The sequence below is a fragment of the Oncorhynchus nerka genome, linkage group LG1 (assembly GCF_034236695.1).
Source record: "Oncorhynchus nerka isolate Pitt River linkage group LG1, Oner_Uvic_2.0, whole genome shotgun sequence".
NCBI classification, from domain to species: Eukaryota; Metazoa; Chordata; class Actinopteri; order Salmoniformes; family Salmonidae; genus Oncorhynchus; species Oncorhynchus nerka.
In genome coordinates this window covers 38008130-38152308 of record NC_088396.1, presented here as the reverse complement: position 1 = coordinate 38152308, position 144179 = coordinate 38008130, and the positions used below count along the sequence as shown (strand labels likewise).

General features: G+C 42.1%; 2 protein-coding genes and 1 long non-coding RNA gene across 4 annotated transcripts; 1 reads left to right on the top strand and 2 right to left on the bottom strand.

Moving 5' to 3' along the window:
• Positions 1 to 30305: 30305 nt before the first annotated feature.
• LOC115129763 (inhibin beta B chain-like) lies at positions 30306 to 42460 on the bottom strand. Its single transcript, XM_029660464.2, has 2 exons — positions 41358 to 42460; positions 30306 to 34460 (listed from the first exon to the last, which is right to left on the bottom strand). The coding sequence occupies exons 1-2, from the start codon at positions 41755 to 41757 to the stop codon at positions 33625 to 33627; spliced, it is 1236 nt and encodes a 411-aa protein (XP_029516324.1). The 5' UTR covers positions 41758 to 42460; the 3' UTR covers positions 30306 to 33624.
• A 21078-nt stretch (positions 42461 to 63538) lies between these two features.
• On the bottom strand, positions 63539 to 84277 carry LOC135571774 (uncharacterized). Of its 2 annotated transcripts, XR_010463927.1 has the most exons (5): positions 84192 to 84277; positions 82868 to 83163; positions 75200 to 75416; positions 72204 to 72853; positions 63539 to 67741 (listed from the first exon to the last, which is right to left on the bottom strand). It is a non-coding gene; the product is annotated as an uncharacterized LOC135571774 (long non-coding RNA). The 2 variants fall into 2 exon arrangements; XR_010463925.1 differs by lacking the exons at positions 63539 to 67741; positions 72204 to 72853 and having other exon boundaries at positions 74966 to 75416.
• Positions 84278 to 85837: 1560 nt separating this feature from the next.
• Positions 85838 to 127389, top strand: LOC115129772 (ras-related protein Ral-B-like). The gene is made up of 5 exons (XM_029660477.2): positions 85838 to 85973; positions 124026 to 124236; positions 124670 to 124878; positions 125193 to 125370; positions 125555 to 127389. The coding sequence occupies exons 2-5, from the start codon at positions 124123 to 124125 to the stop codon at positions 125678 to 125680; spliced, it is 627 nt and encodes a 208-aa protein (XP_029516337.1). The 5' UTR covers positions 85838 to 85973; positions 124026 to 124122; the 3' UTR covers positions 125681 to 127389.
• The last annotated feature ends 16790 nt before the right edge of the window (positions 127390 to 144179 follow it).

Sequence of the window (144179 nt, the reverse complement as noted above, 5' to 3'; positions counted from 1 at the left end):
TTGCGCTTAAAACGGGCACGTTTTTTTATCCAATAATGACATAGCGCCCCCATAGGTTGAAGAGGTTAACACAGTTGACAGTGAGAGGACGTTTCTTTTTTTTGCTGAGTTTAGGATCTCACTTGGTGAAGTCAATAGGACTGAAAATGGATGAATGCAACAAGCATGTCTCTGCCACTAACAAATTTAGTCATGAGTGGTAACTCAAAAAAGGCAAGGCACTCAAGGAAATATGCAAATAAAGCTTTACACTAATCAGTGTGCTAATTCAACACTGATCAGTGTCTAAATGGGTCCACACTTTCAGTGTTAAAGGTGAACTGCACTCACCTATTTCTCATAATGTTTCTACGGGTGCTCATTACGAAATGCGACCAGCCTCCCGAGTGGTGCAGAGGTCCAAGGCACTGCATCTCAGTGCTAGAGGTGCTACTACAGACCCAGGTTAATTTCCGGACTGTGCCACAATCGGCTGCGAGTCCAATACAGTGCACAATTGGTCCAGCGTCGTCCGGGTTAGGGGAGGGTTTGGCCGGTGGGGCTTTACTTGGCTCATCGCGCTCTAGTGACTTATTTTGGCAGGCTGGGTGCCTGCAGGCTGACCAGTTCAACAGTGTTTCCTCCAACACATTGGTGCAGCTGGCTTTTGGGTTAAGCGGGTCATGTTTCAGAGGACGCTTGACTCCACTGTCGCCTTTCCCGAGCCCTTTGCAGCGGCCATTACTGAAGCCCAAACAAGTGTGGTTTAATGTGGGTGTTTCTTTGCCAGTAACAAACAAATAAGGGCAGTAGTGAGTAACTTAGTGACAGCGAGGTAAGCTAAGCTATCTTTGCTACAGAGAGAAGTTTTGAAGTTGAGGACTTCTCCCCTCCTGGCTGATTTGCCATCTCAAGATGATCTGCTAATTCAGTTCTATGTGTTTAGCCAACCTGAGAGCAGATAACTAGCTAGCATAGCTTGGGGATAGCTACAGCTGACTAGCCTATCGTGCTAGCTGATATTTCTCTGTCAAATCACAGTTATGCCAACATAGCAAGAAGTACCAGTGTCTGGAATGAGACACGAGACACTCGTTCTACAACACCTTGATATGAAAGTAGCTTGCAAATGTATGTTTTATCACATCATGTAGTTAGATGAACAACTGCAAATTGAATGCCCGATCTTAAGTCAGCTCATGAGGTCAACACAATATTAATGTCTCACCAAATCTCTCGTTATATCCTCTGTTAGAACATTCCTGGGGGACAAATCCCATAACTAATATCCCTACAGATGTAGGCTACGTGTGGACATTGCTCAAACATAGCTTAGCTAGCTTGAGTGCAGATACATTTATCAACAACAACAACAGAAAAATTGATGGGTGTGTTTGTGTAACAACTGAGTGGCTGCTGCCAACACACTGACTCAACTCCAGCCACTTTAATAATGGGAACTGATGGGAAATGATGTAAAATATATCACTAGCCACTTTAAACAATGCTACCTAATATAATGTTTACATACCCTACATTATTCATCTCATATGTATATGTATATACTGTACTCTATATCATCTACTGTATCTTTATGTAACACATGTATCACTAGCCACTTTAACTATGCCACTTTGTTTACATACTCATCTCATATGTATATACTGCACTCAATACCATCTACTGTATCTTGCCTATGCCGCTCTGTACCATCACCCATTCATATATCTTTATGTACATATTCTTTATCCCCTTACACTTGTGTCTATAAGGTAGTCGTTTTGGAATTGTTAGCTAGATTACTTGTTGGTTATTACTGCATTGTCGGAACTAGAAGCACAAGCATTTCGCTATACTCGCATTAACATCTGCTAACCATGTGTATGTGACAAATAAAATTTGATTTGATTTGGATTTGATTTGATTTGCCTACACTTTACCTATCAAATTAAATTGTGTGTAGAGTACACCCACAGATAGAACAAGGAGCAGAACTAGCATGGCATTCAGTTCTATTTCTATAATCTATTCTAATGATTTGGTTGTCAAACCACACACTAACATACACAGCTCTCTGGGTGAGGTTCTGTCTGTCTAACCACACACGGACATGCACAGCTCTCTGGGTGAGGTTCTGTCTGTCTAACCACACACTGACATACACAGCTCTCTGGGTGAGGTTCTGTCTGTCTAACCACACACTGACATGCACAGCTCTCTGGGTGAGGTTCTGTCTGTCTAACCACACACTGACATGCACAGCTCTCTGGGTGAGGTTCTGTCTGTCTAACCACACACACACTGACATGCACAGCTCTCTGGGTGAGGTTCTGTCTGTCTAACCACACACTGACATGCACAGCTCTCTGGGTGAGGTTCTGTCTGTCTAACCACACACTGACATGCACAGCTCTCTGGGTGAGGTTCTGTCTGTCTAACCACACACTGACATGCACAGCTCTCTGGGTGAGGTTCTGTCTGTCTAACCACACACTGACATACACAGCTCTCTGGGTGAGGTTCTGTCTGTCTAACCACACACTGACATGCACAGCTCTCTGGGTGAGGTTCTGTCTGTCTAACCACACACTGACATGCACAGCTCTCTGGGTGAGGTTCTGTCGGTCTAACCACACACTGACATGCACAGCTCTCTGGGTGAGGTTCTGTCTGTCTAACCACACACTGACATACACAGCTCTCTGGGTGAGGTCATTCGCAGTCCAAGATGGCATAGCAGTTCAGACGTCTTTTGTCCTCGTCTTGTCGTGTCGTGTATATATATATATATTTACAACTTTTTTTTCACATACATTTTATTTTTATTTTCCATCAACTCATCTTCAATACACTCTCCTGCAACCTGCCTCACCAATTGATATGTATAAATACGTATTATTTACCTCAAATCTGCAATCAAATCTGCAATCCTCCAAGAAGCTAGCCAGGAGCTAGCCAGAAGCTAATCAGAAGCTAGTTAGCTTCTTTACTGGCAACTCGTTCGTATTCAGCTAACCACGGTTTGTGGTCATTAGCTATCCTTTAACTCGAAAATCTATCGCCAGTTTTGTACGGCGCAGCACGGCTCGGAACGGAACATACCGGACCGATTTTTCTCTCCATGTCCCTGGATTTCAACTGCTCTCTGGACATTCACTCCCGGATCTCACAGCTAGCTGGCTGCTATCCGTGTGTCTATCTGCTTTAAATCGATTCCGGAGCAAACATCAATTACTCGGAGCTAGCGAGCTCCGTCAACCACTCCAGAGCTCCGTCAATCACTCCTGGGCTGCAGTCACCTATCCGGACCCGTTTTACTGCCTACACGGAGCCCCTCCGGGCCTTCACAACTGGACTGCCGGCGTTATCTACCCGAAGGAGATCCGGCTGGCTCCTCCGTCGCGACGTTACCTGAATGCCCATCTGCGGCCTGCTAACCGTTAGCTGTCTTACCGGATGCTCTCAGAATAGACAATCGGACAATTTATTTATTTTTATTATTAACATGTTTCTTCTTGGGCCTCTATAACTATATCTATTGTTTTTATTTTTTTGTTGTTGTGTGATTTGGACTAATCCCCTCTACAACACGGAACTCCACTAATCTACTGACGGAACGCAAGAGGTGGCTAACAACAGACCTCCATCCTATGCTAGCTTGCTACCGATGTCCTGGCTAGCTGTCTAAATCGCCGTGACCCCCAAACCAACCTCTCCACTCCCTGGACCCTTTTTGATCACTCGACTAAGGATGCCTCTCCTTAATGTCAATATGTCTTGTCCATTGCTGTTCTGGTTAGTGTTTATTGGCTTATTTCACTGTAGAGCCTCTAGTCCTGCTCACTATACCTTATCCAACTTATTAGTTCCACCACCCACACATGCAATGACATCTCCTGGTTTCAATGATGTTTCTAGAGACAATATCTCTCTCTTCATCACTCAATACCTAGGTTTACCTCCACTGTACTCACATCCTACCATACCTTTGTCTGTACATTATACCTTGATGCTATTTTATCGCCCCCAGAAACCTCCTTTTACTCTCTGTTCCAGACGTTCTAGACGACCAATTCTTATTGCTTTTAGCCGTACCCTTATTCTTCTCCTCCTATGTTCCTCTGGCGATGTAGAGTGAATCCAGGCCCTGCAGTGCCTAGCTCCACTCCTATTCCCAGGCGCTCTCTTTTGATGACTTCTGTAACCGTAATAGCCTTGGTTTCATGCATGTTAACATTAGAAGCCTCCTCCTAAGTTTGTTCTTTTCACTGCTTTAGCACACTCTGCCAACCCGGATGTTCTAGCTGTGTCTGAATCACTGGCTTAGGAAGACCACCAAAAATTCAGAAATTTTAATTCCAAACTACAACATTTTCAGACAAGATAGAACTGCTAAAGGGGGCGGTGTTGCAATCTACTGCAAAGATAGCCTGCAGAGTTCTGTCCTACTATCCAGGTCTGTACCCAAACAATTTGAACTTCTACTTTTAAAAATCCACCTCTCTAAAAACAAGTCTCTCACCGTTGCCGCCTGCTATAGACCACCCTCTGCTCCCAGCTGTGCTCTGGACACCATATGTGAACTGATTGCCCCATCTATCTTCAGAGCTCGTGCTGCTAGGCGACCTAAACTGGAACATGCTTAACACCCCAGCCATCCTACAATCTAAACTTGATGCCCTCAATCTCACACAAATTATCAATGAACCTACCAGGTACCCCCAAAGCCTTAAACACGGGCACCCTCATAGATATCATCCTAACCAACTTCCCCTCTAAATACACCTCTGCTGTCTTCAACCAAGATCTCAGCGATCACTGCCTCATTGCCTGCATCCGTAATGGGTCAGCGGTCAAGCGACCTCCACTCATCACTGTAAACGCTCCCTGAAACACTTCAGCGAGCAGGCCTTTCTAATCGACCTGGCCGGGGTGTCCTGGAAGGATATTGATCTCATCCCGTCAGTAGAGGATGCCTGGATATTTTTAAAAATGCCTTCCTAACAATGTTAAATAAACATGCCCCATTCAAGAAAAATTAGAACCAGGAACAGATATAGCCCTTGGTTCTCCCCAGACCTGACTGCCCTTAACCAACACAAAAACATCCTATGGCGTTCTGCATTAGCATCGAACAGTCCCCGTGATATGCAGCTGTTCAGGGAAGCTAGAAACCGTTATACACAGGCAGTTAGAAAAGCCAAGGCTAGCTTTTTCAAGCAGAAATTTGCTTCCTGCAACACTAACTCTAAAAGTTCTGGGACACTGTAAAGTCCATGGAGAATAAGAACACCTCCTCCCAGCTGCCCACTGCACTGAAGATAGGAAACACTGTCACCACTGATAAATCCACCATAATTGAGAATTTCAATAAGCATTTTTCTACGGCTGGCCATGCTTTCCACCTGGCAACTCCTACCCCGGTCAACAGCACTGCACCCCCAACAGCAACTCTCCTCCCAAGCCTTCCCCATTTCTCCTTCTCCCAAATCCATTCAGCTGAAGTTCTGAAAGAGCTGAAAAATCTGGACCCCTACAAATCAGCCGGGCTAGACAATCTGGACCCTTTCTTTCTAAAATTATCTGCCGAAATTGTTGCCACCCCTATTACTAGCCTGTTCAACCTCTCTTTCGTGTCATCTGAGATTCCCAAAGATTGGAAAGCAGCTGCGGTCATCCCCCTCTTCAAAGGGGGACACTCTTGACCCAAACTGCTACAGACCTATATCTATCCTACCATGCCTTTCTAAGGTCTTCGAAAGCCAAGTCAACAAACAGATTACCGACCATTTCGAATCTCACCATACCTTCTCTGCTATGCAATCTGGTTTCAGAGCTGGTCATGGGTGCACCTCAGCCACGCTCAAGGTCCTAAACGATATCTTAACCGCCATCGATAAGAAACATTACTGTGCAGCCGTATTCATTGATCTGGCCAAGGCTTTCGACTCTGTCAACCACCACATCCTCATCGGCAGACTCGACAGCCTTGGTTTCTCAAATGATTGCCTCGCCTGGTTCACCAACTACTTCTCTGATAGAGTTCAGTGTGTCAAATCGGAGGGTCTGCTGTCCGGACCTCTGGCAGTCTCTATGGGGTGCCACAGGGTTCAATTCTTGGACCGACTCTCTTCTCTGTATACATCAATGAGGTCGCTCTTGCTGCTGGTGAGTCTCTGATCCACCTCTATGCAGACGACACCATTCTGTATACTTCCGGCCCTTCTTTGGACACTGTGTTAACAACCCTCCAGGCAAGCTTCAATGCCATACAACTCTCCTTCCGTGGCCTCAATTGCTCTTAAATACAAGTAAAACTAAATGCATGCTCTTCAACCGATCGCTACCTGCACCTACCCGCCTGTCCAACATCACTACTCTGGACGGCTCTGACTTAGAATACGTGGACAACTACAAATACTTAGGTGTCTGGTTAGACTGTAAACTCTCCTTCCAGACCCATATCAAACATCTCAATCCAAAGTTAAATCTAGAATTGGCTTCCTATTTCGCAACAAAGCATCCTTCACTCATGCTGCCAAACATACCCTTGTAAAATTGACCATCCTACCAATCCTCGACTTTGGCGATGTCATTTACAAAATAGCCTCCAATACCCTACTCAACAAATTGGATGCAGTCTATCACAGTGCTATCCGTTTTGTCACCAAAGCCCCATATACTACCCACCATTGCGACCTGTACGCTCTCGTTGGCTGGCCCTCGCTTCATACTCGTCGCCAAACCCACTGGCTCCATGTCATCTACAAGACCCTGCTAGGTAAAGTCCCCCTTATCTCAGCTCGCTGGTCACCATAGCATCTCCCACCTGTAGCACACGCTCCAGCAGGTATATCTCTCTAGTCACCCCAAAACCAATTCTTTCTTTGGCCGCCTCTCTTCCAGTTCTCTGCTGCCAATGACTGGAACGAACTACAAAATCTCTTAAATTGGAAACACTTATCTCCCTCACTAGCTTTAAGCACCAACTGTCAGAGCATCTTACAGATTACTGCACCTGTACATAGCCCACCTATAATTTAGCCCAAACAACTACCTCTTTCCCAACTGTATTTAATTTATTTATTTATTTTGCTCCTTTGCACCCCATTATTTTTATTTCTACTTTGCACATTCTTCCATTGCAATACTACCATTCCAGTGTTTTACTTGCTATATTGTATTTACTTTGCCACCATGGCCTTTTTTGCCTTTACATCCCTTCTCACCTAATTTGCTCACATTGTATATAGACTTGTTTTTTTTTTTTAAATTTTTTTTACTGTTTTATTGACTGTATGTTTGTTTTACTCCATGTGTAACTCTGTGTCGTTGTATGTGTCGAACTGCTTTGCTTTATCTTGGCCAGGTCGCAATTGTAAATGAGAACTTGTTCTCAACTTGCTTACCTGGTTAAATAAAGGTGAAATAAAAAAAAATAAAAAGGTTCTGTCTGTCTAACCACACACTGACATGCACAGCTCTCTGGGTGAGGTTCTGTCTTTCTAACCACACACTGACATACACAGCTCTCTGGGTGAGGTTATGTCTTCAAGTCTCCAGTGGGTGATGAAGTCCCTTCTATCTATGTAATGTATTACAGGTTATGGACAGGTGCAAGCAGGTGGCAGGAGGGGTGGAGTGCATTACACTCCATCCTGAATATGACAGAGTTTGCCTCAACCCAAGGATACAGCAAGCAGAGTTCAATAAATACAGGCAGATGTGAGGTGCAGGAAGACGGCACTTTGTATCTACTGACCAAGCTTTCTCCAGTAGGAAGCTTTGAATCGGTCAGTAGCCTACAGAGTAATATGGGAAGAGTGCAATTGCTTATGTACACATTCTAAACAAACTGTTTTGATATCTTAAGAGTAACAGTTCCATGTAGAACAAACCATCCTTCACACAATACTCTAGATTCAGTGTTCTGCTTACCTTATACTGTCATTCTCAGCGGATACAGATACTGGAGGCTTTCAGCATTTTGTCTGGGGGTACATGTTATATGTCATCCCTTCGCCATCTCCATATAAGACAGTTCCCTGACATGTTTTAAGAATAGACAGCCCCCCCAACATGAATGCAATAATAACAAAAGATAAGAAGTAATAGATGTGTCTTGTATCATTTTAATGCCAAGTGAAATGTTTCTCCCAGTTCAGACATCTGTATCAACCTGTCTTTTAGTCAAGGGACTCCATGACAAACCATCTCTCCTGTCTTCCATCTGTAGAAAAACAAGGTAGAGTTGATACACACATCACTGATTATATTATCAATAGTTGTTAGGCGAATTCCAGGACAGACAAGTGAAATTATTTTGACCTATGACCAGATCAAATGTGATCAACCTGATGTGGAACTGGTGCCTGGCAACATACTGCCTCAGCCTTCTGCTGATAAGATAGGAGGGTCCCACGACACTGCTGAAAAACAAGTCCACCAGATTTTGTAAGTAGCCTGTGAATGAAATTAAATATCACTCAATAAACATATATAGAGAAAAATACATTTTCTCTGGTATGGAAGTAATTATACTAATAGAGTGACTAAGTATAGCATAGATTCAGGCCAGTGACGCTGACGCCATTACTATGCAACCAGCTGTGTAATGTTGTGTTGCTGAATGCTTGCTTACGCGTATTTGTAGCATGTTTGCTAAAAAGACTGGTACTCAGGCTAGACAAGTTCCATCCTTCATTTATATTTTCCCAACAAAAATGCACAATAGACTTTTAGGAGAACAGGCATTTTGTCTTAAAAACTTCTTACGGCTCGACAACATTCCGCTGAAAAGGCAGAGTGCGAAATTCATTTTTTGGGGGAAATATATAACTTTCATACATTCACAAGTGCAATACACCAAATTAAAGATAAACTTCTTATTAATCTACCCATCGTGTCCGATTTCAAAAAGGCTTTACAGCGAAAATACACCATATGATTATGTTAGGTCAGAGCCTAGTCACAAAAACACACAGCCATTTTCCAGCCAAAGAGAGGAGTCACAAAAAGCAGAAATAGAGATAAAATTAAATCACTAACCTTTGATGATCTTCATCAGATGGCACTCATAGGACTGCATGTTACACACTACATGTATGTTTTGTTTTATATCCAAAAACCTTAGTTTACATTGGCGCTTTATGGTCAGTAATGTTGTGCCTATTTACAGAAATACTCATAATAAACTTTGATAAAAGTTACCAGTCAGGGTACCAGCCAGACCTATTATTTTTCTCAGGTTTTCACCTGTCATATGAGTTCTGTTATACTCACAGACATCATTCAGACAGTTTTAGAAACGTCAGAGTGTTTTCTATCCAATACTACTTCTAATATGCATATATTAGCTTCTGGGCCTGAGTAGCAGGAAGTTTACTCTGGGCACGGTTTTCATCCGAATGTGAAAATGCTGCCCCCTTTCCAAAACAGGTTAACACTAGTAGTAGATGAAGCCCCTGAATGCTAAATAGTTCTAACCTATCCCTTGATCATGACTCCCAGTTCCATTACAGTAAAGGCAGAATACTGCCAGGGCCTGAGTTGAGTTATCGAGAGCAAGTGCTAACCCAAACAACAGACCTGTTCTCGTAAATGTAGCTAGCTACCTTGCGGGTTATATATCAATATCTCTATCCGAGTTTAAATAAATTGGCTAGCTAGTTAATGTTAGCTAGCAGGGATCTTCTTAGCTAGCCAGTTCGAGTTGAAATATACATGCGTTCGTTGGTGCAAGTAGAAACAACATGTTGACTCACCCTACTTGTAGAGAAATGCCAATACCATCCTCCTGTCTTTCATGTTGACAAAACGGTCTATGACACTTTTATTTTTTGTCGTCCTAGGCTACCTAACTAAAATGCTTGCTCATCAGCTTAACTTGCTTTAATGGGCAACGATGAGCCAGCTAGTTAACATTAGTCTTCTACATTTAGCTACATATTGAACTACATATTTAACTTCTCGGGCCAGGGGCACAATGTATGAATTTATAGTTGCATCAAAATCACCATTATAATCATTAGCCAGTATGGAGAATTAAATAAAACCACAAATCCCTATCTCCATATGTGGCTAATTTAGGAACGTGCCAATGTTAGCTAGCTAGCTATTCACCGGAGAACAACAACACAACGAGATGTAACAATTAAATTAGTTAATTCAAGTTATTTCTGCCAATGACGTTTGGCTCTCGATGTGATTTGAATGGAGCGAAGCCAAATCCAATCGGGCTTCCCTTGACACTTTGTTTTGGTGCGCTAGGACCATTCACATCTGAGCTCACTCAGTTTAGTTCAAAGCTGATTGGCTATTAGTTTATTCATTTTTTAATCAAGGGATGCCAAATTCTCACTGGCTTCCTTTGCATTGACCAGACAGCATCAGATAGATGGCCCACACATACAGAGACAGAGGGGCGCTGAGTGGCTCACTCGAATGCTTTCTCCATGAGATACATTCAACCGCTTGCGAATTGAAAGGAATATTAGGAAACACAGAGAGACGAAAGAATAATTACCATTATTATTATTTTGTCAATTGTTTGGCGACACCTCCATTGGCATCCATATATACACGCCACTTCATCTTCTTCTCTACTCCTTCTCCTCCCTCCTTTTTCAAGAGTATTAAGCTGATCACCAGACAGTGTACCAGTCAGACCTAGACAGCTCATGTCCATACAGCCAATGCCAAAGGGGGCACACCTGGCTGTGCCCTGTCCTCTGTATACTCTCAGCTCTGGGCTAGCCAGTGGTCACGTGGTTAGATGTTAAATGTACGTCTGTCTGTGGTCCAGCCAGTCAAGCCCTGCATGCAAGCAAGAGATGTGACGTATACCTGTCTGTGTATATTTGAGTCATGGGGCTTTCAAATCCCTCTCTGCTTCAGTCTCCTTATCTGCCAGTGGTTTGAGCTCAGTAGTGGTTTTTGTGTGTGTGTCTGTGTGTAAAACCCTCAGTGCAGCTGACAGACAGCAGAACATCTGACATGGCTTCAAATAAACTTCAGTTAGTGCTAAATACAGCTGCTAGAATCCTGACTAGAACCAAAACATTTGATCATATTACTCCAGTGCTAGCCTCCCTACACTGGCTTCCTGTCAAGGCAAGGGCTGATTTCAAGGTTTTACTGCCAACCTACAAAGCATTACATGGGCTTGCTCCTACCTATCTCTCTGATTTGGTCCTGCCGTACATACCTACACGTACGCTACGGTCACAAGACGCAGGCCTAATTGTCCCTAGAATTTCTAAGCAAACAGCTGGAGGCAGGGCTTTCTCCTATAGAGCTCTATTTTTATGGAATGGTCTGCCTACCCATGTGAGAGACGCAGACTTGGTCTCAACCTTTAAGTCTTTACTGAAGACTCATCTCTTCAGTGGGCCATATGATTGAGTGTAGTCTGGCCCAGGAGTGTGAAGGTGAACTGAAAGGCTCTGGAGCAACGAACCGCCCTTGCTGTCTTTGCCTGGCCGGTTCCCCTCTCTCCACTGGGATTCTCTGCCTCTAACCCTATTACAGGGGCTGAGTCACTGACTTACTGGTGCTCTTTCATGCCGTCCCTAGGAGGGGTGCATCACATGAGTGGGTTGAGTCACTGATGCTTGTGGGTTGTGCCGTGGCGGAGATCTTTGTGGGCTATACTTGGCCTTGTCTCAGGATGGTAAGTTGGTGGTTGAAGATAACCCACTAGTGGTGTGGGGGCTGTGCTTTGGCAAAGTGGGTGGGGTTATATCCTTCCTGTTTGGCCCTGTCCGGGGGTATCATCGGATGGGGCCACAGTGTCTCCTGACCCCTCCTGTCTCAGCCTCCAGTATTTATGCTGCAGTAGTTTATGTGTTGGGGGGCTAGGGTCAGTTTGTTATATCTGGATTACTTCCCCTGTCTTATCCAGTGTTCTGTGTGAATTTAAGTGTGCTCTCTCTAATTCTCTTTCTTTCTCTCTCTCGGAGGACCTGAGCCCTAGGACCATGCCTCAGGACTACCTGGCATGATGACTCCTTGCTGTCCCCAGTCCACCTGGCCGTGCTCCTGTTCCAGTTTCAACTGTTCTGCCTGCGGCTATGGAATCCTGACCTGTTCACCAGACGTGCTACCTATCCCAGACCTATTATTTGACCATTAATGAACATTTGAACATCTTGACCATGTTCTGTTATAATCTCCACCCGGCACAGCCAGAAGAGGACTGGCCACCCCTCATAGCCTGGTTCCTCTCTAGGTTTTTTCCTTGGTTTTGGACTTTCTAGGGAGTTTTTCCTAGCTAAAGTGCTTTAACACCTGCATTGCTTGCTGTTTGGGGTTTTAGTCTGGGTTTCTGTACAGCACTTTGAGATATCAGCTGATGTACGAAGGGCTATATAAATACATTTGATTTGATTTGATTCAAATCCTTCTGTCCAGCACAGCCTGCAGTCTGACTCACACACACACACAGACTCACACACAGACCGACCTGCAGTCTGCTCCTGGGATTACTAGACAGAGCTGTCTGTCTAGCTATACTTTACAAGTCAGAATCAAGCAACAATTTGCTATGTCTACTAACTCTCAATTATCAACCCTTGTGATTGATATCTAATAATATTGTCATTTGTAGGTCTACACAGACATTCAGTTATATTGCCTGTCAGATAGTGTAGCCTAAGGTGTTGAGATTGGATGACGACTGTCGAATAACAACATAATAACAACAGGTTACAACACAATATGGCAACCCCATAGTGTGAATCAACTCATCTGAACAATTCAACACAATATGGCAACCCCATAGTGTGAATCAACTCATCTGAACAATTCAACACAATATGGCAACCCCATAGTGTGAATCAACTCATCTGAACAATTCAACACAATATGGCAACCCCATAGTGTGAATCAACTCATCTGAACAATTCAACACAATATGGCAACCCCATAGTGTGAATCAACTCATCTGAACAATTCAACACAATATGGAAACACTAGTGTGTCAACAAATTCAGCACTACTGAAAATTAAATAGGTAACAACTGCTAATTAAACATGTTGATGAAACATGTTTCTTCCTGTTCCACTCCAAGATGAACTCAAATCACCCTGCTGTGACTGTCTGGAACTCCACTTACTCACCCCAACCACTATATGAACAAACGCATAATGATGTTGATTAATTATGAGTTAATTCATTACTGAAAGATTAACAATGGGCTACATTACAAAATGGAAACAATAAATCAATAAATCACTACTGCAATTTATGGTAAACATTTTGATGAAACCTGTAATTCTTCCAGAATAACCTAACCTACTTCTCTATTCATCCTGAACACCACCCCCTTGTTATGTCTGGGACTCTCCAGTTACTCATGCATCACAACCACTATATTGCAGCAGGAATGATCTGCTGACTGATCCCTGCGGTGTTGAGAAAGCATCTGAAGCATCTCAATCTTTCCCTTTGAGAGCCTTTATGACTCATCATGGATGATAATCCAGATCTAGCAGGCCCTAAAACACACACACAACACACATTAGGGAGCCGCCGCCGTGGGTCTAGTAAACAGGGGCTGAACCTGATGAGGAGAGACAGGCACATACTGCATCATCACTCCTGAGTGTTTATGCACTGACTTCTGGGCTAAACTGGTGAACCCTCCATGGTCCTCAGAAGTCCTCGAATCTAATCTGGGCACTAGCCCGATACCTAGCTCAGTCCAGCCAGGGTCTGGCCACTCAGCCTGATACAGATGGATACTCCAGGGCCTTACAGGCAGCCTTACCTCAGCTGATACGCATGTGGTCAATGGCAGGCAGGAAGTGAGTGAGTGTCTGAGATAATTGAGGCGTTACTTTGTACAGCAGCAGCAAGATTGATGAGGTAAGAGAAGAGGAATCTATAGACCATTAAACCCCCCACAGACTGTACAATTCTAGCCGTATTATGCCATGATTTTGCCATCTCAGACAAAATGTCCACATTGTGGGCAAATTCTTAGGTCTGACATTTTATGTACCACTATGTGCGGTAGTAGTTCTATCAGTGTCAGAAATATTTAGCCTTTATCGTGTAGTGTGGCTGGTTTAAAAAGAAGATTTATGGTCAATCCTGCAAGTGGCTGTAGAGCATTTACAGCGAGGATCGGCCTACACAAGTCAAGAGTATTCATACTTCTTGCGCTTTGGGTCACGGAGCAGAGCTGAGTGTGTCATACACATCCACTACATTGGTCTTCACCACTTAAAACACACTACTGGTGTCACGACTTCCGCTGAAGTTGGTCCCTCTCCTTGTTCGGGCGGCGTTCGAAGTCACTGACCTTCTAGCCATCACTGATCTACTTTTCATTTTCCATTGGTTTTGTCTTGTCTTCCATCACACCTGGTTCCAATTCCATAAATTACATGTTGTGTATTTAACCCTCTGTTCCCCCTCATGTCCTTGTCGGTAATTGTTTCTTGTAGTGCTTATGCACGGTATGCTGGTATTTACCGGGTTTTGTTTGACCCATTTATTGTATTGTTCTGTTAACGGTGGTTTATGGATATTAAATGACACCGTTGTAAATCAGTTTTCGCTCTCCTGCTCCTGACTTCTCTGCGGCCAGTACACACCTCACTACAACTGGTAGTGATTCAGAGCTAATCTCTACAGCCAGACAGCTAATTACAAGCAATTGAGCTCAGTCAAGATAGCATGCATTAAAAAGAAGGCACCGTTGTCCCACCTGCATCCCCACTTCAACAGTTCTTTTTTTTTTGCTTCACAAGCTTGCCCCTCGCAACTGCTCGATTTGGCCACAAGCCTCCGGAGGCTCTGCAATTGCCCCACACATTCCATATGGAGCCTCTGCACCGCATTGCCGGATCAAGCATAAAACACTATTTTACCAGTGACTGACCAATAGGAACATGGCCGAGTATACCTACAATAACATGATTATTGTAAATTGTCTAATTAATATAATACACTGAACAAAAATATAAACAGAACATGTATAGTGTTAGTCCCATGTTTCCTGAGTTGAAATAAAATATCCCAGAACATTTCAATACGCATAAAAAGGCCACTCTAAAATGTGCAGTTTTGTCACACAACGCCACAAATGTCTTATGTTTTGAGGGTGCAAAGGGAAGCACAGCTGAGAGCAGCCCAGTGATACGAGCCTACTATACGAGCTAAATAACTTCTATGCTTGCTTCGAGGCAAGCAACACTGAAACATGCATGAGAACATAAGATGTTCCGGATGACTGTGTGATCACGCTCTCCGTAGCCGCTGTGAGTAAGACCTTTAAACAGGTCAACATTCACAAGGCTGCAGGGTCAGACAGATTACCAGGACGTGTACACTGAGCATGCGCTGACCAACTGGCAAGTGTCTTCAATGACATTTTCAACCACTCCCTGTCTGAGTGTGTAATACCAACATGTTTCAAGCAGACCACCATAGTCCCTGTGCCCAAGAACACTAAGGTAACCTGCCGAAATGACCACCGACCTGTAGTACTCACGTCTGTAGCCATGAAATGCTTTCAAAGGCTGGTCATGGCTCACATCAACACCATTATCCAAGAAACCCTAGACCCACTCCAATTTGCATACCGCACTGACAGATCCATAGATGATGCAACCTCTATTGCACTCCACACTGCCCATTCACACCTGGACAAAAGGAACACCTACGTGAGAATGCTATTCATTGACTACAGCTCAGCGTTCAACACCATAGTGCCCTCAAAGATCATTACTAAGCTAAGGACTCTGGGACTAAACACCTCCCTCTGCAACTGGATCCTGGACTTCCTGACGGGACGCCCCCAGGTGGTGAGGGTAGGTAGCAACACATCCGCCACGCTGATCCTTAACACAGGGGCCCCTCAGGGGTGCGTGCTCAGTTCCCTCCTGTACTCCCTGTTCACTCATGACTGCACTGCCAGGCATGACTCCAACACTATCATTAAGTTAGCTGATGACACAACAGTGGTAGGCCTGATCACCAACAACAATGAGACAGCCTATAGGGAGGAGGTCAGAGACCTGACCATGTGGTGCCAGGACAACAACCTTTCCCTCAACGTGATCAAGACAAATTAGATGATTGTGGACTACAGGAAATGGAGGACCGAGCACGCCCCCATTCTCATCGACTGGGCTGTAGTGGAGCAGGTTGAGAGCTTCAAGTTCCTTGGCATCAACATCACCAACAAACTAATGTGGTCCAAGCACACCAAGACAGTTGTGAAGAGGACACGGCAAAACCTATTCCCACTCAGGAGACTGAAAAGTTTTGGCATGGGTCCTCAGATCCTCAAAAGGTCCTGCATCCTGACTTGTTGCTGCCTGGTATGGCAACTGCTTCCAAGGTACTACAGAGGGTAATGCGTACCGCCCAAGACATCACCGGGGCCAAGCTTTCTGCCATCCAGGACCTCTATACCAGGTAGTGTCAGAGGAAGGCCCTAAAAACTGTCAAAGACTCCAGCCACCCTAGTCATAGACTGTTCTCTCTGCTACTACACGGCAAGCGGTACCGGAGCGCCAAAGCTGGGTCCAAGAGGCTTCTAAACAGCTTCTACCCCCAAGCCTTAAGACTCCTGAACAGCTAACCACATGGCTACCCAGACTATTTCCATTGCCCCCCCACGACCCCCCTTCTACTCTCCGTTATTATCTATGCCTAGTCACTTTAGTAACTCTACCTACATGTACATATTACCTCAATTACCTCTACACCGAAGCCCCTGTACATTGACTCAGTACTGATACCTCCTGTATATAGCCCCGCTATTGTTATTTACTGCTCCTCTTTAATTATTTGCTATCTTATCGCTTACTTTTTTAGGTATTTTCTTATAACTGCATTGTTGGTTAAGGGCTTGTAAACATTTCACTGTAAGGTCTACACCTGTTGTATTCGGCGCATGTGACAAATACAATTTGATTTGATTTTGATTTGAGATCCTGAGGCCCATTGACACACCATTCACCTGCCGCCATCAACTCATGTTTCAGATCTGTTATCCAAGATGGCGTAGCAGTCAGACGTGTGTTTGTCTTGTCCCGTCTTGTCCCATGTAAATAGTCGGTCTCATCTTTTTTTTGTATATATTTTTTATATTTTAATCCCACTTTCCACCTACAATCTAAATATACAGTCCTGCAACCCTCCCCACCCAATGAGGTACAGATCTTCTATTTTTATACATAACTGGAACCTCCATCAGAAGCTAGCCAGCTAACTAGCTACTAGCTAGTAGTCACTATTAGCCACGGCTAGCAGTCTTCACCTTTAGCTAGGTCACCAGCCAGCTTTAGCTTGGCCAATACATGCCAGTCTGCACAGTACGATATCGGACTGCTTTTCTCCACCACATCACTGGACTCCTACCGCAAGTCCTTGGCCATTACGCTGGATCATCGCAGCTAGCTAGCTGCAATCGAGTGGCTACCCCTGGCTATGCCTCTGTCCCGAAGCAAGCACCAGTTAGCCTTGAGCTAGCCTCGAGCTAGGCCCATCTCCGGCTAGCCGAAGAGGTAGACCAGCTAATACGTGGGCTACAACACCTCTTTTGCCAATTCGCCTAGATCCTTTATTGCCGATACGGAGCCCTGCCAATCAATCATGACTGGTCTGCCGACATAATCATCCAATATGGTTTAAACAGGCGCTTCCATTGCGTTGTCACCGAAGACCCATCTGCTAGCCCCGGCCTACTAGCTTTCTGAATGCCGTGCCTCCCACTCACCAACATAGTAGCGACTACCGAATGGCTCCCAGACTCACCTATTGCTGCTCATTGGACCCCACACACGGGGAGACCTCACCTGGCTTAGCTGGTGTCCCCAGAGATGCAAGCTCTCTCATCGTCACTCAATGCCTAGGTTTACCTCCACTGTACTCACGTCCTACCATACCCCTCAAAAGGGGGAGACACTCTAGACCCAAACTGTTACAGACCTATATCCATCCTGCCCTGCATTTCTAAAGTCTTTGAAAGCCAAGTTAGCAAACAGATCACCGACCACCGAATCCCACCATATCCCACGTACCTTCTCCACTATGCAATCTGATTTCCGAGCTGGCCATGGGTGCACCTTAGCCACGCTCAAGGTCCTAAACGATATCATAACCGCCGTAGATAAAAGACAGTACTGTGCAGCCGTTTTCGTCGAACTGGCCAAGGCTTTCGACTCTGTCAATCACTGCATTCTTATTGGCAGTAACTCTGTGTTGTCTGTTCACACTGCTATGCTTTATCTTGGCCAGGTCGCAGTTGCAAATGAGAACTTGTTCTCAACTAGCCTACCTGGTTAAATAAAGGTGAAATAAAATAAAAATAAAATTAAGACTCAATAGCCTTGGTTTCTCAAATGACTGCCTAGCCTGGTTCATCAACTACTTCTCAGAGTTCAGTGTGTCAAATCGGAGGGCCTGTTGTCTGGACCTCTGACAGTCTCTATGGGGGTGCCACAGGGTTAAATTCGGGTCAACTCTTTTCTCAGTATACATCAATGATATTGCTCTTGCTGCTGGTGATTCTCTGATCCATCTCTATGCAGACTACACCATTCTGTATACATCTGGCCCTTCCTTGGACACTGTGTTAACAAACTTCCAAAGGAGCTTCAATGCCATACAACACTCCTTCCGTGGCCTCCATTTGCTCTTAAAAGCAAGTTAAACTAAATGCATGCCCTTCAACCGATTGCTGTCCGCACCTGCCATCCTGCCTAGAATCACTACTCTGGACGGTTCTGACTTGTGGACAACTACAAATACACTAAGTGTCTGGTTAGACTGTAAACTCTCCTTCCAGACTCACATTAAGCATCTCCAATCCAAAATGAAATCTAGAATCGGCTTCCTATTTCGCAACAAATCCTCCTTCACTCATGCTACCAAACATACCCTCGTAAAACTGACTATCCTACCAATCCTTGACTTCGGCAATGTCATTTACAAAATAGCCTCCAACACTCTACTCAGCAAATTCGATGTAGTCTATCACAATACCATCCGTTTTGTCACCAAAGCCCCATATACTACCCACAACTGTGACCTGTATGCTCTCGTTGGCTGGCCCTCGCTACATATTAGTTGCCAAGCCCACTGGCTCCAGGTCAACTATAAGTCTTTGCTAGGTGTAGCCTTGCCTTATCTCAGCTCACTGGTCTCCATAGCAACACCCACCCATAACACGCGCTTCAGCAGGTATATTTCACTGGCGATCCCCAAAGCCAACACCTCCTTTGGCCGCCTTGCAAAAATCACTGAAGCTGAAGACTTATATCTCCCTCACTAACTTCAAGCATCAACTGTCAGATCAGCTTACCTATCACTACTGTACCTGTACACAGCCCATCTGTAAATAGCACACCCAACTACCTCATCCTCATTTTGTTATTTAAAAAAATATATTTTGCACCCCAGTATCTCTACTTGCATATCATCATCTGCACATCCATCATTCCAGTGTTAAAGCTAAATTGTAATTATTTCGCCACTATGGCTTATCTATTGCCTTACCTCCCTAACCTTACTATATTTGCACACACTGTACATAGATTTTTCTATTGTGTTTGGACTGTACATTTGTTTATCTCATGTTTAACTCTGTGTTGTTTTTGCACTGCTTTGCTTTGTCTTGGCCAGGTCGCAGTTGTAAATGACAACTTATTTTCAACTGGCCTACCTGGTTAGCCGCATGTTGCATTTCCTGGAAGCTGGGAATGTCCCAGTTCTTCCATGGCCTGCATACTCACCAGACATGTCACCTATTTAGCATGTTTGGGATGCTCTGGATTGATGTGTACGACCAAGTGTTTCAGTTCCCGCCAATATCCAGCAAACTCGCACAGTGGGACAACATTCCACAGGCCACAATAAACAGCCTGATCAACTCTATGGGAAGGAGATCGTGCTGCATGAGGCAATTGATTGTCACACCAGATACTGACTGGTTTTCTGATCCATGCCCCTACCTGCATATCTGTATTCCCAGTCATGTAAAATCCATTGATTAGGGCCCAAGTAATTAATTGAAATGTACTGATTTCCTTGTATGAACTGTAACTCAGTAAAATATTTGAAGTTGTTGCAGGTTTGCGTTTATATTTTCTTCCAGTATAGTTCGATTTAAACGCGTACATGCTTTGCAAGAACGATTTCCATAATAATCTTGTTTACATGACACATTGAAATCAGGCTACCTGATGGGAGAAATGCACAAAATAGCCAATCAAAATAAATATTATACTACAGCAACCATGTTATTTTGGGGAAGCTTATTTGATTCTGAATTGAGACGTGTAAAGTTTGTATTTGAAAACAATTTCTGAAGTGCATACTTTCAACTTTCAGAACTCACTTCACTGGCACATAAGCATAGAGGGAGTTTTGCGCTGCTGGTGCCTACGCAGATGAAATACACCGCTGCAGTTGACAGCTGCAGTTGACATAGCCTACGTCGGGTTGACGTAGCCTCGCAAGCCAATCGCAGAATGTGACGGGGGAAATGAAGCATATAGTGCAATCTGGCCAGATTTTTATTTGGTAACATCGCACAGTGCGAGGTGATAATCGTAAAAGACTGAATCCAACATACAGCCTGCAAATGACTTTACTTCATCTGGGTCTTGTCTAGGACCAACACACACACACACACACACACACACACACACACAGAAAACATCTCTTTGAAATGGGGTCCTTTGTTCCTGCTCGATGATTCTTTAAATAGCCAGTGATAACCATCTTCTTTTGGAAAACAATGTCACCTTTACATGTTGCAGTTTTACTGATACAGTCATACTGTGGTGGCTAATCTATCTTGAATCTCTCTCACACCCTCTTGGAGCCTATGCTTCCTTCTTCTTCCTTCTTTAACAATTACCTGTGCTTTGGTTGCTGGCATGGAATCAAGGAATGTTCAGAATGCACCTGAGAATGTCAACAATCAAAGTATTTAGAAGACATCAAATCCCACACAATGGCTGCTTTTTACAAGAGATGCTTTTGTTGTGTGCTCTGCTCTTGCCTGGTGGTAGAGTGTGGGCATGTCTTCTCAGTTTCCGAGATAAAAAAAAAAAACTCAAGATGGTATCGCAGCCTTTACATCGTCTCAGAAATCATCAGAGAATCAGAGACAGTGTGTGGCATGGTACTCACTCTCTTCCCCTGGTCGCGATCAAATGATAACCACAACAAACTCTGGACTCTTGTCCACACCCAAAGGGAATCCACTCCAGTCAGCCTGCCAGACAGCCCCCCTCCCTGTGTGCTTTGATTCCATGTCCTGTTCGGTAATGTCTCACAATGCCTAGTAAATGAATATGGATAATCAAACTGTATGTATACTCTCCCTGTGGAGCTATCTACCATCAGATACAGATCACAAGTAAATGTTCCTCCGTCATTATTCATCTTTCAGATACAGAGGATTCGTTTTTTCTCTCTATCTTTCCTCCTAGCAGAAGGCAGTCATGTGTTTGAAGAGCACTGTTGGAATTTACCTACTGTCGCCGGAGAAAGAGCGAGAGAGAGAGAAAAAGAGAGAGAGAGACTTCTGTTCTAGCCAGAAAAACTCAAACCAACTCAAGGAGCTGAGGTTTGTACAGTATAATATTGGTATTTGAGTAATCATGGCACCCAGGATCAAATCTCCTGCTATTAACATCTGTTAAGAGAGTCTAGCATATGAGGGCATAATATTTATTTTATTCTATTCTATCAGCCAATACCTCATTCATAAGTGACTGCATGCCATAGGCTGTGCTGAAGGACCAATAGGACTTCACCATAAGGTCATCCATACACCAGCTATCAGCAGAACAACACCGCAGCTCTCCTCTCCACATCAGATCAGTGCTGTGTTGTTGATACTGTCTGTTGGCTGGAATTATCTTGGGACATAGACATGTTTTGATAATCATGGTTGTATATTCCAATCGTTCCCTGCCATAAAAAAGGACAAGTAGACAAGTAAACAGCGAGTAAAGTGCAAAGGAATGGTGACTCCCCTGTCTCTCGGTCTGACTCACTGAACCTATTTTGCTCTCACAGGGCAAATGATGAACCCTGACACCCTGTTTAATACTATTATGCTCTCTCTTTATCTCACTCCTTCGCTAATATTATAATAATAATAACAACATATATGCTATTTAGCAGATGCTTTTATCCAAAGCGACTTACAGTCATGTGTGCATACTTTTTACGTATCTCTCTGTCTGTCTCTTTCTCTCTCTTTCTCATTCTCCACCCAATGTGAGAAAATTGTCCAGCTCAGAATGTCCCTGCCTTTGTATGTGTATGACTACAGAACCACATACAACATCCCAACTCTCTCTACCGTTTACATTTTTATCTCACCAGACATTCCTACTTACTGGTAGGCCTAGTGTATTTTTTCCCCTTCTTTTGATGGGAGTTTTGGTGCATCTTGACTGGCCTGACTCAGTCCCACCTTTCAAAGTTGCGTTGTGTTTTGGAGAGGGGTTAGGATGAAAGTTAGGTTGTGTTTAGGAGAGGGGTGATGAAAGTTGTGTTGTGTTTTGGAGAGGGGTGAAGGTGAAAGTAAGGTTGTGTTTTGGAGAGCAGTGAGGATGAAAGTTAGGTTGTGTTTTGGAGAGGGGTGAGGGTGAAAGTAAGGTTGTGTTGTGTTTTGGAGAGGGGTTAGGGTGAAAGTAAGGTTGTGTTGTGTTTTGGAGAGGGGTTAGGGTGAAAGTAAGGTTGTGTTGTGTTTTGGAGAGGGGTTAGGGTGAAAGTAAGGTTGTGTTGTGTTTTGGAGAGGGGTGAGGGTGAAAGTAAGGTTGTGTTTTGGAGAGTGGTGAGGGTGAAAGTAAGATTGTGTTGTGTTTTGGTGAGGGGTGAGGGTGAAAGTAAGGTTGTGTTTTGGAGAGGGGTGAGGGTGAAAGTAATGTTGTGTTGTGTTTTGGAGATGGGTGAAAGTAAGGTTGTGTTTTGGAGAGAGTTGAGGATGAAAGTTAGGTTGTTTTTGGAGGGGTGAGGATGAAACTTAGGTTGTGTTTTTGGAGAGGGGTGAGGATGAAAGTTAGGTTGTGTTTTGGAGAGGGGTGAGGATGAAAGTTAGGTTGTGTTTCGGAGAGGGGTGAGGGTGAAAGTTAGGTTGTGTTGTTGAGATGGGTGAGGATGAAAAGCGCCACAAGGACAGAACAATGGAGCACCTGCACAATAATGAGCACTCAGACTGTACACACATGCAGATGGCTTGGCTGAGGAATCTCTCACCACACACACACACACACACACACACACACACACACAGACAGCTGGCTCTCTTTAAAGTGGCCAGAGATTATCCTCCACCACAATTTACCTTACATCTGCCTGGATGGAATTCCCCCTCTCACACCCACCCACACCAACGCTTCATTCTTCCCCTTTGTCGTATACTGGTATCTTCACAAAGGGAGAAACTGTATTTGTCTTTAGGCAGCCGGGCCATTCATTGGCGCTAGAGAGAGAGACAGGGCCTGAGCATGTTCATTCACACGTGTTGTCCATGTCACTATCGCTACCCAGGCAAGTCACCAGTGATGCAAATCAGCATTCGACGGCCATCCATGTCTGAGGATGTCGGGAGAGGATGTGGAAACCGGCCACGAGGGGGAACAGGGAGTGCTGTTAACTTCATGTAGGTTTCGTTTGCTAGGGTGTTGTTTAATGGGGATGGCTGATCGGCATAAGCATCTGCCTTGAGTTTCTAAAGGTTGCATGTTTGAATACAGCAAAGTCGTTTTTATATATATTTTTTGAGCCTATTCCAAACCTTAACCCTTACATTAACCATTCGGAGTTAATGCCTAAACTTAACCTTAAACACGTAGAAATTTGATGTTTGGAACAACTTAGAAATTTGACGTTTGAGAAAATGAATGAACGTCTAATTCTGAAGTTGAGGCTGTGAGAGCTTGTTGCACTTCCAGCTATCAGCTTTCTATCACATGCACCGCCTCACTTGAATGTCGTACAGAAACTATGTTCAGTTCAAGAGTGAACAAAAGACAGACTGTTAACTTCCTGCATCTACTTTTAACTGCCAGCGAATGAGCGAGTCACCAAAAAGGATTTTCACTTTTAAATTTACCCTGGCTGGTAAACAGGTCTCAGGCTAACAACAGCAAGATATCCAGACACGTGGATCAAATTGAAGGAGTGAGGGGTGCCAGAGGGGTGACGGGAAGATAGGGCCGAGGGGTGAGGGAGAGTGGAGCGGCTCCCGGGCTCCATGGGGGCTCAGAGTCACAGTGAAGGAATCAGTCCTCCCTGTCTAACCCTAACCCCCTGTCTAACCCTAACCCCCTGTCTAACCCTAACCCCCTGTCTAACTCTAACCCCTGTCTAACCCTAACCCCCTGTCTAACCCTAACCCCCTGTCTAACCCTAATTCCCCGTCTAACCCTAAGTCCCTGTCTAACCCTAAGCCCCTGTCTAACCCTAAGCCCCTGTCTAACCCTAACCCCCTGTCTAACCCTAATTCCCCATCTAACCCTAAATCCCTGTCTAACCCTAAGTCCCTGTCTAACCAGTTTCAACTGTTCTCCAGTTTCAACTGTTCTGCCTTACTATTATTCGACCATGCTGGTCATTTATGAACATTTGAACATCTTGGCCATGTTCTGTTATAATCTCCACCCGGCACAGCCAGAAGAGGACTGGCCACCCCACATAGCCTGGTTCCTCTCTAGGTTTCTTCCTAGGTTTTGGCCTTTCTAGGGAGTTTTTCCTAGCCACCGTGCTTCTACACCTGCATTGCTTGCTGTTTGGGGTTTTAGGCTGGGTTTCTGTACAGCACTTTGAGATATCAGCTGATGTACGAAGGGCTATATAAATAAATTTGATTTGATTTGATTTAACCCTAACCCCCTGTCTAACCCTAAGTCCCTGTCTAACCCTAACCCCCTGTCTAACCCTAACCCCCTGTCTAACCCTAAGTCCCTGTCTAACCCTAAGCCCCTGTCTATGTGGCATATTGGACTATCAGCTCTTTCACAGCCGTGGCCAGTGCTGTGGTCGAGGGGCTCCTGTGGAGGGTGGAGGTGATCCCTGAGCTGGCTGGCGCTGAGCTAGGCTAGCCACTGAACGACACACAAACGAAGGCTTTGTGGCCCTGAGTGTACCTCAGTGGTCTGGGAGTCAGGAGGTCAAGATGGAGGAAGGAGGGGGTGAGAGTTTAAGAGCTAGGGGGGAGTGGGGGATGGTTAGTGACAAGGCTCTAGTTGTTTTCCTACAGAGGGAAGAACCTTGACGTTATTGATTCACTGTGTCAACTCCCCCTTCAAGAAAATAACATTCCTGATGATACACTACATGACCAAAAGTATGTGGACACCTGCTCGTCGAACATCTTATTCCAAAATTCTGGGCATTAATATGGAGTGGGTCCCCCCTTTGTTGCCACTCTTCTGGAAGGCTTTCCACTAGATGTTGGAACATTGCTACCCGGACTTGCTTCCATTCAGTACATAGTCTATTGGTAAATAGCCCACCCATTTTCACCTACCTCATTCCCATACTGTTTTTATACTGTTTTTTAAAAATTTATTTATTTACTTTTCTGCTCTTTTGCACACCAATATCTCTACCTGTACATGACCATCTGATCATTTATCACCCCAGTGTTAATCTGCAAAATTGTATTATTCGCCTACCTCCTCATGCCTTTTGCACACATTGTATATAGACTGCCCATTTCTTTTTCTACTGTGTTATTGACTTGTTAATTGTTTACTCCATGTGTAACTCTGTGTTGTCTGTTCACACTGCTATGCTTTATCTTGGCCAGGTCGCAGTTGCAAATGAGAACTTGTTCTCAACTAGCCTACCTGGTTAAATAAAGGTGAAATAAAAATTTTTTTTAAAAAAGAGCATTAGTGAGGTCGGACACTGATGTTGGGCGATTAGGCCTGGCTTGCAGTCAGCATTCCAATTCATCCCAAAGGTGTTCAATGGGGTTGAGGTCAGGGCTCTGTGCAGGCCAGTCAGGTTCTTCCACACCGATCTCAAAAAACAATTTCTGTATGGACCTCGCTTTGTGCACGGGGGCATTGTCATGCTGAAACAGGAAAGGGCCTTCCCCAAACTGATGCCACAAAGTTGGAAGCACAGAATCGTCTAGAATGTCATTGTATGCTGTAGTGTTAACATTTCCCTTCACTGAAACTAAGGGGCCCGAACCATGAAAAACCTCCCCAGACCATTATTCCTCCTCCACCAAACATTACAGTTGCCACTATGCATTGGGGCAGGTAGCGTTCTCCTGGCATCTGCCAAACCCAGATTCATCCGTTGGTCTGCCAGATCCTGAAGTGCGATTCATCACTCCAGAGAACGGGTTTCCGCTGCTCCAGAGTCCAATGGCGGCGAGTTTTACACCACTCCAGCTGACTCTTGGCATTGTGATCTTAGGCTTGTGTGGGGCAGCTCGGCCATGGAAATCCATTTCATGAAGCTTTCATGAATTCGGTAGTGAGTGTTGAAACCAAGGACAGACTATTTTTATATGCTACGTGCTTCAGCACTTGGTGGTCCCATTCTGTGAGCTTGTGTATTCTACCACTTCGTGGTTGAGCCGTTGTTGCTCCTAGACATTTGCACTTCACAATAACAGCACTTACAGTTGACCAGGGCAGAACTTTGACGAACTGACCTGTTGGAAAGGTGGCATCCTCTGACGGTGCTACGTTGAAAGTCACTGAGCTCTTTGGTAAGGCCATTCCTATGCCAATGTTTGGCTATGGAGATTGCATGGCTGTGTGCTCGATTTTATACAACTGTCAGCAACGGGTGTGGCTGAAATAGCCGAATCTACTAATTTGAAGGGGTGTCCCCATACTTTTGTATATATAGTGTATCATGGTACTGCTGACCTGGCAAGGTGGTTCGTTCACTGTCTACACCTGTAGGTCTCAGGAGGTCAGCAACTGTGGCGTACTGACCTGGAGTGCAGTGTATATATTGTTTTTTGTTTCCTCCATTAACATGGTTGAAGAAGGGGATGTAAGAAGGGAGCGCTGGCAGCGCAGCCAGTAAGATGGATTTAATTAATTCACTTTCTGCTCATTAGCCGCTTGCAAATATGCTTTCAAGTCTCTTTTACTCCGCTTTAATCCCCATGTGAGAGTGTGCTAGTGGCTTTTAGTGCAGGTCGCTCCAAAGGTCACAATGTCACCCTGAGTTGGAAGGTGAGTTAAACAAGGGAAGAATAAGCCTTGAGGTTGATCCTATGGCCCTGAAGCCCAAATCAAACAAATGTGCGTGAACGAGTGTGTTCACACTGGAATTGCACTGTAGTGAATGAGATTAAACAGACGGGCCGCTAGCGTCAAGAGCATCAACGGCGTCATGAGCTTCAAATGAGAAAGCAAGTCAATTTTCTCGCCTGTTTGCGAAGCAATGCTGGTAAAGTGAGTGGATAAATTGCCAGAATATAGATTCTTGGTGCATTGTTACGTATATTTAAAAAGTATATATTTAGTGTTGATAAGTTTAGCTGCCAGTGCCAATAATACATGTTTGAAAACAATAACTTTATGCCTACCTTTGTTGATTTCAAACACAGGCATGTAGCTAAGGCAGGCTACGGCTGAGAAACTCCAGGAACTCCATTCAAGAGAGAATAATTTTGTGTAGAAAGAACGAGACTAGTTAAATTTGTTATAAACTGCTAGGGTGTATTCGCTACAACTCTCCTCAAGTTTGTGAGCCAACATAACAGGAGGCAGGTATGGTGGCTCCTGTAGGACATATAAGGTGAGTCAAAAGGAACACACAACAATAATTCATATGGGCTACATAGTGAACATAACAAATACAACTGTTTGTTATGGATTCTCATGAGAATTAAGTTTGCATATGCTACGCAGTGTATGTGAATTGACGCTCTCTACTCTCTCATGTAAATTTTGACACCTGTGTGGTTTCGGCTTAAGACTGTTTGTTCATGTCTGTGTTCTTAAGAAGAAACGAACAGTTTATTTAAAGGGTATCTAAAGTACATATGTCCATCACACAGCTACACAGCTAACAAGCCCGAATATTACAGTAGGCCTAAGAAGAATCAGTTGTGAGAAGATCAGCATTGCTCTATATAGTTATCCTGAGATCTAACACGTTGGTGAACGGGCTGAGCATGGTTACTGTATTTTCACTGGAGATTATCTGTTGAATATTTGACAAAAAGCCAACGCTGATGAAATATGTTTCTAACAGGCAGGCAACTTGACCAACATAAAACTTGAATAACATAAAATGCTTTTTACATGACTTCATCAACAACAAAATGAATGCTCTGATCTCTACACAGCTGGGGAATGGTATGCCTCCTATTCCAGCCTATTCCAGTCAATGGATAGTCATTCATTTATTGGTGAAAAATGTTGTCAGAGTCATTCTGAAGAATCATGTTTTTTTCCCTCGACAATGAGCTTGTCAACAACAAGGCATCTGTCATGAGCACTGCAGGGTTGTGTTGTTGGAGTGAAAGTTGGCAGGGATAATATTTTTTTAGCTGATTGTGGAAGGTATGAGGTGTGTGTGTGTGTGTGTGTGTGTGTGTGTGTGTGTGTGTGTGTGTGTGTGTGTGTGTGTACTTGCGACTGTGTGTGTGTGTGTGTGTGCAGTTCTACATGGCCCGGAGCGCTCCACTGGTGTCATTAACATTCCTGTTGTGGCGGCTCCGCTAATATTGAGGTGCCTGACAAGACAGCTAACAGCTATAGCTCTTTCCCTGCAGCTTGCTGCTGTACAGAAACACATTCACTAAGTATTCAATCAATCATGGCGTTCTGTGAGCTTGTGTGGCCTACCACTTCGCGGCTGAGCTGTTGTTGCTCCAAAACGTTTTCACTTCACAATAACAGCACTTAGAGTTGACCAGGGCAGCTCTAGCAGGGCCTACATTTGATGAACTGATTTGTTGGAAAGGTGGCATCCTATGACGGTGCCACGTTGAAAGTCACTGAACCCTTCAGTACAGGCCATTCTACAGCCAATGTTTGTCTGTGGAGATGGCATGGCTGTGTGCTCGATTATATACACCTATCAGCAACGGGTATGGCTGAAATAGCCAAATCCACTAATTTGAAAGGGTGTCCACACACTGTAGTGCCATGTAGTGTATTTCAACTGTCCCTTAATGTGGCACAGGAGTGACAGATCTGTTACTCATCACATTCACACTGATTCTACTTTTCTCACTTCCTCTCTCTCTCTCGCTCTTTCGTGCTGACTCATTCAGTTCAAGCAAAGTGTTCAATTGAACCGTCCCTCCCCAGTCCCAAACATGTTATTCACCCTACAGGCTGGCGTCAGGTGTAGATATCTATCTCATCCACTTGGCACATCCACATGGACACATTTCAAGCAATGTCTTTGCGAACGCATGGTTTGTGCTTGTGTATGTGTTGCTTGTGTTTTAAGAAGATCGTTTCATTGCGGAAACACTCAACGGGTTAGTAGGTGTGCAGGCCCATTCTGTTTGCACATGGTATTTAGAGATAAAGGATCTTAATTTGATCACCCTGTTGCACGATCCTGCAATGCAAGACATTTAAAACTTGTAGTGTATCTAAAGTTTAAAAAGGCTTCTAAAGTTTGTCAAATCCACTTTGAAATTTCAGACTCGATTTTCCCTGACAAATGTTTTTTCAACCACTCCAAAAATGTCCATTAATTATAATCCACATAATAATTCACATTTACTGTTGCTGCAGAATTATTTTCCTGCTGTAGCAAACTGGCTCGAATTAAGATCCTACATCTGTACACATAGCTACCACTGTCATTCTGGCAACCTTAGCCTGTGGCTCTGATAAACAGCAACAGTCAAGTAAGACTATTTCAGGGGAACCCATTGGCTGTAATGTAATAAGGCCATGTGGCTACACACTGCTGTCCCTAGGATCTCTCAAATCTGTACAGTTTCCCAAATTAAACCTACCCAACCCACCAGCACAACACTGATCGTGGAGCATCAGGAATTAAGATGATATGTGACAGTCTGTCTCTCAGCTGTATTACATTCAGCACATGACGGAAAGCTAGGTACAACTAGTACTGTTCTGACTAACAGTTACATGCGTACCAGTTAGCTTTTTCACCACTTCAGCAAATGATGAGGAATAGTACAGCTAGTAAGCAAGGGGCGCAGTCCTGACACTGACAGTGAGATGTTTTACATATGGAGCAGTATAGATGCAGATTGCTATTGAAGTGCCTTTGTTTTCTTTCCACATCTAGAAGCTGCTGAATGTTGAGTGCCTGAAAGGACTCACTAAAAGGATTTCGACCACAACACAGGAGAATACAATAATAATGCAGAGTAAGAATTTATTTTAAAGTTACAAAATATTTTAAGGAAACACATTTTATTTTACATAAACTGTACAGATGACATTTACATGACTAAATTATTTCGGAAACAGGAACTAAAAATATATTTTTATTAAATAGAAAAACTGAAAAAAATAGAATTAAAGATGAAAAATTAAGTGTTCCACATGTTTATTGTACAAAATAGATAGAGAAAGGAAATAATAGAACTAAGAAATGGAATCATCATAGTGTACCCTGATACGTAGATTAGGCCTCTTATGATCAAGCTAAAATAATCTTGGCCTCTTTGGTTCCATTATTACACAGCAAATTCCCCAGAGTTAAATTAACACTGAAAGTGTGGACCCGTATAGACACTGAGCAGTGTTGAATTAACACACTGCTTAGTGTAAAGCTTGATTTGCATATTTCCCAGAGTGCTTAGCATTTTGAGTGAATTGTGGAGTTACCACCCATGACTGAATTTGTTAGTGACAGACAAGCTTGTTGCATTCATTCACTTACAGTCCTGTGGTCTTAACCAAGTGAACTCCTAAATTAAAATACCACCATTAAAATATAATTATTTAAAAAATACAATATGTATTTCATGACACCTTATTTTGAGGACATAAACAAAAGAATACTGGGTTGTTTGCATGAACCAATGGCAGGGTTGCAGGCATTGGGTCACTTAGTTATTTTATAAAAAAGAATTAAGACCAAGGTTGGTTTATTGACACTTGTTTATTGAGATATGACCCAGCAGGTCAGATCACAAGACATGGAGGCTTGGCTTTTTAGGGGCGTGACTTTCAGCAAGTTATTTTTGGCCACCCATGAGAGTAAATGTAATTCCAGTTAATCTGTTCTGTTGAATTGTTATTGCATGTTATGGTTGAACACTAACACTTTGGTAGCTTTAATGAAGCGTAAAGAAATGTGATTTCCCCAATAGGATAGTTAACACTTTCTTGCTATATGTAATTCATAATGTTAATATTTTTGTATTAGAATATGTAATGTACAATAATATTTATAGAAACGTTACATTGCAGTGCACAAACTTACATCAACAGGAATTACATTTGATCTCACATGGCCAAAAATAACTTTCTAAAAGCCATGCCCTTAATAAGTCCCGCCTCCTGAAAATACCCGATAGATTACATTAAAAAAGACAGAGCTGTTTGTTCAACCCAGCATGAAGGTGAATAAAAACTAAATTCATGGTTAAATTAACCCATGTTGGGTAATCCAAACAACCCAACATTGTTGCCTTATTCATGCAACCTGTCACATTATGCTGGCTTGTATAATGCTGTGTAATTCTGATTGAACTCTAGCCAGAGTGGGGATATCCAACGTTCTGAATGTTTTATCATATGCTACCAGGGTTGGGAAGACTGAAATATGACACTACCTAAAGCATCTAAACTGGAACAACCATTTCAGTAACAGGTGCAACAAATCCAAGTAAAATATTGAATTAGTTTAGAAAATGTATCTCATTTATATTTGAGAAGCATAGGATTAATCAATCAATTAATGTACATGCAAAAACATAGATATTGAAACAAACAATTATTAAAATGAACCTGCAATAGACCATGCTGGAAAATATAATAATGATGAGCATAGTTTTGGTAAAACTCAGGTTATTAACACCAACACTGGGTGTTATTTTAAACCAATAAGTGTTCATTCAACATGTATAGAGTTAATTGTTATGTTTAGAGTGTAGTCCCTGAAAATAAGGCCTTATGAAATACTTCTTGTATTGTGTTATATAATACAATTTTAATAAAATATTCCCTCGGGATCTCACTTGCTGAAGTCCATAAGACTGAAAATGGATGAATGCAACAAACATGTCTCTGTCAACTAACAAAGACAATCAGGAGTGGTAATTCTATAATTCACTCAAAAGGCAAGGGATTCTGGGAAATTAGGCTTTACACCTATCAGTGTGTTAATTTAACACGGTTCCAGTGCCGATATGGACCAACACAGTCAGTGTTAATTTAACACTCTCAGTGTGGATTTAACACTGGAGAATTTGCTGTGTAGGTAAATTACTTTATTAAACAAAAAATGTCAATTTACTTCTATAAAAATAACTTTTCAATGGCAGTTTGTTTATTAACTAATCCCGCGACTTTTCAGTGCAAATGTCATTAAAAATCATTCGCTTTGAAAAAACGGAAGCGAAAGATCACATTTCAAGTATTTGATAGGAGTTACATTAGCAGAGGAGGAGAAAGTTCAGTTCAGTCTGGTATGTTCAGTTGTATGGGTGGGCATGGGTGGGTTACTATACATTGCATAGATCATGTGGCACTTATTTATGACAGGACACTCAGTACCACTTTGAAGGCATTTCAATATGCAAGTGCTATTAGGAGTGGGAGTGTGCATTTAAAGAGTTTAGTCTGCAAGTGCTGTACTGCAACATCATGCCCTGTTGGGCCAAAACAAAAAACTCATCACCACTTAGAGGTCCACTTTATCAGAACAAGTAGGGGCAGTGGGGACTCTCTGTTCTCAGGATTAAGTGTATGTTGTGCAGTTTGCACAAAGGTCCATCTTCACCTTTGAACTCAGTGAGCGATTGCTTGCAGCATGGTCACAGACAGACAGACAGACAGACAGACAGACAGACAGACAGACAGACAGACAGACAGACAGACAGACACTTACACAAGCAGGAGGAAGGAACGTGGTCCAATGTCAACAACAATATGTCAATGTTGTGTCATTACCTCACTTGGACAGGAGTGTAGTCCTGGAAAAGCTTTATTCAATAATAAGCGCTTGCTGATACAGTTTATGTTATAATTCCACAGGATCAGACAGTCACAGTGTCTTTATGACATTCTTTATGGAAGTGCTGGTGTTTCTGAATTATATAAGCTGATGAATTGTCATTGTCAGTGCTTTTGTTTTGTCAATGTCCTGGTGTGCTGCTTCCTTAAGGGCTTTTCATTCCATCTTCATCAGAGAAGAGATGAAGGACCATTATTTTTCCTCTAGAAATGGCAAACTAGAAAAATGTTATCATTTGGTGATCAACCATTTCCTTCTCTTCCCAAAACTCTGGAACCGTTCTTAAGTTCTTAATATGGAATGGACAGAACCTGGCCTCACTCAGCCAGATAAATACAACAAACCATAAATACATCTTGTTTGTGTGTACCTGTTGGTGTGCTTCCATATAACTATATATTTATATGTGTGTCATACAAAAAGGTATTTTTGTACAAGACATTTTGACTATCGTCGTTTGATTTAACTTTCAAAGTTTAATAAGTCACAGACACTCAGGCACAGCCACACTCTTCCACTATCATATTGGGCACGTCTCGTTTTACTATGTTGTACTCATCGTCGAAGTACAGCATAGACATGGTACTGAGCTTGGTGGGGATACAACAGGAGTTGACCGAGCCGGGGCTCATGCCCCTCATCCGGTACTGGTTGACCACCGCCGTGTGGAACGATGACGCCGACCCCGGTACCCCCGCCATGTACGCCGGGCAGCTTCCCTCGCAGTAATTACCGTAGTAACCCGCGGGTGCGATGATCCAGTCGTTCCAGCCAATGAGGCGAAAGTCTATGTAGAACTGTCGTCTGCAGCACAGGCCTCCACTGCTCCCGTCACACTCCAGCCCCCTCTTCCTGATGCGGTGGTTCCCTTCCACCTGCCGTGCCCGGACCACCAGAAAGGGTCTGTGTGAGGGTTCTGCTGGGTCAACTAAGATAGGAACCACGTTGAATGCCTCACAGCCCTCACAACGCACCTCCAGGTCCTGCCGCCGGCCGCCCTTAGCAAACAGGGCCCTCACTGCCTCTGACAGAGGGAAGGTGTGCCAGCCGCTGCGCTTTAGGTCCACACGCTTCTCCAGTAGGGTCCACCGACCTCCTCCCCCTGCCCCTGGCCCTGTTCCTCCCCTGGCTCCACCTGAAGCTCCAGTTCCTGCCTCATGGTAGTGGATTTTAACTGTGACTTTCCGTCGAGGCCCTTTCTCGGAGCCGGTGGGCAGCAGCCTGAAGTAGAGCCACAGGTTGGCCTGAGACACATGCAGGTTCTGGTTCCCTTCACTGGAGATGAGGAAGTGGAGGCTGGACTTAGAGGCTTGAGATGAAGCCAGCTCATCTGATCGAGAAGAGAGAGAAATGTGGGTTTAGTGATATATACCGTACCGTCAAGAGAATAAACTGACCATTTCAAAGGGCAAGTTAGAAAAGCTGACAAGATTCACAAAGTAAAACAAGACAGGAGGATGAAATCCACACAGTTTTACAACTTTTGTCTCTGAATTAAAGTTATGTCACACACTACATATGAGTGTCATTTGTAAGAGGGAAAAAAAGTGGACAAACATTCACAGGGAGTCCCTAGCAGGGAGCCAGAAAGAGAGTACTTTAGTCACTTCTGTCTCTCCTCTCCTCCATCACCACTCTCTTTCTCATACATCACATGCCGCTGGCCTAGTTCCTTATAGTCTGTTCCTCCTGACAGCCCAGTTCTGGGAGCAGGCCCAGTTGGCCTCAGGTCTGATTGTGAACACTATGAGAGTGGAGGAGGGGGGTGGACAAGGCCCGGGCCCCAGGGGGTTAATTGTGTGTGTGTGTGTGTGTGTGTGTGTGTGTGAGGCACTGCTGTGAAACCCCTTGAGCTCCCCGGAGCCACTGAGACTGACAGCATAAAGACTCCATTGAGGTATTAGGAGACAGCCTCGCTACTGCCTGGCATTGAGCGCGTGGCCCAACTAACCAATAGCATGATGAGGCAAAAATAAAATACATTTGCATGACATTGGCCACTTTCTAAAATGACACAATGAAGAGATTCCAAATGTCTAAGGTATAATGGAGTTTGGAGTCTGCCGTATCTTTTTTGAAGCCTAATTATGTCTTCCAAATTACTGTGAAAACCGAGAGGGTTCTGTCTGGGGGTTAGCCAGGATCGGCTTCAGCTGAGCACATGTTGAAGCGGCCAAATGTCTTTGTTTACACACTGATTAGCGTGAGTTGGTGTCAACAGCTGACCACCAAAGATGGTCCTTTTAAAGCAATCCTACGTTTACAACCTACTCCAGTAACAGTGATTTTTACATTCATTTCACACAGTCCTGTTCAGACTAGTTCTGCCTCCCGCTACAGTATGTCAGCTGGGAGCCAAAGTAACACACACACACACAAACAAACACATCCCTGTGGCAACAACAAAAGCACAAGGTGCATGCATTTCAGCAACATCGACATCGAATCCTCAGGGTGCAGTATCAAGTACGTAAGAAGAACTGTATGTATGGAAATGCATCAGAAGTGTAGATCTAAAGGCATTGACTCAATAACAGTTTTCCCCTGTTTTAACTGCTGTCATGGCCCGAGGTAAGGAGTATCTAACCTCGCCTCATTTACTACCATGCCTTGCTGCTTGCCTCAACAGCTCCCAGTGATCAACAGGGGAGCTTCTAGGCCAGGGCGTTTCTCTATCTGTACCCTGAGTGACAGTGTATGTGAGGCAATGAAGTGCTGGGTGGGGAGAGATGGCAGTCTGAATCTCTGACTACAAAGATACTCCAGTCTGAAGCATGGTCATATGATCTTGTAAAAACAACGAAGTGGTCGAGTGTATCTGAAGCTTCATATCCCATCTGGGGAAAAAAATAACATACACTAACTTGAGGATCATTAAAAATGTATCTGAGACTGCCCACTGGCCACAGACGTAAATTCAACATCTATTCCACGTTGGTTCAATTTCATTGAAAATATGTGGAAACATTGATTCAACCAGTGTGTGCCCAGTGGGTGGCCACATTAAAATGGATGCTGAAGTGGATTGAGAATCATCCTTCTAGAAAACTCTTAAACTATTTAGCTTTTTCTTTTCTAAAATACCACAAAAACACATAGCCAGGTGCTTTAACCCTGGTAGGCACTGACTGCAGGCTGTGGGAGGGTGAGGGGGGAAGCGAGGTGAGGAAGGAGGTTAGGGAGGAGACCAGTTAAACCAGGAGGTGTGCTGCCTGACTTGGAGTGTGCCTGGGGTCAATGTGCTCCTGGGCCAGGCATGGTTAGGGCAGGGCAGGTGAAGGGAGGGTGACATCTGGGTGGGCCTCTCGCTCTCTGGTGGAGCTAGCACTGCTGGAGCTACAGCTGCCTCAGCGTGTCCCCACCTGCGCTATCAACACAACAACAAGGCATGCCGACAGGCAGACAGGTCGGTAAGCAGGCGGGAAATCAGGCAGACAGGTAGGTAAACAGGCGGGAAATCAGGCAGACAGGTAGGTAAGCAGGTGGGAAATCAGGCAGACAGGTAGGTAAGCAGGTGGGAAATCAGGCAGACAGGTGGGTAATCAGGCAGACAGGTAGGTAAGCAGGTGGGAAATCAGGCAGACAAAAAAATCAGGGAGGCAGGGAGGCAGATGCGCCAGCAGTCAGTGTGTGTATATGTGTGTGCATGTGCACAACATAGGGCAGGGTCTATGTAGCAGGGTGCTATGCTCATTACTCAAAGTCTGTGTCAACAGAGACCGCACATTGCGGAGCACTGCTGCTTTGACAGGAGCCTCGCCTCGCAGTGACACACACACACGGCTCTGACAGGCATCCCTTAGGCTGCTGGAGCACAGCGCTCAGCTCTGCACTCCAGGAATTCCACACAGGGAAATAGGAGAGGGGGAAAGATCACAGCAGGTCAGGGTGAGCTCCATTTGGCCAGCAGTTAGTAAGCTGCTTTGGTGGTAGTGGTGGAGAAATGACACACAGGGAGGGGGTTGGAGGGGGGGTGCATGGATTGAGTGTGATGTGGAAAATGCCTGGAGCGGCTCCAGACAGGGCATGATTGATGTTTCTTCGTGAAAGGCTGTGTCCCAGAGTAAACCCAGAAGCCAGCCCTATAGCCCTGCAAGGATGCATCCCAAATGGCACCCTATTCCCTCTATAGTGCACACATTTTTTACCAGGGCCCATATGGCTCTGGTCAAAAGTAGTGCACTATATTGGGAATAGGGTGCCATTTGGGATACAACACGGGGACTGGGCCAGAGTTAATGACATCCAATAATGAAGTCTTAATTCCATTACTTGGACCGGAGTCACAGGGAGTTCAACCGGTCCAAACGGCTATACCAACGACAATCGAGATGCTCACATCTCCCCCTGCCCTCCGCTTCGCTCCCGTGGTTACGGGACACCGAATCCCGCCGCCAAAGCGAGGGCCCGCGGGACCGTGTCATAAGAGACAGGCGGTTGGCACTGTTCCTTACCTGGAACGTTGGCAGTGAGCTCAGTCTCAGGATCTGCTCCGCTATGCAGTATAAGACTGATTGGTGACTGAGAGCAATAGCTGCCTCCTAGCTCCTAGCTGGCTGAAAACAATGCAGTTAAAACTATGTGAATAAGACAGGACAGCGCCCCACACACCTCACAAAATACTTTGGCCTGATACTTCGCAGTCCAGTAATGTCCAGCACAAACTCCTCTCAGCCCCTATCAGTCATCCAGTAATGCCCAGCACAGACTCCTCTCAGCCCCTATCAGTCATCCAGTAATGTCCAGCACAGACTCCTCTCAGCCCCTATCAGTCATCCAGTAATGTCCAGCACAGACTCCTCTCAGCCCCTATCAGTCATCCAGTAATGCCCAGCACAAACTTCCCTCGGCCCCTATCAGTCATCCAGTAATGCCCAGCACAAACTTCCCTCGGCCCCTATCAGTCATCCAGTAATGCCCAGCACAAACTTCCCTCGGCCCCTATCAGTCATCCAGTAATGCCCAGCACAAACTTCCCTCGGCCCCTATCAGTCATCCAGTACTGCCCAGCACAAACTTCCCTCGGCTCCTATCAGTCATCCAGTAATGCCCAGCACAAACTCCCCTCAGCCCCTATCAGTCATCCAGTACTGCCCAGCACAGACTCCTCTCAGCCCCTATCAGTCATCCAGTAATGCCCAGCACAAACTTCCCTCTGCCCCTATCAGTCATCCAGTAATGCCCAGCACAAACTTCCCTCTGCCTCTATCAGTCATCCAGTAATGCCCAGCCCAAACTTCCCTCGGCCCCTAGCAGGACACCTTGATCTTTGACTGTGACATCACCCGGCCTGTGCCTGGGCCTGGTCTAGCTGCCTCTCTCCAGGTCGCTCTAGGGGCCTTGTCCCTCTCTCCATGCCCTGGCTGGCAGCCTGGACTCTGGGCTCTGGGGGTGAGTGCCAGCTGGCTTGAAGGCAGAGGGGGTCTACAGAACAGGGAGCAAAGCCAGTTCCATGGCACAATGCTGCACAAAGGCTCAAAGGTGTCGTGAATAATGGCAAAAGCAAAGAGGCCTGGTTGGTGAACCATTATATGACAAAAACATTCTTTAGAAAACTGTGATATGGGCTCACCATGCACCCTCCTCCACCTCTCTATCACCCGAACCCACAACCGGGGGCGCTCTCCTAATAATTGCCTTGCGTAACATGGACTCAGAGGTAGATGTATCATAGTAAAATGTAATTCTGGCACACTCCAATTAGTATGTTACGTTTCATATGGTATGTATTAATTTGCAATTCGTACAATTTGTTACAAATTACAATTCCCACAATATGTTATGAATTCGCGAAATGTATGATATGTTACGAATTCCAATTTGTTGTGGCTAACATTAGCTAGGTCGCTAACACTAATGTTAGTTGGGTGGCTAATGTTAGCTAAAGGGGTTATGGGTAAGGGGTTAAGGTTAGTGTTGGGGGTTAGGTTAAACGGTTAAGATTAGGGTTAGCTAACATGCTAAGTAGTTGCAAAGAAGTTAAAAAGTAGTAAGTAGTTGCAAAGATGCTAATTAGTTAAGATGCTAAAGTTGACCATGATGCGATTCAAACGCAACTTTGGGGTTGCTATACGTTCGCGTAACCTATCTTATGTAACATACCAAATGTATGGAAGTCCCATAGGGCGGCGCACAATTGGCCCAGCATCGTTAGGGTCTGCCCGGGGTAGGTCGTCGTTGTACATAATAATTTGTTCTCAACTGATTTCCCTAGTTAAATCAAATAAAAACATTCCTATTCGAAGGCAACAGCTAGGAATCCATCCAAGCTGATTGTACTGTTTGTGCTGCAGCGTCGTACTGTGGGACCGTCATCTATGCTTCCTCTGCTATTTTTTTATATAAAAAAAAACAATTAAATAGGACGTTCTCACCTCACTAACCTGCCAATTATTGATTTCAGTTATCTAACTGATGATAGATTAGAGCTCACAGAGTGTGTGTGTACAGGGCTGGGTTAATAAAGGGGCTTACAGGGGCTGAGGCCGAGGCCCGTAGGGTGCCCAGTAGGAAACAAAATAAAGAATTTTAAAACTAAATAGACAGTTTACTGTATATTATATATGTAGTATATATATTTTTTATATAAAACAAATGCAAACGCCAACCACAGGAGGACTCAGGAGCCCGCTCTCAAATATTGCAGTTTTAAAGCAAGATATCTGCAATTTTAATTATTTATCATAGGGTATGTGAGTAATTTACCTGTGATTCTACAGGACTTATAAGTCTACATGACTTATGGCATGTTAATGATATCTGAGTGAAAGTAACAAACACAATTAATTGGGGCCCCCTGGGGGTCAGGGCCCGTAAAACGTGCCCTGCGTGCCTGGTCGGTATTCGGCCATGATTACTACATGTTTAGATAGCTGGCTAGACTAACTTACCAATCAAGAAATTGATAACTGACATGGCTAATTGAGTTACTGTCAGTGATTGACATAACAAGAGAAAAACTGCTGATGCACAACCATCTATGATTTGCTAATCTGACCTTGTGTGTGAGTCCACTGTAATCCCCAATGTGCTGTTATTATACAAAAGTTTTGAGGAAACCCATTGCACTCAATATATCTGAGTACAGAAAAACGTGCTGATTGTCTACACTGTAAAGGAAAACTGTCATTTATCCATTAATTTCGGGGTATTATCAACAAAAAAATACTCTGAAACATTTTACTGCAGTATACTGCAAATGATAGTGCATTTTGGGAAATGTTATGGGCAGGGAAAGAATTGTTGTATTTCTAATGGTACTGTAATTCCACCCCAAAGAAGGTCACCCGTGACACAAGTCAGTATTAGAAGTTCATCCATGTCTGAGGACTTCAACTGGCCACTAGGGGTAACCGTGCGTGCTGTTACCTTCAAGTAGCTTTCAGTTTTGTTTGGGTATTATGGACAGGGATGGAGGATAGGCGTAAGCCTCTAATGCAAAAGGTTGTACGTTCAGTGACAGAAAGTTGTTTTTTAGATTTTTGTTTTATATCCCAAACCTTAACCCTTACCTTAACCATTCAGAGTTTAATGCTTAAACTTAATCTTACATTTAACATTTGAGAAACGTGGATGAATGTCTCATTCTGACGTGAGAATGTGAGAGCTTGTTGCAGAATACAGTACCATACCATATCTTTGGAGTGCCAAAAACGTTTTGACCTCTAGTGGATGCATGGTAGTGTTGTGTCTGGCTTATTAACATATTTTGAGGTGTGTATTGTAAGAGGCTACATTTGTTGCACCTGTGAGTCAGAATGCTGTTCCAATTGAACTCCTATGTGGTTATAGTGCCCAATGAATTTAAAATATATAGAAAACATTCGAGTGGCATCAAGTCTTAAACCTTAAATGGTTGAGCATTTTGCCATGTCCTTTTGGTCTGTTTTGCACTGTAGTTGCTGCCAGTTTGGAAGCCTTTGTTAAGACCTCTAGAAGCGCAAGTGATATAAAATACCAACTATTAATTAATATGTTGTAATGTTGAAACACTTTACCTAGCAAACAAAAACCTTGTAATTACAGTAAAATCATGTCAAATACAAACCCCTCCACTCAATTAATGTCATTCATTCTGATAATGGTAGCATTTACTTTTTACAGTTTAATATAGATAATTTTACAGTAATGTACTGTGTGTCACTGAATGAATCATAACTTAGAAATAAAGGGAGATAAAAGGGGTGATCAAATTAGTGATATGAATCATACGATTATCGATAATTACCTGATTCTGCAAAACTGATTATCTCCGACGTCTCCCCTTGCACCTCGTTACTGTAGGAAGCTTGTCCATCAAGGTTGGGGATCTCAACCCTCCCGTCTTCCCGTACCTTACCGGCGTGAAGCCTCCTCAGCGCTGTTACCATTGCAGCCTTGGGAATAGGATGAGTGATGTTGGGTCTTTCTCTCATTTGTAACCTGTTCAAGATGTGCCTCTTAACTGCCTCCAGAAGGTCTATGTCCACCCGTTCTGACGCCTCCGGCAACCCACACGATGCGCACGACTCCTGGGTGACGGTTTGAGTCTCTGCCCCCGTTATGCGCGCCCGCGTTGTCCCCAAGGTACCGCGGGTTGAAAGTATGCAAGCCATTAAACAAGCCAGTGTGAGATTATATCTTCTCATTTTCTATTTTTGAGACTGTAATTCCAAAGCACGCTGGAAAGGAATTGTGGTTCCTGAATACAGAGCGCAAAATTAGAGGGTTAGGCTACTTCACAAGTATCACGGTAATGATCCTACTATGCGCCACTGGGAATACACATGGAACGATGATTGATGCACAAATTACGGTAATCCAAAACAGTCCATGTAGTTTTTGCATTCCAAAAGATGTTGCTGTCAAGAGCTAATGATTATTGCAGATATTATGTTATTTGCTTAATCTCCAGCCCTGTTAGGCTTGGGTCATTTTTGTCAAAACTCACTATTAGTCCATTTCTCATCTAAAACACAATTCCAGAGGTTTTGGTCTTGACCGGCGAACTTGAAATGATCACTAAATGAATGGCTCTACCGCGTTTTCAAACGTATTAAAACGAATTATTACAGTCCATATCCTTTGCAAACCACTCATAGTTATCAAACGTATCTCACCGGTACGCTGGCTTTGTATTCGAAACGTCTGATGTGAAGTTCCAAATATAAGGTTACCACTGCTCTTTACATTCAATTCAATCATATAAGCGCAACTTTAGGAATCCAACTAAATTGCAATCCATTTCATAACTAACTGATCCCTTGATCACTGTCTTCTCTGTCTGTTGGTGAGTTGGCTATAGGACGTCTCAGCGCCCAGTAAGAGATGCTGTTATCTTTACAGTTTTCTCCTTTGCAATCACGACACGGAGCCACCTAACACCGAAAGTTTTTATACAGGAGTTGAAACCACGTGGGGAGTTCCACCAACAGCGCGCAAGGGATAATGCTGCTGGGTGAAAAGCGCAGCGCAGGATGGAGAGAATACTAGTGACACCTTTTAACCCCGAATATCAATTTCTCTATTATAATTTTACACTAAATTACCTCATAAACAATATATTTTATTATAGGCCTAAAAATATTGTAATGTTGATAAAGATGGAGCTATATCTGCAAGATTCCTCATTCCCTAAACACACTTCACTGTAGTTTTCGGGGTTGATTGAACATAGTAATTTTTTTTATTCTATTCCAATGTGTTTCACCATCACATTTTTTGTAAGGTATTCACAAGTTCCGACAGTCGGTGAACGACTCGGTTTTGTCGATAACTTGGAATTGAAAGACAAATTCCCGGAAACTCGTGCCATCCGTGCGTTTTTACGCACAAGAAAAAAGGAAACAAACAGCGCCATCCTTTGTTGAAACACCTTCACTACACTATTGGCCCATTAATCTGAAAACTCGGTTAATTATTTCTGAGTAAAGTGTCTGTATGCAACAGTTTGTCAAAAAACACCAACACCTTCCGATACCTTGATGTAGGACAAGTGAAATGGCGCATTAGCCAACGGTCAAGCGTGGTCGTGGACTAGGCACGACCTATGTTAGTCACATAAGGACGAGAGAGAGAGAGAGAGAGTTAATAGTAATAGTAAGTTAATAGTAATTTATATATACTGAACAAAAATATACAGTGCATTCAAAAAGTATTCAGACCCCTTGACGTTTTTCACATTTTGTTATATTACAGACTTATTCTAAAATTGATTCAATTGTTTATTTCCCACACAATACCCCATAATGACAAAGCAAAAACAGTTTTTTATAAATTTGAACAAATGTATAAAACATAAAGAAACTGAAATATCACATTTACATAAGTATTCAGACCCTTTGCTCAGTACTTTGTTAATCTAATTTACAGTGTATTACCGGAATTACCCATGCAAGTTTTCATTTTTATATTTAGATGTTGGTCATTTAGCGGTGCTCTTGTACTTAGCAACTTACAATCAGTGCATTCAACCAATGTTGCTAAAAAAATATATACAAAAAACACAGCACAGTCATAGCAAGTAAAACGTTTCTGTAACCATTACTGAAAATGTTGTTGTAGCATAATTACAGCCTTGCATTGATGGACATGGTTATAATAAAGATAGGTTTGGTCCAGTGGGAGTGAGATTTTTGAAGAGGGTGGAACCAGGCCTTTTGGCTGATCAATGGGTGGTTTCAAGGTTGGGTGGAAAAGATGGTGGGTGCTGTTGCGTCGGTGAAGATAACCCGAAGTGGACTTGTGATGTTTGTTTGTGTTTCTTCAGATCAGGCGCTCCGTGCGACACAACTTGGGAGAAAGACCTGTATCTTGCTTTGCGCTTAGGAACAGGGCACCATTGAAGGGAGTGATTTCTGGGGTAGCGTTAAGTGTGGAGGTGGAGCAATTGAAGTTGAAGATTCCTGGTGTTTGTGATACCCGCCGTTTGGTGCAACGCAGACCCAGTGGAAAGCGTGGTGAAACAGAGTTGGCCCAGTCTGTTCTTTTGAGCTTCTTTTTAGCATTTTCCTGCCAAAGTAATGTTATTATATATGAGTTATACTGTTAGAGCGTTTGTGTCCGAATCCATTGCGGTGTTCTAGGTGTCATGTTTATGGGCATGTTGCAGCAGTGTGGAGGAGGGAGATTCCAAAATGTGGGAAGTGTGCAGAAGGACATGGGACAGAGGAATAGTTCAGTGGAAAAAATGGTGTATGTCAACTGTAGGGTGCTCATGTATCTTTGGATCACTGGTGTCCAGTGCAAGAGAGGCAGGTTGAGGTGGCCAGGGTCAGAGTAGTGCAGAAGGTGTCGTATGTTGAGGCAGTGAAGAAGGTAGATGAAGGGTGAGGGATTCTGAGAGGATCCCTGTGATGAATAGTAGATCTGTGCCAGAACAGAGGGATAGGCCAATGAGTGATATACAGAATGGACAAAACATTAAGAACAACTTCTCTTTCCGTGATATAGACTTACCCGGATTGTGAGACATGGATTGTGTATGTGTACCATTTAGAGTGAGAATGGGCAAGACAAATTATTTAAGTGCCTTTGAAAGGGGTATGGTAGTAGGTACCAGGCGCACTGGTTTGTGTCAACAACTGCAACAGTGCTACATTTTTCACGCTCAACAGTTTCCTGTGTGTATAAAGAATTGTCCACCACCCAAAGGACATCCAGCCAACTTGACACAGCTGTGGGAAGCATTAGAGTCAATATGGGCCAGCATCCCTGTGGAATGCGTTCGGCATCTTGTAGAGTCCATGCTCCAACGAATTGAGGCTATTCTGAGGTCAAAGGAGGGTGCAACTTAATATTAGGAAGGTGTCCTTGATGTTTTGTACACTCAGTGTATGTTTCGGTAAGGTCGGCTTCATAGCAATGGTTATCAACTGTTCCGCAGAGATGGAACGTGAGTCACAGGAAATAAATGTTGTGGTGGCAGCTGCAGAGAAGTACTTGGGGGAAATGTTCCCTTTAAGCTGTGCAGCTCCCCTGGGACTGCAGCAGCAGAAGAAATATCAGCCCACGCAGAGAAGCATGAGATTGAACTTCATTCAACATTCTAGTTTTCCCCTTTAATTAACACTATCAACGTTTCCTTCTACTGTGGGAATTGCCAATATTGGCCACTTTCAATGTAACATACCGAAACAAAACCAACTATGCAAGACTTAGATGCAAAACTAACTATGCAAGAGATTTTCTTGTAGGCAGAATGCACAGTTGTCATGACTGCTCCTGCTCTCCCTCCCTGGCACTCGAGGGCGCCAGGCTGCCCAGCACTACACACTCCTGCCACCATCATTAAGCACACCTGTTTCCCTTGTCACGCGCATCAGCGATTCATTGGACTCACCTGGACTCAATCACCTGCTTTCATTACCTCCCCTATATCTGTCTGTTCCCGAGGTTGTTCCCCGCTTCAACATTATTGTCGCTTTGTCCCCCCTGTACGGACGATGGTCTTGTTCTGGCACTTGTCTGTTCATTAAATGTTCAACTCCCTGAACCTGCTTCTCATCTCCAGCATCGGTTCTTACAACAGGAGTAGGATTCTATTGCATTGACAGGCATGACTCAGCCTGTACTCTATAGACTCCGGTGCAGCTTAACCAATCAGAGCTGCAATATCCCTACAATGTATATACAAATAGATATGCCATTCACTTTGAACTGGACTGTGTTTACAGCATGAGTGGTCATGAGTAGATGCTCTTGTTTTGAGATCAAAGTGAGAGCTACATGTAGCCTATGTGCACATTTGTTCATATTTTATTTTACATTTATTTAACTAGGCAAGTCAGTTAAGAACACATTATTTTCAGTGATGGCCTAGGAACAGTGGGTTAATACCTTGTTCAGAGGCAGAACAACATATTTTTTACCTTGTCCGTTTGGGGATTGCGATCCCCAAATGCTCTAACCACTAGGCTACCTATCGCCCCATTATTTCCGAGTAAGTTAGTTATTAGCCCAGTTATATCTAATTTCTAGTCAACAATGGGGGAGTGGTTGCTTCCTACAACAGCACAAACGTGAGCGTTTCTAGCCATCTTTGAAAAGCGCGTCAGGTAAAGAACATAATTTCTCTGTCTTAAATTGTTGGTTTTTGAGACAGGCTTGAATAAGCTAAGTAGCCAATAGGCAGAGGGTAGCCACATTAGTCTGATTCTCAGTAATAATGGTATGGGAATAATAATGAAGTGGTTTCTTGGATCAAACAACACATTTTCAATCATCTCCTTGTCTGAAGGACAAGTGGATAAACAGCTTATTGTCAAGCCCTGCATATTTTTTCCTAAAGTCTCATGGAATGCAGGCCTACATTGAACACCACACATTGGTTGCTACTGTGGGCTGAATGATAGAACAGCTATTTCCATGTTAAATGTTATGGGATGCATTTTCTCTACTGTTTTGATGGTAGGCCACTCTGATAGACCTAGAGTGCATTCGGAAAGTCTTCAGACCCCTTGACCTTTTCCTCATTTTGTTACGTTACAGCTTTATTCTAAAATGGATGAAATTAAACCATTTCCTCATCAATCTACACACAATACCCCATAATGACAAAGTGAAACACAGGTTTTTACAAATGTTTACAAATGAATTACAAATAAAAATTGAAATACCTTATTTACATAAGTATTCAGACCCTTTGCTATGATTCGAAATTGAGCTCAGGTGCATTTTGTTTCCATGTATCATCCTTGAGATGTTTCTATAACTTGATTGGATCCACCTGTGGTAAATTCAATTGATTGGGCATGATTTGGAAAGGCACACACCTGTCTATTTAAGATCCCACAGTTGACAGTGCATGTCAGAGCAAAAACAAAGTCGTGAGGCCAAAGAAATTGTCACTCCTCAGTAAAAAGCATTTGACAGCCCGCTTGGAGTTTGCCAAAAGGAATCTAAAGGACTCTCAGACCATGAGAAAGAAGATTGAACTTTGCCTTGAATGCTAAGTGTCAAGTCTGGATGAAACCTGGCACCATCCCTACGGTGAAGCATTGTGGTGGCAGCATCATGCTTTGGGGATGTTTTTCAGGGGCACGGACTGGGAGACAAAGTACAGAGAGATCCTTGATGAAAACTTGCTCCGGACCTCAGATTGAGGCAAAGATTCACCTTCCAGCAAGACAACGGCCCTTAGCACACAACCAAGGCAACGCACAAAGGACAAGTCTCTGAATGTCTATGAGTGGCCCAGTCAGAGCCTGGATTTGAACCCTATCGAACATCTCTGTAGATACCTGAAAAAAGATGTGCACCAATGCTCCACATCGAACCTAACAGAGCTTGAGAGGATCTGCAGAGAAGAATGGGAGGAACTCCTTAAGTACAGGTGTGCCAAGCTTGTAGCATCATACCCAAGAAGCCTTGAGGTAGTAATCGCTGCCAAATGTCTTTCAACAAACTACTGAGTAAATGTTCTGAAGACTTATGTAAATGCAATATCCTTTTTTTGTTAATGTTTTATAATTTTGTAAACATTTCTAAAAAACAGTTTTTGCTTTGTCAGTATGGGGTATTGTGTGTAGATTGATGAAAAATACAATTATCAATTTTAGAATAACGTTTTAACTTAATAAAATGTGGATAAAGTCAAGGGGTCTGAATACTTTAAGAATGCACTGTACATTATGATCAAGTAGCCACAGTTGTCTACTTGGCCACTGTTATAACTGTAACTTAAAGTGGGTACAGCCTCAGTGTTCACAATAAGCGCATGCAAGAAGTTGCACAGAATTGCACGGAGTTGCACAGAAGTTTGAGCTCAGCAGACCTGGAATTTGCTCAGTGCCGTAAAAAAAAATGAAGGGAACATTGCTTGGGGGTATGAGATTTGACATCAGAAGAGTTACAGCATGTGTTAAGTGGTGGTGTCACATCCTCTCAGTCTTTTGGCCTGGGGTAGGATCAGATAGGGTTTAAGTAGTGGAATAAGGTGATGGACGGCAGAGTGAAGGAAAAGCAGCCAACAAGTGTTCAACCTATGTGGGAACTCCTTCAAGACTATTGGAAAAGTATTCCAGGTGAAGCTAGTTGAGAGAATGCTAAGAGTGCGCAAAGCTGTCAGCAAGGCAAAGGGTGGCTACTTTGAAGAATCTCAAATATAGAATATATTTTGATTTGTTTAACACTTTCTTGGTTACAACGTGATTCCATATGTGTTATTTCATTGTTTTGATGTCTTCATTATTATTCTACAATGTAAAAAATAGTAAAAATAAAGAAAAACCCTGTCCAAATAATTTGACTGGTACTGTATATATACAGTTCAAGTCGGAAGTTTACATACACTTAGGTTGGAGTCATTAAAACTCGTTTTTCAACCACTCCACAAATGTCTTGTTAATTTGGCAAGTCAATTAGGACATCTACTTTGTGCATGACACAAGTCATTTTTCCAAAAATTGTTTACAGACAGATTATTTTACCTATAATTCACAGTATCACAATTCCTGTGGGTCAAAAGTTTACATACACTAAGTTGACTGTGCCTTTAAACAGCTTGTAAAATTCCTGAAAATGATGTCATGGCTTTCAATGCTTCTGATAGGCTAATTAACATCGTTTAAGTCAATTGGAGGTGTACCTGTGGATGTATTTCAAGGCCTACCTTCAAACTCAGTGCCTTTTTGCTTGACATCATGGGAAAATCAAAAGAAATCAGCCAAGACCTCAGAAAAAGTCTGGTTCATCCTTGGGAGCAATTTCCAAACGCTTGAAGGTATCACGTTAATCTATACAAACAATAGTACGCAAGTATAAAGAACATGGGACCACGCAGCCATCATACAGGTCAGGAAGAAGACATGTTCTGTCTCCTAGAGGTGAACGTACTTTGGTGCGAAAAGTGCAAATCAATCCCAGAACAACAACAAAGGACCTTGTGAAGATGCTGGAGCAAAAAGGTACAAAAGTATCTATATCCACAGTAAAACGAGTCCTAGAAAGACATAACCTGAAAGGCAGCTCAGCAAGGAAGAAGCCACTGCTCCAAAACCGCCATATAAAAGCCAGACTACGGTTTGCAACTGCACATGGGGACAAAGATCGTACTTTTTGGAGAAATGTAATCTGTTCTGATGAAACAGAAATAAAACTGTTTGGCCATAAGGACCATCATTATGTTTGGAGGAAAAAGGGGGAGGTTTGCCAAAGAATACCATCCCAACCTTGAAGGGTGGGCGGTGACAGCATCATGTTGTGGGGTGCTTTGCTGCAGGAGGGACTGGTGCAATTCACAAAATAGATGGCATCATGAGGTAGGAAAGTTTTGTGGATATGTTGAAGCAACATCTCAAGACATCAGTCATGAGGTTGAAACTTGGTCGCAAATGGGTCCTCCAAATGGACAATGACCCCAAGCATACTTCAGGAAGTTGTGGCAATATGGCTTAAGGACAACAAAGTCAAGGTATTGGAGTGGCCATCACAAAGCCCTGACCTCAATCCTATAGAAAATGTGTGGGCAGAACTGAAAAAGCGTGTGCGAGCAAGGAGGTCTACAAACCTGACTCAGTTACACCAGCTCTGTCATGGAGGAATGGGCCAAAATTCACCCAATTTATTGTGGGAAGCTTGATGAAGGCTACCCGAAACGTTTGACCCAAGTTAAACAATTTAAAGGCAATGCTACCAAATACTAATTGAGTGTATGTAAACTTCAGACCCACTGGGAATGTGATGAAAGAAATAAAAGCTGAAATAAATAATTCTCTCTACTATTATTCTGACATTTCACATTCTTAAAATAAAGTGGTGATCCTAACTGACCTAAGACGGGGAATTTTTACTAGGATTAAATGTCAGGAATTGTGAAAACTGAGTTTAAATGTACTTGTCTAGGGTGTATGTAGACTTCCGACTTCAACTGTATATTTTTACGGTTCCCCTTTCCCATTTCGTATCGTAAAGTGTAATGGATCTATAGTATAGTTCAGTTGGGGGCGGTAATGCAACATATTAGAAGCCAACCGCAGTTAAACCTCACAAAGAAGTTTAATTACAACAAGAAATCTTATGATATATCTCTGGATAGTGTCAATACAATACTGAGATATTCAGGATGATCCCGGGGCAATGAAACACAGTACAGTAAATGCTCCTATTAAACTGTAAGAAAATTATTTCTACTGTATTTTACTGTAATTACAAGAGATTATACCAAGCAGGTTAGCTGTAGGCATTTGCATATTACAGCATATTAATAAATACTAGGTGTTTTATATCACTTTCACTTCTAGATGCCTAAACAAAGGCTTCCCAACTGGATGTGATTACTGTGCGAAACAGATCAAATGGACATGGGTAAATATTCAACCACTAAAAGGTCCCAAACAATCATTCTGATTCCCATGTAAAATAGTATTTTGAGCGATTAAAATATCACCCATAATATTTTGGGGGGATAGAAATGCTCAACCATTTTTCAAAGTAGGCTAAGTGAGCGGGGAGCCAATAATCATGAGCTCGCCTTGACTGACAGTGTTTCAGTAAAAACGTATAAAAACAAATTGGAAATAAGCAAAGCAACAAACATTGAAATTGCATCAATTACGGAAAATCTATATATACACATCTCCCCTTTGGCATGTCTTTTATTGAAGCAGTTCACAGCAGCACTGACAGATGTGTTGACATGACAACTGCGTCAGAGTTTTCAACAACCCTTTTGTTCCATGCTGGCTGAAGACCTAGCTAGCCATTAACTAACTAATACCAGACACAGATGAAGACCTAGCTAGCCATTAACTAGCTAATACCAGACACAGATGAAGATCTAGCTAGCCATTAACTAGCTAATACCAGACACAGATGAAAGGGGAAACATATAAGTATCTTTGCCATAGGTGAAGTGTCAACTTTTAATTACATTTGCTGACACCATACAGTCCAATTTTGGCACCAGTAGAGTAGCTATCTAGCTTTATAAACTACGACCCCTCTGCAAACACGCCTTCTCTGATGTTGCTTACAAGGCGTTACTTATTTAAGCTAGGGAATATAATATCATGTTACCAATAGTGTATTAAAATAAGAGTTAGTGTGATGTTACCCTATCCCCTTAAAAATCTCACCTTCAGAATCGAAGTGTTTGACATGGGGGACGGGATCAGTAACTTTATGATTAAACTTTATCTGGTTTCATCCAAATATTATCCAATTTCAAGACAAACATGATTTTGACTGTTCATGATCTTTTGTGAACTTCTTCTTCATCGGTGAAGTTTAAAGGCGGTCGTCATACTATATTTACGGTGCCACCATCTGTACAGAGGGAAAAGGAAACTCCTTAAGGTAAAAAAGGAAATGCCATACAAAAAAATGACTTAACAAAACCTATATCACACTCCTCTCATTTCTTCAATAGCTCCCTCCCCACACTCTGGGGCCTGAGAGGATATCACTGCTTGTGACAGAGCCTCATGTAATCCCTTTTCTTGAGAAATATTTTAGCCCCAGGAACCACTCTGCCGCATCCACAATAATTTCCATCTTCATGGACTATCCCTCCACTTTAGCATGACATTGATCACCATTACTATAAAAAACTTTACACGTAACCTCCACGGATCCTGCTGGTGGGAAGCAAACTCTGCAGCCTGCATTGAAAGCCTTCCCAACACCATGGAGTCCTCAAGAGTACATTTCGTTCCCTCCACCCTTTTGACAGCTTTTACAAATGAAATGCATGTAAATATATAGCAAAACAGAAATACAATAATTTATTGTTGAATTGTATTGAAAATAAAATCAGTAATTGCTAATAGTGAATATTTAATTATATATTACACTAGCAGCGCCACGGTTGTGGGTTTGATGAAAAAAGTATAACAATTATTTTAAAAAGTCAGACAGTTCCGAAAGCGCTAAGCAGAGTTCCTACTTAGACCATTACAATAGTCCCCCAGTTCAGTCAATAGCTTCTCTGAGCTACTTAACGTCTCCAGCTCTATAGTGCCCTCTAACTCTGAGGAGGAAGGGAAGCATTTGTTTTTGAATGACTGTAGATTGCTGTCCAGACTGTTTCTGATGGTGATGCTGGGGGTCAGGGTGGTGCTGGTGGTGGTGGTCACGACAGGCTGGTAGCTGGGGCCTAGGCCAGCACAGCAGTGGTAGATCCTGTGGGGTGGAGGGTTGGAGCTGGGTAGCACGGCTAGCTTCACCCAGGTCCGGGTGGTGAAGCTGTAATTGTGGAGAAAAAGCATCTGCTAAATGGCATACATTATATTATTATATCATATATTTAGTGTAACTTGCTTCAGCAAACACACTCTAGATCTTTCTCTTAATTCTGACTGATTTACTGAACAAAAATATAAACATAGCATGTAAAGTGTTGGTCCCATGTTTCATGAGCTGAAATAAAAGATCCCAGAAATGTTCCATACGCACAAAAAGCTTATTTCTCTAATATTTTGTGCACAAATTTGTTTACATCCCTGTTAGTGAGCATTTATCTTTTGCCAAGATAATCCATCCACCTGACAGGTGTGGCTTATCAGGAAGCTGATTAAAACAGGCCACTCTAAAATGTGTAGTTTTGTCACACAATACAATGCCACATATGTTTCAAGTTTTGAGAGATTGTGCATTTGGCATGCAGACTACAGGAATGTCTACCAGAGCGGTTGCCAGAGAATTTAATGTTAATTTCTCTACCATAAGCCACCTCCAACATCATTTTAGAGAATTTGGCAGTACTTCGAACTGGCCTCACAACCGCTGAACATGCGTAACCACGCCAGCCCAGGACCTCCACATCTGGCTTCTGCACCTGCGGGATCGTCTGAGACCAGCCACCCGGACAGCTGATGAAACTGTAATTTTGCACACGCAAAGAATATCTGTACAAACTGTCAGAAACCGTCTCAGGGAAGCTCGTTTGCATGCTTGTCGTCCTCACCAGGGTCTTGACCTGACTGCAATTCGGTGTCGTAACCGACTTCAGTGGGCAAATGCTCACCTGCGATTGCCAATGGCATGCTGGAGAAGTGTGCTCTTCATAGATGAATCCCGGTATAAACTGTACTGGCTAGATGGCAGACAGCGTGTATGGCGTCTTGTGGGTGAGAGGTTTGCTGATGTCAATGTTGTAAACAGACTGGCCCATGGTGGCGCCACCAAAACAGAACAAATAATACAACAAATATTGTGGTTAAACTCAAATATACTAGATAAAAAAAAAAGTAATAATAAAAATAAAAATAAATCTTCGTAAATGATATCATAAATGGGACTGGTGGAGTTATGTCACACATGCAGCTAACAAAATATATGGACATTTCTGCTCTACCCAAAATTACAACCAACTAATTGCAGCATTACCGCAAAAATGGAAGAGGAATGTGGAAGGGGGGAAAGTAAGGAACTAGTCTGTCGGCCCTGCATTAAAGACCAGAATTGGTTAAAGAAAATTGTGATAAACAAAAAAGCATACCAGTTTCATTTAAAGACCAAAAAATTGAAATTTCGACGTACTGATTCCATGGCACATGGTTTATGAACTGATACACAAAATGATGCTGGATTCAAAACATATAATTTTTCATTTTACATGATTATACAAAATTCTTGCAACCAATAGAATGTTATATATATATATGGGGGATACAAACTTCCCAGCTCTGCAGATTTAGCTACGAAGAGACAGAATCATTAGATCATTTGTTTTGGTACTGTCCATATGTAGCTTGTTTTTGGTTACAGGTCCAGGAATGGCTGAAGAATTGGAACATTTACCTGGAGCTAACTCTGCAGATAGCACTACTGGGTGATCTGAAAAGTCATAGACAACCAATCAATAATATAATAGTACTTTTATCAAAAATGTTTGTTCTCAATTTACAATCTGAAATTATGAGAATAGAAAGGTTCAGAACTTTTGTGAAACATCACAGTATAGTTGAAAAATATATGGCAAATAGAAATCCATGGTGTTAAGTGATATATGGGAGGGGTTGAATGGAGCTGAAGGTTGGGAATAATAACAACTAATAACAACAACATAACTAATGTATAACATACTGTGTCTATAAAACGTATATAGGTTCAAAACTTCTGTGAAAGAAATAGATGGGAGAGGTTGTTAGAGGAGTAAAATCAAACAAAATATAACTATTGTAAAATATTCTGTTCCCGTAAAATGTATATAGTATGTATGAGCTGCAAGTAGAAGCCTAAGCGTTGTTGTTCACTAGTTTACTCCAATTAGGGGAGGGGTGGTAGGGTTACAAAGTAATAAAAACACATATATGTGAATATACTCTATGTGTATTTCTTTACCTCTTTTTAACTAGGCAAGTCCGTTAAGAACAAATTCTTATTTTCAATTGACGGCCTAGGAACAGTGGATTAACTGCCGTGTTCAGGGGCAGAACGACAGATTTTTACCTTGTCAGCTCAGGGATTTGATCTTCTAACCTTCCGGTTACTAGTCCAACGCTCTAACCACTAGGCTATCTGCCACCCCGTATGTATGTACAGTACCAGTCAAAGGTTCGGACACCTACTCATTCAAGGGTTTTCCTTTATTTTTTATTACTTTCTACATTGTAGTATAATAGTGAAGACATCAAAACTATGAAATAACACATGGAATTATGTATTAACCAAAGTGTTAAACAAATCAAAATATATTTTATATTTGAGATTCTTCAAAGTAGCCACCCTTTACATACTCTTGGCATTCTCTCAACTAGCTTGATGAGGTATGCATTTCAATTAACAGGTGTGCATTGTTAAAAGTTAATTTGTGGAATTTCTTTCCTTCTTAATGCGTTTGAGCCAATCAGTTGTGTTGTGACAAGGTGGGATGGAATACAGAAGACAGCCCTATTTGGTAAAAGACCAAGTCCATATTATGGAAAGAACATCTCAAATAAGCAAAGAGAAATGTCAGTCCATCATTATTTCAAGACATGAAGGTCAGTCAATCTGGAAAATGTCAAGAACTTTCTTCAAGTGCAGTTGCAAAAACCATCAAGTGCTATGAGGAAACTGGCTCTCATGAAGACCGCCACAGGAAAGGAACACCCAGCAAGAGACTTATCTCTGCTGGCAGAGTTAGAGTTACCAGCTTCAGAAATCGGCAATTATCTGCAGCCCAAATAAATGCTTCACAGAGTTTAAGTAACAGACACATCTCAACATCAGCTGTTCAGAGGAAATTTCGTGAATCAGGCTTTCATGGTCGAATTGCTGCAAAGAAACCACTACTAAAGGACACCAATAAGAAGAAGAGTCTTGCTTGGGCCAAGAAACACGAGCAATGGACATTAGACCGGTGGAAACTTTTCCTTTGGTCTGATGTGTCCAAATTTTAGATTTTTGGTTCCAACCGCTGTGTCTTTGTGAGACGCAGAGTAGGTGAACAGATGGTCCCCGAATGTGTAGTTCCCACCGTGAAGCATGGAGGAAGATGTGGGATGGTTTGTTGGTGCTTTGCTGGTGACACTATCAGTGATTTATTTAGAATTCAAGGCACACTTAACCAGCATGGCTACTACAGCATTCTGCAGCGATATGCCATCCCATCTGGTTTGCGCTTAGTGGGACTATCATTTCTTTTTCAACAGGACAATGACCCAACACACATTCAGGCTGTGTAAGGGCTGTTTGACCAATAAAGAGACTGAAAGAGTGCTGCATTAGAGGACCTGGCCTCCACAATCACCCGACCTCAACCCAAAGGAGATGGTTTGGTGTGCTCAGCATAAGTGGGAAATTCTTCAAGACAAGTCAAAAAACCTTCGGGGTGAACCTGGTTGATAGAATGCCAAGAGTGTGCAAAGCTGTCAACATGGCAAAGGGTGGCTACTTTTAAGAATCAAAAATAAAATTATTTGGAGAATCAAAAATAAAAAATATTTATTTTGATTTGTTTTACAGAAACCCAGCCTAAAACCCCAAACAGCAAACAATGCAGGTTTGGTTACTACATGATTCCATTATAACAGAACATGTTCTTTCATAGTTTTGATGTCTTCACCATTATCCTACAATGTAGAACATATAAAAAAATTAAGAGAAACCCTTGAATGAGTAGTTGTGTGCAAACGTTTGATTCGTGCTGTATATATATTTATGGTGGATTGGAAAAATGCAGACAATTACATTGATGGAAGCTACAATCTATCTGCAATATTGAAGCTGATCTACCCCCCCCCCCCAAAAAAAACAAAAAAAACAATGGCATTGTTAAACAACCAACACAATTTGTCTATTGTTTTTCTTTTTTTCTTTGTGTGGCAAAGATCACATAACTTAGAATGTTGATTTACCTCATGTGCTGTGTGTACTCAAACCGCCGTTTTTTTTATTCAAGAGTAACAATTGATAGTGAATGATGATTAGGCAAATAAAACCAATGAAGAGAAGGTACATTTTATGCTGGTTTAGAAGCATCTTCACTGTGAAAGTGTATGTCTTCTATAAGGCTATTGAGGTAGTTCAGTTCCTTTTCTTTTTTGTGACCAACTTTTTATTTATTTTAGTCTTTTTTTATGGGGGGGGGGTTACAGGTACAATTTTTTAAATGAAAGATAAATAAATATAACACCAACCCATTCCCCCTCGGTCTCCATCCACCAGCTCGCATCCTCTTTCCCCATCCGGAAACCATGCCCATATTGATTTAGCTTGCCCCGTACAATGGGATTGATTTAGCTTGCCCCGTACAATGGGATAATCTCAGAAGTGTCCTCCATAAGGGTATTGAAAGTTGTCAGTGACGGAACCCTTCAAAACCCATTTTTATAGATCTGCAGTACCCAGAGAAACTCCGGAAGCAGGATGAGAGAAATAGATAGAGAGAGCAGGGTACTAACATGGCTTTGAGACAGCTCCAGGAGTGACATGTGGAGTTCCACCTCCACAGGTCCCTCTGCTCCCTCAGGCCCCTCAGACCCCCAAACAGGTACATGCAGTCCAGGACGGTCATGGCAGAGTGGCTGTGTCTGGGTCCAGGACCCACCTCCATCTGGATGCAGTCCAGCAGGGTCCACAACTTGGTGTCTGACACACATACATGGAAGGACGCAGGCACACACTGTCACGACTTCTGCCGAAGTCGTTGCCTCTCCTTGTTCAGGCGGTGCTCGGCGTTCGACATCACCGGTCTTCTAGCCATCATTGATCCATTTTTCATTTTCCATTGGTTTTGTCTTGTCTTCCCACACACCTGTTTTCAATCCCATTCATTACCTGTTGTGTATTATACCCTCTGTTTCCCCTCATGTCTTTGTCAGAGATTGTTTATTGTCAGTGTAGTGTTTTTTTGTATAGGTGCGCGACGGGTCTTCGAACCCATATTTGTTATTATTCATTTTTCTATTTAGTGTTATGGAGCATGTTACTTGGACATATATTAAAAGACTCCATTTTACACTCCGTTTGACTCTCCTGCGCCTGACTTCCCTGCCACCTATACACATATCTCTGACACACACGCACGCACGCAGGCACACACACACACACACACACACACACACACACACACACACACGCATTGTTAGGGGAAGTGTCGGTCAATTCAAAACATATTCCAGTCAATTCAAAACATATTCCAGTCATGACATCAGCATTGTTTTTGAAGTGATAGTCACGAAAATCAAAGGATAGACCCATGGAAAACTTTGGTCCCGCTTTCTTTGAAATACAGCTCATAAAGCATTCATATAGGTTTTAAAACCTCAACATAAATGGGTCACAAATCATATATAACTGTATTTCATGCTCTATAAATAATTAATACATGTGAAAAAATGTATTGATGGTTATGTCGGACAGTTATGCCACATTATGCATTTTTCCACAGCATGAAATAAGGTTACATATGATTTCTGACCCACGTATATAGTGCTTATAAAGCCTTAATTCATACTTTATGAAGCCTTCATAAGATGCACTTCAAATAAAGTGCGACCAAAACTTCTAACTCACCAAAATCGAACTTCCAAAACTCCTGTGATGAGCCTATCATGTCAATGTATCCCCCGTAGATGTACATAGCAGAGCCAAACACCACGGCACTTTGGCCCTTCCTGTTGACTGGCACCTGGTTCTGGGAACATTTTTAACAAATGGACTGCCATGAGGGGTTGTCATCAAGTACATTAACAAGACATGGAAACCCTACCTAAACAGATTCCACTATTGATCATGCTATGGGCCAATTTATAGAGCTGCCATATGCTGTGGTTGCATTTAGTTAAACAATTTATTTAGTTTTTCATTAATTTCAGTTATACTTGATATTCTTGATATATGAGGGTGTACTTAAGCAATATTGCCCGAGGAGGTGTGGTATATGGCCAATATACCACGGCTAAGGGCTGTTCTTATGCACAACGCAACGCAAAATACATGAACACAGCCCTTAGCTTCAATCAATCCCTATACCAGTCTGCTGTTCCCACATGCTTCAAGAGGGCCACCATTGTTCCTGTTCCCAAGAAAGCTAAGGTAACTGAGCTAAACGACTACCGCCCCGTAGCACTCACTTCCGTCATCATGAAGTGCTTTGAGAGACTAGTCAAGGACCATATCACCTCCACCCTACCTGACACCCTAGACCCACTCCAATTTGCTTACCGCCCAAATAGGTCCACAGACGATGCAATCTCAACCACACTGCACACTGCCCTAACCCACCTGGACAAAAGGAATACCTATGTGAGAATGCTGTTCATCGACTACAGCTCGGCATTCAACACCATAGTACCCTCCAAGCTCGTCATCAAGCTCGAGACCCTGGGTCTCGACCCCGCCCTGTGCAACTGGGTACTGGACTTCCTGACGGGCCGCCCCAGGTGGTGAGGGTAGGCAACAACATCTCCTCCCGCTGATCCTCAACACGGGGCCCCACAAGGGTGCGTTCTGAGCCCTCTCCTGTACTCCCTGTTCACCCACGACTGCGTGGCCACGCACGCCTCCAACTCAATCATCAAGTTTGCGGACGACACAACAGTGGTAGGCTTGATTACCAACAACGACGAGACGGCCTACAGGGAGGAGGTGAGGGCCCTCGGAGTGTGGTGTCAGGAAAATAAACTCACACTCAACGTCAACAAAACTAAGGAGATGATTGTGGACTTCAGGAAACAGCAAAGGGAATACCCCCCTATCCACATCGATGGAACAGTAGTGGAGAGGGTAGCAAGTTTTAAGTTCCTCGGCATACACATCACAGACAAACTGAATTGGTCCACTCACACTGACAGCGTCGTGAAGAAGGCGCAGCAGCGCCTCTTCAACCTCAGGAGGCTGAAGAAATTCGGCTTGTCACCAAAAGCACTCACAAACTTCTACAGATGCACAATCGAGAGCATCCTGGCGGGCTGTATCACCGCCTGGTACGGCAACTGCTCCGCCCTCAACCGTAAGGCTCTCCAGAGGGTAGTGAGGTCCGCACAACGCATCACCGGGGGCAAACTACCTGCCCTCCAGGACACCTACACCACCCGGTGTTACAGGAAGGCCATAAATATTATCAAGGACATCAACCACCCGAACCACTGCCTGTTCACCCCGCTATCATCCAGAAGGCGAGGTCAGTACAGGTGCATCAAAGCTGGGACCGAGAGACTGAAAAACAGCTTCTATCTCAAGGCCATCAGACTGTTAAACAGCCACCACTAACATTGAGTGGCTGCTGCCAACACACTGTCATTGACACTGACCCAACTCCAGCCACTTTAATAATGGGAATTGATGGGAAATGATGTAAATATATCACTAGCCACTTTAAACAATGCTACCTTATATAATGTTACTTACCCTACATTATTCATCTCATATGCATACGTATATACTGTACTCTACATCATCGACTGCATCCTTATGTCACTAGCCACTTTAACTATGCCACTTTGTTTACTTTGTCTACATACTCATCTCATATGTATATACTGTACTCGATACCATCTACTGTATGCTGCTCTGTACCATCACTCATTCATATATCCTTATGTACATACTCCTTATCCCCTTACACTGTGTATAAGACAGTAGTTTTGGAAATGTTAGTTAGATTACTTGTTGGTTATCACTGCATTGTCGGAACTAGAAGCACAAGCATTTCGCTACACTCGCATTAACATCTGCTAACCATGTGTATGTGACAAATAAAATTTGATTTGATTTGATATATTGGCCATATATCACAAACCCCCGAGGTGCCTTATTGATATTATAAACTGGCTACCAGTGTAATTAGAGCAGTAAAAATAAATGTTTTGTCATACCCGTGGTATACGGTCTGATATACCACCGCTGTCAGCCAATCAGCACTCAGGGCTCGAACCACCAAGTTTATAAAAATGTATATGTACTGTTCTTTTAAGAATGCTTACAGTGGTGCCTTTGTATGAATGGGAGCTAGTTGTGCAAAAGAGAGGAAGCATTGTTGAGAGAGGAAGCATGATTATGTGTTTACATGTTAACACTCTCAATTTCCCTGGTATGTGGTGCGTTCCATTACAGTATATGCCTGAGGCTTGTTCCCTTTCCCCTGCCAATACACCCACTGCTCTTTCACTGCAAGAGATAAGAGAAAGGACACTGAAACTGTGCAGGACTCACAGAGAAACAGAGGCTGAATGGCAGCCATTCTTTGACGTCACTCCCTATTTTAAATGTCAGATGCAAGTTTGAACATGTGTTATTAACACCTCTCTTGTGAGGTGTAGAAGAGTTTTGGATTGTTGTTGGATCATTATGTTTGTGTCATACAGTAGTTATTGAGTTGCATTTTTCTCACAGTGGAACTTAGCAATATCAAACACCCAGAAGGGGATTCTCCAGTTAGTGTAGGCAGAATCAATCATTCCACCGAAGACATTGAGAAAACCCTGTAAAGATCATATAAAATGATTTGCAATCAACATCAAGCTACATGAAGACATGAAGATGTACCGCAATGCTAAGCAGTCATAGCTACATTGACATTGAATGTACCTCCGAGAGCAACTTCAGCTCCTCACCAACAGCCATCCAGATGACATGGATAAAACCCTACCTGATGGGCCACCATTAAGTGTTCCTGAAGCTCCTCACCAACAGCCATCCAGATGACATGGATAAAACACCTGATGGGCCACCATTAAGTGTTCCTGAAGATGTCACCAACAGCAAGATGACTAAAACCCTAGATCCACCATTAAGTGTTCCTAAGCTCCTCACATCCAGATGACATGGATAAAACCCTACCTGATGGGCCACCATTAAGTGTTCCTGAAGCTCCTCACCAACAGCCATCCAGATGACATGGATAAAACCCTACCTGATGGGCCACCATTAAGTGTTCCTGAAGCTCCTCACCAACAGCCATCCAGATGACATGGATAAAACCCTACCTGATGGGCCACCATTAAGTGTTCCTGAAGCTCCTCACCAACAGCCATCCAGATGACATGGATAAAACCCTACCTGATGGGCCACCATTAAGTGTTCCTGAAGCTCCTCACCAACAGCCATCCAGATGACATGGATAAAACCCTACCTGATGGGCCACCATTAAGTGTTCCTGAAGCTCCTCAGGCGTTACCTCACAGCTACAGTCCAACTCTGTCTACTCATTGTGCACTACAGACACACACGCAGCGGTTAGGGCCATACTTACAGTCCTAATGCGTAATAACATCACTGTATAACATTCTTATAATAACATGATTGAATCACAGTCTGCATGGCTGACATAAACAGATTGTAGCAGACCATTTCAAGACTAACAGAGTTATGCTCCCTCCAGATCTGAGATAACTATAGTTTTAACTATGCTTATGGAAAGGAACTATTTGTTCTGGGGAAACTATTTGAATACAGGCCTCAGAAAGCAACTTTTATATCTGAACATTCTGTAAATGTCCATTCTCCTGAATGTCCATTGCCCCAGATGTACATAATCAAGTCAAACTAAGTAAACCAATCATATCTTCTACGGATAAGTATAAATACATTAATTCCTCAAAGTCCTATGTAACAACTATGTTGCTATTGTAATAATCAAAGTTACTACGTATGTGTAAGAAGTTGATGTCAAGTGTTACTGCATTACCTTGTGTCTCACTTATTACAAAAATATATGGGTTACTTCATTTTGAAGCTGCGAAAGTGGTCTACTCCAATGTTGAGATGAGTCCATGTCCCTAGTATTTAATTCTAGCTATAGGCTATATTAAGATAAATATCTCAGAGCCCTCCAAACCATGTCCTTATGATCATATATTGAGAATTGAACTAAAATGTTTCTATTTTCAAATAACTTGCATATATATTGAAATATCTTCAAATATTATTTGGTTTTCTGAAAGATATTCAAAATACTTTTAAAAAAGTACAGTTTTTCTGAGACTGGTATTTGAATGTCAATGAAAATTGTTGCATTTTATTTAAAACTCTATATAAACTATATTCGACTACCGTGAGTATTTGAAAAGTTGCTATTTTCAAATAAACAGCAAAATACAAGTATTTTCTGCCTAGGTCTGGCTCCCTCTGCTCAGAGACCAACGATGCTCCCTCCACTACAATCAACTCTTCAATCAACTCTTCATTTCCTCATAAATGTACATATTTTACATTTTATTTTTGTCTGTATAGTGTATAATGTGTATAATGTAATTCAGCTTTCAGCTGTGGATGTGTACAAGCTCAAATGAACCTTACACAATATATACATACATACATACACATACGATGCCACCTTTTCAACAAGTCAGTTTGTCAAATTTCTGCCATGCTAGAGCTTCCACGATAAACTGTAAGTGCTGTTATTGTGAAGTGGAGACATATAGGAGCAACAAAGGCTCAGCCGCAAAGTGGTAGGCCACACAAGCTCACAGAATGAGACCGCTGAGTGCTAACGAGCGCAGCGCATAAAAATGATCTGTTCTCCATTGCAACACTCACTACCGAGTTCCAAACTGCATCTGGAAGCAACGTCAGCACAATACCTCTTTGTCGGGAACTTCATGAAATGGGTTTGTGTGTGGCCACACAAAAGCCCAAGATCACCATGCGCAATGCCATGCATCGGCTGGAGTGGTGTAAAACTCACTGCCATTGGACTCTGGAGCAGTGGAAATGCGTTCTCTGGAGTGAGGAATCACGCTTCACCATCTGGCAGTCTGATGGAATAAAATCTGGGTTTGGTGGATGTCAGGAGAACGCTACCTGCCCCAATGCATAGTGCCTACTGCAAAGTTTGATGGAGGAGAAATAATGGTCTGGGGCTGTTTTTCATGGTTCGGGCTAGACCCCTTAGTTCCAGTGAAGGGAAATCTTGACGCTACAACATACAATGACATACTAGACAATTCTGTGCTTCCAACTTTGAGAACGAAATTTGAGAGAAATCAGCATTTTGTGCGTATGGAACATTTCTGGGATCTTTTATTTAAGCTCATAAAAAATGGAACCAACACTTTACAATGCGTTTATACTTTTATTCAGTATATACACTACCGTTAAAACGTTTGGGGTCACTTAGACATAACCTTGTTTTTGAAAGATAAGCACATTTTTTGTCCATTAAAATAACATCAAATTGATCAGAAATACAGTGTAGACATTGTTAGTGTTGTAAATGACTGCACCGGAGCCTCCCACTCCTCTTTCTATTCTGGTTAGAGACAGTTTGCGCTGTTCTGTGAAGGGAGTAGTACACAGCATTGTACGGGATCTTCCGTTTCTTGGCAATTTCTCGCATGGAATAGCCTTCATTTCTCAGAACAAGAATATATTGTCTAGTTTCAGAAGAAAGTTCTGTTTCTAAAAATATTTGAGCCTGTAATCGAACCCACTAGTCTAAAGGCCAGTTTTATTGCATCTTTAATCAGAAAACAGTTTTCAGCTGTGCTAAGATAATAGCAAAAGGGTTATCTAATGATCAATTAGCCTCTTAAAATGATAAACTTGGATTAGCTAACACAACGTGCCATTGGAACACAGGATTGATGGTTGCTGAAAATGGGCCTCCTATGTAGAAATCCCATAAATAACTAATTAGCATAACGCAACGGACATAAGAAAAATATTCCTATTCATGAAAATCACAAGTTAAATATATTGGAACACAGCTTAGCCTTTTGTTAATCACCCTGTCATCTCAGATTTTCAAAATATGCTTTACAGCCAAAGCTAGACAAGCATTTGTGTAAGTTTATCATAGCCTAGCATAGCATTATGCCCTGCTAGCAGCAGGCAACATTTTCACGAAAATAAGAAAAGCAATCAAATTAAATCATTTACCTTTGAAGAACTTTGGATGGTTTCACTCACGAGACTCCCAGTTAGATAGCAAATGTTCCTTTTTTCCTAAAATATTATTTTTGTAGGCGAAATAGCTCTGTTTGTTCTTCACGTTTGGCTGAGAAATCGACCGGAAAATGCGGTCACTACAACGCCAAACTTTTTTCCAAATTAGCTCCATAATATCGACAGAAACATGGCAAACGTTATTTAGAATCAATCCTCAAGGTGTTTTTCACATATCTATTCGATAATATATCCACCGGGACAATTGGCTTCTCATTAGAAGCGATTGGAATAATGGCTGCCTCTGTACTTTACGCAATTCACAGCCATATAAGGAGTCATTGGCATGCGGCTCTTTCAAAATATGGGGCACTTCCTGATTGGATTTTTATCTGGTTTTCGCCTGTAACATCAGTTCTGTTATACTCACAGACAATATATTTGCAGTTTTGGAAAAGTTAGAGTGTTTTCTATTCAAAGCTGTCAATTATATGGATAGTCTAGCATCTTGTCGTGACAAAATATCCCGTTTTAAAACGGGAACGTTTTTTATCCAAAAATGAAATTACCGCCCCCAGAGTTTCAAGAGTTTAACTTCTTGATGCACCCATCCCATTAGCGGGATCATTTTCATCAACATCCGCTGAATTTCAGAGCGCCAAATTCAAATTAAATTACTAAAAATATTTAATTTTCATGAAATCACAAGTGCAATATAGCAAAACACAGTTTAGCTTGTTGTTAATCCACCTGGCATGTCATATTTCAAAAAAGCTTTTCGGCGAAAGCATACCAAGCGTTTATGTAAGGACAACTCTCTCAGTAGACAAAATATTACAAACAGCTAGCAGCCAAGTAGATTGGTCACGAAAGTCAGAAAAGCAATAAAATTAATCGCTTACCTTTGATGATCTTCAGATTTTTGCACTCACGAGACTCACAGTTACACAATACATGTTCCTTTTGTTGCATAAAGATTATTTTTATATCCAAAATACCTCCATTTGGTTGGTGCATTATGTTCAGAAATCCACAGGCTCGAGCGGTCAAGTCCGGGCAAGCTAAAATTCCAAATAGTATCCGTAAAGTTCGTAGAAACATGTCAAACGTTTTTTATAATCAATCCTCAGGTTGTTTTTACAATATATAATCGATAATATTTCAACCGGGACTGTAGCTTCTTCAATAGGAGAGAGAGAGAAAATGTCTGCTCCAAGCTGTTGCGCATGCAAAAAGCTGCTGGCACCCAGCCATCAAAATGTGATGTGATCTTTCTCGCTCATTTTTCAAAATAAAAGCCTGAAACTATATCTAAAGACTGTTCACACCATGGGGAAGCCATAGGAAAATGAATCTGGTTGATATCCCTTTAAATGGAGCAAAGGCAGGCTATGGAACAGAGAGCTTTCAGGAAAAACAGCACTTCCGGGTTGGATTTTCCTCAGGTTTCCGCCTGCAATATCAGTTCTGTTATACTCACAGACAATATTTTAGACAGTTTTGGAAACGTTAGAGTGTTTTCTATAATAATCTGACAATTATATGCATATTCAGATTCTGGGCCTGAGAAATAGGCAGTTTCATTTGGGTACGTTTTTCATCCAAACATCAAAATACTGCCCCCTACACTCAACAGGTTAACAGTTGTTGGAAAAATTACTTGTGTCATGCACAAAGTAGATGTCCTAACCGACTTGTCAAAACTATAGTTCGTTAACAAGAAATGTGTGCTGGTTGAAAAATGAGTTTTAACAGACAGATTATTTCACTTATAATTCATTGTGTCATAATTCAAATGGGTCAGAAGTTTACAAAACCTAAGTTGACTTTGCCTTTAAACAGCTTGGAAAATTCCCGAAAATTATGTCATGGCTTAATAAGCTTCTGATAGGCTAATTGACATCATTTGAGTCAATTAGAAGTGTACCGGTGGATGTATTTCAAGGCCTACTTTCAAACTCAGTGCCTCTGTGCTTGACATCATGGGGAAATCAAAATAAATCAGCCAAGGCCTCAGAAAAAAAATTGTAGACCTCCACAAGTCTGGCAATTTACAAATGCCTGAAGTTACCATGTTCATCTGGACAAACAATAGTACGCAAGTATAAACACCATGGGACCATGCTGCTGACATACCGCTCAGAATGGAGAAGCGTTCTGTCTCCTAAAGATAAAAGTACTTTGGTGTGAAAAGTGCAAATCAATCTCAGAACAACAGCAAAGGACCTTGTGATGATGCTGGAGGAAACAGGTACAAAAGTATCTATATACACAGTAAAACAAGTCCTATTTCAACATAACCTGAAAGGCAGCTCAGCAGCTACTGCTCCAAAACTGCCATAAAAAAACAGACTACGGTTTGCAACTGCACATGGGGACAAAGAACATACTTTTTGGAGAAATGTCCTCTGGTCTGATGAAATAAAAATATAACTGTTTGGACATAATGACCATTGTTATGTTTGAGGGAAAAGGGGGAGGCTTGCAAGCCGAAAAACACCATCCCAACTGTGAAGCACAAGGGTGGCAGCATCATGTTGTGGGGGTGATTTGCTGCAGGAGGGTCTGGTGCACTTCACAGAATAGATGGCATCTTGAGAAAGGAAAATGATGTGGATATATTGAAGCAACATCTCAAGATATCAGTCAGGAAGTTGAAGCTTGGTCGTAAATGAGTCTTCCAAATGGACAATGACCCCAAGCATACTTCCAAAGTTGCAAAATGGCTTAAGGACAACAAAGTTAAGGTATTGGAGTGGCGATCACAAAGCCCTGATCTCCATCCTATAGAAAATTTGTGGGCAGAACTGAAAAAGCGTGAGCGAGCAAGGAGGCCTACAAACCTGACTCAGTTACACCATCTCTGTCAGGAGGAATGGGCCAAAATTCACCCAACTTATTGTGGGAAGCTTTTGGAAGGCTACCCGAAAACATTTGACCAAGTTAAACAATTTAAAGGCAATGCTACCAAATACTAATTGAGTGTATGGTAACTTCTGACCCACTGGGAATGTGATGAAAGAAGTAAAAGCTGAAATAAATAATTCTCTCTAGTGTTATTCTGACATTTCACATTATTAACATAAAGTGGTGATCCTAACTGACCTAAGACAGGGAATGGATTAAATGTCAGAAATTGTGAAAACTGAGTTTAAATGTACTTGTCTAAGGTGTATGTAAACTTCTGACTTCAACTGTATGCTGAGCACTTGTTGGCTGCTTTTCCTTCACTCTGCAATCCAACTCATTCCAACCATCTCAATTGTGTTGAGGTCGGGTGATTGTGGAGGCCTGGTCGTCTGATGCAGCACTCCATCACTCTCCTTGGTCAAATAAATAGCCCTTACACAGCCTTGAGGTGTGTTTTGGGTCATTGTCCTGTTGAAAAACAAATGATAGTTCCATTAAGCGCAAACCAGATGGGATGGCATATTGCTGTAGAATGCTGTGGTAGCCATGCTGGTTAAGTGTGCCTTGAATTCTAGATAAATAACAGACAGTGTGACCAGCAAAGCACCCCCACACCAATAGATCTCCTCCTTCATGCTTCCCGGTGGGAATCACACATGCAGAGATAATCCGTTCACCTAGTCTGAGTCTCAGAAAGTTAAGGGGGTTGAAACCAAAAATCTCATATTTGGACTCATCCGACAAAAGGACAGATTTCCACTGGTCTAATTTGCTCTTGTTTCTTGGCCCAAGCAAGTCTCTTCTTATTATTGGTGTCCTTTAGTCGTGTTTTCTTTGCAGCAATTCGACCATGAAGGCCTGATTCACGCAGTTTCCTCTGAACAGCTGATGTTGAGATCTGTCTGTTACTTGAACTCTGTGAAGCATTTATTTGGTCTGCAGATAATTGCCGATTTCTGAGGCTGGTAACTCTAATGAACTTATCCTCTGCAGCAGATTTAACTCTGGGTCTTCTTGACCTGTGGCGGTCCTCATGAGAGCCAGTTTCCTCATAGCACTTGATGGTTTTTGCGACTGCACTTGAAAAAAGTTCTTGTCATTTTCCAGATTGACTGACTGTCATGTCTTAAAGTAATGATGGTCTGTTGTTTCTCTTTGCTTATTTGAGCTGTTCTTGCCATAATATGGACTTGGACTTTTATCAAATAGGGCTATCTTCTGTATACCAACCCCACCTTGTCACAACACAACTGACTGGCTCAAACGCATTAAGAAGGAAAGAAATTCCACAAATGAATTGAAATACATTCCAGGTGACTACCTTATGAAGCTGGTTGAGAGAATGCAAAGAGTGTGAAAAGCTGTCATCAAGGAAAAGGGTGGCTACTTTGAAGAATCCAAAATGTAAAATATATATTGATTTGTTTCACACTTTTTTGGTTACTACATGATGTGTTATTTCATAGTTTTGATGTCTTCACTATTAGTCTACAATATAGAAAATAGTAAAAATAAGAAAAAAGTTTGTCCAAACTTTTGACAGGTACTGTATATGTACTGTATATAAACGGAACACTTAAACAACACAATGTAACTCCAAGTCAATCACACTTCTGTGAAATCAAACTGTCCACTTAGGAAGCAGCACTGATTGACAATAAATGTCACATACTGTTGTGCAAATGGAATAGACAACAGGTGGAAATTATAGGCAATTAGCAAGACACCCCCAATAAAGGAGTGGTTCTGCAGGTGGGGACCACAGACCACGTAGTGTCCAGAGCATGGAGGCGCTACCAGGAGACAGGCCAGTACATCAGGAGACTTGGAGGAGACCGTAGGAGGGCAACAACCCAGCAGCAGGACCGCTACCTCCGCCTTTGTGCAAGAAGGAGCAGGAGGAGCACTTCCAGAGCCCTGCTAAATTACCTCCAGCAGGACACAAATGTGCATGTGTCTGCTCAAACGGTCAGAAACAGACTCCATGAGGGTGGTATGAGGGCCCGACGTCCACAGGTGGGGGTTGTGCTTACAGCCCAACAACGTGCAGGACGTTTTTCATTTGGCAGAGAACACCAAGATTGGCAAATTCGCCACTGGCGCCCTGTGCTCTTCACAGATGAAAGCAGGTTCACACTGAGCACATGTGACAGACGTGACAGTCTGGAGACGCTGTGGAGAACGTTCTGCTGCCTGCAACATCCTCCAGCATGACCGGTTTGGCGTGGGGTGGCATTTCTTTGGGCGGCCGCACAGCCCTCCATGTGCTCGCCAGAGGTAGCCTGACTGCCATGTGTCCCTGAACAAAGGGGGGGTCAAAATCAAAATAACAGTCAGTATCTGGTGTGGCCACCAGCTGCATTAAGTACTGCAGTGCATCTCCTCCTCATGGACTGCATCAGATTTGCTAGTTCTTTCTGTAAGATTTTACCCCACTCTTCAACCAAGGCACCTGCAAGTTCCCGGACATTTCTGGGGGGAATAGCCCTCACCCGCCGATCCAACAGGTCCCAGACATGCTCAATGGGATTAAAATCTGACACTGACATTCCTGTGTTGCAGGAAATCACGCTGAGAACGAGCAGTATGGCTGGTGGCATTGTCATGCTGGAGGGTCATGTCATGATGAGCCTACAGGAAGGGTACCACATGAGGGAGGAGGATGTCTTCCATGTAACGCACAGCGTTGAGATTGCCTGCAATGACAACAAGCTCAGTCCGATGATGCTGTGACACACCAGCACCAGACCATGACGGACCCTCCACCTCCAAATCGATTCCGCTCCAGAGTACAGGCCTTGGTGTAACGCTCATTCCTTCGACGATAAATGAGAATCTGAGCATCACCCCTGTTGAGACAAAACTGCGACTCATCATTGAAGAGCACTTTTTGCCAGTCCTGTCTGGTCCAGCGACGGTGGGTTTGTGCCCATAGGCAACATTGTTGACAGTGATGTCTGGTGAGGACCTGCCTTACAACAGGCCTACAAGCCCTCAGTCCAGCCTCGCTCAGCCTATTGCGGACAGTCTGAGCACTGATGGAGGGATTGTGCCTTCCTGGTGTAACTCGGGCAGTTATTGTTGCCATCCTGTACCTGTCACGCAGGTGTGATGTTCGGATGTACCGATCCTGTGCAGGTGTTGTTACACATGGTCTGCCACTGCGAGGATGATCAGCTGTCCGTCCTGTCTCCCTGCCTTAGGCGTCTCACAGCATAGACATTGCAATTTATTGCCCTGGCCACATCTGCAGTCCTCATGCCTCCTTGCAGCATGGCTAAGGCACTTTCACAGAGATGAGCAGGGACCCTGGGCATCTTTCTTTTTGTGTTTTTTTAGAGTCCGTAGGAAGCATACAGTAGGAATACATATATACAGTGAGCAGAACAAGTATTTGAAACACTGCCGATTTTGCAGGTTTTCCTACGTACAAAGCATGGAGAGGTCTGTAATTTTTAATCATAGGTACACTTCAACTGTGAGAGACGGAATCTAAAACAAAAATCCAGAAAATCACATTGTATGATTTTTAAATAATTCATTTGCATTTTATTGCATGACATAAGTATTTGATCACCTACCAACCAGTAAGAATTCCGACTCTCACAGACCTGTTAGTTTTTCTTTAAGAAGCCCTCCTGTTCTCCACTCATAGCTGAGGAGGAATGGGAGAAGGTAATGTGGTCTGATGAGACAAAAATTGAGCTTTTTGGTCTAAACTCCACTCACCGTGTTTGGAGGAAAGGACGACTGCACCCTCGGTCTGGGGCTCCATGCAAGATCTCACCTCGTGGGGCATCAATGATCATGAGGAAGGTGAGGGATCAGCCCAGAACTACACGGCAGGACCTGGTCAATGACCTGAAGAGAGCTGGGACCACAGTCTCAAAGAAAACCATTAGTAACACACTACGCCGTCATGGATTAGACTCCTGCAGCGCACGCAAGGTCCCCCTGCTCAAGCCAGCGCATGTCCAGGCCCGTCTAAAGTTTGCCAATGACCATCTGGATGATCTAGAGGAGGAATGGGAGAAGGTAATGTGGTCTGATGAGACAAAAATGTAGCTTTTTGGTCTAAACTCCACTCGCCGTGTTTGGAGGAAAAAGAAGGATGAGTACAACCCCAAGAACACCATCCCAACCGTGAAGCATGGAGGTGGAAACATCATTCTTTGGGGATGCTTTTCTGCAAAGGGGACAGGACGACTGCACCGTATTGAGGGGAGGATGGATGGGGCCATGTATCGCGAAATCTTGGCCAACAACCTCCTTCCCTCAGTAAGAGCATTGAAGATGGGTTGTGGCTGGGTCTTCCAACATGACAACGACCCAAAACACACAGCCAGGGCAACTAAGGAGTGGCTCCGTAAGAAGCATCTCAAGGTCCTGGAGTGGCCTAGCCAGTCTCCAGACCTGAACCCAATAGGAAATCTTTGGAGGGAGCTGAAAGTCCGCATTGCCCAGCGACAGCCCCGAAACCTGAAGGATCTGGAGAAGGTCTGTATGGAGGAGTGGGCCAATATCCTTGCTGGTTTCTGTACCAAATATTAAGTTCTGCTTTTCTGATGTATCGAATACTTATGCTATGCAATAAAATGCAAATTAATTACTTAACAATCATACAATGTGATTTTCTGGATTTTTGTTTTAGATTCCATCTTTCACAGTTGAAGTGTACCTATGATACAAATTACAGACCTCTACATGCTTTGTAAGTAGGAAAACCTGCAAAATCGGCGGTGTATCAAATACTTGTTCTCCCCACTGTATATATATATTTATACACATAAATCTGAAGCAGTCTATACTCATACTTAAGATTAATAAAAAGTATAGTGGATCTGACACTTGCTTATCCAGAAGGAACCCAGAAGAAAATATAGCTGGTCAACATGCCCGCAAGACTAACAGTCTGAGACTAGTTACTTACCGACACTATACCTCCAGAAGTCCCTAAGCGAGTGGCACGCTCTCCCTCCCAGAACGAACATGTTGCCCCCGTAGGAGCAGCAGGCGTACTTGTTGCGGTCGCATGGGCTGCTACTGGTCCTTCAACTCATACTAGAGTATCCTCGACCTCGGCTGTCATTGGGCTGCTACTGGTCCTTCGACTCATACTAGAGTATCCTCGACCTCGGCTGTCATTGGGCTGCTACTGGTCCTTTGACTCATACTAGAGTATCCTCGAACTCGGCTGTCATTGGGCTGCTACTGGTCCTTCGACTCATACTAGAGTATCCTCGACCTCGGCTGTCATTGGGCTGCTACTGGTCCTTCGACTCATACTAGAGTATCCTCGACCTCGGCTGTCATTGGGCTGCTACTGGTCCTTCGACTCATACTAGAGTATCCTCGACCTCGGCTGTCATTGGGCTGCTACTGGTCCTTCGACTCATACTAGAGTATCCTCGACCTCGGCTGTCATTGGGCTGCTACTGGTCCTTCGACTCATACTAGAGTATCCTCGACCTCGGCTGTCATTGGGCTGCTACTGGTCCTTCGACTCATACTAGAGTATCCTCGACCTCGGCTGTCATTGGGCTGCGACTCTCTTTAGGAAAAATGGTCACTGACTGGTAACTGAGGATGAAGAAGACACAACAGAAGTTTTTTATCAGCCACTAGTCACTACTGTATGCATGTCATTGGTGACTAATGATGAAAAAGGTACAGCAGTCACACTTGTGTAAGCCATTTATTATGGGGTTCTGATGTCATTTTCAGAGGGGAATGGAAAAGTTCCCTGGATTATGAACGGCTACTCTGTCGTTAGGTGTAATAAAACCGGTGTGAAGAGACACCTGATATCAGAGACACCTGATATCAGAGACAATGCACTGCAGCCCCAAACAACACCATTGGTCAGGACACAAATAGTCGGCCACCACCACACTCCATTTTGTCGCCAATGTATGCCAGTCCTACACAGACACAGTTGCCATGGCAGCATTTGTTGTTGCTGCTGAAGTATGCTTGTGTCCTTTGGGTGCTTACCTTGACAGGAACCTAACTCTGAGTTGACCATGGAGCACCTGACTGAGTGGGGAAGTCAGGCAATTTCAGGCAATTAAAACATATCAAGGTATCATTTATAACTTCTCTCACTCCTCTTGTGACTCGATACGGGCTTGAGCCTAGCTCTGTTTTGTTGTCTTGCCAAGTCGTATGTCATTCTCAGGCCAAACATAGACAGCACAAACATATCTGGGACACACTGAATACAAGTATGTTTCAATAGTTAGCTGCCCAATAAGACCTTTTCCGTGGTGAGTTTTTGCCATGTACCATAGACTTATAAGATAAAACGGGCACCAAAGAATAGTTGATTTCCCAAATTACAATGGACAAACCACTTATGGCGATTCCTCGCGAAACTAGAACAAAACAGGACCATCATTTTTGTGATTTTCACTCAACTGAATCCATAGAAGGGTCTTTTGGAGGAAGGATTGTTGACATATTTGACATTTGTACCTTAAAGCAATTGAGAAATAATTCATTGAAATTGGACATTTTGGCCTTATCCTGTCCTCCTTTAAGACTCCATAATGTTTCATCTGTATGTGCTACAAAGGGCAAATTGGTGTCATATGAAGCTTTACTGCTTGCTCTGTAATATGAGTAGTATTTTGATTTCAATACCAATTTTCTTACATTATTATATAAATATTGAAAAATATAAACATGAATATTGAAAATATATTTGTATATGTTGTTGGACATAATATAGTCTACTGGCATATCAAAGTTCCAGAGTGGGATCTCTGCTAGTTTTTGAGTCATCATCCAATTTGTAAGCATTACAAATGCAGTTAATGTAAAAATGTATTACAATTGGTCACCCTCTGCTGGTTTATAATTTTATATATATGTCAGAGGATTGTTAGTGAAAGCAAAATACTACTCATATTACAGAGGAAGCAGTGAAGCTTCCTATGACACCAATTTTTCCTTGGTAGGATATAAGCTGCGTTTAGATGGTACGAGGTAGACGGTAGGCAGCAAACCAGATGTCATTATTTAGAAAGAGAGCATCACGGTAAATGCCATTGAGGCTGGCGGTGATTGCCACCCGCCGCCACGGTGGACGGTAATTGCCGCCAGAGTTCAAATATTAATTTAATAATTTTCATTTTGCCATTTGCTGTAGCATTGTTTTCTTCCCGATGTTGATTTCCACTGTTTGTTTACTAAAATCACCATAGCAATGCATACCGTCTAAATGCAGCACTACAGATTAAACATTATTAAAGGAGGCCTAGGTAATTTATTTTTTCTCAATTATGCTTTAAGATACAAATGTCAAAATGTCAACAATCCTTCCTCTAATGGACCCTTCTATGGATAACATTTCGCGAAAATCTCAAAATCATGGTCCTCTTTGGTTCTAGTTCAGTGAGGAATCACCCTTCAGAACTAAAAGCTTTTTTAGTATGACTTCTTTCTATCTTCTCACCTTCAGAGCACCTTTGGTTTCTTTATTATGAGATTGGTAATATGAGTAAATACTTCTGTAACACCATTTAGGCAACAGGTTTTGTCCTGCCTTGATAAACTGATGTGTTCTAAGAAAGAAAGTAAACAGAGAAATGGCATCTTGAATGGACAATTTTGATAACTGCAACTAGAATAATTGCACATATACAGAATATACTGTGTGTATATATATATATATATATATATATATATATATATATATATATACAGTACCAGTCAAAAGTTTGGACACACTCATTCAAGGGTTTTTCTTAATGTTTTACTATTTTCAACATTGTAGAATAATAGTGAAGACATCAAAACTATGAAATAACACATGGAATCATGTAGTAACCAAAAAAGTGTTTAAAGAAATCCAAATATATTTTTAGATTATTTTGCCTTGATGACAGCTTTTCACACTCTTGGCATTCTCTCAACCAGCTTCACCTGGAATGCTTTCCAGCAGTCTTGAAGGAGTTCCCACATATGCAGAGCACTTGCTGGCTGCTTTTCCTTCACTCTGCGGTCCAACTCATTTCAAACCATCTCAATCGGGTTGAGGTCTGGCGATTGTGGAGGCCAGATCATCTGATGCAGCACTCCATCACTCTCCTTCTTGGTCAAATTGCCCTTACACAGCCTGGAGGTGTGTTGGGTCATTGTCCTGTTCAAAAACAAATCATAGTCCCACTAAGCACAAAGCAGATGGGATGGCGTATCGCTGCAGAATGCTTTGGTGGCCAAGCAGGGTTTATTTTTTTTTAAGTATTATTATTATTTTTTATTTTTTTACAGGGACAGTGCACATTAATCAACGTTTCAGTAAAAGTGCCGGTTTTAGCCAGCCGGCTAATTTTCAACCGCAGTCCCTGGGCAGGTTATTAAAAACAATTAAAATATAGATAATAGCAACATAGAACAAGCAAGACATAGCAACATAGGACAAGAAGACATAGCATACAAACAGAGCAACATAGGACAAGCAAGACGTAGCATACAGACAGAACAAAAAGCAGCAAGACAAAATTCATAAAAGCAACAAAGTGTTTCCACACCTCACAAGCTACAGACAACAGACAACATGGAAAGCGGCAACACACAGCTAGGGACCATGTTCACAAATCTGATTGACCTTTAGCCATGTCTTCAAGCATTTTGTGAAAGTGTGATATGTGGTGCAGTTATGTGTGTCTGATGGCAGTGTATTCCAGACATGGGAAGCTCTCACAGAGAATGCAGATTTACTAAAGGTGCTTTTCCTTAGGGGAACTATACAGTCACCTCTCATGGCAGACCTTGTGGATCTGCTGCCATATGTCTGGGTTTTCTGTTTAACAAAAATCTTGAGTGGAGGGGGAGCCAGGCCATTAAGGATCTTGAATACAAGACATGCGTCGGTGTATTGCACAAGATTTTCCCAACTCAAGAGCTCATGCTTTCTAAGGATGTGACAATGATGATGGCTATTGGGCTTCCTATCAAGCACTTTGAGAGCCTGTTTGTAGACAGACTGAATAGGTTTTAATGTTGTACAGCAAGCTTGGGCCCAACTAGTCAAGCAGTATGTTAAGTGGGGGAGTATCATAGTTTCGAAGTACAGTTTTGCTACCTCTGTAGTCAAACAATTTCGTATTAATCGGAAATGAGCTAGGTTGAATTTGGTCATTTGAATGACCTTTTTCACATGCTTTTTAAAAGAGAGGTTGGAATCAAGTATGATGCCAAGGTACTTAAAATCGGATACCACCTGGAGCTTCTCCCCTGACACATAGACATCTGGCTCAGTAGCATCTGTTGCCCTCTTTGTGAAGAACATGCAAACAGTTTTTTTCACATTGAGATGCAAACACGAGTCACTGAGCCACTTTGTAACCTGGACCATTACAGTAGTGAGTTCTTGTGCAGCTTGTTGTTTACTCTTTGCATGCACATATATCACTGTATCATCTGCATACATTTGCACTTCAGACCCAGTACAGACAGAAGGCAGATCATTAATGTACAGGCTGAACAGGAGGGGCCCCAGTATTGACCCTTGGGGCACGCCCACATCATAGCTACGAGTGGGCGACAGCTCATTGCTCACTCTGACACACTGAGTTCTGCCTTCAAGGTATGATTTCATCCATCTCAAGGCATCAGGGGAAAAGTTGAACTTGGACAATTTTGTGATGAGAATCTCATGGTTAACAGTATCAAAAGCCTTCCTTAGGTCCAGAAACACAGCCCCAACAGCACCCCCTTTGTCCATCTTGGACTTCACATTTTCCAGAAGAAAGCAGTTGGCCGTTTCTGTGGAGTGTTTCGCTCTGAAGCCAAACTGCATGGAGTGTAATGTGAAGGGGCTGTTGTTGAGGTGGGCAATCAGTTGTTCTGCTACACACTTTTCAACAACCTTTGACACCACAGGTAGTATACTAATGGGCCTGTAGTTACTCACGTCAGCAGGGTCGCCTGATTTAAAGATGGCCGTTATTATGGCCGACTTCCATACCCTTGGAAACACACCGAGACCAATAGATGTGTTGGTGACCTTAGTAATGGGGCCAATGAGTGACTCTTTGTAGTTTTTAAGAAAGGTAGAGTCCATCCCAAACACATCTTTGGCTTTAGAGTTCTTTAGTGAGCTAATCACCTTGTTCACCTTTGACTTAGAAACCTCCCTTATGATGAAGACAGGTTGAGTGTCATTCACTAGCACTGAGCCCAAGAAACCAGAGGAGGGGTTCTGTGTCAGTACCCTGACAGAGTCAATAAAGTAGGAATTGAAGGCTATTGCTATTTCGACTGCATCCTGTGTTAGATTGTTATTCACCATGATTTCTAGTTTTTTTGCAGTGTTACTATGGTCTTTACCTGTTAACTTTTTTAGATTCTCCCATATCAATTTAGAATTTCCCTTTGCTTCACCAATTATGTTAATAAAAAAGTTTGCCTTGGCCTGTCTGATTTCTTTCATCATCTTATTTCTCAACATGGTAAACCTACGTCTGTCATGCTCTAATTTAGATTTTAGGGCTATTTTTAGAGCATAATCTCGTTCTTTCATCAATTTCCAGATTTCTCCATTTAGCCAAGGAAGAGTGCTCTTTTGGCCAGGTTTGGATTTGATTTTCTTTAGGAAGCCATTTATTGTAGTCTGGATTGTGGATAGAAACACCTGACTATCAGCTTCCACGTCTGTATAGGACAAGAGATCATTCCAGTTTATTCCCTTAATTGCTTTTTCAAAATAGTTTAATTCACTCGTAGGTATTCTGAGTTGATCCGGCTTTCTAACAGTAGAGAGGTTAAACCTGCTCTTAGACAGCTTTCTGGCTATAAGTGTCAGATTATGATCAGACAGCCCAGTAACCATATTGAATGATTTAGTCACTCTCTCTGGTTTATTACTGAACACCAAATCAATCTGTGTTTTAGAGCAACAAGTCACCCTGGTTGGCCCTTTAACTAGCTGTGTAAGGTCAAAGGTATTAGTGATCCGTTTGAGGGTTTTCCTACAACACTTGTCTTCATAATTAATGTTAAAATCTCCCATTAAGATGACCTCTTTCCCAAAATCACATTCCCTAAGCATGGTATTAAACTGATCAAAAACACACTTTTGGTGGAAGGTGGCCTATACATTCCAATGAGGGTAAAAGACATTTGGGGAGACAGTGTAACGTTCAGGCCGATACATTCTAGTTCATTATCACATGACCACTCAATTTGTTTACATCGGATATGTTCTTTAATGTAAATCATCACACCCCCTCCTCTTCCTTCAATCCTGTCTCTCCTGAAAACATTGTAGCCAGGCACAATCAAAGCAGCACATGGAGAGTGTTTATGGAGCCATGTCTCTGAGAGGCAGAGAAAGTCAAGGTTGGAGTCTGTGAGTAGATGTTGAATTTGATCACTTTTTGGAATGACACTACGAATGTTCAAGTGCCCCCCTAGTAGTCCCTTGGGCTTGGCTCGTGGGTCCCAGATGACTCGAGAGTGATTGACACATTGAAAAAAGTTAAATTTTCTGTGTTTTCTGACGGCTGGGTTTAGGCCGCTTTGTTTCGTTTTGATTAGGGGCAGTTCGGTAGCGCAATTAACAATCCCTCCCGCCTGCACTGGATGCGGGGAACTAATTAAAATAGCTTGCATACCAGAAGCAGAGTCAGGGATCGCATATAGCGACTCTGGTATGTTTGAAGAGTCAAAATCTATCCTGGAGCCGGGTGAGTCGAGAGAAACCATAGGACCATAGCACTCACCCACCTCCACAGCGGCGACGACCAGTGGACGAGGCCTTCCACCGCTCTCCACTCCGGTGCGTATCACTGGCTCGGTGATATTGGGCCCAAGATTGAGTTGTACATCCCCGGAGAGCAGGAGGGTAATGAACAGGTAGCTTAACAGTTTCCGATAAATGTTGGACTTGTGTTTGTTACGCCTAAGCGGTTCAGTAGAATAAGGAGCGAGGTAGACTTGGCCATTATTCAGAACATTATGGTATGCTGTGTACTGTCCGCTCCCACGGAACGGTAGTAGACTGATTGTGTCATCCCAGCAAGGACGCACTGAGATTATCAGTAGAGCAGCTACATAACTGACAATCATGGCAGAGTACTGGAGATAAAACACATAATTGCGCTTTAACTCTTTTCATGAGTTACTTAGCTGGGATCGGCGTACACCTGATGGTTTAGATAAAATTACAGCATTCGAATGAGAAGCGGCACCTGCCGCACCACCCTGTCTTCCGTCCGCCATTTTCCTGTGCAGGGATTTTTACTCGTTTTTTTTTTTTTACAGGTTAAGTGTGCCTTCAATTCTAAATAAATCCCTGACTGTCACCAGCAAAGCACCCCCACACCATCACACCTCCTCCAATGCTTCATGGTGGGTACCACAAGCATTAAGAAAAATCATCCGTTCATCTACTCTGCGTCTCACAAAGAGATAGCGATTAGAATCAAAAATCTCACATTTGGACTCATCAGACCAAAGGTCAGATTTCCACCGGTCTAATGTCCATTGCTCGTGTTTCTTGGCCCAAGCAAGTCTCTTCTTCATATTGGTGTCCTTTAGTAGTGGTTTCTTTACAGCAATTTTGACCACGAAGGCCCGATTCACGCATACCTTTTAATACCTTTTATTTAACTAGGCAAGTCAGTTAAGAACACATTCTTATTTTCAATGAGGAACTGTGGATTAACTGCCTTGTTCAGGGGCAGAACCACAGATTTTCACCTTGTCAGCTCAGGGGTTTCAATCTTGCAACCCCACAGTTAACTAGTTCAACGCTCCAACCATTGCACTCCACGAGTAAACTGCCTGTTACACGAATGCAGTAGAAGCCAAGATAAATTGCTAGCTAGTATTAAACTTATCTTATAAAAAACAATCAATCATAATCACTAGTTATAACTACTAATCCAGTTTAGCAGGCAATATTAACCAGGTGAAATTGTGTAATTTCTCTGGTATTCATTGCACGCAGAGTCAGGGTATATGCAACAGTTTGGGCTTTGTTATGACATACATTGAAGGTTGTGTAATGTAACAAGAATATTTAGACTTGGGGATGCCACCCGTTATATAAAATACCGAACTGTTCCGTATTTCACTGAAATAATAAACGTTTTGTTTTCTAAATGATAGTTTCCGGAATCGATCATATTAATGACCAAAGGCTCGTATTTGTGTGTTATTATGTTATAATTAAGTCTGATTGGATAGAGCAGTCTGACTGAGCAGCAGCAGGCCCGTAATCATTAATTCAAACAGCACTTTCGTGCATTTTGCCAGAAGCTCTTCGCAAGCACAGCGCTGTTTATGACTTCAAGCCTATCAGCCTAATGGCTGGTGTAACCAATGTGAAATGGCTAGCTAGTTAGCTGGGTGTGCGCTAATACTGTTTCAAACGTCACTCGCTTTTAGATTTGGAGTAGTTATTCCCCTTGCGCTGCAAGGGCCGCGGTTTTTGTGGAGCGATGGGTAACGATGCTTCGAGTGTGGCTGTTGTCGATGTGTTCCTGGTTCGAGCCCAGGTAGGGGCGAGGAGGGGGACGGAGGCTATACTGTTACACTGGCAATACTATAGTGCCTATAAGAACATCCAATAGTCAAAGGTATATGAAATACAAATGGTATAGAGAGAAATAGTCCTATAAATACTATATTAACTACAACCTAAAACCCCTTACCTTGGAATATTGAAGTATCATGTTAAAAGGAACCACCAACTTTCATATGTTCTCATGTTCTGAGCAAGGAACTTAACCTTTAGCTTTTTTACATGGCACATATTTTACATGGCACACATTTCTACATGGCACATATTACTTTCTACTCCAACACTTTGTTTTTGCATTATTTAAACCATTTTATTGATGTTTTATATTAAGTTAAAATAAGTGTTAATTCAGTATTGTTGTAATTGTCATTATTACAAATACATTTTTTTTTAATCGGCCGATTAATCGGTATCGGCTTTTTGGTCCTCCAAATCATCGGTATCGGCGTTGAAAAATCATAATCGGTCGACCTCTAGTTGAGATGTGTCTGTTACTTGAACTCTGAAGCATTGGCTGCAATTTCTGAGGCTGGTAACACTAATGAACTTATTCTCTGCAGCAGAGGTAACTTATTTTCCTGTGGCAATCCTCATGAGAGCCAGTTACATCATAGCGCTTGATGATTTTTGCGAATGCACTTGAAGAAACTTTCAAAGTTCTTGAAATTTTCCAGATTGACTGACCTTCATATCTTAAAGTAATGATGGACTGTTTTTTCTCTTTGCTTGTTTGAGCTGTTCTTGCCATAATATGGACTTCGACTTTTACCAGTGGTAGAAAAAGTACCCAATTGTCATACTTGAGTAAAAGTAAAGATACCTTAATAGAAAATGACTAAAGTGAAAGGGAAAGTCACCCAGTAAAATACTAGTTGAGTATTTTACTGGGTGAGTCAATGTAATTGCTAAAATATACTTAAGTATCAAAAGTAAAAGTATAAATAATAAAAATTCCTTATATTAAGGAAACCAGACGGAACAATTTTCTCGTTTTTAAAAATTTACGGATAGCCAGTGGCACACTCCAACACTCAGACATAATTTACAAACAAGGCATTTGTGTTTAGTGAGTCCGCATGACCAGGGATGTTCTCTTGATAAATGTGTGAATTTAATCATTTTCTGTCCTGCTAAGCATTCAGAATGTAACGAGTACTTTTGGGTGTCAGGGAAAATTTATGGAGTAAAAAGTACATTATTTTCTTTAGGATTGCAGTGAACTAAAAGTAAAAGTATATATAGTAAAGTAAAGTACAGATGCCCCAAAATATTACTTAAGTAGTACTTTGAAGTATTGTTACTTACTTACTGACTACCAAATAGGGCTGTCTTCTGTATACCACCCCTACCTTGTCACAACACAACTGATTGGCTCAAACACATTAAGAAGGAAAGGAATTCCACAAATTAACTTTTAACAAGGCACACCTGTTAATTGAAATGCATTCCAGGTGACTACCTCGTGAATCTAGTTGAAAGAATGCCAAGAGTGTGCAAAGCAGTTATCAAGGCAAAGGGAGGCTACTTTGAAGAATCTAAATGTAAAATATATTTTGATTTGTTTCACACTTTTCTGGTTACTACATGATTTTATATGTGTTATTTCATAATTTTGATGTATTCACTATTATTCTACAATGTAGAAAATAGTAAAAATAAAGAAAAACCCTTAAATTATGAGGTGTGTCCAAACTTTTGATGGGTACTATATATATATATATTAATTATCATATTCATTACATAGATATGAAGCTGATTATATTGAGATGCATAAACACACCCCAATGCCTGTGTGAAGGCTTGCCCTTTACAAAAAAGGCTATGGATATTTACACTGAACAAAAATATAAACGCAACATGCAACAATTTCAAAGTTGTTACAGAGTTACAGTTTATATAAGGAAATCAGTCAATTTGAATAAACCCATTAGGCCCTAATCTATGGATTTCACATGACTGGGAATACAGATATGCATCTGTTGGTCACAGATACCTTTTTTATTTTTAAGTAGGGGCGTAAATCAGAAAACCAGTCAGTATCTGATGTGACCACTACTTGCCTTATGCAATGCGACATCTCCTTCGCATAGAGTTGATCAGACTGTTGATTTTGGCCTCTGGAATGTTGTCCCACTCCTCTTCAATGGCTGTGTGATGTTGCTGGATATTGTCGGGAACTGGAACACGCTGTAGTCTGGCGAGTTTGCAGGCCATGGAAGAACTGGGACATTTTCAGCTTCCAGGAATTGTGTATAGAGCCTTGCGACATGGGGGCTGTGCATTATCATGTTGAAACATGAGGTGATGGCGGCAGATGAATAGCATGACTATCGGCCTCAGGATCTCGTCAAGGTATCTGTTAATTGATATTGCCATCAATAAAATGCAATTGTGTTCGTTCTACGTAGTTTATGCCTGAGCGTACCATTACCCCACCACCATGGGGCACTCTGACCAAAAGGACATGGCAAAATGTTCAACCGTTTAAGGTTTAAGACTTGCTGCCACTCCAATCTGTCCAGCTTACATGGTGCACTACAATCACATAGGAGTTAAATTGGAGCGGCATTCTCACTCACGAGTGCAACAAATATAGCCTCTTACAAGGCAGGCCTCAAAATATGTTAATGTGACAGAAACAACACTATCATGCACACAGTAGTGGTCAAAAGGTTTTTGGCACTCCAACAATATGGTACGGTACTGTATTTTGTAGGCTGGAATTATAGTACAATTTGAAATACAGCAATTACTTTCCCCCGTCCACAACATTTTCACACAATGCACCAGAATTTACAGTATGCTGCAGTAAAATGTTTCAGAGTATTTCATAGTTGATAATACCCAAAATGACTATATAATTGACATGTTTTCCAATACAGTGTACATTTCCCTACTACATCAGTACTATAACCTAGTCAGTAAAATCTCAAGATGAAGGATAGGCTACTTACTGTACAAAACTCCTTTGCCAACAGGCTACTATACTACATTATAGTAAGTGCATTTTACCGAAGTGAAACACAAAAGTGACTGAAGTTGAGCAACAGTGTGAGTCCCAGAAACGTTTCACAGTTCAAGATGAGATCAAGAGATGATTTGCATTGCCTGCTCATTACATTGCAATAATTTTTGCCTTATAATGTCGTCATATATTATGATTTTAAACTAGTTAACTAAACAACACAATTGCAATAGCCTAATAAAAACATATTTTATTTTATTTTAGGCTACATTTGACATAGCCTAGGCTACTGTAACGTCTGCGTCCAACTCACACTCTCAAACACGTAGATCCCCTGAACGCAGCACACTTACTGCATCGTTGAATATCCTATACATTGATACTTTAGTTTTAAGTTACATATTAGAGAGCATACTTACGGATTTGATACTTGATATCCCATCTGTTCCTCTTCGTTAGGTTTTGCTGCTCTTCTGTAATCATCCAGGCTTTATAACATTTCAGAAGGAGGGGCATGTTGTAGTTTGAGCAGGAAGGGTGGGTGTCTCAATTGAATATGAGAAACCATTGCCCAACACTAAAAAGCATGTGATAGCCTACAATTTACCGTTGCACATAGTCAAATGGAAATGTTGCCTGTAAGTGTAATTCACTTTATTTCTATATAGGCTATAGTAAAAATATGTCCAAGACATAAAAGGAAAAAGACAACATAGGCTTTTAGCCAATCCATCTGGACTTTAAACACTGTGAATAGCGTGATTATTTACGATACTGAAATATTCCATTCAACATCGTCCTTGACACTATAAAAATAACTGTATGACAATTATGCTACTCTGATTCATCCTCCTTATCAAATCACCATTCAATCAAATTTCAGTCGAATATCTTCTGTCATTGTAAAACTATCAAAAATATTATCTGTCATCTCCATAATTTGAATTCAAATCAGATTTGATTAGTCACATGCGCCGAATACAATAGTGAAAGCCCCTAACCAACAATGCAGTTTATTTTGCTCCTATATTTTGTGTACATATGCCAATTAGAGACAAAGCGATGCTTAATGCAATGTTAAATAATTATAACACATTCTTTTCTTGGAGGGATAGAGTGTGATAATTTATTTGTATTATTCCCCATAATAGGTCACGGCATTTTTGTCTAAATTCCTTTGACATGTCAGTCTATTCTACTATTCTATTCTAAGATTCTATTCTATTCTAATATTCTATTCTAATATTCTATTCTAAGATTCGATCCTATTCTATTCTTATCAACAGGTGGCACTATAATGCAAACGTATAGGCCTAGGCACAGGGCTCTCCAACTCTCCTTCAAAACCTAAAGGAGGGTAGCTCTCCAGAAACAGGGTTGGAGAGCCCTTGCCTAGACTATCTCAGCAGAGACATCCTACACATCTTATTCAATCATCTACCATATGTAATCCATAAAGAAAGACAGACAAAATATAACCGATAATTTATGAACACATAAAAATATGTACTGAATTAGTTATACACACACAAAAGATAACTAATATCAATATTCACACAACAGAGTGCTGTGTGCCTATTCAAATGATTTCAAACACAACCCTGACTTCCATAAAATAGATAGATTGGTGAAATGAGAGATTTAACCCATAGCCTTGACCCATCCATGTCACGCCCGATCAGAGATAACCGTACTTCAAGTAATTAGGGAAGGGAGGATGATTTGATTGGATTTTGATTTGATTTATCCAACTGTATTGAAACGGGCGGCTTTGGAGAACGCCAGCGCCTGAGAGCTGGTTTCCAATAGTTACCACAGCCACAAAATTCGATATGTGGTAAAAATTCTAGAAAACTAAAATTAAGTTTTTGATCTCAATTTAAGGTTAGGGTTAGGCTTAAGTTTAGCAGTGTAGTTAAGGTTAGGGTTAGGTTTAAAATCACATTTTAAGAAGATAAATTGTGAATATAGGCAGGGTTTAATACTTTGCGACTGTGGTAACTACTGACGACGATAGGCTCTCTACATCATATCCTGTCGGGTTTCTTCCTCCGTGCACGTCCGGAAGGTGGGGTTTTGTGTTGTAGCGGACAGTTAGTCCTTCTGTGTTAAATCAGTGGTACTTAGCAGCCCTATGCCTCGGTATGCACCATTAACGCGCTTATCAAGATAGCGGCAAGAAAGGGGAGAGGCCTGCTTTGGTAAGCTTTCATAAATATCTCATATATATATATATATATATATATATATATATTTTATTACAGAATATTTATTTAGACATAGGCTTTGGCCGTTACTTCTCTGTGCTTACAGTGTGAGAGGGAAGGAAGGAAGATCTGCCTAGATTGAAATCTGCAAATATTTTGATTTGCGGACTATATAATACATGTCCGTATTTGTGACTGCTCTTTGAAACGAAGAAAATACAATTATTAAAAATAGTGGTAGGGCCTTTCCCAGTTGCACTGATCCAACTGAAAGCACACTCCTCGAGGCAGGCGGTAACGGATATGTGGCACGAGTATAATAGACGTCATTTGGAGACAGTCAGTATGTCCTTTTATTTTGATACATTGTTGCAGTCGGCGGTATTATGGACTAAAGCGAACAATATTGCTATCATTTTGCTCTTGTAACAAGGCCTAAACAACGATCATTGATGGGTAGGCTACTCTATCACTGCACTATTTTCTTATGTTTATTGTTTGCTCTGGTAGTCAGCTGTTTTAATAACCTCAACTAACAAACCATATTAATCATAGTCTACAAATGTTATGTTGATTGATGCTTTCCCAGTGACGCTCTCAGTGGCCAATACAGCCTTCATCCTGTAGAGGTCACTAATATTTTTTCCTTTAAATAGCCTACGGTAACAGATGCAGTAGGCTTATTAACTCGGCTACACATTAGATACAGTAACAGTGTGTTAGGCAATTCTTCCTCTAATGACTTCCCCAGATAGAATGTTTCATTCATCTCTCCTAGGGTCTACCATGGATGATTTTAACGGACCATGCTGTAGGTAAACACTGTTAACATTTATTTAGGAATACTCTGACTGCATCTACCCGAGAATCTGTAGAAGTGGACACTTCACAGCTTGTTCCTTATTTGCGTTATGCACGTAAACACTGTGCTGCCGACATGGTTTGTATCATGCATACATTGATTTTACCCATGTCTAATGAGGTGGACACTCCCAAGGTAGCTCACACGCTTGTGTGTTTCGTGAAATCTGACCAGTCAGCAAAACTCTATTTTGCTCATCTTGTCTGTACGTTAGGACACACCTAATAATCATGGCTTCTTGGCTCTCTGAAAAGGAATGATGTGTACTGCCTGGTCAAAATATGTCACCAAGCCAACAGAGCAAGGCTACTTAGGCCCTTTAAGTAATGACATTTTAATTTGGTACTGAAACCGATGCAGAGTATTTATGGTCCTAATGGTTAATTATGTTAGCAATCATCTTAACAATCATGTCATGTAACCTTTAGGAAGTTTAGAAATGACTTCAATATTGATTTTTTTGTTGTGTTTTGATCAGTTATTTTGTGGCTGGCTGTTACTGTTATTGTTAGGGTTGGGTGTAACCTTTACATGTGCCTTTATCACATGACATGACAGTCTGAGGGACCGTATGGTGTGGAACATCACACCAGGGTGTGAGAGGGGCACACACACACACACACACACACACACACACACACACACACACACACACACACACACACACACACACACACACACACACATACACACACACACACACACACACTGTGATATGGTAATATAAGACACTGAGCTGTGTAGTAGGAACATTCCCTATGAAGCTCTCTGTGGCTCAAAGTGGAGAAAGTCCTAGTTTAATTTGGTCCCTGAAGGAATACAGCCTGGAAAAGACCCAGACATTTTTACGAGGTTATATGTTCCTCTGTTCTCTCATGTGCTAGTGCACTCTGGAGCGCAGCAACCTTAAAGGATACTCCACCCCAAAAACTCTCTCTCTCTCTCTCTCTCTCTCTCTATATATATATATATATATATTTTATATATATATATATATATATATATATATCTTGCTTGTCAAAATATCTTGCCTGTCAGCAATCAAGTTTTCAAGATATGTAACTTTTAAAATACAGAAATCATCCCCATGTGATGCGTTTTGCTGACACGATTGCATTTTCTTGTGGTGACTCGAGGAACTCTCAATTTTTGGAGAAATTGGATCCCTGCCTTTCAGCTAGCTGATCCATTTTTGGTTTCAGGGTTGATATTCGGTGCAGTGGAATCGGAGAAGGTAACCCGAAATGGTCCTGTGATAATTGTTTGTGTTTCTGCTGGTCAGAGGGAGCAGGCGCTCTGCGCCAAACGAATGGGGACGGGATGTGACTTGTTTTGCTCTCAAGAAAAGGGCGCCATTTAAAGGAGGGATTACTGGGGTAGTGGTAAATGTGAAAGTGGACCAACTGAAGGGGAAGATTCCCTGTGTTTGTGATGCTCGTCGTTTGGTGCGACGCAGACAGGGTGTCGTGAGCGGTGAAACAGAAGAGTCAATGTCTGTTCTTTTGAGTTTTGATGTTGGTTCTTTGCCTGACAAAGGGATGTTAGGCTATTTCACCTATCCTGTACGAGCTTTTGTGCCGAACACATTGTTGTTACAGGCGTCAAGCTTATGTGGATGTGACAGCAGTCTGTAGGAGGGAGGTTCCTAGATGTGAAAAGATAAATAATAATACATCAATATTGATCACAAGTATAAGGGAGTTATACTCCAGTCTAGTTGGTGGTGGAAATGCAACATTTAATTTATCGGATGCCAACCACTGTTAAACCTCATCGAAGAAGAAGAAGGTCTTAAGTTTGAACACACAGTTTTGTAGCTTCAATGAGGCTAACAGAGATGTACGAGTTCCTCAAGAGCCTATGCAAATCTCAAATATGGAATATTTACCACTATTACTGTATGTAATCAGCAATATTAAAATTATATTAGAATTTGTAATATGCATAAATATTCAAGGAACATTTTTAGTTAGCAGTGTACAAACTTAACATGATGAACGGGAATTGCATTAATGCTAATGGATGAACAAAGATAATTACCTCAAAGCCACGCCTTCAATAAGCCACACCGCAAATATGATAGGCTGCCACTTCTACAATATATTATTACAAAGGTAAAACATTTAATCCCTCCAATCACAAAAAGCTTCCGTCTATGAATCTTTACACAGGGGTTCCTCAGATACCTTTTTCAGAGGGGTTCCTTGAGGAACCTTCTCAACTGGAAAGGTTCCGCTGGTGTGGAAACCCAAAAGGTTCTCCTTTGGGCTCCCGAGTAACGCAGTGGTCTAAGACACTGCATCTCAGTGCAAGAGGTGTCACTGCAGTACCTGGTTCAAATCCAGGCTGCATCACATCCGGCCATGATTGGGAGTCCCATAGGGTGGCACACAATTGGCCCAGCGTTGTCCAGGTTTGGCTGGGGTAGGCTGTCATTGTAAATAAGAATTTGTTCTTAATTGACTTGCCTAGAAAAAATACTAATACTAATAATAGTGTAGGAAATAATCATTACAAAATCAAGGAAATGAAAGGAATCACAATGAAATGAATGAAATAAGAAGTGTATCTGGCTTTATATTGCATATGTAAACAGGCCTACACTGAACGTAACATTCAACAATTTTGCCAATTGCACGCTCTCTCAAAACTTGAGACATCTGTGGCATTGTGTTGTGACAAAGTTGCACATTTTAGTGGCCTTTTATTGTCCCCAGCAGAAGGTGCACCTATGTAATGATCATGTTTAATCAGCAACTTGATATGCCACACCTGTCAGGTGGATGGATTATCTTGGCAAAGGAGAAATGCTCACTAACTGGGGATGTAAACAAATTTGTGCACAACATTTGAGAGAAATAAGCTTTTTATGCATATGGAACATTTCTGGGATCTTTTATTTCAGCTCATGGAACATGGAATCAATACTTTATATGTTGCGTTTTATATTTTTGTTCAGTATATTCGTACAGCTGGTGTCGTCTTGTGCTTTCCCTTTCTTGTGTTCTCCAGGTTTCAGAAAGCACCCAAAATAAGGTTGCATTCTGAGCATTCATCTGTCTTTGAAGGCGGAGTGTAGAGGCTGCACTATCAGATCCTCATGTAGGTCCTCTTAACAAGATGACACATATTTTTACAGCAGTGTCGTGTCTAGTCTTTATTCACATCTTTTGGAGTAACTTCAGACAACCAGTCTGACAAGGCATTCAGATTCTCACAGCTGGAGTGTTCGTGCTAGGTTTGTTTGTACCTACTTGAATAAACAGTTAAAGGGTAATCAATGTCTTATGACAAGGATTGTGAATTGGTAATTTCACCTTTATTTAACTAGGCAAGTCAGTTAAGAACAAATTCTTATTTTCAATGATGGCCTTGGGTTAACTGCCTGTCCAGCTCGGGGATTTGAACTTGCAACCTTTCGGTTACTAGTTCAACACTCTAACCACTAGGCTACCCTGCTGTAATGGCCTTGGGTATGACATGGTTGTCAGAAAGGAATTACTTTTTCAGAAGAGAAACTGTCAAGAATTCGGACTTGACATTCTGCTGCTGTTCTATCCCAGAGAAGCCACTCTATTTCGCTGACTGGTTGTGAAGGACTGGCTCTATCTCTGTTTTTAAGAAGTGGAGAAAGGTCCTGAGAATGGGACTCAACTGGCCCTGAATTCCTTCTCTCCCCCCGGAACCCAAGGCACTAACTCAGTTACTGGATGTTTATTTTCACTGTCTCCGAGCTACTCGAGGCTCTTTCATTTAGAATGTTACTTTCTAATGTAATCCCTATGGTTACTTTCTGTTAAAGCAGAAATAATATGAGGACTATTATCTGATATACAAGTAGCAGGAGAGCCAAAACGATAGGTTTCCTCCAGGGTCCAGGGTGCTTTCTTTCCAGTTTAACCTAACCACGGTTCAGTTAGCTCCGATTCGAGACCAGGAGACCAGGAACCTCATGGTAAGCCATCTAAGGTCCTAGAGACTTACTCTGGCCTGTTTTCTAAAAAGTCATTCAGAATGTAATGTCAGAGTTAGAAGACCATCTGCTAATGGTATTGGCATTGAAGGTTGGGTTATACTGGCACCGATATACAGGTATTTTATGACATCTTGGGATGAGCTCCATTTTTCAGAGACTGATTCAGAAAGAGACCAATCATTATGCCATCTACTGCTCTGGTGGGAGGGAATGCTGTATATTCTCTCTGCAGGAGTGTCAGCTCCTATCAGTGACCAAGGCTGCCCCTTGTGCCTACTGGAGAGATAGGGGTCCTGTGGGTACCATCTACACCTGGGTGCCAGTAATATTTGAAATTCAAAATACATTAGCTGTGCTCGATTGGACTTGAGCTTGGCGAAATGTAACCAAACCCCGCCCGCCTGGTCCTCCAGGTAGACTAAAGCAAACACTCAGTGTTTTTAATGATTTCAAATATAAATTGACCCCAGGTCTGGGTCTTAGTTGGTACTAGAGGTTGACCGATTATGATTTTTCAACACCGAAACCGATTATAGTAGGACCAAAAAAAGCTGATACCGATTAATCGGCCAATTTAATTTTTGTATTAATTTTTTTGCAATAATGACAATTACAACAATACTGAATGAATACTTTTATTTTAACTTGATATAACACATCAATAAAATAAATTGAGCCTCAAATAAATAATGAAACATGTTTAAATAATGCAAAACCAAAGTGTTGGAGAAGAAAGTAAAAGTGCAATATGTGCCATGTAAGAAAGCTAACGTTTAAGTTCCTTGCTCAGAACATGAGAACATATGAAAGCTGGTGCTTCCTTTTAACATGAGTCTTCAATATTCCCAGGTAAGAAGTTTTAGGTTGTAGTTATTATGGGAATTATAGGACTATTTCTCTATACCATTTGTATTTCATATACCTTTGACTATTGGATGTTCTTATAGGCACTTTAGTATTGCCAGTGTAACAGTATAGCTTCCATACCTCTCCTCGCTCCTACCTGGGCTCGAACCAGGAACACAACGACAACAGCCACCCTCGAAGCATCGTTACCCATGCCGAGCAAGGGGAACAACTACTCCAAGTCTCAGAGCGAGTGACGTTTGAAACGCTATTAGTGCGCACCCCGCTAACTCGCTAGCCATTTCACATCACATCGTTAAACCAGCCTAATCTCGGGAGTTGATATGCTTGAAGTCATAAACAGCAGAGCTGTTGGCAAAACGCCCGAAAGTGCTGTTTGAATGAATGCTTATGAGCCTGCTGGTGCCTACCATCGCTCAGTCAGACTGCTCTATCAAATCATAGACTTAATTATAACATAATTACACACAGAAATGCGAGCCTTAGTTCATTAATATGGTAGAATCCAGAAAATATCATCTCGAAAACAAGAGGTTTATTCTTTCAGTGAAATACGGAACCGTTCCATATTTTATCTAATGGGTGGCATCCATCAGTCTAAATATTCCTGTTACATTGCACAACCTTCAATGTTATGTCATAATTAAGTAAAATTCTGGCAAATTATTTCACAATGAGCCAGGCGGCCCAGAACGGTTGCATATACCCTGACTCTGCGTGCAATGAACGCAAGAGAAGTGACAATTTCACCTGGTTAATATTGCCTGCTAACCTGGATTTCTTTTAAATATGCAGGTTTAAAAATATATACTTCTGTGTATTGATTTTAAGAAAGGCATTGGTGTTCATGGTTAGGTACACGTTGGAGCAACGACAGTCCTTTTTCGCGAATGTGCACTGCATCGATTATATGCAACGCAGGACACGCTAGATACACTAGTAATATCATCAACCATGTGTAGTTATAACTAGTGATTATGATTGATTAAGTTTAATGCTAGCTAGCAACTTACCTATGGTTCTTGCTGCATTCGCGTAACAGGCAGTCTCCTCTTGAGACAGGTGGTTAGAACATTGGACTAGTTAACCGTAAGGTTGCAAGATTGAATCCCTGAGCTGACAAGGTAAAAATCTGTCGTTCCGCCCCTGAACAAGGCAGTTAACCCACTGTTCCTAGGCCGTCATTGAAAATAAGAATGAGTTCTTAACTGACTTGCCTAGTTAAATAAAGATTAAATAAAGGTGTACATTTTTATTTATTTAAATCGTCGTCCAAAATTACAGATTTGCGATTGTTATGAAAACTTGAAATCGGCCATTCCGATTAATCGGTCATTCTCTAATACATATTAGGTCTCTCTCTCTCTCACTGAAGCTGGGGATGTATTCACAAAATGCTTGTTTTCTTACTACTTGTCCCAGCAAGCCCTAGGAGGTGGCTGGTCCCCCTGAGCCAGTGCTCCTAACACAGAACGTTAGGTCTAAACATAGGCTCACTACCATAGGAACAGGCTTCGACAAGAATCAGTCGTGTCCTCCTTAGGCCTAAATGGTATGGAATCCAATGTTTGGAGTCTGTGTTTAACCTTTTTGTGATTATTTTCATTTTATCACCAAGCAAAATTACTAAAAAGCAAAAAGGGCTGTAGGTCAGTACAGAACCATCGTTCTGAAACAAGGCTATCTGTAGCTCTACCATGCTACATTGTAATTTCTCAATGAACAACAATGTCCCATGGTCTCATAGCCTAGGCCCACCTTTACATTTTAGTAATTTAGCAGATGCTGTTATCCAGAATGACATGCAGTAGTGAGTGCATACATTTCCACCATGTAAATTGAACCCACAACCCTGGTGTTACAAGCGCCATGCTCTACTAAGTGGGCCACACGGGAGCCATTCCTCTGTCCTCTGCCATCAGTCTGTCCCTGACTGTGTGCTTTGTTGAGGTAGGCCTCAATCACATTTATATGTTAGACTGTCTCTCTTTGTGCCTGCTTTGTATGGTAGTGTCTCTGTGCCTGCCTGTGCTCTATTGAGGTAGTTGGCCTGAATCCCATTTGACTGACTCTGGCTGTGTATCAATGTCTCTGTGCCTGCTTGTGCCGGGGGACGCTGCTCGAGTGCCTCTCAGGCTGATTACAGTACATGCCACTGCAGATGTGTGACATTCTCCCGGTCTTGTCGAGCGCCAGCAGCCCCTCTCTCTATCATGGAAATGGAACTGTGGTTTATGGTGCCAGAGCTGCACTAGCAGTTATAAAGCAGTAGTGGGAGACAGACTGACTGACTGACTGACTGACTGGAGTCTGCTCAGTGCTATGAGAGTCCAGACAGAGAGACAGGGATCTGGAGTCTGCTCAGTGCTATGGGAGTCCAGACAGAGAGACAGGGGTCTGGAGTCTGCTCATTGCTATGGGAGTCCAGACAGAGAGACAGGGGTCTGGAGTCTGCTCATTGCTATGGGAGTCCAGACAGAGAGACAGGGGTCTGGAGTCTGCTCATTGCTATGGGAGTCCAGACAGAGAGACAGGGGTTTGGAGTCTGCTCATTACTATGGGAGTCCAGACAGAGAGACAGGGGTCTGGAGTCTGATCAGTGCTATGAGAGCCCCGGCTGTGTCAGTGGGATGTGGGGCTGATATGTCTGTTTCCATCACCATTGCTCTTACTGGGATGGTTTGATTTCAAGCCACTATGGCAACATAGCATCTGAGTGAGTGGGATGTGTGGGATAGATTTGAGTGTCACAATCAGATGTGGTCAGAGAGAGAACTGGCATTCATAAAAGGATGCTTCCCATGTAGATCTTGTAGCACCATAAGGAAATGTAACTTTGTATGTCCTCAGACTTCTAGGACCTATGAGATAGTCATGTATAACTTACACTACTAACGGAATTATTTATATGTTAAAGTATTCTTGTAATAAGATTTAATATTGGGAAAAACATCCAGCGCCTTGAACGTACGTCTTGGAGAGCATAAATTCACTTTTAGATGCCAAGATATCACCCGTCGCCAGTTGCGAGACAATTTATAGAACAAAATCATTCTATTAATTAATTGCGCTTAGGCTATAGTGCCAACAAACAAAGACAACATCCCAATCGGTAGTTACAATCTTGTCTCATCGCTGCAACTCCCTTATGGACTCGGGAGAGGCGAAGGCCGAGAGTCGTGCGTCCTCCGAAACACGATTTAGCCAAGCCGCACTGCTTCTTGACACAATGCCCACTTAACTCGGAAGCCAGCCGCACCAATGTGTCGGAGGAAACACTGTACACCTGGTGACCGTGTCAACGTGCACTGCGCCCGGCCCGCCACAGGAGTCACTAGTGCACGATGGGACAAGGACATCCCTGCCGACCAAACCATCCCCTAACTCGGGCGATGCTGGGCCAATTTTGCGCCGCCCCATGGGTCTCCTGGTCAGAGCCTGGACTCAAACTCAGAATCGCTAGTGGCACAGCTAGCATTGTGATGCATTGCCTTAGACCCTTGTGCCACTCGGGATGCCCCTGTGACCCCAAACCTTTGAACGGTAGTGTATACATTAAATTCTGTATCTCCAGTGTTTAAACGAAGAATTAGATTTCACCTCCTTCCTATAAGCCACGTTTAGATTGTTATACAAGAACACTGTCCATATCAGATTTAGCATATTGTTTATGAGTTGGCCCCACATATTTCTGAACGTCTTCTCCCACCACAAAGGACAGCAATTCATATGAATTGATGTGATGTATTTAGGTGAGCGGACACCTGGGGCGATTGATTTGCTCCCATATCCTATAATTCTATCTTTTTGTGACTAATTTGTATTCAGGTAGTCCCTGATTTGCAGATGAGTGGCAACCCGGATTAGATGCACTTTCTGCCCATCTGTTATTCTTTAAAAATGCTGTTTAGAATTAAAGAAAATTGTACTTACACACTGAAGGCTGTAAAGCCAAAATGTCTGTGTACGCTATCCTCAATACAGTAAAAAATGTAAAACATTGATTAATGAAGCTTTATGCAACATTTGAGTGTGAACCCATTGGACCTCTTCGTTTGTCAGATGTGATTGTTGCCATCACTCTGATTTCTTTGGTTTGTGTGTTGGATTGGGCCAACAGATTGGGTCTACAGATTAGTCCTACAACTGCAGATTAGAGCCATGACTGAGTGTTGGACTCATGAGAACACTCAGGGTGCAGTTTCTTTGTTGGAAATCATGGAGAGGGAGCTGTAAATGTGTACAAGAGCTCAAGAAATGTATCCTGGGTCTTTATTGAAAGGAAAGAGAGAGTGCTAATTGAATACATCCGGACGGACGTCAGTATTTGAGTGTTCATTTTTGGAGAGTAAAAATTGTAGGCCTATTTTATCTATTTATTTATAGGCCTACAATGAAAAAGATTTCTCAATTCAAAAATGTTTACCTACAAGGATAATTCTTCCAATTCTTAATTTAATTAAACAAACTTTTGATGTAGTTTTTATAACGGTGCGTGGAGCTACGGCTGTGCATTAAGCCCTATTGTTTATTCCCCAGTTCAAATAGCAATTACAAAATCAGTTCTATCATAGCGGAAATCAGACTTTTCTTTTGCTGTTACTGTTGGCTAAATGACCAGAGAAAAGCAAGCAGCATGTCTGATGTTTACCTCTGCCATGTGGATTTGTGTCATTCTGATTAGCCAAGAGTTTAAGCACAAGTTTTTTGTTGTTGGGGGAAATCTGAAAAAAAAAGTACTATAATTCGAATGGTAAAATAATATGTATATGAGTATGAGTGTGTGGCAGTGTGGGACAGTATTTTGGGATTGGGTGGGGGTGAGTGTTCGGGAATGTAGGAGGGTGTTAGTCATTGGGAGGTTCCTTGTATCCCCTCTATTATTAACTCCCTTAATCATTTCCAGATGACTCAGATGAGCCATTTCTCTAATACTGGCCCCCAGCTGAAAGACTACTCTCCCTGATGTCATCACATGGTGTTTTTGCTCTATATATTCCAGAACTTTGTGCATTTACTATATCTTCCTCTAAGACAGGGGTGGGCAATTCCAGTCCTTGAGGGCCTGATTGGTGTCACAGTTTTGCCTCAGCCCCAGCTAACACACGTGACTCTAATAATCACCTAATCATGATCTTCAGTTTTGAATGCAGTTTGATGAATCAGCTGTGTTTGCTAGGGATGGAGAAAAAGTGTGACACCAATCAGGCCCTGGAGGACTGGAGTTGCTCACCACTGCTCTAAGACATATATGTGCAAGTGTGTTAGATCAGCCCTTATCTATTCCCTCAATTTAAATACGAGGGAAGGCACTTCACAAGTGAATTTATGAATGAAGTGAATTAGGGGGGTTAAGAATTCGGAAGTGTGAATCTACTATTAAGTGACTAGGGTGGTTGGCTCAGGCTTGAAAGAGAGACAGAGTTTAGCATCCTGCTGCCAAAATTAGTCAAAGAGTCCTTTGTGTGTCCCTCTGCTGGGGATGGTTAGTATGCATTGTGGGGTGTCGGGCGGCTGAGATTGGGGAGCTGCCTTATATCACAAACTAGCTACAGAATCTGTATTTGAACTGAATGAACCTTACGTACTGTTTCAAACATGATCTTTAAACAAAGTAAACGTTGACAAATGTGCAATTAAAGTCAAAGTAAAACCCGTTTCTCTCCTACATTATTAATACCTACTCCAGGATCATAAACAAGGGATGTATCCCAATAATAGTTTATCTTCTCCTTAGGCCTGACCCCATTTAGTCCACTGGTCGATTTGTTTGGTCGATGGGCTGTTGGTCGACCAGGATTTTGCATGAAAGCGGAAAAAAAATGTCATGCTCTGATCCTGTGGAAACGTCATAAAATGACCCGATTACTTCTTATCCGTTGCGAAAATAGTTGTGTTTGTCTGTCCGGAACTCACTGATGCTCACTGAGGTCCAAGAATATTTTACATAATGTTGTAAGTTAGCTAGCATGAGCAGGCTGGACCAAGTTAATAGTTGATACAATGTTTCAAGTTCCTTGCAGACAGACCATGCATAGCCAATGTGATTTAAAGGATATATATTGTTATCAGGATATTTTCTACCTGTGGGCTGCAATGTATTTATTTGTTGGCTTTATGTAGGCTATATTTACATATTGGCAATGCAATAGAAGTTACTTTTAGATTTGTATAATTTTCATTTAGATATAATTTTTATTAACCACATGACATTGAGATATGAAGACTATTATAAATTAAACTTAACTTCTACGAAAATATACATATGAAAATCTTGGCACTCCAAATGGAAAAAATGTTACCAACCTACTGTGTAACCTACTACCGTTAACTTCAGGAGCTTAACAAGGCTAGCAGTGGGGAGGAGTGTCACAGGTTTTCTTCTGGTTAGGCTATATGATCTCTGGCTCCCTCTTTGTAGTCATTTGTATTTATTTTTAATGAAGAAAACATGGTGTCTATATTTCGAAAAATACTCATTTTCAAATTCCAATGCTCTCGGTCTACCAATATTTTTCTTTATTGGGGGAGAGCCCTACTTCTCCTGATGTGTGCACTAATCCACTACTTTATACAAATCTAAAAGCATGGACATTTCCACCATATTTCTTATACCAGTCATTCCCATTCAAATCAGGGAAGTGTACACTTTGGAAGGAAGGGGAGATAATTGGGGAAAAAGCCAGAGTCTCCCTGTACAGGGTGCTGCTTAGGTAACAAATGGAATCCCCTTTACCCTAAACACCTGCCTTGTGACTTCAACTGTAGTCCACTTTGACTACAATCAATGCAACACTAGTCCATAAGCTATATACGATACTTATTGTAGAGAAAGACTAGAAGGGAACTTCCTGCTTGTACCATTCACAGTGTTGAAATAGGACAAAAGAGAACAAGAAACTCTCTCATCAGTGAGGTATCATGGTTGACAGTCCTGTGCCCCTAGTACATGGTATACTGAACAGGTGATGAGGAACCGGCTAGTCCTGGTACTGTTCTGGAATGATGTGAGCTCACCCAGAGCAAATGCATACTGTAGCTTGGAGTGAGAGTCAGGGTTTTCAGAAAGGGAAGAGAGGCCTCCTAGCTGGGGGATGTTTTCTGGGCCTGTAATTCCCCACTATATTTTTCAGGACGTCCCCAACTGGCCTCTGAGGTGAAGGCAGGGAGAGTCATCTGGTTTCCTGTAGATTCCTTACTCATATCTAGAAAATAAATCTCTCTCTCTCATATTTATATAACTGGAATCTAGCCAGCCAACTGCATTCTGAACACTTTACCAGAGCTGATGTTGAAATGGAACATCAGTTCCAGTATGCTAACAAACTGGTCCCATCACGGCTCATGTTCTGAAACTCAGCAGGTTTTATAGCTTCAACTCATTTTTATGTTAAAGGAAGGAAGGACGGACTGACCCAAAATTTGTTGACGACATCATAGCCTCACATTAATATGTATCACCATTTTATATAGGGCTTTATTTTTTGGCTGGCGTTGAGCCAGCACAATTGTCAAATGCATGCTAGTTGGCAATTTCGACCTGTTAAAGCTGATGTTGTGCCAAAAATCTCCCCCTGACAGAATTCCCCCACCCCCTATCGTGTGAACGCGCACACACTCAATTCTTCATTGCTGCGACTTGCTTGCTAGTTGAGCTTTATGACCACGTTAGGCTGCGTTTAATTTGTATTTTTTATCTCGGTTTGATCACAGGGGAGGCACTAGTAATGTCTGCAGTTTTCGGTTTGGCTATTTGTTTCAAGTGTATTAAGCTATAAATAAATCTCTTTGCCAAAATTCGTCATCTTTCAATCAATCAATCACATTCATTTATAAAGTCCTTCTTTCATCAGCTGATGTCACAAAGTGCTGTACAGAAACCCAGCCTAAAACCCCAAACAGCAAGCAATGCAGGTGTAGAAGCACGGTGGGTAGGAACAACTCCCTAGAAAGGCCAAAACCTAGGAAGAAACCTAGATGAACCAGGCTATGATGGGTGGCCAGTCCTCTTCTGGCTGTGCCGGGTGGAGATTATAACAGAACATGACCAAGATGTTCAAATGTTTATAGAAGACCAACAGGGTCAAATAATAATAATCACAGTGGTTATAGAGGGTGGCACACACCAGTAGTGTGTGCCACAGAAAGTATTTGACTCTAGCCACAAAATTAAGGAAATTAGAAGAGGGGGGGGGGGGATTTCGGCAAGACCCTCCCCCTCTAATTTCCTTAATTTTGTGGCTTGAGTCAAATACTCTCTATACAACATACTTCACGCCAGGATAGGCAACCTAACTTCCTAACTTAATATTGTGTGTGTGTGTGTTATATTAAACATAGGAGGGAGTAAAATGTAGGCAAGCAATTAACATTAAACAACTACTAGTCGAATAAGACATGGGAGAGATGACGGATTTTATATTTATTTCTAGACTAATATTTTATATTTATTTATAGACTAAGATATTTATTTTTAGACTAATACACTTGAAACAAATAGCCAAACTGAAAACTGCAGACATTACTAGTGCCTTCCATGCAAACCGACATAAAAAATTAACTGGGGGGGGGGGGGGGTACAACACCTGTTCTCTTCTATTTTCAAACCCAAGCACCAGGACTGGTAATATACCTGTCTTATATGAACTCGCTTGCGCTGAGGTGGGAGGAGTGGCAATATCTCAGGTGTTTCCTTAAGCGTGCTCCAAGGTGCCAATTTCAGTATGCACTGGTGGGGATATTTTAAGACCAACCGAAAACTGGTCTTAGTGGTAATGCGTTGGTTATTGCATGGAGTTGTTTTCCACAGAAGTGCAGCCTATCCAGCCATGATGCACTAAAAGCACAAGAGTGTTTTTTGTGCCCGTAAACCTCGTATTTAGAAACATAAAAAACAAATAGCCTCCTCTCTCAGTGAAGGCAGTTTTTTCGGCCCTGCCCAATGCATTCGCTAGTAGTAGTTAAGACTATCAATAAAGGGTTTGACTCCTGAGACTGCTTTGAAAATAAGCTTAATTAAAAGATCAAGTTTGGCAACAGCAAAACAGTGAGTAGACATCACCGTTTTATCTATGTAGGCAAGTAGATTATTTTAGCCATCTCCTGTTATTATTTTGGATGTGCGTTTTAAACATTTTAAAAAAAAGATACATGAAGGCTATGGAACGAGAGATTGGATAATCCGGTGATGCTCATATTTAGAAACATTTCAATTATTTTCCTTTAACAATTGCTTGTTTTCTGTTTGTTTGATCAGAAAACAAGCCCTTACAGTAGCCTATAACAAAAGCTTGTTCAACAGCAATGTGTCTGGTGTCTTTCTTATCCTAGACATGCATTACCCAAGTATCCTATCCATAAAATATTTCTAAATGGTCTACTCATGAGGTTTTTGCATTATTCCCAATTCATATAGACCTACCTGCAGAACATACTCCATTGGGCTTGTACCCATCCCCATTTCCCAAGAGAGACTCTTGTCCGGTTAATATTCATTAAAGCCAGTTACACCTGTCAACACTCCAAACATATGGAGCAAACACTGGATGTTATTTATTATCATTTTTTACAGTTGCTATTACTTGTTACTACAGTTTATTAAGTAACTACTGTATCAGTCCACAATGGACTAGGACGAGAAAATTCTGTGCCCCCAGCTGAATTAGAGTTCATCTACAGAATTTGAGACAAACTCGTGCAGTATTAAGCCATGGAATGCCTTGATTGGTCAGTAAGTGTCCAAGCCCTTGTCACACCTAAAACTTGATTATTGATCAAAAACCCACAATTTCGCGCCACCACCAGCTATTGTGCTCATAATAACGGCTGTGAAAATAGCTCAAATAATTTCTGACACACCCCCGGACCTATAGTGCTACTGTCAGGGCTTAGATTTACAATTGGGTTCGGTTTGTTAAAATATAGTACTTAATGTTCTATTCGGTTGACTGCTGTTTATTTTGGATCAAATACCACAGTAGCTTTAGCGTCACTTGCTAGGCTGAACTATGTGTCATGAGTGCAGTAACCAGTAAACAGCATGGTGCCTGTTGCCTGACTTTACCCTCACCAATCTAACTTGTCATGTCTCCAGCAGCAGTCACCTGCTCTGCTCCTCCTCTTCCTGCACTCATTCCCCTACCCTGTGTCCTGGGCTGAGCTCCTGTCCTGACATGTGCCTTGATCGGCCCCAGCCCTCCCACTTATCTCCTCTCTGCTATGGAGAGGGTGTGAGATCACCCTGGTCAAGGACCTCTCATCCAACCATGCACAGATCCAGAGATAAGCATTTAGTAGTGGTAGTATTGGTGTCTCTGATGGGTCTTTGGCATGGTTTGCTAACTACCTCTCTCAAAGAGTGCAGTGTATAAAGTCAGAACATCTGCTATCTCAGCCACTGCCTGTCACCATGGGAGTACCCCAAGGCTCGATCCTAGGCCTCACACTCTTCTCAATTTACATCAACAACATAGCTCAGGCAGTAGGAAGCTCCCTCATTCATTTATATGCAGATGATAGTCTTCTACTTAGCTGGCCCCTCCATGGATTTTGTGTTAAATGCTCTACGACAAAGCTTTCTTAGTGTCCAACAAGCTTTCTCTACCCTTAACCTTGTTCTGAACACCTCAGCACATTTCAAAGCTGCAGGCTAAAGTTAAATCTAGACTTGGTTTCTTCTATTGTAATCGCTCCTCTTTCACCCCAGCTGCCAAACTAACCCTGATTCAGATTACCATCATACCCATGCTAGATTACGGAGACATAATTTATAGATCGGCAGGTAAGGGTGCTCTCGAGCGATTAGATGTTCTTTACCATTCAGCCATTAGAAATGCCACCACTGCTCCTTATAGGAAACCTCACTGCACTCTATACTCCTCTGTAAACTGGTCATCTCTGTATACCAGTCGCAAGACCCACTGGTTGATGCTTATTTATAAAATCCTCTTAGGACTCACTCCCACCTATCTGAGATATCTACTGCAGCCCTCATCCTCCACATACAACACCCGTTCTGCCAGTCACATTCTGTTAAATGTCCCCAACCCACACACATCCCTGGGTCACTCGTCTTTTCAGTTCACTGCAGCTAGCGACTGGAACGAGCTGTAACAAACACTCAAACTGGACAGTTTTATCTCTTCAATCAAAGACTCAATCATGGACACACTTACTGACACTTGTGGCTGCTTTAGGTGATGTATTGTTGTCTCTACCTTCTTGCCTTTTGTGCTGTTGACTGTGCCTAATAATGTTTGTACCATGTTTTGTGCTGCTATCACATGTATTCGCAAATTATGGTGGAAAATAAGTATTTGGTCAATAACAAAAGTTTATCTCAATACCATGTTATATACCCTTTGTTGTCAATGACAGAGGTCAAACGTTTTCTGTAAGTCTTCACAAGGTTTTCACACACTGTTGCTGGTATTTTGGCCCATTCCTCCATGCAGATCTCCTCTAGAGCAGTGATGTTTTGGGGCTGTTGCTGGGCAACACAGACTTTCAACTCCCTCCAAAGATTTTCTATGGGGTTGAGATCTGGAGACTGGCTAGGCCACTCCAGGACCTTGAAATGCTTCTTGCGAAGCCACTCCTTCGTTGCCCGGGCAGTGTGTTTGGGATCATTGTCATGCTGAAAGACCCAGCCACGTTTCATCTTCAATGCCCTTGCTGATGGAAGGAGGTTTTCACTCAAAATCTCACGATATATGGCCCCATTCATTCTTTCCTTTACACGGATCAGTCGTCCTGGTCCCTTTGCAGAAAAACAGCCCCAAAGCATGACGTTTCCACCCCCACGCTTCACAGTAGGTATGGTGTTCTTTGGATGCAACTCAGCATTCTTTGTCCTCCAAACACGACGAGTTGAGTTTTTACCAAAAAGTTATATTTTGGTTTCATCTGACCATATGACATTCTCCCAATCTTCTTCTGGATCATCCAAATGCTCTCTAGCAAACTTCAGACGGGCCTGGACATGTACTGGCTTAAGCAGGGGGACACGTCTGGCACTGCAGGATTTGAGTCCCTGGCGGCGTAGTGTGTTACTGATGGTAGGCTTTGTTACTTTGGTCCCAGCTCTCTGCAGGTCATTCACTAGGTCCCCCCGTGTGGTTCTGGGATTTTTGCTCACCGTTCTTGTGATAATTTTTGACCCCACAGGGTGAGATCTTGCGTGGAGCCCCAGATTGAGGGAGATTATCAGTGGCCTTGTATGTCTTCCATTTCCTAATAATTGCTCCCACAGTTGATTTCTTCAAACCAAGCTGCTTACCTATTGCAGATTCAGTCTTCCCAACCTGGTGCAGCTCTTTGGTCTTGGCCATAGTGGAGTTTGGAGTGTGACTGTTTGAGGTTGTGGACAGGTGTCTTTTATACTGATAACAAGTTCAAACAGGTGCCATTAATACAGGTAACGAGTGGAGGACAGAGGAGCCTCTTAAAGAAGAAGTTACAGGTCTGTGAGAGCCAGAAATCTTGCTTGTTTGTAGGTGACCAAATACTTATTTTCCACCATAATTTGCAAATAAATTCATAAAAAATCCTACAGTGTGATTTTCTGGATTTTTTTCCCTCATTTTGTCTGTCATAGTTGAAGTGTACCTATGATGAAAATTACAGGCCTCTCTCATCTTTTTAAGTGGGATAACTTGCACAATTGGTGGCTGACTAAATACTTTTTTGCCCCACTGTATCTCTTTATGTAATGTTGTGTTGTCTCTCTTGTCATGATATGTGGTTTGTCCTATATTTATATATATTTATTTTTAATCACAGGCCCGTCACCGCAGGAGGTCTTTTCCCTTTTGGTAGGCCGCCACTGTAAATAAGAATTTGTTCTTAACTCACTTGCCTAGTTAAATATATGTTAAATAAAAAAATAAAAATAGTGTACAGTGTAGTACACATGCAAATGAATGCTGACTGAGACATATTTTATATGCTGATACTACTCTGCATATTACAATAATAAATAGGCCTACAGGGACTGGCTGTGGACGACTATGGCTAGGCTTGGGATTTTTACATATTTCACTTATTTATTCACTTTCTGCTTGATTAAAAAGAACTTTGCCTTGGCAGGCTTGATTAATAAGGACTTTCCCCATTGTGAGGTGTGTCGTCGACTGACATGACTGTAAATCCTGTGTACATTAGTGTGTAGGCCCATCTTGACTCAATATATCAGATTCATTAATCAGCACCCTGCTTTGAATGTATGAAACCCCTGTCGCTGTTGAAGAGTGAACATGTGTGTCTCACTGTCTGGTAGGCTATTCCAGGTGTCAGGGAGGAAGACAGTGTAGTAGAGAACATGGGCTGCCTGGCTCTTCTATGCTACTATATCACTGTGCTATCTGTTGTATGTATGTGATGTGGAAGGGGGGAAGACAGTGGGGAACATTGGCTGCCTGGCCCTGCGCTAGGCTGTGATGTATGGGCTCACTGTATCATCTGTGTAGACAACATGGGCTTTCCTCTAACTCCTATATGGACTCACTGTTTCATCTAGGGCAGTGGTTCCCAAACTTGTTAGTGCCGTACCCCTTCAAACATTCAACCTCCAGCTGTGTACCCCCTCTAGCACCAGGGTCAGCGCACTCTCAAATGCTGTTTTTTGCCATCATTGTAAGCCTGCCACACACACACTATACAGTACATTTATTAAACATAAGAATGAGTGTGAGTTTTTGTCACAAACCAACTCGTGGGAAGTGACAAAGAGCTCTTATAGGACCAGGGCACAAATAATAATAATCAATCATTTTGCTCTTTTATTTGTTCATCAAATTTTGAATAACTCACCACAAGTTAATGAGAAGGGTGTGCTTGAAAGGATGCACATAACTCTGCAGTTTTGGGTTGTATTGGAGAGAGTCTCAGTCTTGAATAATGTTCCACACAGTCTGCCTTTATTTAGTTTTAACCTCTTACCTCTACCTGGGACGCTTGCGTCCCAACTAGAGCTCTGGAAATGCAAATGCGCTACGCTAAATGCTAATAGTATTAGTTAAAACTCAAAAGTTCATTAAAATACACATGCAGGGTATCAAATTAAAGCTACACTCGTTGTGAATCCAGGCAACAAGTCAGATTTTTAAAATGCTTTTCGGCGACAGCATGAGAAGCTATTATCTGATAGCATGCACCAATACACTACAACAGAAAAGCACAGCAGGGGACGTAAACAAAATAATTAGCATTTCGGCGTTACACAAACCGCACAATAAAATAGAAAACAGTCATTACCTTTCACCATCTTCTTTGTTGGCACTCCTAGATGTCCCATAAACACTATTGGGTCTTTATTTCGATTAAATCGGGCCATATAAAGCCAAGATATCGTTATATGTAGACTGTGTGATAAACGAAAAAAACAGCGATTTCACAACGTAACGTCATTTTTTAAAATTCAAAAGTAGACGATAAACTTTCACAAAACACTTCAAATACGTTTGTAATGCTACTTTAGGTATTAGTAAACGTTAATAAGCGATAAAAATCATCCGTAGGCGATGTACATATCATTAGCTGTCGTCTTGGAAAAAATTTCAGGAGAGAGCTCTTCCGGAATGATCTGGGCGGAGACCGGAGGTACGTCGTGCCCCTCTTTCGGTTCAACCAAGAATCAAAGAGGATTAAATTCACAAGATACTCGACAACATGCGGATGCTGTGGGAGTTGAATGCTCGGTCTTATCTAATTCGGCTCACTGTTAACAATTGCGGTAGTGGCGCAAGGATATTTATTTCCATTTTCTGTGATCAGGTTTTCCTGCGCTTTCCGATGTAACGCACGTTATGTAATAGCCACAGTCGTGATTTAACCAGTTTTAAAAACGTCCGAGGGTTTCCTATACACACATTCTAACCATATGAACGTACTATATTCCTGGCATGAGTAGCAGGGCGCTGAAATGTTGCGCGATTTTTAACAAAATGTTCAAAAAAGTAGAGGGTCGACTGAAGAGGTTAATGCTAGTGAGGGCTGAGAATCCACTCTCACATATGTATGTGTTTACAAAGAGAATCAGTGTCTTAACAGTGCGATTTGCCAAAGCGGGATACTCTGAGCGCAGCCCAATCCAGAAATCTAGCAGTGGCTTCTGATTAAATTCCATGTTCACAGAACCGCTTGTTGCAATTTCGATGAGGCTCTCTTGTTCAGATATCGGTAAGTGGACTGGAGGCAGGGCATAAAAGGGATAACGTATCCAGTTGTTTGAGTCATCCGTTTCGGGAAAGTACCTGCGTAATTGTGCACCCAACTCACTCAGGTGCTTCGCTATTTCACATTTGACATTGTCCGTAAACTTGTTCATTTGCACAGACAAAAATTATACAATGATGGAAAGACCTGTGTGTTGTTCTTGTTAATGCAGACAGAGAAGAGCTCCAACTTCTTAATCATAGCCTCAATTTTGTCCAGCACATTGAATATAATTGCGGAGAGTCCCTGTAATCCTAGATTCATATCATTCAGGTGAGGAAAAAACATTACTCAGATACGCCAGTCGTGTGAGAAACTCGTCATCATGCAAGCAGTCAGACAAGTTGTCACGGAATTCTAGGAGTGGTGGGTGTAGAGTCAGGCACAGAGAGCAATACATCCGATGGATGCTTTTATTTCGCTTGGTCTAGCCAACAATCAGGCAAAGACCATAAATCAGGTATTTCTCCAAAAAACAGGAAATAACATACAACAAATTACACAGAAGAAAACCAACTTCACCACTGACAGTAGGAATAAACCCGCACAAAAGCAGGCGGGCACTGGAAGTTTAAATAGAACATTGATGAACCAAAATAAGCAACAGGTGAAAACAATCAAGACAAAACCAACAGAAAAGAAAAAGGGAGTAGTAGACCGGTGACAACGACCGCCGAGCGCCGCCAGAACAGGGAGAGGAGCCACCTTCGGTGGAAGTCGTGACACAAGTGAAACGCATAGAATTCACTGACTTGTATGCGAAGCATCTCACGCCATGTCACTGATGCATCGTGAAACAGTCTTGTTTGATGAAGACATTGTCTGTATAGTTTTTTTTGGCCTTTTCCCCCAGCATTGTCCCAGCCATATCCGGCAGCAGGGAAAATTAAGTCCTTCCCAATAGTATGGGGTTTGCCTGTCCTAATCACTCGGTAGCTCACCATATAAGACTCTTCTAGCCCCTTATTATTAATGATATCTGTTGCTTTTATACATGTCTTACTACTCGAAAGTCATCTTCATTCTCGCTCCAAAAACCTCTGTGTCTTATATTTCAAATTGGCAGGTTTTGTTTCTAAATGTCTGTGCAAGAGTGACGGTTTCATCGAGTTGTGAGATAGTACTTTTGCACAGACAGTGGTTGCTCCTTTAAAAGTTGCGTCATGCTGCAGTAAACCTTGCGGTGCAGTATATGCTTTTACATTTGGATAATAAAGCATTTAAATCATTTTGAAGATAAGCCACCTGTATTTGTTTACTAGGCTACTGTGTAGCATAGTACAGTACTGGGTAGGCATAGTACATCACTGGGCTATTTGGCTAAATAATCCCTGTATCGTGCGGGCAGGGCACGCGGAAGACCGTGATTCAATTCTCCGACGGGGAGGAAGGAGTAGGCTGTCCTTGTAAATAAGAATATGTTCTTAACTGACTTGCCTAGTTCATTTCAATCTGGCGTGCCTGCGCTCATAAATTCAGAGCATTGTCAGTTTGTAAATTCAGACCGTTTCGCTCTTGGAGTGCACACTGGATGTTCGAGCCGAAGAGTAGTGTTGATTTGAGCATTCTGGCCTTACAACTGCAGTCAAGCACCCAAGCTAACGTTGGCTTGCTAGCTACTTCCAGACATAAATGAGACCACTCTGACCATTTTACTCGTGCTAGCACAGCTGGTTAGGCAGTTTTCGTGTTAACCAGCGTGTTTGTGACGTTTACTGACACCGGCCATATTCAACAGGTGTTGAGTGTTCATGAATGAATTATTCTGCTCTCTGGTACACTCAGAGGAGAGTGCTCTGAAATTGGAGTAGATAGCCAGAGCGGATTTACGAAAGCACCCCAATATCCATTGAGAACGCCTAACGACTATACCATTTAGCTAAGCTAAGAATGACTGGAATAATCCTATAGTTAATATACTGTCAAGTTTGATGCATAACTACTAACGTTAGGTAGATGGCTAACATACTGCTGTAATGATATGCTACGTGGTTCGTAAGGACAACATAGCTAACATTGTCAGCCAACATAACGTGTAAGGTAATTTGTTTGAAAAGTCATTACTTTATTACATTGAGCAGCAAGCTACCGCGAGGACGCGCTCTATCAACTCTGCGGCTTCAGCATGCTTTTGGTGCACAGTCGATAGCGCGCTGGACTTCGTGCAAGAAGGTTGAGGGTTCGAAACCTGCTCCCTGCTTGTTTCATTTCAAGTCATGCACAACTATCAGTTTGTTATTTGGTTTATATTTCGAATGAATTGTCAGTTAGAGACACAGTAGTGCATTGGGACCCAAAAGCATAATCAGTGCTGTGATAGGAGAGGGGTTTTTCAACTAGCTCGGCTATTTAGACTATTCTTTAGTAAGGTTGAATAGTCTATTGTTTAGCTATTAGCCCCCCTCCCCAACTTGCAACAAATTGTTGTTACTCCCATCTTGTCCTTGCCCTCTTCCACGTGTCATTCTCCGCCAGAGTGGCTCGCTTGTGCCTGTGCTGACAGGATATGGCAGCATCTTCGGTTGCTAAATTGCTAAATTAAACTCCAATTTAATTTAGCTATAAACCACTTTCCATTTTTGCCATTTTTTGAGTGTCGGTTTGGCTACAACCAATACTATTCAGCCTTTCTTACCAACACAAAGGAAGTCATAGCGGACACCTATGAAGGACTGTGTGATGATGGCATCTCAGGTAAGCAGCACTAGGCGTTCTTCTGTCCAACTTCTACATAGCTAGTAGTTAGCTCTTACGATTCAGTTTCGTTTCATAACATTCTACTATATTACATACATACATACATACATACATACATACATACATACATTCCGTAGAATGATAAATCATGCAATTATTATTCTCAAGCTATCCAAAAACATTTTAGCTATGAATGCCTGTTCTCGCCATTTTCAGTTGAATTCATCTAACTTTCTTGCAACTCATAAGCAGGCTATGTCCTATTATAATCATATTTCATGACAGTGTAACGGTTAGCTTTTATTACAGAAGAATGAAAGAACACAATATGTCTGTCAGGGAATCCTATTCTGATATGTCAGATGAAGAGTTAGACCAGAAAGTCAGGGACATTAAGGCATAGATAACCCATGGGGGCTTTAGAATAGTCAAAGGAAGTCTCCAAGCCATGGGCCATTGTGTACAATGGCGAAGAGTTAGGGAGTCTCTGCAGCGTGTAGATGGTGCAGGTATCATTGCCAGGATGATCCAGCTTTGTTGCATTGCTCGGCAATGATGCTCTGTTCCTGCTCCCTCGTCCACATTGGTACAAATCATAAATTGATAAGGTACTAAGATGTATAATGTCTCCATAAAATCTAAGAAGTTATTTAAACTTTTTTATTCGTAGACAAATTTTCAATGATGTACTGGAGTTGATCTTCATCAACTAGTAATACATAAATGGGGTGGCAGGGTAGCCTAGTGGTTAGAGCATTGGGCTAGTAATCGGAAGGTGGCAAGTTCAAACCCCTGAGCTGACAAGGTACAAATCTGTCGTTCTGCCCCTGAACAGGCAGTTAACCCACTGTTCCTAGGCCGTCATTGAAAATAAGAATTTGTTCTTAACTGACTTGCCTAGTTAAAGAAAGGTAAAAAAAATAATAATAATGAAGCAGGTTAATCAGTTAAACATTTCACTTTTAATTCCAATGCTTTTTTCCAAGATACAAAATTGTCATCTTTGGCGGTTATTATTTTGTATCCATATTGCATATTTCCGATCACCTAATGAACAACCACAATACCAGTCTGGTGTTAAGCATAGGCTACCTCTTGTATAGATGTTCTATCTGGACACTGCGGCCAATAACAAAGCAGCAACTGCTTTTGGATACTTTATGGATGGAGTCGGCAGCAATGGATGGCCTTCAAGGTAAATATTGATATAGTAGAATGAAAAAAAGAATGACTTGTATTATGTTCTTCTAACATCTTGTGAGGAGTTACTTTCTGTATAGAAACCCTTGACATCTTCCTCATCAAACCTCGTAAGATTGTTTTCTGTGTTGTATTGACGTATCCTGGAAATCACATCTGCTGCTTTAGATCGAACTGTCATATCTCAGTTATTGTTTTCATATCTACAACAAATAAGCTATTTTCTTTACTTTCAGAGTGTGAGCTGATCAAGGGGTCAAAAATGTAGATATTGCCAGATGTTCACTGTGTGAGGAACAGGCCGTGGAAGCTTTATTGCTGCCAAAAGTGTCCATAACCAGAGGTAATTAAACTGTTCTGTGTGCTTCTTCTCTGCCTGTCTTGTTGTACATGGAACCTGTCTCACATGCATTAATTAAAAACCTCTTAAGATGTCAGCTGCTAATTTTAAGATTTACACCACATAAACATTATCATTGTCCCTGGACTATCAAGCCCCTGTTGCTGCCAAATTTATCGTCACTAATACAGATTTGTTTCTCTTGAGCATTCCAGATTCAGCAGGCGGAGGACCTGCTTTATTGGGAGGATAATCTGGAATCTGGAAACAGTGACAATGGGGTCATTGTTCCTGACATCCCATCTACTGAGAATCTTGCTGTGCTGCAACGTCAAGTGAACCCTACCACTGACACTTCATCTTTTGGTCAGGACATATCCATGCATGCGCTTCGATTAGTTATGAGTCTCCAGCCTTTTTAGGTGCAGTCCTCCCACACTATGTAGGATATTGATTTAGCCCCAGTGCCACTTGATAATGGCAAACATTTGTATTATTTTGGAGGAGGGTGAAAGGATAGCAGGCCCAGCTGTCAAAGCGAGAGAGTAGACTATTCTAGATAGAGCAGGTACTTTTGTGTGTTCTATTTCTTGTGAGGTTTTCTGTCCTCAGATACAGAGCTGTGAAAGCCTGTCTGCAGATGAAGAGGTCCCAATGAAAAGCATTGGTTCTCAGTCCTGGTCCTGGGGACTGGACCTGTTTTTGCCTTAGCTCTGATTCAAATGATTAACTCATCATCAAGCTTCAAGTGATATTTATGTATTTGTGACACTATCCTTGATATGATTCTGCTATTGTCACATGCTATACATGCATCTATCTATCCAATGTTATCATGATTTGTTATAAGTGATATTATACAGGAAGTATTATTAAAGAGATGCTTTACAGATCACCGACCATTTCGAATCCCACCGTACATTCTCCGCTATGCAATATGGTTTCCGAGCTGGTCATGGGTGCACCTCAGCCACGCTCAAGGTCCTAAACGATATCATAACTGCCATCGACAAAAGACAATATTGTGCAGCCTTATTCATCAACCTGGCCAAGGTTTTCAACTCTGTCAATCACCACATTCTTATCAGCAGACTCAACAGCCTTGATTTCTCAAATGACTGCCTCGCCTGGTTCACCAACTTCTTCTCAGATAGAGTTCTGTGTGTCAAATCTGTCCCTTCTTTGGACACTGTGTTAACTAACCTCCAGACGAGCTTCAATGTCATCCATACAACTCTCCTTCCGTGGCCTCCAACTGCTCTTAAATGCAAGTAAAACTAAATGCATGCTCTTCAACCCGATCGTTGCACGCACCTGCCCGCCCGCCCGCCTAGCATCACTACTCTGGACGGTTCTGACTTAGAATATGTGGACAACTACAAATACCTAGGTGTCTAGCTAGAAGGTAAACTCTCCTTCCAGACTCATATTAAGAAACTCCAATCCTAAATTAAATCTAGAATTGGTTTCCTATTTCGCAATAAAGCATCCTTCACTCATGCTGCCAAACATACCCTCGTAAAACTGACTATCCTACTGATCCTTGACTTCGGCGATGTCATTTACAAAATAGCATCCAACACTCTACTCAGCAAATTGGATGCAGTCTATCACAGTGCCATCTGTTTTGTCACCAAAGCCCCATATACTACCCACCACTGCGACCTGTATTCTTTCGTTGGCTGGCCCTCGCTTCATATTCGTCGCCAAACCCATCGGCTCCAGGTCATCTATAAGTCTTTGGTAGGTAAAGCCCCACCTTATCTCAGCTCACTGGTTACCATAGCAGCACCCACCAGTAGCATGCGCTCCAGCATGTGTATTTCACTGGTCATCCCCAAAGACAATTTCTCTTTTGGCCGCCTTTCCTTCCAGTTCTCTGCTGCCAATGACTGGAACGAATTGCAAAAATCACTGAAGCTGGAGACGCATATCTCCCTCACTAACTTTAAGCATCAGCTATCAGAGCAGCTTACAGATCATTGCACCTGTAAATAGCCCATCCAACTACCTTATCCCCATATTGTTATTTTTATTTTTTGCTCCTTTGCATCCTAGTATCTCTACTTGCATATTCATCTTCTGCACATCTATCACTACAGTGTTTATTTGCTAAATTGTAACTATTTTGCCACTTCGGCCTATTTATGGCCTTACCTCCCTAATCTTAATTAATTTGCACACACTGTATATAGACATTTATATTGTGGTATTGACTGTACGTTTCGTTTATTCCATGTGTAACTCTGTTTTGTTGTTTGTGTTGCACTGCTTTGCTTTATCTTGGCCAGGTTGCAGTTGTAAATGAGAACTTGTTCTCTACTGGCCAACCTGGTGAAAAAAAAAGACTAAATAAAAAACATTGAAATACAGATAGAGATGTAGTAGTCCCAGAGTTAATGATCCAAGGTCAGTTTTGCATTTCACCTCCTGATGATTATGATGACTGACCGTGTTAGAATAATTAAAAAATATTTTTTTATCATTTTTATCTCTATCCATCTGTCTCTCGTCTACAGGTATGTTTTGATGTGAGAGAGGAAGCCAGTTCCGTCATCGCCACCTCACCCACTCTTAAGATTCGGGCCGACTGGGAGCCCAAGGCTGATTAGGAGACACCGCTAGAGACACTATGGAATTGTGATGAACTGAGAGAATATTAGGGTAGCACTGTAATTCATTAATCATATGCTGTCTTCCCTGCTCCTCTGTTTTACCTCTTTCCTTTTCTGTCTTCTACACCCCTCTCCCCACCTTTCTTCCTCTTTTTTAAAAAATAATAATGCACACCATATGTGCATTGAAGTACAGATTGAACTTTTTTAATTTTACAATTAGAATATTTATAATGCATGTATTATGTATTTATAACACCTGGATAATGAACTTTCAATAAAGCATTTCACATTCTCCACTGGTTGAAATGATGTATCTCATTAGAATACTACACCTATTCTGTGTCCTTAGATTAATGCAGGATCATTGATTCCCAGGAGCAGGAGTGGTAAACACTGTTGAATTGTATAACTGTAATACATACATGTAGACACAGCATCATTCAAAGAATGGAGTTTGATATACCTGGTATTGGATATGACTGAAAAAAGAATGTCTCTCAGAGATTCATACCTGAACCGCACCTTTATTTGCCAAAGAAGAGTACATGATCAGTGAATATATTTGATGTACAGGCTACAATGTGGGGATCTCCTGTGTGGTAATAACTACAATACATGAATATAGGACTTGCATCCATGGCACAATAAAGTTATTATATTCTACTCAATCCATAGGCTTCATTAATGCCATTCAGACTTTAAGTTGATACAACAACTATGATAGCTGAGGTTCATAGATAGGTTCTGAACTAATATTCATACCAACATTTCTAGGGTCCATACACAGATCGGCTACATACTGTAGCTAGCTACACATACATAGGCATACAGTTATTTTTATTCTCCACTACACAATAAGCAAATAAATAGTTAGCTAGCTATGTTACTTCAGCTGCATTGCATGGCAAATGTAAGCAAGGCATGCTAACACAATTGTACAGTAAATGCTTTAGCTAGCTAGAATCTTTTCATCCACTGTTTCAGAAGACGACAGCCTGGTTTGCTGTTTTTCTCAGGAGTCCCTAAAACATTAAACAACACGTATTACAAATTCCTACTAATGTCATAACACCAGCTAGCTAGCTAATGTTAGCTAGTCAGCTAACTTGCTAAATAGCGGTTTTCGTAAATTAACTTTATGACAAAAACATATGCACAATTGTTTATCTCTACATTAACTAACATATTCCTCTCAATTGTAAATGTTTTGCTTGACTCATTATGACGTTATATCTGCTTACATTTGCTTCCACTGTAATGTTTTGTCAGCCATCTTTGCTGAAGAAAGTTGCCAGGGACTGGTTTCCCGCGTCAAATTCGTCATTGTTCGTCAACCACTCGATATGATTGGTCATATAAAAACCTTGGGACTCAAATGCATAATGAGTGCTCTAACTCCCCCTTGTGGTGGTCTGGAGCAATGAAGCTGTGACGCTGGGTACTTCTAAGTCCCGTGGTGTAAGCTCGCAACTTTTAAAGGAGGAACCACTGAAAAACACACTGGCTGAGGAAAGGCACTACCAATATAAGTAAACCCCAAATCAATGTAGTTCTCATCATATTTGCGCCTCGTCGACGGTCCATTGTCCCTGCCTGTTGTTCGGTGCTTTCCTGGGTAAGGGGTGAGCTAACAACAAATGTAGAATTACTGATGCTAGCATTGGATGTGCTCATGGAAGCAGAACAACTTGTGTCATTGACAGGTGCCAGTGTAGTACTGCTGGACACTAGATGGTTTAGTTTTATCTTCGGCAATGAAACGAGAATACTAATTTAAAAAAAATGTGAATCACATTTTTATTTGGCGTATCCCTGATGGCATTGCGCGGACCAGACGGACCAGTCAGATAGGCCTAGTACATCCTTACAGCTCTGTACTGTACTAGGCTGTATATATAGGTCAAGTAGAAGGCAGTGATTTCTGCTGAGGCCTGGCACGAGGGGCCACCCTCCATTTAAACTTAGCTGAGACTGTCACTGCCTGGCAAAGTGAAGTTAAAGGACACGAAGAAGGGATCCCATGACTCTGACTCATTCACAAGCGATTCAGGGTTTGTTCTTCAATTAGCCTACAATGACATTATCTGTAATGATACTGTTAAGGTATTGTAATGTAGATTAGGCAGTAGCATTGTAATGGTACAACATTTTAAACTGAGACCTAACTGAAAGTGAGTGATAAACTAGGTTGAGTTGTAGTGTAGCAGGTCCGCTTCTCTTGCCCTGTCTCATTGTGTGTTGGATGGAAGTTAGTAACACATGTACCTCCTGTTTAAAAGTGCTGAGTTCTGCAGTCAGCCAGAAGGGCCTGATGACTGCTGCCAGCCGGTGTGTCCTTCCTGTCAGTTCAGGGCTGCCTCTGTCAGTCGGCCTCCATGTTGCCATGGTTACTAGAAACAAAGACAGGAAGTTACACGGGGGTAAAATAAGTTACATCCCGTAAATGTAATAATGGCACAGTAGGAGATGGTTGCAGCTTTACGGTCTCCTAACCAACTGTGCTATTGTGTGTTTTTTGGCATTATTTGTAACTTATTTTGTACATGTTTCTGCCACCGTCTCTTAAGAACGAAAAGAGCTTCTAGATATCAGGACAGCGATTACTCACCTCATACTGGAAGAATATTTTTTCTTTAACAAGTTGGACGTGAAGGATTTACTTCAGACACCCGAAAAGGCCCAAATCCCAGTGATTCAGATGAGATTGAGATATCGGGGACGCACTTCGGGGTGCCTTGTAAGGATCTGATGGCGAGTGGGTAATCTGCCTCAACCATCAGTACTATTAGCCTACGTACAATCATTGGATAACAAAATAGACACACTACAATCACAAATACCCTACCAACAGGACAAAAACTGTCATATCTTATGTTTCACAGAGTCATGGCTGAACGACAACATCAATAACATACAGCTGGTGGGTTTTACGCTGCATCGGCAAGATGGAACAGCTTATGTACAGCTCCGGTATGGCAAGGGGTGGTGGTCTGTGTATATTTGTAAACAGCTGGTGCATGAAATCTAATGGTCAGGAAGTCTTAAGGTTTTGCTCGCCTGAGGTAGAGTATCTCATGATAAGCTGTAGACTACACTATTTACCAAGCAAGTTATCTATATTCTTCGTAGCTGTCTATTTACCACCACAAACCGATGCTGGCACTAAGACCGCACTCAATGAGCTGTATACGGCTATAAGCAAACAGGAAAACGCTCATCCAGAGGTGGCGTTTATAGTGGCCGGGGACTTGAATGCAGGGAAACTAATCCGTTTTACCTCATTTCTACCAGCATGTTAAATGTGCAACCAGAGGGGAAAAAAACTCTAGACCACCTTTACTCCACGCACAGAGACGCGTACAAAGCTGATTCCTGCTTACAATTTTTTTTTAACTCAAGAAGGAAACACCAGTGAAACGGTCAGATGACACAGATGATAAGATACAGGACTGTTTTGCTAGCACAGACTGGAATATGTTCCGGGACTCTTCCGATGGCATTGAGGAGTACACCACATCAGTCACTGGCATCATCAATAAGTGCATTAATGACGTCGTCCCAACAGTTCTGTACGTACACACCACAACCAGTCAAATAAAATTTGATTTGAAAATAACTCTACTTCTGCCCTAGCCCCCGAGTCAGTGGAGTTTTACCTTGACATTAGGCCTACATGTCCCAGCAGTATAGGCTAGGCCCAGCTGACCGTAGCCCGTAGCTGACTGTGATGCCCCACAGCAATACATCTGCTCTAATCAATTTATTATGGAGCCTGTGTGTGTCAGTGTTTCTCATGTATCATTTTGGCAATAATCAACTAACCTAATGGAGTTATTAGTTTTCTGCTGTAGATAAATTATAACTTAACTGTGGCCAAGTGTGCAAGTGTGCATTAAAACAGATGCATGTTAATCAATATACGCAATAGTAATGAAACATTTGTTTTGTGTCATTTTCTCCATTTGGATTTAAAATTCTCTATTCTCTAGGCAGGACAGAGAAGAGAGGGAAAGAGAGGGGGGATGGGGAAATGATCTATTATATATCATGTCTTGAATAAAAAGGTCGTATTTTGCAATTTCCCAAAATAAATGTGATCTCTGACGGGAGATGGCTTCACCTCCATCTTGCTTTACAAACACTACACTTGTCCGTTCAGTAGCGGGGCAAGAATTTGTGATGATGTACGGCCTAATGAAATGCGTCACAATGTAAATCGGGCATCAATTTGACAGCAGTTACAGTTCATGTGTTTACCTGTATACCCAGAAAAAATGTTTTGCAGAATTGTGTCAGATGTTCGATTAAATTCTTTGGGAAGATGTGTTAGAAAATGTACTAATGAGACTAGTGAAGTCACCACCCCTCTAAACGGAAACATTTCTGCCAGTTTGGAGCAAGTCTATGACAAGTCAATGGGCTAAATGTCCCCTTGAAATAATCAGTGCCAAAATCAGCGTACTGGAACAAAGTTCCTCATTAGTCTTGCATCCCACAGTCGGTCGACAGATGCTACAACCATTTATGTTATGTGCATGTGTGAACAAGACATTACCTGTACTGGGGCGGGGTGGAGGTTGTCATGGTAACCAGCTAAGCTTGGCTGTAGCCATGCCTGGAGGGAGGGGTAGAGTGGAGAGAGAAAGATGCATGTCAGTAGGCTATGCTACACAGAAGCAGGAAGGACAGGGCTTGGTCCCTTCCTTGACAAAGCATTCACAACAGTGTGAAGGGAGTTGTTACAGTATGTTACAGGATGCAGTTAATTTTCCAGATCCAATTTATCCTCATTACAGTGACTCTGTACATAGCCGCAGGAAGTAGTTTGGGGTGGGGGTGCTGTTTTTTTTGTTGCTCTAAAATGCTATTTGGAGAACAGCAAAAACACAACCAAAAAAATGTCCCCCAGACAGTATCACAGCAGTATTAGGTTTACAGTATATTAGGTTTAAAGGTCTGTGGAATGGTGTGTACAATGTACTACTCAACCTCATTATACATAGGCTACATTGACTAATTTAGCCTACTTGTGGAACAGTGCATACAGTGCAACATGAAATAGATGCATAATACTCGCTATCAAGGCTGACTTCAAATACCGACGTCAATGTAAAAGTAACCAGAGCATAAAACAGTTATGCCAGGTAAATCCTACACATGCATTGAAATAAGGCATACATCAAAAGGAATGACTAAGGCCTACAATTGACAGCGACAAGACAAACAAACTCGACCAAGGAATGAAGACAAATCTACACATTAAGGCCACATCCGTGATTCAGTACCGCTGAATGGACAGCGCCTTAGTACAGGTAGGCATAGTGGAGCTCTGTGGGGTGTGGCTGAATGGACAGCGCCTCGGTACAGGTAGGCATAGTGGAGCTCCGTGGGGTGTGGCTGAATGGACAGCGCCTCGGTACAGGTAGGCATAGTGGAGCTCTGTGGGGTGTGGCTGAATGGACAGCGCCTCGGTACAGGTAGGCATAGTGGAGCTCCGTGGGGTGTGGCTGAATGGACAGCGCCTCGGTACAGGTAGGCATAGTGGAGCTCCGTGGGGTGTGGCTGAATGGACAGCGCCTCGGTACAGGTAGGCATAGTGGAGCTCCGTGGGGTGTGGCTGAATGGACAGCGCCTCGGTACAGGTAGGCATAGTGGAGCTCCGTGGGGTGTGGCTGAATGGACAGCGCCTCGGTACAGGTAGGCATAGTGGAGCTCCGTGGGGTGTGGCTGAACGGACAGCGCCTCGGTACAGGTAGGCATAGTGGAGCTCCGTCGGGTGTGGCTGTGGCTGAATGGACAGCGCCTCGGTACAGGTAGGCATAGTGGAGCTCCGTGGGGTGTGGCTGAATGGACAGCGCCTCGGTACAGGTAGGCATAGTGGAGCTCTGTGGGGTGTGGCTGAACGGACAGCGCCTCGGTACAGGTAGGCATAGTGGAGCTCCGTGGGGTGTGGCTGAACGGACAGCGCCTCGGTACAGGTAGGCATAGTGGAGCTCCGTGGGGTGTGGCTGAATGGACAGCGCCTCGGTACAGGTAGGCATAGTGGAGCTCCGTGGGGTGTGGCTGAACGGACAGCGCCTCGGTACAGGTAGGCATAGTGGAGCTCCGTGGGGTGTGGCTGAATGGACAGCGCCTCGGTACAGGTAGGCATAGTGGAGCTCCGTGGGGTGTGGCTGAATGGACAGCGCCTCGGTACAGGTAGGCATAGTGGAGCTCCGTGGGGTGTGGCTGAATGGACAGCGCCTCGGTACAGGTAGGCATAGTGGAGCTCCGTGGGGTGTGGCTGAATGGACAGCGCCTCGGTACAGGTAGGCATAGTGGAGCTCCGTGGGGTGTGGCTGAACGGACAGCGCCTCGGTACAGGTAGGCATAGTGGAGCTCTGTGGGGTGTGGCTGAATGGACAGCGCCTCGGTACAGGTAGGCATAGTGGAGCTCCGTGGGGTGTGGCTGAATGGACAGCGCCTCGGTACAGGTAGGCATAGTGGAGCTCCGTGGGGTGTGGTTGAATGCACAGCGCCTCTGTACAGGTAGGCATAGTGGAGCTCCGTGGGGTGTGGCTGAATGGACAGTGTCTCTGTCTAGTTCCCAGCAAGAATTAGGCTATTCAGTTTGTGGGCAATTAGACATTTTCTGGGCACAGTTGAGTAGCCTACAATGCTTCATATGAAAATCCTGACTGGACACATATCTTTAGAAATTGTAGGATCAATTGTAAGTTGCAGACCCCCTGCTATATGAAGTCACCCTTGTGGAATGGTGCACACAGTCTACTATGACAGTGTAAATGTCTCGTGCGCTTCCCACCAAAATTGTTGCTCTGCATTCAGAGATGTTCATTATAATGTGTGCACCCAGTTCATTTTTGTATTTTCCTGTCTGCATTATTCACTAGAAAAGGGAAACATTCTGTGAATATTGAACAGTGTTTCTGAGAATATTGAAACATTGTATAAGGGAACAAGGCAGCTCAGAGAATATTGAAACATTTGTATCAACAAGACTGCTCTGAGAATATTCATATTGCAACATAGTAGCCAACGCAGAGGCAGCTTGTCTCTTTCTGATATTATTGTGTTGCCTACACAGCATCTGGGTGCTCACTATATACAAAAAACAGCCCTACATCCACACTATAGCTAAATTATGTTTAATGACGTTTTGCCAGCAAGATTAATCTGTTAGAATATCTCATTTTAATTCAGGGAGATGGACAAGCGAGACTAAGAGGTGGAAATGCATTATACTAGAGGCAGGCAGGTATAATACAGTGGCAAGAAAAAGTCTGTGAACCCTTTGAAATACCTTGAATTCTGCATAAATTAGTCATAAAATCTGGTCTTCATCTAGGTCACAACAATAGACAAACACAGTCTGCTTAAACTAATAACACACAAACAATGATACGTTTTCATGTCTTAAATTGAACACACCGTGTAAACATTCACAGTGCAGGGTGGGAAAAGTATGTGAAACCTTGGATTTATAACTGGTTGACCCTCCTTTGGCAGCAATAACCTCAACCAAATGTTTTCTGTAGTTGCGGATCAGACCTTCACAACGGCCAGGAGAAATTGTGGACCATTCCTCTTTACAAAACTCATTTCAGTTTCAGTTCATCGATATTCTTGGGATGTCTGGTGTGAACTGCTCTCTTGAGGTCATGCCACAGCATCTCAATGGGGTTGAGGTCAGGACTGACTGGGAGGAAGGAGTCTTATGGCCTGGAGTAGAAGCTGTTTAGAAGCCTCTTGGACCTAGACTTGGCGCTCCGGTACCACTTGCCGTGAGGTAGCAGAGAGAACAGTCTATGACTAGGGTGGCTCGAGTCTAGGATGGCAAAAAGCTTGGCCCCAGTGATGTACTCGGCCGTACGCACTACCCTCTGTAGTGCCTTGTGGAGCAGTTGCCATGGGGGCGGCCCCTCAGGAAGTCCAGGATCCAGTTGGGAGGTGTTTAGTCCCAGGGTCCTTAACTTATTGATGAGCTTTGAGGGCACTATGGTGTTGAACGCTGAGCTTTAGTCAATGAATAGCATTCTCACATAGGTGTTCCTTTTGTCAAGGTGGGAAAGGACCGTGTGGAATGCAATAGAGATTGCATCATCTGTGGATCTGTTGGGGCTGTATGCAAATCCAGGTAATTCCAAAGGGTTCACATACTTATCTTGCCACTGTACATGTAGGGATGATGATGTAGGTCTACAGCAAGAAGTTAAAAAAGTTAGGTAATCATTCATTATTTGCATTCTCAATTATCATTCTGTCACTGCATGGGAATGCACATTTGTTATAGCCTAAAATTGTTATTGTCTTTGAAGCCAAAAACAAGACATGTATTTTGGGGAAATGATCTAAATATCAAGTTGTTCAGTTTATTTTCATACCAATAGGCTTAGGTGAAACCAAAATTGCAGTAGCCCGTTGGGTGAATAAATTATAATAACAATTAGGCTCACAGCTAATTGCAAACAAAACAGGGTTTGGTTTTGAATGGTCACCAAAAAGGAGGGCTCCCCACTTCCCTATTAAATTAACCCCTGGCTATCAGATTACAACAAGGTTTACTAGGCCAAGTTCAAATGCTGACATCAAATTCAAAGCAATTGGCACACTGCCTAAACCTCTGACCAGTAAATCAAATGGAACTGTCTCTGCCCTCTAAAAGGGGCACAGGCTGGCAGCAATGCTCCGCATGGTCCTAAAGTCAGCCATTACGGTAAACAGCCATTGAATTTTTAAATTTTTAAAAACTTTTTGTTGTTGTTGCCTACCCACATGATGCCCTTGCTGGGGGAGGAGGGCGGGGGACATGAGACAATGTGTTGTTGGGGGGGTGGGGCTATGATGCTGTAAGAGGGTATGACTCTGTATGAGGGTAGTTGTTGAAACATTTGGAGATTACTTTACAAAAAAGTTGAATCTACTATTTCCATGACTCTTTCTATTGATAACTCCCAGTTTGACACTGCTATAAGAACTTCTGAGGCCATGATGGTTAAAATAAATGGCAGACGATATGTTGTTAAACAGCCTTGTCAAGGGATATCAGTTGCCCAGAGCATATTATAATTTCACCCAATGAAGTACTTTGACATAATGTCTCTTGGCACTAAAAGTCACCTGACAGTAACTGCACAGTGTTCTGTATATGCAAAGCTATTGCCCTGCCCTGAAGGTGTCTGTCTCTTTCTGAGGTTTTCTATGAGTTAGGCTGTTCTTAAGAGGGATTTATCCTATTTAAAAATGACACCCAACAGGAGTAGGCATGATGGCTTCATATCATCATAAAGATTTTCATATCATCATGCTGTCTTTCATCCCGGGATTTACAGTATTACCAGCATAGCATACAAGGGGGTGCTAAAAAGGCAAGAAATGCCCATTGGGCCTAGATTACCAGAATGCTAACACAATTAGAACAAACTAATAGCGAAAACACAAATGCTAACGAGCAAAAGCTAAAATAAACTAAATTGCAAAGACAGGCAAATACAGTTTATAAAGTTATACAAGCATAGCCAGTAGCTACCGAATGTCATTTTCAGATAGTGTGGACATTTACAAACGAAAGTGAATGAGAGAAATTGCGCAAATGAACAAAGTTGTGATGCAAGCTTTTCTGAAGGAAGAGCAGCATGTGCAGAGGGGAGAAGAATGGTGGAGAATAAAACACTAGTAGGAAGCACAGGGAAAAAATGGCAACTACATATAACTCATCTAGAGCTATTTGACATCTGGCAGAAAGCCATTATAATATATCTGATGGCAAACATTTAGTAGGAAATTGCATAAAAGTGTACCTTCATCACCTCATGTGCACCGCACAACAGAGACATGCCGATAGATATAGAAGGTTATGGACTCACCGGCTCCCGCTTTCTCTTGTTGTGCTATTTACAAACACGTGACTGGCTCAACTGTTCTGCGGAACTACGGCAAGCTTCATAATGTAAAATAATGTGACAGGTGAAATGAAGAACATAATCTACTTTCTCTGTTAACGTATTGCACAAGTTGACTGCGGGTATTAACTTAAAAAATAGCTACGAATATTGACATTTATTGGAGAACTCCAGAGAAATAGTTTTGATGGTATTGAAAAACCATCCTGTGTCTTTTTCCAGATACCACAGTATACGGTATATAAAATATACCGCCCAAGCTTTGTAGACTGTTGACTGGGCCTTGTGTGTAGTACTGTGTGTAATATCAGTATTGCTTGTTTGTATGTGTTTTACTCACTGTCTACCTGTTGTGCCCTCTGTGTCCACAGGTGGTGTCAGTGAGTGTTTTGAGCATAGTGACAGTGTGTGTGTGTGTGACTGTGTGTGTGTGTGTGACGGTGTGTGTGTGTGAGACAGAGACCAGTGATGGCTGCCAGTAAGAATAAGACCCAGAGTTCTCTGGCCCTGCACAAGGTCATCATGGTAGGCAGTGGTGGTGTGGGCAAGTCTGCACTCACACTGCAGTTCATGTACGACGAGGTGAGAACATGCACACACACACACACACACACACACACACACACACACACACACACACACACACACACACACACACACACACACACACACTTAGCTCAACTCATTGCATAGCTGCAGCAGTATTGACACGGTTCATGCTCACACAAACTGAGCATTCCATGTTTGCTAGCCTGTCATACATCATTGTTACATTGTGTTGAACCCTGTTATCCAACTTGACAAGAATTAAATAAAAGTTCACATTACCCAAAGTTAAACTGTTTCCCGTTAAGTACTGTGACACAATGACTGTGTGGTTGAGGTGTTCGTCTTGGTCCTCTGTCCAGTTTGTGGAGGACTACGAGACACCAAGGCAGACAGCTACATACTATCTGCCTAACTTAGTCTTGTCTGTTGGAGACATTCTGACGGTTCTGTGGTTTCCTCCTCCTAGTTCGTAGAGGACTACGAGCCCACCAAGGCAGACAGCTACAGGAAGAAGGTAGTGCTGGATGGAGAGGAGGTCCAGATCGATATCCTGGACACGGCTGGACAGGAGGACTATGCTGCTATCAGAGACAACTACTTCAGGAGTGGAGAGGGCTTCCTGCTAGTCTTCTCCATCACAGAACATGAGTCTTTCACAGCCACAGCAGAGTTCAGGTTGGTGATCCTTCATTAGTTAGCATCATTAGTTAGCATGTATGGCAGTGATGACAGTCATATGGCGGTGAGTCAGATTGGAGAGTCACAATGATGACAGTAACGATAGAAGACCCAAGCCATGATGTGTGTGTGTGTGTGTGTGTGTGTGTGTGTGTGTGTGTGTGTGTGTGTGTGTGTGTGTGTGTGTGTGTGTGTGTGTGTGTATGTGTGTGTGTGTGTGTGTGTGGTGCATGCATCTAGGACCTGTGTACCTTAAATGCTTGTTTGTGGATCTACAATCCTAATAAGTCTTTATAATGTGTGTTTTTTAGAGAGCAGATCCTGCGTGTGAAAGCGGAAGAGGATAAGATTCCTCTGTTGGTGGTGGGGAACAAGTCTGACTTGGAGGACCGCAGACAGGTGTCTGTAGACGAGGCCCGAGCCAAGGCAGAGGAGTGGGGGGTGCAGTACGTGGAGACATCAGCCAAGACGCGAGCCAACGTCGACAAGGTACTGTGTGTGTTTGTGTGTATGGGTGGGTGGGCGTGTTTATAATGACATATTGCAGACAATTCTCTTCTATATGTAATTTTCAAGGTGCTCAAGTAATTCAGAAATAGTGGTGGACTATCACTTGAGTAATTGTCTGTTCAGGTAAATGTGTGTGGTAACATGGTTCCTTTTCATTCTCAAGGTATTCTTTGACCTGATGCGGGAGGTGCGGGGAAAGAAGATGTCGGAAAACAAGGACAAAAACGGCAAGGGGAAGCACAAGAATAAGAACAAGAAGAGTTTCAAAGAGCGATGCTGTTTACTCTGAAAGCAACATGGACCTTTACAACACAAAACACCACAATCTATCGTTACGCTGAGGAAACAACTTGACCAGAATCACAGAGCATCCATCCTCACGTTGAGTTGAAATATGTGTCTGTTAGTATTGAATCTGGCCATATTTTTAGTGTTGTTTAGCAGGTTTGGGGTCAGTTCTATTTAAACTGTCAATTCCAGAAGTTAACTAATATTCCAATTGCAATTTTGCTCATTGCTTTTTAATACAGAAAATTGGAATTTGGAATTTCAGTTTACTTGTTGAAGTGAAATGGATTTTTTTCCCAACCCAGGTGTTTACCACATTCTCAACCACTGTTTTTGCATCTAAAACTTAAGCTTTGATAGATATTCTGGATGTTTATTTTTTTTAATGGAAGGTGACCACTGTTCTGTGACTTGGACTGCAATGCATGACCTCTCCCCTGATAACAACAAACCAATTACCAAACTTCCCCAAACACTAACTTCAGTCTGCTTGGATCTTGTTCTGTCTATCTCAATATGTCTGTCCTTTATGATCAACAGATGGTCATGCCATTTATTTTAGTCTACAACGTGCATGGGGATTTTAATCTAGAATGGGAATGGATCTGTGAATGGGGATAGGTTCAGTCAAGGACAGAAATGTAGCGAAACTCTATTCAATGCTTTTCACTGATGTCTGTTTGTGGTATGGACATCAGACTAAGCTTAGTTTGTACCAGTTAGTAAGAGGGACTAGGACTGAACGTCTCATTGTTCCTCTACAATAGGATAAAGCAATTGTCAATCAAGAAGGCTCATCGTCTTAGGATTCAAAGCACATGTGGTATTATTAGGGCCAGTCAGTTTACATTGTCAGGAAAAACTCCTGGCCCTGGTCTAAGTAGGATGGATGTTGAAGTGTGAAGTTGTAACAGTTTACTAACCAGAGGTCCTGTGGTAATGGACAGGCAGTGTTTCTGGCCGTGTTTCTGACCCCTACTGGCATTCCTTGGTAAATACAGGAACTGAAAATGGAACTGCCCCCACATCCATTAGTCCTTTCGATATGGGTCAGTTGGCACCATAAGAGTTGGCACCATAACTATCAGCCAGTCACCTTCAGTTTTGGGTTATTAATAATTGTACTTATTTTGGGTTTTATTCAAATGCTTTTTTTGTAAAGTGCACTACATTGTTGCCAATACCTTAAAAAAATAACTGTTCAGAGTTCCCATGCTAGAGAATGCTAAAGCAGTTTGTGCCATCAACACAAGGATAACATGATATCGCCTACCAACTAATCTCTATATAAATAATGTTTGTTAATTAACTGAGTGAATGTATGTGCATCAGACAACAGTTGATACTTCAGGTTCCTTTGTGTCCGTGTGAATGAAACCTGGGTCATGTTATTTGGCACCAAATGGAAGAAAATTGACTGAAACAGGAAGGGACTTTTTGTTGTTGCTGAAAAACATTGTGCCCTAATGAACGCCACTCTGGTGAGGGACACAGTTTGTTCGCTGTTATTGTTGGATCAGTCACTCTGTTCTGCCCTACAACAGTAAAGTAATATTTCCAACAACTGTCCTAACTGTTCTGCTCTTTTATAAAAATGTGTGTCCTCTTCTGTTGTTTTAAAGCTAGTCTACTATTGCTAGGTTTTTCACTGTCTTCTAAACAAAAAAATGACTTCAAAATGTTGCCAAATAAATGCTTTTTTCTTTGTAATATTGGCGTGGTCTTCTTAAAGTAAAATTGTCACTATAGTGTGTAAAATGTATTTGATTCAACCAAATGGGAGTAGACAATATTTCCTTTTGATGTACTTTTTTTAATGTATATTTGGAAATGCATACTAGTATTCCAGTACTTGATATACCTCTCAACTGTGTTTCTGATTGCATGCATGTGCAGTAGCCTACAGTTACCCTCCTAGTGTAAGTAAAATAATGGTTTGCATCATGTCGTTATGGACCAGGGAAGCAAAAATACCAGACGGTGTCCTTAGCTAGTCATTTGCTGTTATTTCGATGGATACATGTCACGTGTTATGATGGTGCAAAAAAACAGGGCTCCTTTAGACCTGCAGTCCTGTAGGATTTCACTCCAACCCTGTTCCTTTAGACCTGCAGTCCTGTAGGATTTCACTCCAACCCTGTTCCTTTAGACCTGCAGTCCTGTAGGATTTCAGTCCAACCCTGTTCCTTTAGACCTGCAGTCCTGTAGGATTTCAGTCCAACCCTGTTCCTTTAGACCTGCAGTCCTGTAGGATTTCACTCCAACCCTGTTCCTTTAGACCTGCAGTCCTGTAGGATTTCACTCCAACCCTGTTCCTTTAGACCTGCAGTCCTGTAGGATTTCACTCCAACCCTTATCTAGCAAACCTGATTTTAATAATTAGCTGGTTGATAAACTGAATCCGGTTAGTTACAACTGGGGTTAGATTGAAAACCTACAGGAGGGTAGCGCTCCAGGAACGGGGGCCAGAGAGCCCTGGCATGCTCCGGTACTTTGGCGACGAAGTAATTTTTTAACCTCCCACTTTGGGCTGGATGTGTCAATGTGTCCTCTTTTCATACTTGCTTAATTTATGAGCAGAATTACTGTTGTGCCTCAATTAGCCATGGAATCCTTAGTTTGAAAGTGACTGTTTTTCCTACATTTCCCCCCATGGGGAAGCCAACAAGCTTGAGCCAATGAGCTTCAGCCTCTCGCATTTGAGTGACTGCTAGCAAGAGGCCTTCCCAGTATTACCCAATGAAGTTGTAGGGCGGGCCCAACTGCTCAGTGGACAAAGCAGAGAGCCCAATGACATGGTGGACATTTCTGCACATATGTGACGTAGTCCGCAATTGTCGGGGACCACTTTTGTCTCGTGAGTGCTACTTTCAGAACTACTGACTAAAAAGTATACAAGAGTACCAAATAATATCTTTAAATGCTGAAAATATTGTAGCCATTAAGCATTTATGTTATTATGTTAGTTTATACTTGCTTGTTTCATTACATTCATAAAGCATACAGATGTTACTAAGATATTGCCCAGGAGATTACAGAGAGAGTTATTCAGGCCCTTGGCTTGACAGCTCAATACTCCTAAGACTGCAGGCCACTGCCTTACAGCTCTATATTAATAGACTTGCTTGGAATATCAAGCTAGCTATCTAGATTTTGATGGTTATATTGTTAAGATTGTCAGGTGAATTTTTTATTAACCAATACTTATTTTTATTCGGATTTAGCTGGCTTTAGACTGGCACGGGCTGTCTAGCTAGCTAGCTTGCTTATAGATATCCATTTTAATGATTATGTTGGTAAATAAAAGTGTATTCATTTCGGGAGATGTTTTAACAAACATTTAATCAGATACGGTATCTTCTCAATTTTACCAATATTTTGGGACCGTGTGGATCTTTTTTCTTTTTCTTGCCGGCTAGTTCACTCGCTCCCTGAAAAATTCCGCTCGCTCCCTGAAAAATTAAGTTCTAGTTTTGGGCATATTTGAACATGTGAAGGAGGAGAGGATTGGGGAAAATAGCGGGTGCTTGGGCTGCTCGGATAAAAGGTTAAAAGGATATTTAATCTCAACCTCATATGTAAGCCATGCACATGTGGATAATATTGTAACAACATGTGGATAATATTGTAACAACTGAGCATATTTCCATGAAACTTTGAACACCAGAAGGTTAACTGGCTAGGCGTTAGGGCGCTCCTTCTTGCCTTCCACGCTCACATTGCCGACTCCAAAAAGTGACCGGACGGCGTGACAACTCGTGGGCTAGCTAGCTGGTTTGAAAACACGAGTTTTGCAAGCTACATCCGTAATTTCAAACATAATAAATACTGGACTTTGAACCCCAAAACTTCGTAGCTAGACTTTGGTAATTTTCCTAAGCATATCATAAGAATAAAATTGCAACGTACACAGTTTTATTGTTAGTAAGAGAGGAAGAGGTGGTTATATACACACTGAGTATACAAAACATTAAGAACACCTGCTCTTTCCATGACATAGACTTGCAATAGACTTGCTTTCACCAGGTGAAAGCTATGATCTTTATTGATGTCTACTACCATTTTTAAGCCTTGAGACAATTGAGACATGGATTGTGATTGTGTGCCATTCAGAGGGCGAATGGGTAAGACAAAAGACAAGTGCCTTTGAACCGGGTATGATAGTAGGTGCCAGGCACACCAGTTTGATTGTGTCAAGAACTGCAACGTTGCTGGGTTTTTCACGCTCAACAGTTCCCAGTGTGTATCAAGAATGGCCCACCACCCAAATTAAATCCAGCCAACTTGACACAACTGTGGGAAATATTGGAGTCAACATGGGCCAGCATCCCTGCGGAAAGCATTCGACACCTTGTAGAGTCCATGACCCGATGGATTGAGGCTGTTCTTCGGGCAAAGGGGAGTGTGGTGCAACTCAATATTAGGAAGGTGTTCTGAGTTACAGTTCATATAAAGAAATCAGACAAATTAAATAAATTCATTAGGCCCTAATCTATTGAGTTCACATGATTGGGCAGGGTGGGTGGTACTGGAAGGGCATAGGCCAACCCACTGGGTAGCCAGGCCCAGCCAATCAGAATGAGATTTTCCACACAAAGGGCTTTATTACAGACAGAAATGCTCCTCAGTTTCATCAGCTGTCCGGCTGGCTGGTCTCAGACAATCCAGCTGGTGTGAAGGTCCTGAGCTGGTGTGGTTACACATGGTCTGCGGTTGTGAGGCTGGTTGGACGTACTGCCAAATTCTCTAAAATAAAGTTGGAGGCAGGTTATGGTAGGGAAATTAACATTCAATTCTCTGGCAACAGCTCTGGTGGACATTCCTGCAGTCAGCATGCCAATTGTACGCTCCCTCAGATCTTGACACATCTGTGGAATTGTGTTGTGACAAAACTGTGCATTTTATAGTGACCTTTTAATGTCCCCAGCACAAGGTATAATGATCATGCTGTTTAATCAGCTTCTTGATATGCCACACCTGTCAGGTGGATGGATTATCTTGGCAAAGCAGAAATTCTCATTAACAGGGATGTAAACAAATGGGTGCACAAAATGTGAGAGAAATCAGCTTTTTGTGCATATGGAAATTCTGGGATCTTTTATTTCAGTTCATGAAACATGAGACCAACACTTTACATGTTACATTTATAATTTTGTTCAGGTTAGTTTAGTTAAAAATGTGACCTATTTATGAGGGCTATACATCCAGTAGCGCTCTTTTCTTCTCTTTGAAAACTGACACCCTGTTCAGCAGGGATGGACAAAATTAAGCAATACCATAAAGATCAATGTACATTATCAAAATAAACAAAATAAATATTGTATTTTCTGATTTAGATTTTCCGAACAGAAACACCATTCTCAGTAACAGTTACAAAAATGTTTTACTTGCTATGACTGTGATGATGTTCAACTACCTTAGCTGAGCAAGTCACACTGGATAAGCGTGCTAAATGACCGAAATATACATTTATATGTGAAAAAGAACATACCAAAATGAACTGCAAAATACACTGGGTATTATTATTGGCCTTGTTTTCTGGGCAGAGCTCATTAGAATTATACTCAGCATGCTTTGCAGTTGTACATGTTTACATTCACATTTTAGTCATTTAGCAAATGCTCTTACAATTAAAGCGATTGAAGGGAGCTTGGGTGAGTTAGAAGGGGAGTTTTGTGATTTGGCGGTTAAAACCGTAGAGAAGAGTTTCCCACTTACAATTAGTGCATTCATCTTAAACTAGCTAGGTGAAACAACATCGCATCAAGTACATTTTCCCCCAACAAAGTATTTATCAAAATATGTTACATTTATATATAGTTAATTTAGCCGATGCTCTTATCACTCCATAGTGCGATCAGACTGCTGATACCAGTGTAGGGTGAAAGGGAGGCCACAAAATGTGAACATCTTGATAAAATGGTATAGAAAGGTAATTAGAAAATACTATTTACAGTGTTTTGAAAATACAAAAAACGAAATACATTGGAGTGAAAATACATTTCCCAGAAGTAATTCATATCCACATTTCAAATACTTGTAACATAAATACTGCCCATCACTGGTAATGTGAATGCTGGTATTACCAGTAGACTAATGTTTATTTTATATAACCTCTATTTTACCAAGTAAGTTGACTGAGAATGCATTTTCATATTGTCTGGTGGCTGATTAGTTAAGGTGGCTCTAGGCTTATTACCATCCCTGACATTCAGCTCTGATACATCATTTTCTTATGCCCCTCTTAAGCACACAGATTAGGTGTTATGTTAAATTCAAAGCTTACTTATTTAGAAATGTATGAAAAGGGCAAACTGAGGAAGGCTAATGACCAATGCAGTGTCATCAGCACACTCCAAAGCCTTTTATCATTCCCCAGAGTGGCTCGTCCTCTATAACCCTCGTTATATTTGAGCTAATGTTGGGGATGAGTAATGGTCAGTGATAAAGCACCCTCAGTCCTTTTACTACACAGAAAGAGAAACAGACTCAGTGTAATTGCTCTGGAACAAAACATAAATATAATGGACATACAATGACATTTCATTAGGGCACCGCACTATCGGCCGACTATTGGATGTTGGGGAGGAGTATAGTTGTTGGCCACAAGGTGGCGGTCACACCATTACAGTTTTTCTCAATTGCTAAAACACTAAAACCCATTGGCTGAACAAAGTTCTCAGTTGCCTGGACTCATTTAGCTAATTATGCAGTCTGTTGTCAATACCTTAAACCATTTCACATGGTAAAACACAATTTGCAGATCTCACTTATACTTTTCAGCAAAACTCTAAACACATTCTCATTCTCAAAACACATTCTGCACTCTAATGCACATGTCATCCATACTGGTAAACACAAGTGGCAACAATCAAATACAAATAGAGAACACATGTCATTGATTGAACACAACCACTCAAAATTGATTTAACCTGTTTCAAATGATGCGACACAACCAATATAAGCCAGTTCAGAGAGTAAACAGGTTGTTGAAGGTGGGAAGGAGAAAGTCTGAGAATGGATAGAAGAAACAATGTGAGAGGATGAGTGTGTATGCGAGGTGGGCGACGAGGAGGATGGCAAGAAAGAGGAAGACACAGAGTGGAAACATCTGATAAAATTCGAGCAACAGTTATAGACTATGTTCTTGTCCATGGACTGACAATGAGGGAAGCAGGACTTAGAGTGCAACCCAATTTGAGCCACTTTTTTGTGTCCATAGTAAGGACATTCAGAGAAGAGAACAGGTACAGTACACTACTGTATTTTTGTAATTGCAAATTTACTGTACTACACTATATGCAGCTGTTTCAACAGACATTTGTAAAGTTAATCACCGTATGTTTTGTAACTGCACAACTACTTTTTGTAGAATTGCAAGGCTGCAACATGCAGGTGGAAGGACAGCTATATTTACTCGGGAGCAAGAGGCCGTTATAGTTGGCATGGCCCTTCAAGATAATGCAATACGACTCAGAGAAATCCAGGAACGAGTGATACAAGACAACACAATCTTCCAGGGAATCGACAGTCTCAGCATTTCCACAATTGACCGTGTCCTCCATCGTAACAGGATGTGAATGAAACAAGTATACAGAGTACCTATTGAGCGCAACTCACCAAGGGTGAAAGAACTGTGAGCTCAGTATGTGCAAGTAAGTGTACATTCACAAACATTTACTGTAATCCAGATTGTCTACTAATACATACTATGTGAATGACAGTACATACAATGTATGTGAATCAGAAGCCTAATTGTACTCTACAGTATAGCACTGTCTCTGTACGACTTACAAAATCCTACAGTCAATATATTGTATTTCTACACAGACAATATTTGACTTGGAATCCTTGGACAGACCCCATGAGTTCATCTTTGTCGATGAAGCAGGCTTGAATCTAACAAAGAGGAGAAGGAGAGGCCGAAACATGATTGGACAGCCGGCCATTGTTGAAGTCCCTGGTCAACGAGGTGGCAATGTCACAATCTGTGCTGCTATCAGCAACCATGGTGTTCTACATCACCATGTTCCACTCGGGCCATATAACACCCAGCACCTTCTAAGAATTATTGCCAATCTAAGATATATTTTATTTGAGCAGCAGGTTCAAGAGCAGCAGGGTCAAGAGCTAAATGGTTTAACATCAATGGGCAGTTTATGAACTTGTACCTCCCTCCATACTCGCCTTTCCTGAATCCGATTGAGGAGTTTTTCTCCTCTTGGAGATGGAACGTGTATGATAGACAACCCTACACCAGAGTAAATCTGCTGCAAGCCATGGTTTTAGCCTGCGGTGATATAGGTGAGGAATCATGTCAGGGCTGGATACGGCACACAAGAGGCTTCTTCCCCCATTGCCTCAGGAGGGACAATATTGCTTGTGATGTCGACGAAGTGCTCTGGCCTGACCCAGCCCAAAGACAAGAAGAAGCACATTGATCACATGTTTACTCCTTTGATTTTTGTCCCTTTTAGTATTGTATAATGTAGTACAGTGCATTGTAGGCTGTGTACTGTACAATGGACAAATTGTATGGCCCTGAACATTGTTCTTGTTATTTATTAACAGTACTGACTGCTCAATAGATTTTGACTGGTTGCAGGTTCATATAAACAAAGAACAAGAATTCCAGTATCACAGAGACAAAGGACAAGTTTGTGAGATGCAGGGTACAGTACTGTAAAAATAGGAATACAAGGAGCAAAGCAGAGTAGTAATTTCTGATCAATTTTGACCTACTATGATAGAACATGTTTTCGTTCATCAAAAGACAATGACGGAAAAATATGAATATTTTTTTAGATTAAAAATGTACTTCTCCCTGAGAATTGTATGTTTTGAACAATGTGTTTTCCATTTTTCGGTGTATTGTTTACTGACTGCTTGAGAGTGTATATCATTTTGATCACTTTGTTTATGATTTGAGAGCAGTGTTTGATTTTGAACCCAGGTGAAACTGTTTTGAGGCGAATGTTTCATTTTGCGAGAGGAGTCAGAGGTTATGTAAATAGTGTTTGAAGATGAGGTTTTGTGTTTATTGTATTCAGGAAATGGAGCAAGGTTTCAGAAATTGTGTTTTAGCAATTGAGAAAAACTGTAATAGCTATGCATGTCTGTTTGTATTCAATGTTCTCTTCTAGTCCTGATAATAGGATGGATGTGTCCATACCACTGATTCGCTCTTTTCATATAGCCAGTAAATTATGTTTGATTGCACAGTACAAGAGACTCTTGTCAGTAAGACAAATTTCTATTTGAATAATTGTCTCTTTGTAGATGACTGATGATGGATGGTGGATCCCCAAATCTGCCACGCAAACAAACCCCACATTGTGTAAAGGCCTGGATCCACATTTTACATTTACATTTAAGTCATTTAGCAGACGCTCTTATCCAGAGCGACTTACAAATTGGTGCATTCACCTTATGACATCCAGTGGAACAGCCACTTTACAATAGTGCATCTAAATCTTTTAAGGGGGTGGGGGTGAGAAGGATTACTTTATCCTATCCTAGGTATTCCTTAAAGAGGTGGGGTTTCAGGTGTCTCCGGAAGGTGGTGATTGACTCCGCTGTCCTGGCGTCGTGAGGGAGTTTGTTCCACCATTGGGGGGCCAGAGCAGCGAACAGTTTTGACTGGGCTGAGCGGGAACTGTACTTCCTCAGTGGTAGGGAGGCGAGCAGGCCAGAGGTGGATGAAAACACATAGTGAGATGGGATAGACTAAAGGAGATATGAGCGAAGTGGCAGAGGTTTAAGTAAGTGAGGATTTATATACAGACGTAGGATCTTAATTGTATCACCCCGTTGCAGGAGATCTTTCCTGTAATGCAGGAAATTAAAAACTTGGTGTGTATTTGAGTTTTAAAAAGGCTTCAGAAGTCTGTAATTTTCACTTTGAAATTTCAGATGAGATTTTTCCTTATGAAAAATGTATGAACCTCTACAGAAATGTCCATAAATTATAATCTACATAATAATTCACATTTCTTGTTGCTGCAGGATTATTTTCCTACTCTAGCAAATTGGCTCAAATTAAGATCCTACAACTTGCTTGAGAGTATGCCTATCATTTTAGTACCTTATATGGCTGGTTTAGTAGTCCCGGAGTTTGGTGCCAGGACAACAACCTCTTCCTCAAAATCAGCAAGACAAAGGATCTGATCATGGACAACAGAAAACGGTGGTCGGAGCACGCCCCCATTCACATCGATGGAGCTGTAGTGGAGCAGATCGAGAGGTTCAAGTTCCTCAGTGTCCACATCATTAAGGATCTATCATGGTCATACACACCAACACAGTCATGAAGAGGGCACAACAACGCTTCTTACTCCAGAGGAGGCTAAAAAATGTGGCATGGGCCCTCAGATCCTCAAAAAGTTATAAAGCTGCACCATTGAGAGCATCTTGACTTGCTGCATCACTGCTTGGATATGGCAACTGCTTGGCACCTGACCTCAAGGCGCTACAGAGTGCAGTGTGTATGGCCCATTACATCACTGGGGCAAAACTCCCTGCCATCCAGGACCTCTGTACCAGGCGGTGTCAGAGGAAGGTCCTAAAAAAGGTCAAAGACTCCAGCCACCCAAGTCATAGACTCTTCTCTCATGGCAAGCGGTACTGATGCACCAAGTCTGGAACCAACAGGAACCTGAACAGCTTCTACCCCCAAGCCATAAGACTGCTAAATAGTTAGTTAAATATTAAACCAAATAGCTACCTGTACTAACTTTTTAACTCATCACATACGCTGCTGCTACTGTTTACTATCTGTCATTTTATTCCTAGGTATATGTACACATCTACCTCAATTACCTTGTACCCCTGCACATCAACTCGGTACTGGTACCTCTTGTACATAGCCAAGTTATCGTCATGCATTGTGTATCTATTATTACATGTTTTACTTTATTTCTCTATTCGTTTTCTCTCTGCATTGTTGGGAAGGTGTAACGGTTTTCTTCCGTTGAATGAGAGGAGGACCAAAATGCAGCGTGGTTAGTGTTCAACATGTTTAATATAGACGATAAACGAGAACACTTACAAAAACCGAAAACAGTCCTATCTGGTGCATAGGCAGAAGACAATCACCCATAAAATACCCAAAGAACATGGCTGCCTAAATATGGTTCCCAATCAGAGACAACGATAAACACCTGCCTCTAATTGAGAACCAATCTAGTCAACCATAAACACCTAGACTAGAAACACCCCATAAACATACAAAACCTCTAGACCAGACAAAACACATAAATCCCCCATGTCACACCCTGACCTAACCAAAATAATAAAGAAAACAAAGCTAACTAAGGCCAGGGCGTGACAGTAAGTAAGCATTTCACTGTTAGTCCACAGCTGTTGTTTATGAAGCATGTGACGAATAACATGTGATTTGAGTAGGCTTAATCTGGGTATGTGAATCCAGTCCATTATAATCGCTGTCCTGTTGTGTAGCCATCAGGGAGAGGGGATTTGGGACTATAAAGGTCTCCATTGTATCACAATAGATGACCCAGAGAGAGAAGCCACCTTAAATATCAGTGAAATTGTCTTTCTAAATGGTTGAACAGAGCCAAGGGGAGTACACTGCACTGGGAAATGTTAAATGGGCCATTTAATGATTCAAATGAAACAGCACCCCAGACAGTATCTAGCCTCACCTTTCAACAACCCTGTAGGTCTAGAGAACAATACATACATAGCGTACAGAGTTCAAACTATATTTTTTCATCAGAGCTAGTACTTCACTACTTTGCAGATGCAGTGAAGAGAGAATTCATATACACTGAGTGTACAAAACATTACGGAACACCTGCTCTTTACATGACATAGACTGACCAGGTGAATCTAGCTGAAAGCTACGATCCCTTATTGATGTCACTTGTTAAATCCACTTCAATCAGTGTAGATGAAGGGGAGGAGACATGTTAAATAAGGATTTTTAAGCCTTGAGGCAATAGGATTGTCTATTTGCGCCATTCAGAGGGTGAATGGGGAAGACAAAATATTTATGTGCCCTTGAATAGGGTATGGTAGTAGGTGCCAGGCGCACCGGTTTGAGTGTGTCAAGAACTGCAATGCTGCTGGGTTTTTCACACTCAACAGTTTCTCGTTTGTATCAAGAATGGTCCACCACCCAATCTACATCCAGCCAACTTGACACAACTGTGGGAAGCATTGGAGTCAACATGCATCCCTGTGGAATGCTTTCGACATCTTGCAATGTCCATATCCCGACGAATTGATGCTGTTCTTCGGGCAAAGGGGCGTGCAACTCAATATTAGGAAGGTGTTCCTGATGTTTTGTACACTGAGTAAACGTTTTATTATGTGTTTACCATCATGATCTGCTGAAGTTCATGAACCGGTAATGTTTATCACCATACCTGACATTACCTATTTCCACAACCTCTGTGTCAAGACTTCCACCGAAGTTGTTCCCTCTCCTTGTTCGGGCGGTGTTCGGCGGTCGACGTAACCGGCTTTCTAGCTGCCACCGATCCATGTTACATTTTTCCTTTTGTTTTGTCTGTTTTACCCACCTGATTCCCATCTCATGATTATGTTCCATATTTAACCCTCTGGTTTCCCTTTCTGTTTTGTGAGTGATTGTCTTTCGTGTGTTGGAGTTCGTATCCTGTTTTGTATTTGCTTTATTACGGGATATTTGTTCCGTTCTCGGATGGAGTAAATACAGTGGTTTTTACTCTTACCTGTGTCCTGCGCCTGACTCCTTCGCTATCCTCTAGATAGACTCTGACACTCTGCTTGTAGAACACTGATGAACACCAGAGAGGAAGAGGCGGGGTGAGAGAATTTACTCTGCCCAAAATCTGTTCGCATGGGATAAGCCCTCTTTTGTATGGAGGTCTATGAGAGAGTGTCGAATTACGTGAGACTTATTTGATCAAATAGAAGTTTTGTAATGTTTTGGCTGTTACAAATGTACTGATATAAGTGGATGCATGTGGTATTCCAGCAATTTTGAAAAAAGCAGCTTAGTTGTGCCTGTTGTTCACGGCTAGAATGGTCCCACTTGACCTCACTTGCGTTCACTCATTGAGGACGTGCACTTCAGTTGTTACAGCGGTCACTTGCTATCTTGTCAATATATTACATCATCTTTGTGGACACTTAGTACAAGGACAGCCTGGAGGAGAGAGAGGGTAAAGAAGGAAAAAGTAAACAGCATGATCACACTTGTCAAGGTATTAGGCCTAATTTATAATTAATTAGGCATAATCTATATGTGTGAAGTGTAAAAAATTATCCTGACAGCATAATTACATTTCTAATCATACCTGGCCATGACAGCCTACTTTTTACATAGTCATCCGATGAGGGGTGTGTCCCAATAATATCTCCTTTCTCCTAAGTGTACACATACCTAAAAGCTTTCATCAAATTCCTTATACCAGTCATTTACTTTCAAATCAGTGAAGGGAAGTAAACTTTTTTTCCCGTACACTTTCGGCAGCAGGAGAGATAATTGGGACGTGAGAGATAAGCCGGGATGTTGTGTCGGGCAACAATTTATTTATGATTATGCATTTGACCCTGGGTATCAGAGGGCTTTGTGATGGAAGGGACTCAGCATGGGAGGTGAGAGAGGAAACCTATAAGTCATGGTAGACTGCAGGGCAGTGAGAATGAGAACAATGGCAGGAGGCATAGGAATTACTATCCTATCCTACTATCTGCATTGATCTGCATGAGCTGTGTGCAATGATTGCATCAGGAATTCAGTGTGCTTTGTCTGGATGGAGCTATGAAGTAGGGAATGAACCAGAGAGAGTACAGTGAATTGAGGGGTGAATTGATGAAAATCCTCTAAACTCACCAACAACAAAAAAACGTCCTTTCACTGTCAGCTGCGTTTATTTTCAGAAAACTTAACGTGTAAATATTTGTATGAACATAACTAGATTCAACAACTGAGACATAAACTGAACATGTTCCAAAGACATGTGACTAACAGAAATTAAATAATGTGTCCCTGATCAAAATGGGGGTCAAAATCAAAAGTAACAGTCAGTATCTGGTGTGGCCACAAGCTGCATTAAGTACTGCAGTGCATCTCCTCCTCATGGACTGCACCAGATTTGCCAGTTCTTGCTGTGAGATGCTACCCCACTCTTCCACCAAGGCACCTGCAAGTTCCCATATATTTCTGGGGGGAATGGCCGTAGCCCTCACCCTCCGATCCAACAGGTCCCAGACGTGCTCAATGGGATTGAGATCCGGGCTCTTCACTGGCCATGGCAGAACACTGACATTCCTGTCTTGCAGGAAATCACGCACAGAACAAGCAGTATGGCTGGTGGCATTGTCATGCTGGAGGATCATGTCAGGATGAGCCTGTAGGAAGGGTACCACATGAGTGAGGAGGATGTCTTCCCTGTAACTCACAGCGTTGAGATTTCCTGCAATGACAACAAGCTCAGTCCGATGATGCTGTGACACACCGCCCCAGATCATAACGGATCCTCCACCTCCAAATCGACCCCGCTCCAGAGTACAGGCCTCGGTGTAATGCTCATTCCTACGACGATAAACGCGAATCCGACCATCACCCCTTGTGAGACAAAACCGCGACTTGTCAGTGAAGAGCACTTTTTGCCAGTCCTGTCTGGTCCAGCGACGGTGGGTTTGTGCCCATAGGCGAATTTGTTGCCGATGATGTCTGGTGATGACCTCCCTTACAACAGGCCTACAAGCCCCCAGTCCAGCCCCTCTCAGCCTATTGCGGACAGTCTGAGCACTGATGAAGGGATTGTGCATTCCTGGTGTAACTCGGGCAGTTGTTGTTGCCATCCTGTACCTGTCCCGCAGGTGTGATGTTCGGATGTACCGATCCTGTGCAGGTGTTGTTACACGTGGTCTGCCACTGCGAGGACAATCAGCTGTCTGTCCTATCTCCCTGTAGTATTGTCTTAGGCGTCTCACAGTACAGACATGACAATTTATTTCCCTGGCCACATCTGCAGTCCTCATGCCTCCGTGCAGCATGCCTAAGGTACTTTCACGGAGGTGAGCAAGGACCCTGGGCATCTTTCTTTGGTGGTTTTCAGAGTCAGTAGAAAGGCCTCTTTAGTGTCCTAAGTTTTCAGAACTGTGACCTTAATTGCCCTCCATCTGTACGCTGTTAGTGTCTTAACGACCGTTCCACAGGTGCATGTTCATTATTTGTTTATGGTTCATTGAACAAGCATTGGCAACAGTGTTTAAACCCTTTACAATGAAGATCTGGGAAGTTATTTGGATTTTTATGAATTATCTTCGAAAGACAGGGTCCTGAAAAACTGACGTTTCTTTTTTTGCTGAGTTTATTAACATCCAGTGAAGGAGATGACTGGTTACATTCAAAGATACATTTACATTCAAATGTATGCATCAGCATGTCCTATTTAAGACATGTAAAGCAGTGATATTCTGATTCCCTCTCTGTGACTGGCCAAGCATACAGTATATATGCTTTGAGGTGTAGACAGTGCCAGTAGCACCCTTGGGGATAGCGTTGGGACTTTGACCTGATACAAGATCACTTTTTATCTCGCTAATAAGCAGTCTATTCCATTTCCATTTGCTTTGCTGTAGTGTGGCCTTTTGCACACAGGTATAGCGATGGACTGAGAAACCAGGGATATTTACATATGCATTCATTGACTCTTCCCGGAAAGGTAGGTGGCAATTATATTAGTAAGACGAAGACATTCAATACAGTTACTTAAATAATATTAACATCTATCATGGAAAATTACATCTGTAATGTAGACTATGGAAAAACTCCTCCTTTGCTTCGTGCTTTACTCTCCAAAATGAGTTTGTTGTTGTTTTTTTCAATTGAAAGTTATCATAGTGCAGTATTTCATAATGTATGGAGATGCACAGATAGTGATTCACTGATAATCATCTTGTTTTAGATGATGTGTTAAATTGCTTAGATCATATAATAATAATTTTGCTGCCTTATTTACAGATGTTTCCAAGGCCTTCGACACTGTTGACCATCACATTCTCCTTGACTGAAATAGGCCTGATCAGGCTTCTTGCAAGTGGTTTGAGAATTATGTCACACAGGATATAATGTTTGATTTCTGATGGTGTTAACTCTAGTTTCCTGGAAATTACAAAAGGTGTAATTGGTAGGTATTGGGACCTCTTCTCGTTGCTATTTATATAAATACGGTTGGTCTATCAGTTAAAACTTGCAATATTAATCTGTATGTAGATGATACTGTTAGGTATGTCACTGCCCCAACTGCAGACCAGGCGCTGTTTGAGCTGCTATCTGAATTTGTTGCCTTACAAAAAGCCCTGGTTAGTTTCATACTTGTACATAAATGTAGGCAAGACTAAATAAACAGTACCAGTCAAAAGTTTGGACACACCAGATGGGTGTTTTAAAAAAAAATCAAATAGGACTATCTTCTGTATACCCACCTACCTTGTCACAACACAACTGATTGGCTCAAACACATTATATAGGAAAGAAATTCCACAAATTCTCTTTTAACAAGACACACCTGTGACTACCTCATGAAGCTGGTTGAGAGAATGCCAAGAGTGTGCAAAGCTGTCATCAATGCAAAGGGTGGCTAATTTGAAGAATCTCAAATATAAAATATATTTTCATTTGCTTAACACTTTTTTTGCTTACTACATGATTCCATATGTGTTATTTCATAGTTTTGATGACTTCACAATTATTCTACAATGTAGAAAATAGTAAAAATAAAGAAAAACCCTTGAATGACTAGATGTGTCCAAACTTTTGACTGGTAGTGTTTGTAGTTCTCTAATTCTCGCAAAATATTTTCAGATGGACTGCATATTTATTCATTGACATTCACATCTATAAGTATTTGTACATTTGGATTGACAACGATTTAATGTTTATTTTTATTTTTTAAATTAAATTAAATTTAAAGTAGGCTTCTTTTTTACAATAGATCTTACATTGTGCTTAACAGGAGGAAGCAGATTGTACAGTCAACTTTCTTGCTAGTTCTTGAGTATGGTGACACCATTTACCAGAATGCAACAGCCACTACTCTTAAAACCTTTGGATGCCGTCTACCATAGCCCTTTTCTTTTTCACAGGTGACAGTTTTAATACGCATCACTGCATCCTGTATCGAAAGATTGTCTTGTCCTCATTAAAGTCCCATTGATCACTTCACTTTTCTCTTTTTGTTTACGAAGCCCTTCTACACAAGCTTCCGACTTACCTAACTTCGTTAGTGAAGCATAAAAAACCTGGGATACCTAACCTGTTCACAGGGTTGGTTAACTCTTGAGGTTCCTTGGGCTCCACCAAATATGGTAAATCCACCTTCAGTTTCAATGCCCCCCATTTTTGGAATAACCTGCAGAACTCCCTAATTGTTGATGTCCTGGTGCCGTGAGCGCAGTTGAGGAGCTGTTACATTTGATAAATGACAATTGCATTTGTTTTGATTTCAATGTAAAAATGTATTTGTGGTGTTGAAAGGTTTGTTTTTGAAATTGTAACCTGTATTATTTTTATAAATGTTTTATTGGAACGTCCGTGTTGTTGTCCTCAGGGCACCATTGAAAATGGTCTCAACAGGCTCCCCTGATTAAATCAAAGGAAAATAAAAAACATTGGGCTGCCTGCTGAAAAGGTCTTGATGCAAAAAAGGTCACTCAATGGCAATCTGCTACCTGTCATTCAAGCCTAGCCAGGGGCAATGATGACTCCCCTCAAGCAGTGCATGTCATGACTTGTCAAAGTGCAATCTCTTATCTGAAAGTATATTCAGCTCTTTTTATTCTGACATCATAGTCTGTAATTACTCATTTAGTGGAAATAGCCTATTAGCAACACACACAGCGGTTACTACTTTACGCCTAATTTGATCTGGAAAAACACTAATTAAGGAAATGTGGGCGTTTGACAAGTTAAAAAGCATTTGGACTGACGGAGGTGAAGGTTTATTAAAAAATAACCTTATTTGAGGAAGAATGAAGCCTACATTAAATTAAATAAGTGGATGGCGTATGCCAATTAGACTTGAGATTCGATCTTGATTGATGTACTGCTACTATTGATATCATATATCATGGATCAAGGCTAGAGTTGAAGGGTCACTTTTGAATGAATGATGGTTGCAGATTGTTCTGATTCATATACTTTCTGTATTTTGGGAGACAGATGCCAGCTAAAGTTAAACAGAAACAGAAAGCTAATGTTATATTGAAAAGTAAGAGATACTTTGAAACTACATGGGTAGGACTATGGCTACTTTAAAATATGCTGGTACTTAATCTTACCTGATTTAAAGATGACATTATCTAGACATGAACCAACAATTGTCAGTTTCAATTGGTACTGAACATTAATATCTACATGAAGCCCAAAATGAATAGAACAGCAACTTAATAAAATGAAACATCAACTAATTTACTGGGAATTTTGAAAAATAAAGATATGTTTTCTTTCTTGCTCACTTGGCAATAGAGTCCAAGAGGGT

Coding starts and splice junctions, on each gene's coding strand:
- LOC115129763 (XM_029660464.2), bottom strand. CDS start 41,757: ATGAGAAGATATAATCTCACACTGGCTTGTTTAATGGCTTGCATACTT. Junction 34,461..41,357: donor AATCAGTTTTGCAGAATCAG/GTAATTATCGAT, acceptor CTTCTCGATCAG/ATGAGCTGGCTTCATCTCAA.
- LOC115129772 (XM_029660477.2), top strand. CDS start 124,123: ATGGCTGCCAGTAAGAATAAGACCCAGAGTTCTCTGGCCCTGCACAAG. Junction 124,237..124,669: donor TGCAGTTCATGTACGACGAG/GTGAGAACATGC, acceptor TCCTCCTCCTAG/TTCGTAGAGGACTACGAGCC. Junction 125,371..125,554: donor CGCGAGCCAACGTCGACAAG/GTACTGTGTGTG, acceptor TTCATTCTCAAG/GTATTCTTTGACCTGATGCG.